This window comes from Pinus tabuliformis, chromosome 1_2 (genome assembly GCF_031772625.1).
Source record: "Pinus tabuliformis cultivar Carrire ecotype Pingquan chromosome 1_2, CPIR1, whole genome shotgun sequence".
NCBI lineage: Eukaryota > Viridiplantae > Streptophyta > Pinopsida > Pinales > Pinaceae > Pinus > Pinus tabuliformis.
This window is the reverse complement of record NC_142298.1, coordinates 29,633,336-29,777,514: the sequence shown is the minus strand read 5'-3', so window position 1 is coordinate 29,777,514 and position 144,179 is coordinate 29,633,336. Positions and strand designations below refer to the sequence as shown.

The window sequence follows — 144,179 nt, the reverse complement described above, 5'->3', positions numbered from 1 at the left end:
ATTTATTTTAATTAATTTCTCCTAAGCATTTTTAGGAGACTTTTAGGGAAGGTAACTCATGTGGACTTGACCACCAACTTTTTCTAAGCTAGTAAGAAGTCTTCAAACTCTAGTGCTCTTTCCTGAATATTTCCAAACAATTTATTTATTAACTCAAATAATAATAAAATAATTACATCATCACATAAGTCTCACCACGGATTCGGTTGTCATTAAATTCAATAATAGTTCAATATTTAAAAATACTAAATTCTTAAAAAACAGAGCCATAGTAGTGTTACATAGGAAGTAAGTTAATTTTTCATAGAGTTATGTAGTTGAAGCATGTCCAAAAAATGTGAAGATGATACTATCATTCATAAAAAAGTGTGCCACGTTTCTTATATTTTTCATGGATGAATGCCACAAGAGATAGAGGTAGGCTATGCACAGAGAGCATGAAGAATTTTTGGCTACTGGAAAAGCCAATAATCAATGCAAAAGCTTTTGCAGTTCGTTGATAGAAACCATTGATCCATTAGAGACAGGAGCATGAACAATATATTGCTCATAAATGTAACGGCTAGGATCTCAAATGTAAGAATATTCATTGCTTGTTATTTTTCTTGTAGTGATGTTATGGCGGTGGGTATGCTAGTGCATGAAAAACTTTGTTGGCAGGAATGACGCTAAGGTGCGTACACCATTGCATGATATTGTTATTCAATGAATATTTGGATCATGTTCCTAGTGCATATCCCTGCTTTTGATGTAGTCGTGAGAATCCAGATCTAGATATGTATATATTCCTTTTTGTATTAGTTGCAAAGGGGTATTCTCAAGAAGAACCTTTAGACAAATGGGCAACTGCCAAGCATAAAGCATTCATAACTTAACAAGCATGCAATGTGTTGTAACTTTGTATATAGTTCTAGGTTGGGGAACTGCGCTAAAGAACCTAAGTAAGATTTTGATTTAGCTGGATGACCATTGTATTAAACCATTAAACAATTGTAAATTCTAAGTATTTATGAGAAGATTAAAGGGTTTATTTTCATTCATAACAGGATGAATCGTTAAACTGATTTGAAAAAGAAAAAATTAAGAAGGTATATAATTCTTTATACATTCATAATGAATATATAATTACTCATATACACTTGACGCATGCATAAAATTTCTACAACCAAACAATACATGTTCAAGAGATGACGCGAGGCAATAATTAAATGATATAGAGGAAATAATTAAATGATATAGAGGAATTAGCTAAGGCAAATTTTTAAATTAATTAAACTCTTTTAATAATTATAACTTTGTAGGGGGTGTCACCCAGATTAATATTCAATATAGCCTTGCCCAAATTCCTATATTACCTTGAACATGTGCAGAAAAAATATGAAAGAACTTAATAGAATAATAGGACAAACACACATGAATACACAAGCTACTAAGAATGAAGCCAAAATCCTTCAATTATCTTCAGAAATAGCTGATGTTACAACCATGTCTAGGATAGTTACAAGGTTTCAAACCTAATCTCTTCGAACTATAAGAATGAAGCCAAAATCCTTCAATTATCTTCAGAAATAGCTGATGTTACAACCATGTCTAGGATAGTTACAAGGTTTCAAACCTAATCTCTTCGAACTACAAAATGCTTATAGTCTAATTTCAAAATATCCAGATCTGAAAATAAAATTTATTGAAAAATGAAATTTATCTAAAACTTTTTTGGATTTAGAAAAGTAGAACAGAAATGTAGTTATTCTAAACTAATTTTAATAATCAACACACCTTTCAAGGTTTTTGTTTGATGATTGCTACTAGAAATTTAATTTGTTGTTTGTTGCCCTTGTTATCTTGTTTCTTGCTCCTATTTTTCTCCCTTCTGATCAATGAGATTATGCATTATGTTCAATTAGATGAGTTCAAATAACATATCCCAGTTTTTATCATCTGTGATAGAAAATTTTGTTGCCTTCCTATATGCCTCATCAAATTCTATGTACTTTTCAAAAGATGGCCAGGTTAAAAATAAATTTTTAACTTCATGTTGAATAAACGCATCCTACTCTAGGCCTTCCATGAAAGATTTACTAGTGATTATTCCTCTGACTTTAGAAAAATGTCTCTTATCTACCACTATTTCATGTAGCTTGTGATAATAACTCTCTAGTGGAATCAATTGGCTATGAGTGTCGCAGATTGGGGAGTCTTTTTTGGCGCAAAGAATTGAACTTTTCATGAAATTTTATGATTTGTACTTCTAAGTTTTGGCACTCATTTTCTAAATGTAACATCATATTTATCTTTGTCAAAGCTTTCCTTATTTCTAGGACTGCATCAATCTTGTCTTCAATTCCAAGTTCTTTAAGTTCTTCTTTTATTTTGTAATTCAAAACGTCCATTATTCTGGTAGCTTTGCGTGACACGTGATCTAAATCTTCTTTAATCTCTCCCATTGCCGCCTTTGACTTCTGTAATAATTCCTCCTGCTAAAAAATTGTTTCAATTTATGTCCATATTTGAGTTAAATATGTATTAATATAAATCCAATTTTTCTCTTTGGCTTAGGATAATTCCTGTGAAATTAAGGATTCATTCTCATATATCTCTAATTGTTTAGTCAATTGGTAATTTTTTGGTATTTCAGCCCAATATGCATTATCAGTTTTTATCTTGTTATTTTTTATCTTTTCTAGCTAAACTTTGAGTTTTTCAATTTCCTTATCTTTTAGAGATAAATCTCCCATGGCTCTAGATAATCTTTCTACTGAATTTTGACCAGTAGACTCTGTTTCTACTGTGGACGCTACAGCTGTAGATGTTCCTATTGTATATGTTACTAGTCCACTGCTGATTTGGAGATCTCTTTTATTAATCAATTTTTCGATTTCTATCTCCATTTTTTGTATCTATATATTGTTCTCAACAGTCATTTGAAGCAAGTTCTCCCTCAATTTTTCTAGTTGAATCACTTCTTGTGTCTGTGGATGTTCAATTGCTGGAATTTTTAACTATTTTCTCAAATATTGGACATATAAATTACTACTTTTGATTATTTCTTCTATCTACTTTATACCTTTACGATCCAATCCTAAATTTAAATGAGGTCTTCGAGACCCTTAATCTGGATATCTTTAGCTAGAGAATACATCTTTTCTAGCTTCAATTGAGAATGCATATTATTCAATGATGCTTGCATGTTAGAAGCTGCCATGGAAAACATTGTCAAAGATGTATAAATCATATTCCCTGCTTTCTTGTGAAGATCAATGTGATCTATGGGATGAATCTTTTTACTATCAAAAGAAAACAAATAAGTTTTATAATCTTCAGCAGTTTTAGGCACAGGGACCTTTGGTTCAAAAAATGCTAATTGGAATTGTCCCTTTTCACTATCTAATGTAGAAAGTCATCTAGTCTACGTTGTAGAAGCTTGTTTAAGAAATTATGCATATGTTAATGCTTTTATTGCTTCATTCTTCTTTTTAATCTCTAAAAATCTTGAAAATATACCTTGTTGCCTAGAAGAAGGAGAAGAAGGAGAAGGATAATCTATTCCAATATTTTCAATCTGTTGTAATGTAAATGGAGATTCTCCTGCAAGAATAATTGTAGAATGTCCTTTAGAAGTTTGAGCTTCTGAGGATTCTTCTTCATCTTTATTAGTTGTATTTCTTCTCTTCATCCCTTTGAATTTTTCTTGTTGCAGATCTGATTCTGATGGAGACTGAATTTCTCTTAGCTTTTTAATTCTATTTTTGTTTTTCTTGGAGTCTCTAATATTGTCTGACTCGATATTATTTCTTAAAGTTATTGCAAAGTATTTTCCTACCGTTCATATTATTGGCATATTGATCAACTTACGGTTTTTCTATATGAACATAGGGTGTTGACTTTTGTGCAACTGTAATTGATGATAGAATTTCCAGTGAATCATAAGACTAACTAAAACTAAATATGAACTTCACCTCTTTCAATAAATTATTTACCTCTCTCTCTGTAGCTCTTGTGTTGGCTATAAATGGGCCAAACTGTGCCTTTAGTTTGAACTGGGATTTTTTTTTTTCTATAAACAAAATGAACATCATCTATACTCATCATTTTCGTGATATATTCAAGTGAAAAAACTCTAATAGGAAATCACATTTATAACTTGTTAATAAATGAATCATTTTAATGAATGTTTTTTTTTTTCTTTGCACTGCTATAGAATTCTCACATAGGGATTTTTACTTTCCTAATTATTGTATGAGATAAATTTATAGTATTATGACATTTTCGTTATATTTAAGTAACTCAGAATTATGATTACCTATATTCTATTTGTATCTATTGTCGAGTGCTTCTCGCTCACATTCATGTTTCAGTTAACAACTTAAATGTATTTTGCTTTTCATACAGTTATCGTAGTAAACAATCTTGTAAGCTAGTTTTTGTTCTCCACTCTTTTTTGTTATTCCCTTTGAGAAACTATATTGATTACAATGAAAACCTATTGTAAATAAAATATTTATGTTATTGTGAGGGAAGTATTTGAGTAATTTTTTAATAGATAGTTAACTAGTTGAGTAGTAATTCTTAATTTAGTGTAGAGTAAATGTTTTAGTGTTTATATTTGCAATGAACATTTCCACTGAATATTTTCCAATTCTGGTTGTTTTTAGTAGCTTTGAGATATATGTTTAAATTGAACATTCAAAAACTTTGAGCGTTTTCTAGTAATCTTGCAACGAACGTTTTGCAGTAATTTTAACACAAACTTTGAGCGTTTTCTAGTAATCTTGCAACGAACGTTTTGCAGTAATTGAAACTGTGAGCGTTTTCTAGTAGTTACAAGGTTTCAAACCTAATTTATTCGAACTACAAAATTCTTATAGTCTAATTTCAAAATATCCAGATCTGAAAATAAAATTTATCTAAAACTTTTTTGGATTTAGAAAAGTAGAACAGAAATGTAGTTATTCTAAACTAATTTTAATAATGAACACACCTTTCAAGGTTTTTGTTTGATGATTGCTACTAGAAATTTAATTTGTTGTTTGTTTCCCTTGTTATCTTGCTTCTTGCTCCTAATTTTCTCCCTTCTGATCAATGAGATTATGAATTATGTTGAATTAGATGAGTTCAAATAACATATCCCACTTTTTATCAGCTGCGATAGAAAATTTTGTTGCCTTCCTATATGCCTCATCAAATTCTATGTACTTTTCAAAAGATGGCCAAGTTAAAAATAAATTTTTAACTTCATGTTGAATAAACGCATCCTACTCTAGTCCTTCCATGAAAGATTTACTAGTGATTATTCCTCTGACTTTAGAAAAATGTCTCTTATCTACCGCTATTTCATGTAGCTTGTGATAATAACTCTCTAGTGGAATCAATTGGCTATGAGTGTCGCAGATTGGGGACTCCTTTTTGGCGCAAAGAATTGAACTTTTTATGAAATTTTATGATTTGTACTTCTAAGTTTTGGCACTCATTTTCTAAATGTAACATTATATTTATCTTTGTCAAAGCTTTCCTTATTTCTAGGATTGCATCAATCTTGTCTTCAATTCCAAGTTCTTTATGTTCTTCTTTTATTTTGTAATTCAAAACTTCGATTATTCTGGTAGCTTCGCGTGACACGTGATCTAAATCTTCTTTAATCTCTCCCATTGCCACCTTTGACTTCTGTAATAATTCCTCCTGCTAAAAAATTGTTTCAATTTATGTCCATATTTGAGTTGAATATGTATTAATATAAATCCAATTTTTCTCTTTGGCTTAGGATAATTCCTGTGAAATTAAGGATTCATTCTCATATATCTCTAATTGTTTAGTCAATTGGTAATTTTTTGGTATTCCAGCCCAATATGCATTATCGGTTTTTATCTTGTTATTTTTTATCTTTTCTAGCTAAACTTTGAGTTTTTCAATTTCCTTATCTTTTAGAGATAAATCTCCCATGGCTCTAGATAATCTTTCTACTGAATTTTGACCAGTAGACTCTGTTTCTACTGTGGACGCTACAGCTGTAGATGTTCCTATTATAGATATTCCTATTGTATATGTTACTAGTCCACTGCTGATTTGGAGATCTCTTTTATTAATCAATTTTTCGATTTCTATCTCCATTTTTTGAATCTATATATTGTGCTCAACAGTCATTTGAAGCAAGTTCTCCCTCAATTTTTCTAGTTGAATCACTTCTTGTGTCTGTGGATGTTCAATTGTTGTAATTTTTAACTATTTTCTCAAATATTGGACATATACATTACTACTTTTGATTATTTCTTCTATCTAATTTACACCTTTACGATCCAATCCTAAATTTAAATGAGGTCTTGGAGACCATTAATCTGGATATCTTTAGCTAGAGAATACATCTTTTCTAGCTTCAATTGAGAATGCATATTATTCAATGATGCTTGCATCTTAGAAGCTGCCATGGAAAACATTGTCAAAGATGTATAAATCATATTCCCTTCTTTCTTGTGAAGATCAATGTGATCTATGGGATGAATCTTTTTACTATCAAAAGAAAACAAATAAGTTTTATAATCTTCAGCAGTTTTAGGCACAGGGACCTTTGGTTCAAAAATGCTAATTGGAATGGTCCCTTTTAGCTATCTAATGTAGAAAGTCATCTAGTCTACGTTGTAGGAGCTTGTTTAAGAAATTATGCATATGTTAATGCTTTTATTGCTTAATTCTTCTTTTTAATCTCTAAAAATCTTGGAAATATACCTTGTTGCCTAGAAGAAGGAGAAGGATAATCTATTCCAATATTTTCAATATGTTGTAACAAAAATGGAGATTCTCCTGCAAGAATAATTGTAGAAGGTCCTTTAGAAGTTTGAGCTTCTGAGGATTCTTCTTCATCATTATTAGTTGTATTTCTTCTCTCCATCACTTTGAATTTTTCTTGTTGCAGATCTGATTCTGATGGAGACAGAATTTCTGTTAGGTTTTTAATTCTATTTTTGTGTTTCTTGGAGTCTCTAATATTGTCTGACTCGATATTATTTCTTAAAGTTATTGCAAAGTATTTTCCTACCGTTCATATTATTGGCATATTGATCAACTTACGGTTTTTCTATATGAACATAGGGTGTTGACTTTTGTGCAACTGTAATTGATGATACAATTTCCAGTGGATCATAAGACTAACTAAAACTAAATATGAACTTAACCTCTTTCAATAAATTATTTACCTCTCTCTCTGTAGCTCTTGTGTTGGCTATAAATGGGCCAACCTTTGCCTTTAGTTTGAACTGGGCCTTTTTTTTTCTATAAACAAAATGAACATCATCTATACTCATCATTTTCGTGATATATTCAAGTGAAAAAACTCGAATAGGAAATCACATTTATAACTTGTTAATAAATGAATCATTTTAATGAATGTTTTTTTTTTTTCTTTGCACTGTTATAGAATTCTCACATAGGGATTTTTACTTTCCTAATTATTGTATGAGAGAAATTTATAGTATTATTACATTGTCGTTATATTTAAGTAACTCAGAATTATGATTACCTATATTCTATTTGTATCTACTGTCGAGTGCTTCTGGCTCACATTCATGTTTCAGTTAACAACTTAAATGTATTTTGCTTTTCATACAGTTATCATAGTAAACAATCTTGTAAGCTAGTTTTTGTTCTCCACTCTTATTTTTTATTCCCTTTGAGAAACTATATTGATTAAAATGCAAACCTATTGTAAATAAAATATTTTGTCTTACTGTGAGGGAAGTATTTGAGTAATTTTTTAATAGATAATTAACTAGTTGAGTAGTAATTCTTAATTTAGTGTAGAGTAAATGTTTTGGTGTTTATATTTGCAATGAACATTTCCACTGAATATTTTCCAATTCTGGTTGTTTTTAGTAGCTTTGAGATATATGTTTAAATTGAACATTCAAAAACTTTGAGCGTTTTCTAGTAATCTTGCAACGAACGTTTTGCAGTAATTTTATAGCACTTTTGGGTGTTTTATTTTGTTTTGTATTTCCTATCTTTGTTTGACTGGTATGAGGAAAATCATTTCTCTTGAGTTGGATTGAATTTCATCCTTCACGAAATATGGATCATTTTCTGAATTAGAGTCGCAGCTCTAGCTTAATGTTTAACTTAATCCCCTCCTATGCAGTGTCGCTTTACACTAAATATTCATACCACAGGGTTTGGGCTCTCACTACCCTTATGCATGCTATAATGGTTTATTTTTAAAATATTATATCTAAGAGTCTATAGATATCAATGTGTCTCGTTTTATGGAATTTCTTCCAAAAATTGTATGAGTCTAGCCACAAAGTGCCTGCGTAAACAATTTTTTTGTTTAAAGTCTCATCATTAATTCCTTTTCCCTTAACTAGATCTGAATGCTCTATATTTCATGCCATCTTAGAGGCTTTACCATCAGTAGCCTAGAATTATTTACAGTAACTAACCCCTTTAATTTCCAAGTTGTCCTATAGTTGATGAACTGAGATGATCTAATGAACTTAGGTTATTCACAGACTAATCAATGATTCATAGCTGAGGGTTTTGGAATTTTCCACTGTATAACTTTTCCTACCTCATATCGTAGAAGAATATCTTCTCACATGCATTAGCAGTAAAGGATGTTTCTCATTACTAGTATATTTCCCTTTTTTTAGCTTGATACATTCAACTACGCATGTAATTGTATCTCCTATAATTCTCTAAATTGTAATTAGTACAATCATGCTTAACATAAACTCTACAATATTCATAACTTTTATAGTAAACATATAACAAAACCAATTCTACACCCAGGTCATAAAGCAGGAGTTTCTAAGATAAAAGTGAGATCTCATAACATTTTTACATCAATTATAGTGATAGATTCACAGATATCATTTCCACCTTGGAAAACTAGCCTTATATCAAATTACATAACAAATTACATAACATATATAATTTACTCACATCCATTATTTGTATAATAATGGAAATAAAAAAATAACAAAATAACCCAATCTCTAACTAGTAATCTGATCTGGAGATTGTGTCTGAAATCACACTGATCCACCACACCATCGACCAACCTTTGATCCCCGCCGAGCTAAGATACCCTTGCCAGCCATCAATAACCCCTACTGTTTACTCATAATGTCTTTTTCAAATTATTCTTCCTACAGATTTTTCCTTGGCAACATCCTGCATTTCAGGGATGTGTTAACCCCTTTAGGCTAGAATTTTCTTTAGCTTTTTCTCAAAAAGCATGCTTTTATCTCCTGTAGTGCTTTCCTCATTGTTTATCTCCCACATAGTATATTTTTTTTTTTGGTTTTTTTGAGGAACCTGAAATAAAATCGGATTTACTTCATATTTGGGCAAGCATCTTTTTACTCCAGTGTTTCTTTCCCCACAATTTCCGGTTTTATTCCAAAAAATATTTAATTACATCAATGGTTTCATATAATCATTTCATCATAGTTTATTTTCCAATCATACTAATAATCTATACACACAAAAATATTTTTTTTTTATAATAACGGGGGGTTACATCTTCCCCTACTTGAAAATAACGTCATCGTCAGTGTTTATGGTTCTTTTCCTTTCACTAGAAAAATGTTGGGTATGGTTCCTTCATAAGATCTTCTCGTTCCCAAGTTGCCTCCTCAGGAGAAAAGTGCCTCCACTACACGTTAACCTCAGTGACAACTTGATTTTAGAGCAAGGATTCCTTCCATTCCAGCATGAAAAGGGGCTCAGGTAGGAAATATCCTTCAGGTTACACTTGTAACAGATTTCAATCAATCAGATGAGAACTTCCATGCACATATTTTTTTAATAATGACACATGAAATACATTAAGAACTCTAATATGGCTAGGTAAGGCTAGCTCATAAACCACTGGCTCAACTCTATCCAAAATTTCAAATGACCCACAAAACCTCGATGCCAGTTTCGCAAATTTCCCTGTGCTTAGAGTACTCTTCCTGGGCTTTACCTACAAATTTACATGGTCTCCTATGTTGAACTCTTTATGCATTATTTTCTTGTCTGCATAAATTTTATGTCACTCTTATTTCGTCTTGATCTTCTGTCTAATTTTCTTCACAACCTATTCTATTTCCTACATGTCATCTCACCTCAATATCAATTTATCCTCTACTTGACTCTAGCTTAAGGGTGTATCACATTGTTTTCCATACAAAGCCTCAAAGGGTTCCTTCTAATAGATGTGTGGTAGCTATTATTATATACAAATTCTCCTAACTGCAGAAAATCCTCCCACTTGGTAGGTTGATTCATAACATACATTCATTTCATCTCCTCTAAAATATGATTGATCTTTTTCATTTTCCCATCCGTCTATGGGTGATATGTTGTACTAATGTTCAATTGGTTTCCCATACCTCCAAATAATTCCATCCAAAACTTGGAGGTGAACTTAGAATCTCTATCAATTATTATCACCTTGGATATTCCATATGGGTGAAATATGTATCTCATAAAAACATTAGCTATCTGAGTAGTTCCAGATGTAGATTTCAGTGGTATAAAATGGATTTCCTTTTTCATCACATACACTACCACCATAATCGAGTCATGTTGTCGTTTTTTCCTTGGTAATCCGATGATAAAGTCCATTAAAATGTTCTCCCACTTGGATTTAGGTATGGGTAGGGGGTTCAACAATCCTACTGGATGTTGATGCTCCACCTTTTCTTGTTGACATTCTATGCACCTTGCTAAATATTAGGCCACATCCTTCTTCATACCGAGCCAAAACATATTTTTCCTTAATGAAGTAATCATTTTTTGGTAACGACGATGGCTTTCATATGGTCTATGATGATACTCATCCAATATCATTTCTTTCGGTGCACCCACATTAGAAATATACAACAGATTATAGTATGTGAGTAAATTTTCATAATTTTCTCCGTATGTTGAATCTCATGTTCGCTATAATTTTTATTTTATTTCTACATATTGGGTTCTTTTTGTATGGAGTTCTTCACTTGATCAAGGAAGTCAGTGCTTACACTACTAGCATATGGCCCTAGCACTGCATGGGCATGTCATCTTAGAGCGCCTACTAATTTGTTTTTCTTCTCTTTTATGTTCCATATTTCAAAGTCCAAATTGCTAAGGAATGGATATCATATTTTTTTCCCAGCATTTAAGTTCGACTTCCTAAAAAAATACTTTAGAATGATGTGATCAATTACTAGTATAAACTTATTCCTAAGTATGTAATGTATCCATATTTTAAGCACATGTATCACCGCTACCAATTCCAAGTCATATACTGCATAATCTTGCTCATGTGCCTTCAATTTCTTTGAACCATAAGCTTTTACAAAATTATTCTAAATTAATACTCCTCTAAGGCCTTCTAGACAAGAATCAACACAAACAATGACCTCTTTATTCGGATCTGCGATTTTTAGTATAGGATCGATGGTCAACAATTGTTTCAGCTTATCAAAACTTTCCTGGGATTTGATTGTCCATTCAAACTTCACCCCCTTTTTCTCCAAAGTGGTGATGGGATGAGCTAATCTCGAGAAGGCTTTTCTGAATCCCTAATAGTATTGAGAAATTCCAATAAAGGAGAAAACTACGTATACTTCGTTCTATATAGGCCACTTCATGATAACCTCATTTTTTTGGGATCCAATGATAATCCTCCTTTGGAAATAGCATGCCTTAGGTACTTGATTATGTCTTTAGAAAGCTCACATTTGCTAAGTTTTTCATAAAGTTTATGCTCTCTTAGTGATCGTAATACCAACTTCAGATGCTCTTTATGCTCTTCCTCATTCCTTGGATACACTAAAATGTCATCAATGAATACTAGTACAAATTTGCTGAGGTAATGATGAAGTATGTTGTTCATCAAGCACATGAAAGTTGTCGATGTGTTTGAGAGTCTAAAAGGTAACACCACGAACTCATAATGATTGTATCTAGTTCTGAAAGTTGTTTTCTGGATATCCTCATTTTTTATTCGTAGTTGATGGTAACCAGTTCTTAGATCAACCTTTGAGAAAATTGTTGCCTCCCTTACTTGATCAAATAAATCATCAATATAAGGAAATGGATACTTCTTTTAATGGTTAATTTATTCAATTGATGATAATCAATGCACATTCTAGATGTGCCATCCTTGTTTTTAATCAATAGTACAGGTGCCCCCCATGGTGAAAGACTCAGCCTGATATAAACCTTATTCAGATGTTCCTATAACTGAATTTTGAATTCTAGCAGTTCAGGTGTGCTCATATGATATGGAGCTCTAGAAATAGCGACAACAACTGACATTAAGTGAATGGTAAAATCTATGTCTCAATGTGGTGGTAATCCTGGAATCTCTTCTAGAAGCACATCTAGAAATTCTTTAATATCTGCTAGGATATCTAAACTTATTTTTTCTGTTGGCTGATCATTGGTCTTCACCTGTACCAGATACAGTTGGCACTTCTCTTCACTACAATGCTGAAATTTGCCTGATTGACACTAGTTTTTGCTTTCCCTTAATTATCTCGGTATGTGCATTCTCATTAACACATGAAACCATCTTCTCTAGATAGTTTATAACAACTGCTTGTTTTTCTAGCCAATCGATGCCTATTAATAGATTGTAAGATCCTAAAGGGAGAATATTTAAATATGCTAATATAGGATATGCATTTAAATTCAGCAAACATTGTTTGACTTGACTGGTTACCTTGTTTTTCGTCTTGGTTGCTAACTCGACCAACCAAGCGTTTATGAATTTATCTATTTTTAGTTTACACATTTCCGCAATTTGGGGGCTAATTTAAATTAAACTAGCCTGTGGATCAATTAGAAAAAGGCAATTTATTTTATTGTAGTACCTTCAATTTCAAGGATAGACTCTTGCTCAGATTGTCTATCTTCCAATGTTGCGCTAATTCTAGGAATATTCCAAGCAATATCATTCACGGTGGTTACCTCATGAACAACCTGACTGTTATGGACTGCTCTGGGATTATGCAGGTAGTCCCTTAGCAAATGTGGCTCATCGCAGCCCCAACATTTCAACAATTCACTTTCCTTTAGGTTGTTTCTTTTGTTGTTGTTCAATTATGTGACTTTTGAGCCAGTATAAGACTATCAAAGTTGGGGTGCGGCTCCGTTTGTAAATTTCTTGCTTGGATGATCCTTACCAGAATTCTTAAAGTAGTAAGGTTTGTTTCTTGTTACACCCCCTCCTACCTTCACACCTTCTTTATTCTTCCATGATTTACCACTTTCACTTTTAATCCTAAGTTGTTGATAACATAATCTAGCCTTCCACACCACTTCATCCATAGTCTTTTGATTATTAAACTAAATTATCTCCTTATACAAAGATGGAAAACAATTTAAGAACCATTAAATTTTAGCCTTCTCCTACTTAAGGTATGGAACATACCACATCAGGTTTGCAAACTTTGCCACAAATTCGTCCATGGTCAGTTGTCTTAGCTTTAATTCATGAAATTCTTTGTCCCGACCGTCATAATAGCAGGGAATCTTGCCCCAATCTCAGTTTATACTCTTGTTGACTCTAGATTAAGGGTGTATGGCATTTTATTCCATACAAATCCTCAAAGGGGTTCCTTCTAATAGATGGCATTGTAGTTATTATTATATGGAAATTCTTCAAAATGCATAAAATCCCCCTACTTGGTAGGTTGATTCATAGCATACATCCATAGCATGTCCTATAAAATTTGATTGATTTTTTTTCGTTTCCCATCTATCTGCGGGTGATATTTTGTACTAAAGTTCAACTGGGTTCCCATACCCCCAAATAATGCCCTCCAGAACTTGGAGGTAAACATAGCAGCTTTGTCAGATATTATCACCTTGGGTATTCCATATAGGTGAAAGATGCATCTCATAAAAAAATTAGCTATATAAGTAGTTCCATATGTAGATTTCACTACTATAAAATGGGATGATTTAGTCAACATGTCCACTACCACCATAGTCGAGTCATGTTCTCATTTTTTCCTTGGTACTCTGGTGATCAAGTCCATTGAAATGGTCTCCCACTTCCATTCAAGTATGGGTAGGGGGTTTAACTATTTTATCGGATGTTGATGCTCCACCTTTACCTGTTGAAATTCTATGCACCTTGCTAAATATTCGACCGCATCCTTCTTCATACTAGGCAAAGATAGATTTTTCCTTAATGAATTAGTCATTTTTTTGTAACTGAGATGGCCTGCATATGGTCTATGATGATACTCAAAGAATATCATTTGTTTCAGTGCACCAACATTAGGAATATACAACTAATTCCAATATGTGACTAAATTTTTGGAATTTTCTACATATGTTGAATCTCCTGTTTGCTATAATTTTTGTTGTATTTTTACATATTGGGTATCTTGTTGTATTGAGCTCTTCACTTGGTCTAGGAATTCAGTGCTTACAGTACTATAAGATGTACCTAGCACCGCATGGGCCAAATTAGAGTGTCTACTAATTTGTTTTCCTTCCCTTTTATGTTCTATATTTCAAAGTTGAAATCGCTAAGGAATAACAACCATATTTATTTCATAGCATTTCAGTCCGACTAGCTGAGAAAATACTTCAGATTGATGTGATGAGTTACTAATATAAACATCTTCCCGAGTATATAATTTCTCCACATTTAAAGAGCATGAATCGAAGTTTCCAATTCCAAGTCATATACTGCATAATTCTTCCAATGCACCTTCAGTTTCCTAGACCAATAAGCTATTACGACATTATCTTTCATTAATACTACTCCAAGGCCTTCTAGACAGGCATCGGTGCAAACAATGAACTCTTTATTTGGATCTGTGATTTTTAGTATAGGAGTGGTGGTCAACAATTGTTTCATCTTATCAAAACATTCCTAGCATTTGACCATCCATTCAAACTTCACCCTCTTTTTATGGCCAAGAGGTGAGAGGATGAGCTAGTCTTGAGAAGGCTTCTATGAATCTTCGATAGTATCCATAAATTCCCATAAAAGAGAAAATTGCAGATACGTCCTGCAATATAGGCGACTTCATGATAGCCTCGATCCTTTCGGGATCCATCGATAATCCTTCCTTGGAAATAACATGCCCCGGGTACTAGATTTTGTCTTCAAAAAACTCATAATTTCCTAGTTTTGCATACAGTTTATGCTCTCTTAGCATTTGTAATACCAAATTCAAATGCCCTTTGTGCTCGTCCTAATTCTTTGAAAGTATTAAAATGTCATCAATGAACACTAGTAAAAAATTGTTACACAAAGGATGAAGTATGTTGTGCATCAAGCACATGAAAGTTTTCAGTGCGTTCATGAGTCCAAATGGCAACACCACAAACTCATAATGGCTGCAGTTGGTTCTGAAAGTTGTCTTTTCTGGATATTCTCAATTCTGATTCGTAGTTGATGGTAACCAGTTCTTAGATAAATCTTTGAGAAAAAAATTTCCCCCCTTACTTGATCAAATAAATCATCAATTTGAGGCAATTGATACTTTTTTCTAATGGTTAAAATATTCAAGTAGCGATAATCAATGCACATTGTGAATGTGTCATCCTTGTTTTTAACAAACAGTACAGGTCCCCCACATGGTGGAACACTGGTCCTGATATAACCCTTATTCAGAAGTTCCTGTAACTGCATTTTCAATTCTAGCAGTTTCAGTGTGCTCATTCGATACGAATCTCAAGACATAGGGACAAGACCCGCCAGTAAGTCGATGGTAAAATCTATGTCCCGATGTGGGGGTAATCATGGAATCTCTTCTAGAAACACATCTGGAAATTATTTAATAACCGGTATGGTATCTAAACTTATTTTTTTTTTCTGTTGGATGATCATTGGTCTCCACTTGTACCAGCTACAATTAGCACCTCTTTCTAGCACTTCTCTTCAGTTGCAAGGTTGAAATTTGTTGGATCAACATTGGTTTTGGCTTTCCCTTAAGTATCCTGGTATTTCCATTCTGATTAACACATTAAATCATCTTCTATAGACAGTTTATAACAACTGCTTTGTTTTTTAGCCAATCGATGCTTATTAATAAATCATAAGATCCTAAAGGAAGAATATTTAAATATTCTACTATAGGATACCATTTAAATTCAGCAGACATTGTTTGAATTGACTAATTACCTTCCTTTTGGCCATGGTTGCTAATGTAGAATAATAAATAAAATTAACACACATAAAATTTACCAAAAATATTGAAATGGCGGAAAAGGCCTCAGCCTTACTGTATTATATTCCTCACATTCCAATTATTAAAAAAATGTTTATGATACATATAAATACATGAGGAAGTTTTTCTCAAGATAGTACATCTATCTTGGAAAATATGGTTGAGAAAATCTCTCAACCAAAACCTAATCTAGGAGAACTAGTTGGAGAGAATCTCTCATCCTAACTAAACTCCCTAGTTTGACGAACTAACTCCTAGTTTTCAAGATTTGATTTATTTAATTGTAATTTTGGATTTATAATTGTCTTATTATGAGAGTTAGGCTATGTTAATTCCAAAATAAGAAAAAGGAACCCTCTTCCACGTTCTCAAGTTGATCCTCAAAAAACATTTGCCTGAAAAACCACCAAAGATGGATGCTAAAAAGACTCCAATGAGAAGAGAACATGAGTCAGCTTAAAGTCTAAGTCATCTCTGAAATTTATCTTGACAACTCCATCACGTGCCAAGATAAAAAAGGATCCATCTGTCATTTTCTTTCAATCAACATCCTTTGTCCACTAACAAAATGTTGATGACGACCACTGGCGAATTTGTTGATGATGATCACCCACTGGATGATGAAGTTGAAAAACAACTCACTGTTTCTTTTGATGTGTTTTAAAAATGATCACGAATGACTTTGTTGTTGGTCACCCACTGGGAAATTTGTTTATGCTCACTCACTAATTAAAAATGCCCACTAGTTGCTTCGTTGATGTTTTCGAGACTTTCAATTTGACAACCACTGCCAATTTCATTGACATTTCCCCCCTTTTGTTAGATGAAAGGAGAGACAATTATTTTCGCTTGATTTCTAAACTCGCCCCCTTCAGGTGTAGGAGAGCTTCATTGGTGCACTCCCCCGTTCAACTGCACGAGATTACCATTTTTATTTTTACTATTGGTTGCAATATGTGTGAGTGAATGCGATTGTAAAACTTATACAATCTTTTGGTCGTGGATGACCATTCCCAAGGATCAATCCATGAATAATTTATCTTCAATATGGTTGATTTTTGTTGTTTGCTACATTGTGTTGATGAATGATTTGACTTGCCACAATGGTGACAAGAATGGAGATCAAAACCCTAATCTTTTAGATGACCAGTTCTTTGACAATGAAAGCATTTTGGTTTGACTGCAACTTCATTTTGCGTGCATTTCTGTTTGTCTTCAACTTTCTCATGGCTTGTTGATGTGATTTGATCAAGAAATCTTGCACTGACAATGTTAATGGGCCTTGAATAATCTGGGATATGCAATTTGATGTTATCTTTGACATATCCTAAGCCTCGTCGATTTCTGTTACTTTGGATTTCTTCCATGGCTTGATGATTAGTTTGGAAGAAAGTTGAACTTGATTAGGGACCACTTTCACAATTGAAGTTGTTTGGATCAATGAATTGGAATCATCAGCTATATTTGTATTGTTCAAAGACTTGGAAGCATCACTATTCTCTAGAAACTTAGTTCTTTGTAGTTGTGACTCTAGTTGAAGGAACTCAGTCATTTCATGTGCATGTTGAAGATGCACTTGAATATCAGCAAGAGTTGTTTTGTTGATGTTCACATGTCGCCAGTTGATGATAAAATCAAATCGTTAAGAATTTTGGACAGTTGAATGTGTGTCGCCATGTTAGGTTACTCACTTTGGATTCAAGGTCGCTTGTACTGTTGCTTATTGTTGATTCTTTAAACACTTTGCTAGAGTTTTATAACTTGTCTGCTTGAATTCTTGATTTCATGCTCGCTTGATGACGATCGCTTTGCTTGAATGCTTCACTAACACTTTGTGAATGCTTCAATCAACCTCACATTGGCTCATTTGTTGTAGATGTCACACTTTGAACTTTCACACTTGATTTCGACACACTCGCTTCCTTTATTATTTGAATGACATGCTCCCCTGATTTATTGCACTTGCATTAAAAACTGGATTGATTTGATGCTCACTTGAAGAATAGAATACTATAATTCACACTCGTTTGATGATGATTGTTTGCTAGATTGATTGCTTGAACTTGCTTGATTGATTACTGACACTTTGTGATTTTTTGAATGTACTCACTGAATTTGCTGATTTTAAAAAAGGAAGGGTGTCGAACACTATCGAAAATGCACCCAAGAGACAAATGAAAAGTTCAATCTTGATGACTCAGTTGAAGACGTACTTGAATTAATGTATTCACCTTAACAATTCAAATTAGGGTGTGGTTACAACCTAGAATGCACCCGTACAATTCAATTAAAAATGTTTACCTGCAAGTGATACAAAAAGTGTTATTGATGTTGATGTCATCTTGGCTTGAGATGCTTTATTTTGTAGTGTCCTTAACTTTATTACTTTGATTACATGATGTGAAATGTGCTTTCTTGGAAGATCATATTATCAAGTTGATGATGTGACGCTTTGTGCTTGCATACTTAAGCTTGATTACATGAGCTTGATTAAGCGTTCTTATACATAAGCTTGTTTATGTTCATGTAGTTGTTTAAGCATAATAAAAAGAGAGCGTTTTGATAATTTCAACACAAGTCATGCACACACATTCATTAGACATGGTGTACCTAATATCCCCTTATTCAATTTCGGGCGATCTAGGACACAAGAACCACAAAAATTATGATTTTATTAATTACTGGAGTACATCATTCTTCAATGTCACAACTTTGTCATGGAAACTTCTCCATGAGAATGTCACACTTGCAAACTTTGGAAGCAAATTGTCTTAAAAAACTGAATGTTCAATCACCCAATCTCTCAAAGTAAACCATTACTTTGAATTACTACAATGACTTTCTCTCAAACAAATTCACTTATCGCTCCAAATACAAAACGCTTATCACTCCAAATACAAAATATGCCCTCACTATTACATACCACTCTTATCTCTCCATAAACAAAATATGATCACTCTTTAAAAAACCTTTATGATCATGCTTTTAAGGGTTTTCTAAAATCACTTTATAAAAAAGTGACTTATTTCAAATGTGCATGTAAAAACTATAAAGCATGCACCATCATATGCTTATGCATGTACTTGGTTGAGAAATCAATTACGCACCATAAAATATAATTCTTTGGAGAGACTTTGTAATCCAACTCAACGAAACAGTAAACATATTGCTCGAACACCGAGTAGTTCATATTTTGAATGAAAATGATGTGATCAGCAAAATAAAATCTCCTTACGAGGATTCTTGTGGATTTTTTTGGGATAATGACAGTCTGGCTGCTCTCTTGGCTCTTTCTATTCCTTTACTTTCATTACCTGAAAGTGATCCCTGGATGAGACACTGTTGTAGTTACCATGAAACTTTCAAAAAAGCTTCTGCAGGACTATAAGAAACCCTAGGAGCTTCGAATCCTCACTTAGCACCTTTATCCTTTATACAAACATTATTTTGCTTGAGGATACTTCAAAGCGCACCGAAAATAATTTACCATGTCCTTATTTGAAGCTGGATTTAGCAAAAAAACCATCAGCTTCTCCTGACCTCAAATCTATTTCCTCCTTGGAATCCAAAGCTACCTTGCGAAAATCTGATTTCTATAAGATTCTACAGGCTGTCTAAATGTAACAGAAGATTGTAGCATTATCTGTTTGTAGCTGATTTCATGAAAAAACCTGCGAACTTCCTCATCTGTACCTGACTTCCGTAATCAACCATTGGCATGGCTCATTACGCTTGAATTCATCTAAAAAGGAAAAAGGAAACTGGCTAAGAATAACAAGAACATAAGCTGATTCTTTTCAAAGTCATTTTAGGGTTTTCTTGCTAGGAGTTAATTGCTATTTTGAATTATAGAACCCAATTTTTCCTAAATATTTCCCTCGAACAGGTTTCAATGAAATTGTAGATCATAATTGTCAGAAGTTTTTTTCTTCCCATAATTTTTACATTCCATGGAACAAAACTGCTTCCATTTAAAATAATTTAAAAACTATTTCCCGTGAGACTAAAATCTACACAAATCATTGAAAACTTCATGAGCCTGAAGCCACTTTCTGATGAAAATGATAAAGGCGATATTTATTTATTCTCATTTCCATCCAAATTTAAATAATTCCAAGGACAGAACCCTTTATCTGTCCCAGCTCGGCTCCACACGCTATTGGCTCAATGCATAGGTCAGTTCTACAATGCAACAACAGGCACCATGCAGCAATTTTCCATACAGGGGACCACGTAGTTGAAGGAGTCTATGCTTTGAGTTTTGTCATGGTTAGTCACTGAAGTTTGGGGACGTGTTGATTAATGGTGGCTTTTGGCGGCCATATTTGTTCTATTTGGAAATGATTTTCACCCCTCTATTAGAGACGTGATCCACAAAGACTTTACCAAATGTGAACTCTTAATCGATGATCATTGCAGGTTTTCCCTCAGTTCCTTAGCCACAGACTTGAGAGCCTCAGCAGATACAGAGTATCTGAATGTATCTTCTACAGTCGTAGCCTTACCACCTGAGCTTCCATCTTGCTCCATTTTGCATTGAGACCCTCCACCACCAAGGCTATCACGATAGTCACGTAGCCCCCGATTCTTATACAAACTGCCACTAAAAATGGTTGAAAGAATGGCAAAATGCCAACTAGCACCACGTCTCCACCATAAAATACACAACAATTTCGATTTCTAAGAAGATTATTCTTCAGAAAGAAAAGGAAACGTAAGACATACCGATTAAGAAGATTATTCTTCAGAAAGAAAAGGAAACGTCAGACATACCGATGAGAAAAAAATTAATGGATAAAAGGGATCAATGCTTCATCATATTTTATCTTGATTTTACATTGGCCACGGGGTCCATATTGTACTTGTGGAACCGAATGGAGAGCATGTGCTCCATGGCAAGCACCGAGGATTTCACAGACAATGGGACTCCATTGTCGATCATCATGCCGAGCTCGAGCCGAGCCTCAGCACTCAAAGCTTCTTATGCAAGTGACTCTCAACATTGATGGTGAGCCTCAACCAGCTAACCAGGGCACTGATTTTAGCCAGTTGTCGCTTTTAACTGACATTTTGACTTCAGCGGGGAGAACCACACATTCTTCAACTCCACACGACGCCTAAACATGCTCAGTCATCTCCAGACTCTTCACATTTGCAATGGATGGTCCTCAAATACAACGGCTGGACAAATGCATGCTCACTGCAGCCAAACCGCAGTATGAAACTATCACCGGCTTCAGACGTCCTCGACTTTTCTCACACCGGTTCCAAACGTCCTCAAATTTCCTTCGCACTTCACGGCTAAGAGTTCACATCGCCACAGGGAGGCAACAACCTACTCCTCACGCATATCCAGTGTTGACAACACCTCCACACATACTCATATGCGGCAACGACTCAATGAAGGGTATTCAATTTATTCTTATAACATTCATGAATCTACTAGCTCTAATACCACATCTAGAATAATAAATAAAATTAACACACATAAAAATTACCAGAAATATAGAAATGGCGGAAAAGGCCTCAGCCTTACTGTATTATATTCCTCACATTCACATTATTAAAAAAATGTTTCTGATACAAATAAATACATGAGGAAGTTTGTCTCAAGATAATAAGTCTATCTTGGACACTGTGGTTGAGAAAATCTCTCAAGAAAACACTAATATAGGAGAACTAGTTGGAGAGAATCTCTCATCCTAACTAAACTCCCTGGATTGAGGAACCAACTCCTAATTCTCAAGATTTGATTTATTTAATTATAATTTTAGATTTATAATTGTTTTATTATGAGAGTGAGGCTAACGCCTAACTGGAAAAACCATGCATTTATGAATTTATCTATTTTAAATTTACACTTTTCCATGATTTTGGGCTGATGTAACTTAAACCAGCCCCCGAATCAATTAAAAGAGACATACTTTAGTTTAGTATAGTGCCTTCAATTTCAAGCAGAGTAGACTTGTGCTCATATCCTCCAATGATGTGATAATTCTAGGAATATTTTCAAGAAATATCATTCACGGTGGTTTCCTGATGAACAACCTGAATTTTTTGGATTGATATGGGATTATGCGAGTAATACCTCAACAAATGTGGCTTTCCGCAACCCCAACATTTCAACACTTCGCTAACCTTTTCATTGTTATTTTTCTTATTGTTCAATTATCTAGATTTTGGGACAATATAAGATTGTGCAGGTGGGGGCATAGTTCATTTCGTAAATTTCTTCTTTGATGATCCTTACCAAAATTCTTGAGTTAGTAACGTTTTTGTCTTTTTTCACCCCCCCTAACTTGGCACCTTCTTTATTCCTCCGTGATTTACTACTTTCACTTTTAATCCTAAATTTTTGATAACATAATCCAACGTTCCTCACCACTTCATCCATAGTATTCAAATTATCAAATTCAATTCTCTCCTTATACAAACATGGACAATAGTTTAAGGACCATTTTATTTTAGCATTCTCTTTCTTAAGGTATGGCACATACATTAACATGTTTGTAAACTTTTCCACAAGTTCGTCCATGGTTAGTTCTCCGTGCCTTAATTCATGAAATTATTTGGCCTGATCATCGTAGTAGCACTGACTAAGATACTATGACCTGAATTATTTCTTAAACTCCTCCCAAGAAACTATATTTTCTTCTACTAGTTGCACAATTTTCACCTCCTCCCACCAGAGGTTAGATTTACCCTACGGTTGATAAATTACCCGGTATGCCTTTAGATTAGTTTCTTACTCCTACACTTGGAAGTACGTAATCATGTTTATAAACCATGCCTCTTCATCTTCCTCCCTTTCCCCATCAAAATTACGGGGTTTGATCTTCCTAGACTCTCATTGTAACTCAATTTTCCGTTTTCCCTTACATGCTTTTGGAGAGTTGTGACCCGACTCTTCTCCACTTTCATAGTTTACATATTTGTCCCACTCTTCTTCCTCTTCAATCCTTTCGACTCTAAACTGTTGTGGTTGGATTTCTCAGTCCAGTCTCTAATAAGCTTTTCCTACTCCTCACTCGCTTTTAGTAGTCACTCATTGCTACTCTGAAGCTTCATTAGTACTAGCCCTGCAGATCTAGTAACTATGGTGGTGCGTTTTCCTTAAGCCCAATGTAGTAACTGGGCTCTGATACCCTTTGTCAAATACTAACCTGCACCTCTAAAAACAATTTTTCTTTGTTAATACATCTATGGTACTTCTTAACTGCGGCACTATTGAAGATCATTACCTATTTTATTCCATTGATATTTTCTTTTATATATTTCAATGTTTCATTAATCATATCATGATGTATTTATATTCACATTCTCCTTAGCATTAGTATTTGGTTGTAAACACGGCACAATTATATTTAAAGACTAGCCTTGAAATTAGTGATTTTCTTTGTGTCTATAACCTCTTGTTGAATTAAAATCACAACCTATATAATATTTACTTTGTGCCTATTTACATCAAAAGGTTATTGGTGTCACTATTTATTGGAATGTAGCCCTACACTTCCTCGCTCAATTTCCTACTTGGTTACATCGATCATTGAACCCTTCTCATTACATTACTATTTTATGTACCCATAGGCGGTTGCATTAATACACAATGTTATATTGGATATTGACATGCCTATCGCATGGCTTGGATTTAATGATGTTTGGTCCACTATTACCCCTCCATTCCTTACTTATTCCTCACTCCTCATTACAGATTTTCTCCATTACACCCCTCCTCCTACCATCTTTTTCCACATGCCTTAGCCCTGTTGGATCAGGTGCACAGTAAAATTAAATAAACACAGAATTAACACAGCAGAAGATCAAACACATAGAACACAGCTTTTTACGTGGTTCACCCAACCAATCTGGGCTACGTCCACCAAACAGGCATCGGCAATTCTCATTAATCAAATTTGGAGATTACATCAATGAAACTCTCACACTCACACCAGCTATCCGTATGACAACCTATTTTATAGCAGAGAGAACCTAACTGCTCTCACATCAAATTTAGGATGCATTAATTTTCTCCCAACAACCTGGAGATAATCCAACAACAGATTTTCTATTGTTGTCACACACTGGGATTTTGTCTACTTTATCTAAAACAGAAAAATCTCAACAATCTCCACCTTGACAACAATTCGCCTGATGCCCTGTTATTATTATTTTATCTTTTCTGCAAGCCAAGAGAAGCCAAACACCAGCGTAGCTTCTCCAACAAAACTGGTTTCGTGAACATGTCTGCACAGTTCTCCTTTGTATGCACCTTTTCAAGAGAAACTCCCTTTTCAGTGATTACCTGTCTTACAAAATGATATTTGATTGGAATATGCTTTGACTTACTATGATAGGCTGGATTCTTAGCCAAATGTATTGCACTTTGAATGTCACAAAGTAACCTGATGTTATCCTGCAACCTACCAAACTCACCAAGCAAACCTTTCAACCAAACCGCCTCTTTGCAAGCATGAGAAGCAGCAATGTATTCTGCTTCAGTAGTAGACAAAGCAACAATGTTATGTAGCTTTGACATCCAGCTTATAGCTCCACCTGCAAGAGTAAAGACGTACCCTGAAGTTGACCTTCTCTTATCCAAGTCACCTGCAAAATCGGAATCAACATATCCGCAAACATATTCACTACTCTTATTGTAAGAAATACAATAACTACTTGTGCCTCTCAAGTACCGAAGCACCCATTTCACTGCTGACCAGTGCTCTTTACCCGGATTTGCCATGTACCTGCTGACAACCCCAACTGAATGAGAAATATTTGGTCGCGTACACACCATCGCATACATCAAACATCCTACTACATTGGCATAAGGAATTCGAGACATATAATCCTTTTCTTCATCTGTATTAGGACATAAACTCGAAGAAAGCTTAAAATGGGAAGCTAAAGGGACTGACACAGGCTTCACATTGTTCATACCAAACCTCAAAAGTATTTTCTCAACATACTTCTGTTGTGATAGCCACAGCTTACCATTGCCCCTGTCTCTGAAAATCTCCATGCCCAAAATCTGTCTTGCGGCTCCTAGATCTTTCATATCAAACGTCCTTGCCATCTGAGTCTTCAACCTGTTGATTTCTTCAATGCTTTTGCTTGCTAAAAGCATATCATCAACATATAACACTAAGATAATGAACATGCCATTATTCAATTGCTTGAAATAAACACAATGATCATATTCACTTCTAACATATTTATGGCTCAACATGAAAGAATCAAACTTCTTATACCACTGCCGAGGCGACTGCTTCAGGCCATATAATGACTTCTTGAGCCTGCAGACAAATTTCTCATTGCGATGCTGAACAAACCCTTCCGGTTGTTCCATATATATTTCCTCATCTAAATCACCATGTAGAAATGCAGTCTTAACATCTAACTGCTGCAACTCCAAATCAAACAAAGCCACTAATGCTAACACAATTCTAATTGAAACAATTTTAACCACTGGTGAAAATATCTCATGAAAGTCTATGCCAACTTTCTGAGAAAACCCTTTTGCAACCAGCCGAGCTTTGTACCTGCCTTCCGTATCATTCACACCTCGTTTCAGCTTGAAAACCCATTTACACCCCACAGTTTTCCTGCCTTTGGGAAGTTCAACCAAATCCCACGTGCCATTCTTACCTAAGGCCATCATTTCTTCCTTCATGGCTGCTTTCCATTTGTCACTATCTGATCCTTCTACAGCGTCCTGATAACACAAAGGTTCATCATCATTAGTGATCAAAGCAACTGAATCATCATACCTTCTCGGACGGCGTTTGATCCTTGTAGATCTCCTTAAGAATGTTTCTGGTGCTTCCACAACTGGCTGTCTATCAAATGTAGGAATTTCTTCATGATCGCCATCTGAGACCTGTTCATGTCCTCCATCTGAACCCTGTTCATAATCTGATTCTGAAACCTGTTCATGACTAGAATCTGAACTATGGTCGTTATGACTATCATTAGAAATGCTGTCAAACTGAATATGCTGGAAATCAGATACATCATCCTGTTTCAATCTTCTATCTACATCTAACTGTATAAGAGAGGATTCATTAAACCTTACATCTCTGTTGATGATGATTTTGCGGGTAGTAAGATCCCACAATCTAAATCCCTTTGTTCCATCACCATACCCAACAAAGATATACCTTTTAGACTTTGGATCTAATTTAGTTCGCTGATGTTTAGGCACTAGAGCATATGCATCACAACCAAACACTCTGAGTTTAGAATAGTCACAAGGGTGTCCTGTCCATACCTCTTGCGGAATCTTGCAGTCTATTGCCGTTGATGGAGATCGGTTTATCACATAACAAGCAGTTGCCACTGCTTCCGTCCACAACTCCTTCGGCAACCCGGCGTTACTCAGCATACACCTTGCTCTCTCTAGAAGAGTCCTGTTCATGCGTTCAGCAACTCCATTCTGTTGAGGAGTATAAACCGTGGTCTTATGTCTCTCGATCCCTGCATCCTTGCAATAGCTGTCAAACTCCTTGTAGGAAAACTCACCACCATTGTCTGTTCTTAAACATTTTATAGTTCTACCAGTGTTGTTTTCTACCAATGCTCTAAACTGCTTGAAAACTGTAAAAACATCAGACTTCTTTTTCAACATGAAGACCCAAACTTTCTGAGAAAAGTCATCAATGAATGATACAAAATAAGATGAGCCACCATATGACGCTGTAGGGGCTGGACCCCAAACATCTGAATGGATATAATCAAGTATACCTTTACTAGTATGTTTGCCTGTTTTAAACTTTTGTTTACTTTGTTTACCAAACAGACAATGTTTACAGAAATCCAATTTTCCAGATCTTAGATTAGGAAGTAACTTTCGGTCAGCCAAAATTTTCAATCCTCTTTCACTCATATGCCCCAATCTTTGATGCCATAAGTGAATGGAACTACTGTCATGTTCAGACACAGACACATGATCTGACCCAGTTCTACCTTCTAACTGAAATAGATTTCCTACTTTCTTAGCTTTCATCACTAGTAAGATACCTTTGTAGATTTTCATAACTCCACCTTGAATTACAGTTTTATATCCATTTGAATCAAGTGCTCCTAATGAAATCAAACTTTTCCTTAAATCTGGTACATGCCTCACATCAGTTAATATTTTGGTTGTGCCATCAAACATTTGTAGTTGTATGCTTCCAATCCCAACAATATTACATGTTACATCATTACCCATGTACACTACACCATCATCAATTGATTTATATGTTTTAAACCAATCTTTATGAATACACATGTGGTTAGATGCCCCGGAATCTAACAACCAATGTTGATCATGTTTTGAAGCATTAACAGACAATACCTCATCACTCATACCTGAAACTGAACCTGTATCTGTGGTATTGGCTTCCTTCTTTTCTGTCGAAGAGCCCTCTTTATCAGCCTGCTTTCGCTTCCAACAATCCTTTTTCAGATGTCCAGCCTTGCCACAATGCCAGCACTTCATCTTTGGCTTCTTTCCTTTGGATTTTGAACGAGAGTCACTATGCTTTCCCCCGGAGTGTCTCTCTCGTGAGCGACCTCTGGCCATCATTACCTCTGATGTAGAGGTGTCTGCATTTGACCTCTTCCTCGTCTCCTCAGCCAACAAGGCTCCAACAACATCATCAAACTCAAGAATTTCTGATGTACTAAAACTTATGGAAGTAACAAAATGATCCCAGGATTCAGGCAAAGAACATAATAAGGTTATCGCCTTATCCTCTGAATCAAATTTCACATCTAGACTGTTTAATTGCACCAACAAGGTATTAAAAACATTCAGGTGATCAGCAATTGAGGTACCTTCTTTCATCCGCAAACTGTAAAGCTGCCGTTTCAGGAGAATTCGATTTGTCAAAGATTTCGTCATATAGAGCTTCTCAAGCTTCGTCCACAGGCCTGCAGCGGTTTTCTCTGACACAATGTTAAACAGAACATCGTCCGCCAGACATAACCGAATTCCGCTCAGAGCTCTATCGTCCATCTCATCCCATTCATCCTCTGTCATGGAAGCAGGTCTTTTGTTTTTTCCCAACAATGCTTTCGCCACACCTTGTTGAACCAGCAGATCGTGCATCTTCACCTTCTAGATCTCAAAATTATTCTTGCCATTAAATTTTTCAATTTCAAAACGGGCACTTTGTGTTTTGGCCATCTTATCAAAGAATCTCCAATTTCAATGTGAAATACCAGCAATTTAAAAATTTTCCTTCTGCCTTTAAAGCAAAAAATATCTTCCTTTCACAAAAAATTTCTGCCTATGCCTTTGTTTTAAAAAAAAAAACTGCCTTAAAAAACACTGCCCTTTTCCAATCACTTTACACACAAAAAAAATATATATTTCTTTGCACTTGTGCCCTTATTTAAAAAACTGCCCTTTGCCACTCTGCCATATGCACTTCTTAAAAAAAAAAACAATATCCGTCCTTTTCAAAAAAGGCTTCAATATCCCTTTTGGATTTAATGGCATAAAAAACAAAAAAAATAGTTACTCCACCACATGCGTTCACCACTTTAACATTTGAAACATATTAATCCAACATATTAAAATGCCGTGAGTGTTTTTTGTTCAAACAACATATATTGGATCAATACATATCTACCGTTTACCTCCGCGCAACATAAGACCTCCGGTTTTCAAAAAATACAATGACATGATACCTCCTTAAATCTCTTTCCATTCCGATCAATATCGTTGGTATTCACATGGAGTTCATTTATACCATGGGATATTCTTAAACAATGGGAAGGTTCACCAGCAGATCGTGCATCTTCACCTTCCAGATCTCAAAATTATTCTTGCCATTAAATTTTTCAATTTCAAAACGGGCACTTTGTGTTTTGGCCATCTTATCAAAGAATCTCCAATTTCAATGTGAAATACCAGCAATTTAAAAATTTGCCTTCTGCCTTTAAAGCAAAAAATATCTTCCTTTCACAAAAAATTTCTGCCTATGCCTTTGTTTTTTAAAAAAAAAAGTGCCTTAAAAAACACTGCCCTTTTCCAATCACTTTACACACAAAAAAATATATATTTCTTTGCACTTGTGCCCTTATTTAAAAAACTGCCCTTTGCCACTTTGCCATATGCACTTCTTAAAAAAAAAAACAATATCCGTCCTTTTCAAAAAAGGCTTCAATATCCCTTTTGGATTTAATGGCATAAAAAACAAAAAAAATAGTTACTCCACCACATGCGTTCACCACTTTAACATTTGAAACATATTAATCCAACATATTAAAATGTCGTGACTGTTTTTTGTTCAAACAACATATATTGGATCAATACATATCTACCGTTTACCTCCGCGCAACATAAGACCTCCGGTTTTCAAAAAATACAATGACATGATACCTCCTTAAATCTCTTTCCATTCCGATCAATCTCGTTGGTATTCACATGGAGTTCATTTATACCATGGGATATTCTTAAACAATGGGAAGGTTCACATAGTTAACAGAAGTGGTGGCCATAAAGAAACAAGACAGCGCTCCAATCTGCGCCTTTATTTATTTTAACAATGCGCACCCAGAAGAAAACGAAGTTTGATATTTTAACGTTTTGTGCAGCACGCAGGTTTAACAAAGCCGTCTTTTAAAAAAAATACCTCTATAACACCAGCGCTCATTCACTGCAAAACCGGCGACCTCCTGAAATCCAATTCAGCGCTCCCAACAGCAACGCTCAGGCATCCTTTTGTAGTAGTGAATTCTCCAGCACGCAGCAACAGCTCCGGCTGCCTCCAGCACGCAGCAACAGTCACGCAGCAACAGCTCCGGCTGCCTCCAGCACGCAATCTCAGCACCTCCCGCCTTCCAACACTGCTCTGATACCAATTGTTGGATCAGGTGCACAGTAAAATTAAATAAACACAGAATTAACACAGCAGAAGATCAAACACATAGAACACAGCTTTTTACGTGGTTCACCCAACCAATCTGGGCTACGTCCACCAAACAGGCATCGGCAATTCTCATTAATCAAATTTGGAGATTACATCAATGAAACTCTCACACTCACACCAGCTATCTGTATGACAACCTATTTTATAGCAGAGAGAACCTAACTGCTCTCACATCAAATTTAGGATGCATTAATTTGCTCCCAACAACCTGGAGATAATCCAGCAACAGATTTTCTATTGTTGTCACACACTGGGATTTTGTCTATTTTATCTAAAACAGAAAAATCTCAACAAGCCCATGTAAACCAGTACTAGGGAACAGGCCGAAACCCTTGCTGAGGCGATGGGAATTCAATGGCATAGATCTGCATTCTCACATCTATGGTGTACATTGCATTGTCTAAACCCTATCCTTTCGCACCATTCGATATTCCCTCATTTGTCTTATCTCTTTGTCCCTGGAGCTAAGAGCTCTACTACCTATTTTGTGTTGACGATCTCATTCTCAGTCACCCACCTTCTGCTATTGGCACCACCTACAACTGATTATCACAACTTAATCCATACCCAACCATGATGGGGGTTTTTTCTTGGGAACTCAGTGCCCCACCTAGACTATCATCTATGCCTTTTATTACTTACCAGAGTGAGGTTAGTAGAGAAAGAAACGGGAATATACAGTTCCTTCTCTCTCCTCCAAGTAAACCCTTACTTGAATTTATGGTTCTTTTTTTCGTGTTATTCTCTATACGACTCTAAATCACTCTTTGTTTGCATAGAGGTTTGGTGTACGAGTCACTTAAAGAAAAACATGGGGATTCAAGATTCCCATTCACAATTACTCTCGTTACCTGGAAACCATGGTAAGGTCACCTCTCACCTTCCACGGCTTGCTCAATAATTAATTCGTAAACATACCCACAAGTTTGTTGTTCACATTGGCAATTTCCTTGTTCCCTCTATTGCATAGATTCAACTATCCCTAGAAGATCTCCATCACGTGCCCATTATAAAAGTGTTGATGTGCTTCCTAAACTTTTGTTTTTGTGACTAAGGGTTTACTACTTATTAATTATATTTGTTCATGCTTATTACTTACTAACTCCTTTGTCCTTGTGTTTGGACTGGTGCAGGTACTCCACCATCATTTCACCAAATTAATGTGAAGTTTACCATATTTAGGCTCATACTGATATGGATTTTGTCTCCCTCCATGTTGGTTCCTTTGTACAAACCCCCTCCTCATCATAATGCCTTACTACCAATTGGAAATTCAAATTTATGCTTTTATTACTGTTAATGGTTTCCTTACGGTTTTGAAAATTTCAATGTCAGGCATTCTCTTGGATATTGAATTCTTCTACTGCTCAGATATTGGCAATATTATACCCCATTTAGAGGGTCTTAGGCTTATCTTAGTTCTCAATTGCATTTTACATTTAAGCATGCCTCCTATAATAAGGTTGCAGTTGTAAGGAACTTGTTAATGAATGTTTCTGTTTTGTTTTTTCTCGGCACTGCTATAGAGCCTTCACATATGGATTTGTTATTTTCCTAATTCTTGTATGAGAGAAATTGGCAGTATTATAATGTTATGGTTATATTTAAATTACTCAGAACGATGTTTACCTCTATTATGTATGTATCTATATTTGAGTACTTCTCGCTCACATTCATGTTTAAGTTAATAGCATAAATGTATTTTTCTTATTATACAATTATCAAAGTAAACACTTGTGCAAGCCGGTTTTCATTCTCCACTCTCATTTGTGATTCCCTTTGAGCAATTATATTGATTAAAATGCACACCTGTTGTAAAGAAAGTATTTGTCTTATTATGAGTGAAATATTTGAGTATTGTTTAATAGATAGTTAACTAGTTGAGAAATAATACTTAATTTAATGTACAATAAATGTTTCAATGTTTTTCTTTGCAATGAATAATTTCACTAAATATGTCCCAATTCTGGGAATTTTTAGTAGCTTTGCGAAGTATGTTTAAAATCAACATTGCAACAGTTTTGGGGGTTTTCTAGTAATCTTGTAATGAATGTTTCAAAGTAATTTTTCAACACTTTTGTGTGTTTTCATTTGTTTTTTTTTCTTATCTCTGTTTGACTGGTATGAGTAACAATTCTACTCTTGAATTGGACTAAATTTAATCCTTCACATAAATTGGATCATTGTTTGAATTAGAGTGGTGGCACCATATTAATGTTGAGTTTAATCCTCTCCTTTGCAGTGTTGTTGTACACTATCGATTCATACCACATGGTATAAGGTCTCACTACCCTCACGCACAACATAATCATTTATTTTTAAATGATTGTATCTCAGAGTCTGTAGATATCAATGCATCTCTTTTTATGGAATTTCTTCCAAAAATCGCATGTCTTTAGCCACAAACTGTCTGTAAAAACATATATTTTCCTTTTTAAGTCTCATCGTTCTTTTTCCTTAATTGGATCTCAATTTTCTAGATTCCACACCATGTTAGAGGTTTTAGCATCAGTAGCCAAGAATTATTTACAGTAACTAACCCGTTTAATTTCCAACCTATCCCATAGTTGATGAATTGAGATGATCCCCTAAACTTAGGGTATTCAGGGACTAATCAACGATTCATAGTTGAGGTTTTTGGAATTTTCCACTGTATAAATTTTGCTACCTCCTCTCGTAGAAGAATCTCTTTTTGCATGCATTAGCAGTAAATGATGTTTCTCATAATTACTTTGTTCACCTTTCTTCAAATTGACACATGTAGCTACACATGTAATCTTAGCTCCTATAATTCTCTCATTTGTGATTATTGTAATCATGCTTAACATAAATTCCACAAGCTTCCTAACTTTTATAGTAAACATAATAACAGAACGAATTCTACACCTAATTCGTAAACCAAGACTTTCTATGATAAAAGTAAGATACCATAACAATTTCACATCAATTATATTGATAGATTCCTGGAGATCATTTCCACCATGGAAAACTAGCCTGACATAAAATTACATAACAAATTACATAACATATACAATTTACTCACATCCATGATATGTACAATAATGGAAATAATAAAATAACAGAATTACCAAATCTCTAACTAGCAATCTGGTCTCGAAATCGTGTTTGAAATTACACTCATCCACCCAACCATGGACCAAGCTCTCATCCCCCTGACCTAAGATGACCTTTCCAGCAATCAGTAACCCCCTACTAATTACTCATAGTCTCTTTTTAACATTATTCTTCCTACATACTTTTCCTTGGCAACGTCCTGCCTTTCAAGGAGTTGTTAACCCCTTTAGCCTAGGATTTTCCAGCAACCAGTAACCCCCTACTAATTACTCATAGTCTCTTTTTAACATTATTCTTCCTACATACTTTTCCTTGGCAACGTCCTGCCTTTCAAGGAGCTGTTAACCCCTTTAGCCTAGGATTTTCTTTAGTTTTTCCTCAAAAAAACTGCTTTTATCTCCTGCAATACTTTCCTTAGTGTTTATCTCTCACCGAATATATATTTTTTTTCATTTTTATTTTTTTAGAGGAACTTAAAATCAAATCTAATTTAATTCATATTTGGGCAAGTATCTTTTTACTCATGTGTTTCTTTCCCCACAATTTCTAGTTTTATTCCAAAAATTTATTTAATTATATTAATTGTTTCTAATAATCATTTAATCATAGCTTGTTTTCCAATCATACTAATAATAGTTACACACGAAAACCAATTGTTTCTATAATAACATCGGGTCTTACATAGATGCAGAATTGTTTTATCTTAGTTGAAATTGTAGAAACTACATCACTATTTAACAAACAATTTTCCATATGTAAGAATTGATTGACAAGATAACCAGAGGAGAATTATTCAGAAATTTTCCTCATTAATGAGGTCTAGTGAATAAGTGATTGTGGCATTCTTATAATATCCAACTTCTGTAAAGGAAATTTAAATCTCTTTGATTGATGATATAAGAACAAATATACCAAAATTGAATCGTGCTTGAAAGAGCCTTCAACACTGAACTTTAAAAACTGATCATAAATTATGTCTGAGAGGAACTGGTTGTAATTGAACATAATTGAAGGTCTTTTATGAGAAGAAAAGACTGATAAAACTCCTAAAATAGCTTAATCGACCCATTGATCACTGGGATATCCTAACAGACAAGAAACTAGGGAAATGACCTGTCTAGACATCTCAGGGAACATTGTAGCAGAATAGGGAGGGTTGGTCCTTGGAAATTCAAAGTTATTTGGTATAAAAGATTCAAAAATATGGGCTCTTTCTGAAAAGGAAATTGTTTGGTAAATCTCTATTAATACATCAGTGGAAAAAGGGTGTAGGGATTCTTGAGAATTCAACTCAAGGGCTTTTCAAATTGACTCAGGAGTTATATAAAACAATGTTTCATTGTTCTAAGCATTGAAAACTCTCTGGGTTGCGAGATAACTAGCTTCACACCAACTAACAAAATATGGAAAATAATAGGTCTGAGGGAAAATAAACAGAGGTAGTAGGGATTCTCATAATGAAAACTCATCGCTAGTGTCCTAATATTTTTGGAAAGACAAATTGTGAAGTTCGTATAGGTTGAACTCACAATTGGTCTCTACAACTTTGAAATGGGTGTCAACCAAAAGTAATTATTCCAAATTAATTACAGAGTGTAATACAAGATTGTCTACGACTATCGTTTATTTTAATTTATGGGAAGCCATTAAGGAAAAAAATAGAATTGATGAGGATAACAGAACAATTGCCTGAAAATGAGATGATCATGCACTGAAAATCACTGGCGTTTACTTAGAGGTTTGAGCTGAAACCTTTGGTTATAGGCAAAGAACAACAAATAATAAATTTTGGATAAGGGGTAGTTTTTTTAAAAAAATGCTAATAACATGAAGACAAATTGTGAAGTTCGTACAGGTTGAACTCACAATTGGTCTCTACAACTTGAAATGGGTATCAACCGAAGGTAATTAAGTCCAAATTAATTACAGATTGTAATACAATATTTTCTACGAATATCCTTTATTTTGCTTTATGGGAAGCCATTATGGAAAAAACAGAATTGATGAGGATAATAGAACAATTACCTGAAAATGAGATGATTGTGCACTGAAAATCTCTGGCGTTTACTTAGAGGTTTGAGTTGAAACCTTTGGTTATAGGCAAAGAGAAACAAATAATACATTTTGGATAAGGGGTAGGTTTGTTTAGAAAAATGCTAATAATGAGAAGAGAAATTGTGAAGTTCGTACAGGTTGAACTCACAATTTGTCTCTTCAACTTTGAAATGGGTATCAACCAAAGGTAATTCGTCCAAATTAATTACAGAGTGTAATACAATATTGTCTATGACTATCCTTTATTTTACTTTATGGGAAGCCATTAGGGAAAAAACAGAATTGATGATGATAATAGAACAATTACCTGAAAATGAGATGATCGTGCACTGAAAATCATTGGCATTTACTTAGAGGTTTGAGCTAAAACCTTTGTTATAGGCAAATAACAACAAATAATACATTTTGGATAAGGGGTAGGTTTTTTTAGAAAAATGCTAATAACGGGAAGACAAATTGTGAAGTTTGTATATGTTGAACTCACTATTGGTCTCTACAACCTTGAAATGGGTGTCAACCGAAGGTAATTCATCCAAATTAATTACAGTGTGTAATACAAGATTGTTTACGACTATTGTTTATTTTACTTTATGGGAATCCATTAGGGAAAAGAAAGAATTGATGAGGATGATAGAACAATTACCTGAAAATGAGACGATCGTGCACTGAAAATCATTGGCATTTACTTACAGGTTTAAGCTGAAACCTTTGGTTATAGGCAAAGAACAAAAAATAATACATTTTGGATAAGGGGTTGGTTTTTCTAGAAAAACACTAATAATGGTAAAACTTAAGGTAAAGATTAATGGTGTCAGAGAGAATTAAGGTAGTGGCTAAGTATAGGGTAAACTTAACAGTGAATGAAATTGGCAGAGAAAATTCAAGAGGGGTTAGCAGAGGAAGGAGCAGTTTGTGGCGGGCTATGGAGGTGGTTTGTAGTTTTAAGGAGAGGGGTACGTAAATGTTTGTGGGGTTTCGACGTATCAAAAAGCAGGATTAGGCAATCTGCTTTGTGGACCCCCCTCCATTAGCTCTTGACAAAGCGGGGGTGTCCTACAATTCATATGGGGTCGTTGATCTCGGTGGACCCGATGTCATCCGTTGAAAACTAAACCAAATTCCTTTATTACAATAAAATTTCTATTTGACTATGTTGGGGATGATAAAAAAGAAATAAAAACAATACCAGTGATGTTTCATTTTTTATTCTTTTATCTCTTTTTATTTCATTCTTGTTTTTTATTCTTTCTTTATTTCTCTTTTCTATTTATTTTATTTATTTTATTTCTATTTTTTTTAATTTTTAAAATACAGAAAAAATATGCAAAATATTACAGCGTAAAAATAAGTTACAACATAACGCATGTAACTAACTAATATTTTCTAAGCCTCTTCTTAATATCAATCTATCCATTCTAGTGTTATACCCATCATTATAAAGAACATGTAACTAACTAATTTATTCCTAGCCTCTCCTTAATATCAATCTATCCATTCTAGTGTTAAACCCATCATTATAAAGAACATGTAACTAACTAATTTGATGCAGGAGCATCTAGCTGACGGCTCATCATGACGAAAGGTTGTTTGGTCTCTAAGAGGACTGAAGAGGAATTTTCTATGTGAACACTGTACTTGTTTTTGTTTATGTTGTTTTAATTTAATAAAGAACAGTATGTAGGAAGGTAGAGGATTAATGAGGTAAATTGTAAGTAATTAATTTTATTTTCATGTCAACTTTTACAAGATTGTAACGTAGGACAATATATAGTTTTTGGAACTAAAAAATGTGTAACCAACAGCAGTTAGGAGAAAACAGTTCCATACAATCATTGAAAAAGAAAAAAAACGCAATTATAAGAGGTTCAACTTTTTGGAGAGAGAGTGAATTCTAATAAAATATCTCTGAGCACACAGACTATTTTCCAATATCCTGTAACTTTCTATCTATCTGTCATTCTGTTAAATTTCCAGAAACAGTGAAAGTCTATTCTATGTTTTGTTCCACAAGCATGTACACACATATGTGTTCCTATTCGTATTGATTCAAGCAGGCCTACAAATCAAAACAAGTTTGAAGACATAATTAAAGAATGCGTTGCAGAAATGAGGGCATATAGTCCCTAAATTTATCAATCAAACAAGCGTAGAGGAATCCTGGATGTCGATACTTAATTCGAGCATCAAAGGTAGAGACAAGATGCAAGCATTTCTAAACAGCAAGTCAAACAAATCAAACAAGTATTCCTGAAGAGTAAACCCTCTTGTTTCATTTACAAAATAAGCACAAGAATCTTTGTTCGAATACATACATTCACAAAAATCTCTTTTTAATTATATACATAGTCCATACAGTAACATTGTACAAGGCTCGATGGAGTACCCTAACATATGGGTTTAGAAACCTATCCATAAATCAAACCCTCCAGCAACTACCCACCAGAGGAACCATGCAATTCTAACGGCCTACGACTACATACAATCGGCGGTCTCAAATCATTACAACAAAATTACTGTAACCCTAGCCTATGACGAACAGAACACAAGCGACAAGAAAAATAGGGAACGACCCTACCTGGGTCTAGCCAGAGCATCGAGGAGCCGAAGTCCAAAACCCTCTAGGACGAGCATACCTGCAACGACAGACAACAACCGAATTTTGTGAGCATACCGTGATAGATAAAGAGGAGACCGAAAGGAAATAACATGATAGAGGTTCGAGTTTACCTTGTAGAGACAGGACGCTGACATTGCAGTCACCTAGGGTCACTCTGCTCATGAAGGATCAAGTATGTTAGTTTAACAACGTGAAAAGAAGAAAAGACTAATAGCATAGAACAAAAATCTTACCTTGGCATTGTGGAAGAAGTTGAAGCCGAGACCCTGCGACCGTAACCTGTTCACAAAACCGGGGAATACAACCAGAGCACTCAACAACAGTTGCATAGAAGGATTCAAGACCAAAAGGAGTTACACAATCCAAATAAATAACCAACATTGACTTGTACACAGAGAAATCTTAGTTTCCAACAAGCACACTAAATCCATGATTCGACAGAAAGATTAAGTGCAGATAGAGAAACAATGACAGACTAACTAGGTTCACACAAGAGTTCATTACTAGATGGAGAAACCGATGAGTTCCCAGGTCAAGAGCCGAGCCAGAGGACTAGAGGCAGCATAAATTTACAAAGAGAAAACCGTGCAGAATAACCACATTACAGAGCTCTCAACCCTCAACAGTTCGCATGAAAAATGACCGGGAGATAGGGTTTGAGACCCTCTTACCAAAGTGGGGGTGACAATTCCAAGGAGTGGACACTTGTCCATTATTCATGAGCACAGGTACAAATCATAAGTGTGGACCCCAAATCAATTTTAAAATCATTACAATCAACCGTCAAATAAACCAACGTCACGTGTAATCTAATTTCCCATCATTAAATTCATTCATAATCGTATTATTGAAGTTGTTTAGTGTGACAAGGGTGGGCTGGACCCATCAAGTGGTATCAGAGCAGGAAGTTGAAAGAGTCAGGATATGGAAGTTGGAAGACGAGGACGTGGGAGAGGTGTTCGTAGAGCAACAGATAAAGGACTGAGGGAAGAAATCAAGATTCTTACTGCTTGTTTAGAGGGACTAATGCAGGAAGGATAAGTGATCTAGAAATAGGAGATGACAACGAGGAAGAAGCCATAGTTTCAACAGACGGATTGGATGAGGAAGGACCAGAGGTGAGGTTGTTGAGGTCGGTTCTGTTGGCCCGCAGCAAGCCCAAACTAGAGATTCCTAACTACGATGGCAACCTGTCCACAAAAGTTCTGTTGGACTAAGTAAGCGAGTTGGACAAGCATTTTTAAAGTGAAGAGATCAGTGAGGACTAGAGAGTCAAGCTCACTGTAACCAAATTGAAGGGACACGCAACCCTGTGGTGGGATAGTGTCCATGCAGAGAGAAGGAGGATGAAGAAGTTACCGATAAAGAAGTGGTCAAGGATTGTAGCCAAGTTGAAAGGCTGATTTTTGCCTAAGGATTACCAGGTTTCACTTTCCCAACAAGTGCAAAATTTACGACAAAAAGAGATGACAGTAAGGGAATATACAGAAGAACTCTACCGGGTGAACTTGAGAGCTGGTTATACCGATGACACTCCGGAGAAGACAACAAGATACGTAAATGGTTTGAGATCGGAAATATTGGATGAAATCAACATTCTTTCCCCGAGAAATATAGAAGAATCCTATCAGAGTGTTGTGAAGGCTAAAGAAAATATTACTAAAAAACAAAATGCTAGGAGAGGATAGGGAACTAGCAGAGGATGAGGAAAGTCCTATGGCAGAGGACGAACTGCCAGTAACAGTGAAGAGGGTAGCAACTCCAAGGCTTTAGGAACAGCAGTAAAAAGATACAACACTAGAGGTGGCAGGCCATAACAGTGAGAAAGAGGGAATGGCTGAGGTAGAGGAGCTAATTTCCAATGCTACAGGTGCCACAAGTGGGGGCACAGATCTTTTGAATGCCCTGAAGCAGAGCAAGTTGGCTAGAGGGGAACTTTTGTTGCATAACTTGAGGAAGCTGAGGCACTGCCCCAAGAAGCAGAAAATGTAGTGGAAACAGGGGAGGCCTTAGTTCTAAACAAAGTATTGCTAAAACCAGCCAAAGAAAGAGCGAAACAAACCCAATGGAAAGAACTATTAGGGACAATTCTCAAATCACACGGGAAGTGTTGCAAATTTATCATTGACAGTGGGAGTGAAGATAATTTGGTCGCATCGAGACGGTGGAGAACTTAGGTTTGAAGCAGCTTAAGCACCCCACCCCTTACAAGGTGTCATGGCTACAGAAACGTCACCAGCTGTTGGTTGATGAACAGTGTGAGGTTGAATTTCACATTGGCAGGTACAAAGACAAGGTTATCTGTGATATTATGCTAATGGACATGTGTCACATACTGCTTGGAAGACCATGGCAATATGATCGGAAGGTAGTAAACGATGGAAAAACGAACTGCTACAAGTTTGTTAAAGATGGAATCAAGCATACGCTTGTAACCATCAAGGAAGAGGAGACAACAGAAGCAAGCGGGACAAAGCATTGTTAATAGGTGGAAAATAGTTTGCGAAACAGATTGATGAGAATGAAGTGAACTATGCTATTATGGGGAGCGCAAAGACAGTGTTGTTGCACACAGAAATGTCTGATTTGCCTACAGAAATTCAAGAGATGTTGCAGGAATTCAGAGACATTGTAGTTGATGATTTGCCGAAGAAGTTCCCTCCCAAAAGAAGCATCAGTCATCATATCGACATCATACCCGGAGGAAGCTTACAAAATAAGGCAGCATATCGGATGAGCCCTAAAGATAATGAGGAGATCAGGAAACAGGCGCATGAGTTGCTAGATAAAGGGCTGATAAGGGAAAGCTTGAGCCCTTGTGCAGTACCAACAGTTCTCACTCCCAAGAAAGGAGGAGAATGGCAGATGTGCATGGATTCATGGGCCATCAACAAAATCACCATTAGGTACAGGTTTCCCCTACCATGGATGGATGATATGATGGACTGCCTAAGTGGGGTAGCATACTTCACGAATATTGACCTCAAGAGTGGCTATCATTAGATCTGGATCAGGGAAGGAGGTGAGTGGAAGACAACCTTTAGGACTAATGAAGGGTTGTACGAGTGGTTGGTCATGCCGTTCGGTTTGAGTAACGCCCCTAGCACTTTTATGAGATTGATGAAAGAAATGTTGAAAGAGTTCATTGGCAAGTTTGTGATAGTGTACCTTGATGACATATTAATTTTCAACAGAACTAAAGAGGAGCACCTTCAACATGTTCGAATAGTGCTAGAGAAATTGCAGCAGAATAAATTACTCATAAATTTGAAAAAATGTACCTTCCTACAAAGAGAATTGATTTATTTGGGCTTTGTAATTGCAGAAAATGAGTTAAATATGGACCCATAAAAGATTGCAGCAATCATTAACTGGCCATCTCCGAAAAGCTAATTTGAGGTACGTAGTTTCATGGGCTGGCGAGTTTTTATCGCAAATTTATAAGAAATTTTAGTGAAATTTGTGCACCTATGTTGGACACTATCGAAAAGGCCAGTCAGCCTTTTTGTTGGACCAAGGCAGCAGAGGACAACTTTTAGCTCCTGAAGAGGAAAATTACAAAAAGGCCAATTTTAAGGTTACCAGATTTTAATAAGCTTTTCCAGGTTCGATGCGATGCAAGTGGTACAGCTATTGGCGCTGCACTCAACCAAGAAGACAAACCTGTTGCATTTTTCAGCGAGAAGTTGAACGAAAGAAGGCAGAAGTATTCCTCATATGACAAGGAATTTTATGCTGTCGTCCAAGCTTTAAAGCATTGGAGACACTACCTGTTGGGGAGTGAATTTGTGTTATTTTATGATAATTCAGCACTGCAATATGTAATGCAACAACATAAATTGAACCACAAGCATGCCAAATGGGTGGAATATTTGCAGAGTTTCACCTTTGTGTTGAAGCAAATCAGTGGGCAGGCCAACAAGGTGGCAGATGCATTGAGCAAAAGAGCCTTGCTCTTACAGGAAAGTACAATACAGGTGTTGGGTTTCGAGCATATGAAAGATTTGTACCAGAACAACAAAGATTTCAAAGAGGCCTATGAAGACTGTCAAAATCCCGTGCTGAGGAACAAAAGTCCATGGTTGGAATACAACTTACAAGAGGAACTACTACTTAGAGGGGGACAACTATGTATTCCTAATTGTTCGATGACAGAAAATATTATATGGGAGAAGCATAGCGGAGGTATAACCGAACATTTCGGCATAGACAAAACTTTGGAACAGCTCAGACACTTCTATTACTGGCCAAGAATGCGAAGGGATGTACAATGATATGTGAGTAGGTGTAAAGTCTACCAACTGGCGAAGGGACATAGTCAAAACAACAGACTTTACACACCACTGCATGTTCCAAGTAGACCATGGGACTCAGTCAGCATTGACTTTGTCTTAGGACTGCTTAGAACATAGTGAGGTTATGACTCGGTGATGGTGGTGGTAGACAGGTTTTCGAAAATGGCGCATTTCATCCCTTGTCAAAAAACTAGTGATGCCACTCACGTAGCTCACATGTTTTTCATGGAGATCGTTAGATTACACAACCTACCCAGATCTATTATTTCTGACAGGGACGTAAAATTCACAAGACACTTTTGGTGCACCCTGTCGAAGAAGTTGGACACGCAGTTGAAATTCAACTCTGCATATCATCCAAAGACTGACGGGCAAATGAAAGTGGTGAACAGGGGTTTAGGAAACTTGTTACAGAGCTTGACTGGGGAAAATTCACGGTTATGGGATCATGTGCTCACTCAGGCAGAATTCACTTATGATGATTCACTAAACTACAGCACTGGACACAGTCCATTTCAAATCCTGTACAGCATGCATCCTCGCAGAATACATGAGTTTCGGGATCTGGGAAAGTTGGAGAAGGGAAGTGCTGATGGGGAAGATTTTGTTGAAGCGATGAATGAACTACATGAACAGGTGAAATCAAAGTTGCAAGACAACATTTAGAAATAGAGACAACAGGAAGATCTAAAGCGACGAGAAGTCCAATTCAATGTAGGTGATGAAGTCTTTTCACACTTACACAAAGAACAGTTTCCTAATGGCATGTATAACAAGCTGAAATTCAAGAAGATTGGTCCCTACAAAATTTTGCGTAAATTCTCAGCCAACGCTTATGAGATATAGCTACCACTAGACATAGGCATATCACCTATTTTCAACGTGGCAGATTTGTTCCCATATACTGCCAACCTGGAGGAAGACAGTGTGGTACGGCCAGAACGGGACACCCAAGTTGGAGACAGTTCTTGGATGAGGCACATGCCTTCGACTCAATCCCATGAGATCAAGAAGATTCTCGACACACAAGTGGCCAAGAGGACTCGTAGGAAGGAGTATCTACGATACCTTGTCAAGTGGAAGAACCGTCGAATCGAGGACAGTTCGTGGCTTGACATGGCGCAAACACATAGGGCAGGTTATTCTGTGGAGGAGCTCATGGAACGGAGCCATGACTTTTTCTTACCCCGGGAGCCTGATGCAGGAGCATCTAGCTGACGGGTCATCATGACGAAAGGCTGTTTGGTCTCTGAGAGGACTGAAGAGGAATTTGCTAAGTGAACACTGTAGTTGTTTTTGTTTATGTTGTTTTAATTTAGTAAATAACAGTATGTAGGAAGGTAGAGGATTAATTAGGTAAATTGTTGCAAGTAATTAATTTTATTTTCATGTCAACTTTTACAAGATTGTAACGTAGGACAATAAACAGTTTTTGGAACTAAAAAATGTGTAACCAACAGCAGTTAGGAGAAAACAGTTCCATACAATCATTGAAAAAGAACAAAACGCAATTGTAAGAGGTTCGACTTTTTGGAGAGAGAGTGAATTCTAATAAAATATCTCTGAGCACACAGACTATTTTCCAATATCCTGTAACTGTCTATCTATCTGTCATTCTGTTAAATTTCCAGAAACAGTGAAATTCTATTCTCTGTTTTGTTCCACAAGCATGTACACACATATGTGTTCCTATTTGTATTGATTCAAGCAGGCCTACAAATCAAAACAAGGTTACAAACATAATTAAAGAATACGTTGCAGAAACGAGGGCATAAAGTCCCTGAATTTATCAATAAAACAAGCACAGAGGAATCCTTGATGTTAATACTTAGTTCGAGCATCAAAGGTAGAGAGAAGATGCAAACATTTCTGAACAGCAAGTCAAACAAATCAGACATGTATTCCTGAAGAGTAAACCTTCTTGTTTCATTTACAAAATAAGCACAAGAATCTCTGTTCGAATACATACATTCACAAAAATATCTGTTTAATTATATATGTAGTCCATACAATAACATTGTACAAGGTTTGATGGAGTACCCTAACATACAGGTTTAGAAACCCTATCCATAAATCAAACCCTACGGCAACTACCCACCAGAGGAACCATGCAAGTCTAATGGCCTACGACTACATACAGCCGGCGGTCTCAAATCATTACAAAAAAATTACTGTAACCCTAGCCTATGACAAACAGAACACAAGTGACAAGAAAAATAGGGAACGACCCTACCCAGGTCTAGCCAGAGCATCGAGGAGCCGAAGTCCAAAACCCTGCAGGACGAGCATACCTGCAACGATAGACAACAACAGAATTTTGTGAGCATAGCGTGACAGATAAAGAGGAGACTGAAATAAAATAATGGGACAGAGGTTCGAGGTTACCATGTAGAGACAGGACACTGACATTGCAGTCACCCAGGGTCACTCTGCTCACGAAGGAGCAAGTGTGTTAGTTTAACAACGTGAAAAGAAGAAAAGACTGATAGCATAGAACAAAAATCTTACCTTGGCATTGCGGAAGAAGCTGAAGACGAGACCCTGCGACTGCAACCTGTTCACAAAATCAAGGAATACAACCAGAGCACTCAACAATAGTCTCATAGAAGGATTCAAGACCGAAAGGAGTCGCACAATCCAACTAAATAACCAACATTGACTTGTACACAGAGAAATCTCAGTTTCCAACAAGCAAATTAAATCCATAATTCGACAGAAAGATGAAGTGCAGACAGAGAAACAATGATGGAATAACCAGGTTCACACAAGAATTCATTACCAGACGGGGAAACTGACGAGTTTCCAAGTCAAGAGCTGAGGTAGAGTACTAGAGGTAGCATAAATTTACACAGAGAAAACCACGCAACATAACCACATTACAGAGCTTTCAACCCTCAAGAGTTCGCATGCAAAATGATCGGGAGATAGGGTTTGAGACCCTCTTACCAAAGCGGGGGTGACAATTCCAAGGAGTGGACACTTGTCCATTATTTGTGAGCGCAGGTACAAATCATAAGTGCAGACCCCAAATCAATTTTAAAATCATTGCAATCAACCGTCAAATGAATCAACATCATATGAAATCCAATTGCCCATCATTAAATTCATTCATAATCGTATTATTAGCATTGGTTAGTGTGACAATGGTGGGCTGGAACCATCATAATTTTTTCATAGCCTCTTCTTAATATCAATCTATCCATTCTAGTTTTAAACCCATGAAAACCCAAACACCGACAAAAATATAGAAATGACTGTTAGAGTGAATCATTTAACCTGTGATTTGGCCTTCAAAAGCCATTGCAATGACCAAATCTCGTATATTCAGTGGGGTTTCTCGGCACATATCAACTCCATGAAGAGACAGCAAAATTAAATTACTGTATGAAATCACTAATGCATGAAATAATTTTAAGATGTCATTTACATCGATTATTTTGGTTACTGAAATTTTATTTTCAAATACCAACGAAATCAGTATGCAGGTCTCTGCAGCAAAGCTTGTGGAAAGCAGGATATGAACATGCGTGGGCAGAGCTTACTTTTTTTAAAACCTTTGGTTGTACTGCGCAACAAATTTGAAATCTACGTATTGGAGGGAAACAATGGAAAGCTACTGCAAACACTAACTCAAGGGCCTTAGAATTACAAGTGGTGGAAGATGTGGGAGATAAGGTGTTGCTGAAGTTGGACCTGCACGAGGCCTCCCAAATGCTATCCACTGGACAACACCTCCTCAGGCGATGCAGCCAATCTTGGTAGTCGCGTGTAATCATGCACGTTACATATCAAGACAACATTCTATATGGTTGTTTTAACTCTTTGCAATAAAGATATAATTTTAACCAAGTAAAAAGCTAGCATGATTATGAAAAAAAATGTTGAAATATGGTCTCTTGTAATACGATTTTCGTAACGTGTTTTTAATAACGTATGTGTCTTTCCGCTTAAAAAAGGGGGTAAATAAGAACTCAACTCTCCATTAGCTAACAAAAACCATTGTCAATATTTAATTGGCTGTAAATGAAACATGCTAAAACATGTGTTAAAACTTTAAGTTTAATGTTTTGAGTTATGTGCTGCGGGTAATACAAACTAGCATGCCTATTATTACAGTCCAAAAGTCATAAGCAAGAAGATATGAACACACTATCCAAAAGTCATGATTGAAAAACTATATGAAAACTCCTCATTAATTCCACAGCGGGTAATACAACCTAGCATGCCCATTATTATAGTCCAAAAGTCATAAGCAAGAAGATATGAACACATATATCCAAAAGTCATGATTGAAAAACTATATGAAAACTCATTATTAATTCCGATAATCTTAAATCAGTCAAACTAGGACTATATGACTTGCACTCCCTGCCCTTTTTGTGGCACATACATTTGAAAGTAAATGAAGAGATAATAGAATGCTGTTATTCTAGGGATTTGAATTAAGTGCAGACTCATCAAAAGTCACATAATCATGGCTGTAAAATCATTCAATCTCAACTGAAATTATTACTGCCAGCTCCCTTTTATTGCATGAAATAGAGGTGGATGTATAAATACATGGTTGGTACTCTTATTGCGAAGATGATACTACGAGGAACTGTATTTATGTATACGGCCGGAATACTATTCTGTGAATATTAAGGGCATAAGGCGATGTTGTAATTAGCACCAGAAGGGCAAGTAAAGGTGCTAGTATTATCGTCTTTGGCATAGCTATAAGCCTGTGGGAACTGCCCCTTGAAGAACATGGAATAGTTGAAAGGAGCGCAGTTGTTGGCGTTGTCTCCCATGCAGTAGTATTGGGGAGTATTAAGAGCAGCACAAGCATTGTCGCGTCCATCAACTACTTTCAATTCTGTGGGGCAGCTAGCAGTTATGTTGCTGCTGCAGACAAGTATTTGGCAGCTAGTATCGAGGGAGATTGAATCCATCAACGACATGTAAAATATAGCTACTAACAGCCAAAGATTATCAATACCAAATATTTCACATTCAGAACTTAATATGTTGTTTAAGATGACATACCTTGACTAACAGCGGAAGATGTAATGGCTGCCATCTTCTGTCTTCTGTCTTCTTCTCAGAATTCGGTTTCTCTCCTCTTGCCCTCACTTCCTTTATGTGTTTCTTGATGAAGAAGAATACAACTCTTGTGTGGGAGAGAGAGGACCCAATCCTTTATATATTATTTAACTCTAATCTGGTACGTTCATCATATACCAATTCAACGCTTAAGATCTAATGCTTTAGATTAGAAACTGCTTTAAGATAAGATCTAAATGCTTTAAGATTAGATCGGGTCACATTAAGATTAGAAACTGCTTTAACGTTAAAAGCATTTGCTGTTTCCAATAGCAGATTTCTAACATTCTCCCACTTGACCCGACTATTCATAATATTAAGTGTTGAACATCATACTATGATAAATTGCTGAGAGTTATGGCGGTTGTGCACTATTAATTCAATGCATTCCCTTCCATATACTACAAATACCAACAATCCATCAATTCGTACTCATAATTTATATAAAACAGCATAATGGTCCACATAATGTCTTATATCATAATGATTAAACATAATATCTTTATAAGACTCTTTCTTGTTTAAAATTACATAAAATACGTACTACTACATTAAAAAAACAGACACATAATTGTATATCAGAAACACATAAAAGAGCTCAGAATGTCACACATCAATTATTATTAATACAACCAAGACCCATTCTTTGAACATGTTCCTTAAATTGTTTTGGTTGTAACCCTTTCGTCAAAGGGTCTGCAATCATAAGTTCTGTCCTGATGTGCATGATTGACACTCTTTGTTTCTGAACCTCATCTTTCACAACAAGATACTTCAGTTCTATATGTTTGGCACCTTTAGAGTACTTGTCGTTCTTTGAGAAAAATACTGCTGCAGAGTTATCACAATAAATTTTCAGCGGCTTGCTAATGGTGTCGACAACCGCAAGTCCCGAAATAAAGTTACGCAACCATAATGCATGAATTGTGGCTTCAAAACATGCCACAAATTCTGCCTCCATAGTGGATGAAGCAACGATAGTCTGTTTCGCACTTTTCCATGATATGGCGCCTTGAGCAAACATAAACATGTAACCAAAAGTCGATTTTCTAGTATCGATGCATCCAGCAAAATCTGAATCGCTATATCCAATCAACTTTGATCCATTGGATCTTCTATACATGAGCATGTAATCTTTTGTGCCTTGTAAGTACCTCAAAACTTTCTTTGCAGCTTGCCAATGTTCCCTTCCTGGATTACTTTGATACCTCCCTAACATACCGACCGCAAAGCTGATATCCGGTCTAGTACAGGTTTGAGCATACATTAGGCTACCAAAAACAGATGCATACGGAATTGATTCCATTTCCTTTCGTTCAACATCATTCTTAGGACATTGCATGAGATTGAATTTATCACCTTTCTGTACAGGAACTATTCCAGGTGAACACTTACTCATTCCAAATCTCTCTAGAATCCTTTCGACATATCCTTTCTGAGACAATCCCAATATTCCTTGTGATCGATCACGGAATATTTCTATTCCAGTCACATAGGATGCCTCTCCCATATCTTTCATTTCAAATTTCGTTGAGAGAAATTCCTTAGTCTCATGCAATATACTTAAATTATTTGCAGCAAGCAAGATGTCATCAACATAAAGGACCAGAAAAATAAACTTGCTCCCACTGATCTTTTGGTATATACAGTGATCAACCGTATTTTCCTTAAAACCAAAAGATGTAATAATGGTATTGAACTTAATATACCATTGTCGGGATGCTTGTTTAAGCCCATATATTGACTTCTTAAGTTTACAAACCAATTGTTCTTTACCTTCTACAGAAAAACCCTCAGGTTGATCCATATAAACATCCTCATCAAGATCTCCATTCAGAAAGGTTGTTTTCACATCCATTTGATGTAACTCCAAATCATAATGAGCTACTAATGCCATTATTATTCTTAGTGAGTCCTTTTTCGAAACAGGAGAAAATGTCTCCTTGTAATCAACACCATCTTTCTGAGTGTAACCCTTAGCAACAAGTCTAGCTTTATACCGTTCGATATTACCACTAGAGTCGTGTTTGGTTTTAAAAACCCATTTGCATCCGACTCTTTTACAGCCATGTGGTAACTCAACGAGATCCCAAACTTCATTATGTTGCATGGATTTCATTTCTTCTTTCATGGCATTAATCCATTCCTTTGACTCTTTACTTTCTACAGCATGTGAAAACGAAACTGGATCCTTATTGATTCCAATATCATAATCTGATTCTTGAATATAAACCACATAATCATCAGAAATAGCTGACCTTCGATTTCTTTGAGGTCTTCTTAATGCTACTTGTTGTGGTTCATGCATATCAGTATTATGTAAGTCATTTCCTTCAGGAAGTACTTCTTCATTTATATGTTGTTCATTATCATCATGTTGTTCTACAACAACTGGAACAACATTTGGAGTAATAGTAGATGGAGGAACTATTCTAGGCAATGTAACATTTACCCTTGTTTCCTTTATTTCTACTATTTCTCTTCTAGTACTCCCACTGACTTCACCATTCTCAATGAATATTGCATTACCAGTTTCTATAATTCTTGGACTATGATTAGGACAGTAAAACACATACCCTTTAGATTTCTCAGGGTAACCTAAAAAATACCCACTGATCGTTCGAGAATCTAATTTATTTTCATGTGGATTATAAATTCTCGCTTCCGCTGGAAAACCCCAAACATGCAGGTGTCTTAAGCTAGGTTTCCTGTTAGTCCATAACTCAAAAGGAGTCTTTTGAACAGCTTTACTAGGAACCCTATTCAATAAATAGTTAGCAGTTTTGAGAGCATACGACCACAAATTCTTAGGTAGTGTAGAATCTGACATCATACTCCTAATCATATCCATTAACGTCCTATTGCGCCTTTCTGCTACACCATTTTGCTGTGGTGTACCTGGCATTGTGTATTGCGCACATATGCCATGACTTTCGAGGAATTTTGCAAATGGACCTGGACACTGGCCTGACTCATTATATTTACCATAATATTCACCACCTCTATCAGACCTTATGATTTTCACCTTTTTATCTAATTGCCTCTCAACTTCCTTTACAAACGTCTCAAGGACATTCACAGATTGAGATTTTTCATGAAGCAAATATACATAACCATAACGGGAAAAATCATCAATGAAAGTGATGAAATACTTTTCTCCATTAAAGGCTGGAGTGTCCATAGGTCCGCAAATATCAGTGTGTATTATTTCAAGAAGCTGGTTGCTTCTAGTGGCTCCTTCCTTATTATGTTTGGTTTGTTTACCTTTAATATAATCCACACATAATTCTAGATCACTAAAGTCCAAATTTGACAAAATTTCATTACTTACTAATCTCATCATTCTTTCTTTGGATATATGACCTAGTCGTTTATGCCACAAGAAAGCAGAATTTTCATTCAACCTGCTACGTTAACATCCAACATTATTTACTACATTCAACAAGGAATTCGCATAAGTGTCATTCAGTTTCAATTTATATAAACCATCAATTAGAATACCAGAACCAACATTATCAGTATTCTTATATAAATCAAAACAGCCAGATCCAATCATACATCTAAAACCAGAAATATCCAATTTACTTGCAGAAATAAGGTTTCTAGATAATGAAGGTACATAAAGGGTACTGTATAAGTCTAATACATATTCACTTTCTAGAATTAGACGATAAGTCCCAATGCCTTCAATTGAAGATTTCATTCTGTTTCCCATAAAGAGAAAACAATCTTCATTTGTATTTATGGTTCAGATCGTAAGAAATCCCTGCATATTGTTGGAAACATGAGTTGTAGCACCAGTATCAAGACACCATGTATTAATAGGACTTCAACTAAATTTGATTCAAAACATACGAAAGATAGATAACCTGCAAATCAAAAATGAAATAACTATAAGCTCATAACTAACGCGATTCAGATGTAAACATAATAGTATAATATAGCACTCCTTTGGGTAGATACTATCTTATACTTAACATAATTAAATACCAAAACATAAGTAGGTAATAAATATATTCAATTAAATAGAACTGACATCTTTGGATGATCAATATTTATTTAATCAAAATATCTATCAAACCTCATCATGTCAACTAGTTATAGAACAAGACTTTCCTTTGGGTAAGTTCTCAGGTTCTATCATTAGTGACGCCAGTTTTTAATTGGTATTATTATAACTGGCAATTTCTATCAATAATCATTATGTCACTTATGCACTAAATGATTATTCTGATTTTGACCACTTTGGTGATTAACAAAATCATAAATATCATGTGCATAAATAATTTATGACACATACCTTAAGCAAAACAACATTCTGATTTTGACCACTTTGGTGATTAACAAAATCATAAATCTCATGTGCATAAATAATTTATAACACATACCTTATGCAAAACAATCAGTCATAGAGCAATTACTTTTATGCCCAAATTTCAAACGTCAATCGAAACTATAACTTTCCTACAGGAGTTCTACTCAACTTTTGCAAGTGAGAAAATTTTAGTAATGAACAGGCCACGCCTCCCAGTCATACGACGTACACAGTTTCCCTATGATCCCCTTTATCAAAATGTTTCTGACCAATCCCATATCTCAGGTCTAATCCCATATTGTAAAGCTTCTAAAAAGCGTGCAAGCGAGTGTCAATTTAGAAGCTTTACCGTATAGGCATCGTATACGATTCGGACGTTTCGTATTTGGGATTTTCGCCCTTTGTCCACGCAAAGATTCAACATTTCAATTTCAATTGGGCGTTACATTTTAAAATTGGAATCGACACGGTTTGTTTGAAAGCCATCACAATAATATTAATCATAAACCAAGAATAGCATCCATGACATGCGTGAATAGTAGCATGTAAAGAAACCCAAAATTATTTTATTTAGGAGGGAAGATCCTAGAAGCTTATGACATAACTTTCGAAACAAGCATATACTGATCAGTCATTGTGGCTTTCGAGCATTCACCAAACAATAATGAAGGAAATGGAGTATGGGGTTTTATGTGCATGCAACTTTAATGGAACCGGACAGGCTATACAGCGAAGTGAACCACAGAAACGGCTAGCCATCGGGATTCATAATTTTGTGGGATTTGGAGTCGTATTTTAATACGCGCCCCTATTGTTCTTATAATAATTATAGCGATGACCTTGATTTGTATAAGTGCCAGTCGTAAGTCTCTTGGTCAAATGAAAAATTCAACACGTTACAACCACTAAATAGCGGCCTAATATCTTCGAGAAGTGAAATGGGTTCATTCGAAAACCTAGAGGTAAGCTCTTAACCCCTTTTGTGAAGCATGCACAGGACTTGGTTAACAACGAAAGAATGCAAACATGGGTCAATAGGCGCATAGTCAAAGGACTCATGAATGCGTGATCATATCATGAAACCCCCACAGTTTCCTGAAGGCTCAATCACATGAGTAAAGCACAGAACAGATCAATTGCAATCATAGGAAATATTCAGTTATTGATTGTGGCTCTGATACCAAATGTAAAATATAGCTACTAACAGCCAAAGATTATCAATACCAAATATTTCACATTCAGAACTTAATATGTTGTTTAAGATGACATACCTTGACTAACAGCGGAAGATGTAATGGCTGCCATCTTCTGTCTTTTGTCTTCTGTCTTCTTCTCAGAATTCGGTTTCTCTCCTCTTGCCCTCACTTCCTTTATGTGTTTCTTGATGAAGAAGAATACAACTATTGTGTGGGAGAGAGAGGACCCAATCCTTTATATATTATTTAACTCTAATCTGGTACGTTCATCATATACCAATTCAACGCTTAAGATCTAATGCTTTAGATTAGAAACTGCCTTAAGATAAGATCTAAATGCTTTAAGATTAGATCGGGTCACATTAAGATTAGAAACTGCTTTAACGTTAAAAGCATTTGCTGTTTCCAATAGCAGATTTCTAACACGACAGATATGTCATACGTGTCTCGACCGTTGTCCCCATTCAGAGTATATTCAGCCAGCGTTACGGGAGGCCGTCCAGCGGCTTGACAGCTGAGCAAGCCTCCGCAGTCGCCAGTGTTGCAGCTGCCTTCACCAGAGGCGTCGAAAGAGCAGCCCGTTCGTCCACAAAATTTGCCTGTGCTTGTTCCTGCGGGCACGTCAACACTCCATGATTGGCCCTGCCCAGCAAGGCCCAGGCGCAGGTGGGCGGGTGGACTGAAGCACCAAGGCAAAAGACAAAACAGAACAACAGAAAAGCATTCCTGGTAACGCAGGCCATGTCAGGTCGAGGCACAGGGCGGGCCTTCCCGCGGGCAGGGATGGAATTTGACGGGCATGTCATTAGGCATTTTGACCGTATTTGACGGTTGGATTTCGTGGATGCCCTTTTTTGTGAAGCGCTGGGAAGGGTAGAACACTTATTTTTGACGTTTAAAAGATTTTAGAAAATGTTCTTACGCCCATTTATTTTAGATCTACTATTGTGTTATTTTGTCAAGTTGACAACTTGACATATCCTCACTGCAAGTTGCAAATGCAAGTGTGCAACCACCATAGATTCGCCACTCGATTAAAAAGGGAAACTTACCTTTATTAGCGTTTAATAATATTAGTTGTTTGAGTATATCAGCAATGGCGGATGATTATTGATCTGAACATCCTTTCCATCTTTCTTTCTGCTCCCTTTTATAGAGTACACCGCCTTTTTTTTACATAAAAGACACCGAAGAAAGAATAGGGCCAAGGTCGTAAAGTACCACTAAAAATGCCAATCAGCGCCATTGTTGCCCCTCCATTTCACAGTTCGGAACGCAATGGAAATTTATGATACAGATTGATGGTGGCGTGGCTTCATCTTCAAACTGCGCAAGCACAAAGAAAGAGCTTTGGGCTGTCTACTTCCCACAATCGCACTCTCAAAGGAATATGCCCATTCAAAGCTACCCCACCTGAAAATGGGATCGGAGGAAACTGCGAATTGTCCCCCTCAGGTTAGGCATTGATTTTTTTTCTTCAGACACTACGAGTCTGAGTCGCTGCCAACTTTTAATTTTTTTATTTCATAACTCTTTGCAAGTGAATTTGAGTTTCATTAAGTATAATTTATTTTCCTTTAATCTGAATATATGAACCAGATATAAATGCCTCTTCTCTGTATAATTAAATTTGGGGTAATTTATTTCTGTGCAAATAAGCTCCAACTTTCCATCTTTGTCATCTTGAATTAAATCAGTCACTCGTTTTACTTCTCTTTTTAGGATAATCAATAAAATAAAAATCTATTTAGAGAAAGAACCAAAATAATAACAAAGGAGGAAATTTCATTATTAATCAAATCTTAATCAAATTAGAGATTCATCGTTATCTAAAATCTCGTATTGCAATCTCTACATGTAATAATAATTTGATTTTTTAGAAATATAATCCATTCGTATCATATTTTCCTTAAAAATCACTGCATTCAATTTTTATATTTATTTAATACTTCTCAATTTTTATATTTATTTAATACTTCTCAATTATGGACAAATTGCAAAAATAATTTGAATTTTATCACAATAAAAACAATATTAGAAACAATATTCACGATATTTTTTTTTTAAATCCTAAAAATCATCAGTTTCAACTTTTCATTTATTTTATACTTTTTCATGAAAGACTAAATATTATAATAATTTGAATTTTATCAAGTAGAAAGTTTAAAAATCATTTGTAATTTAAACTTTTTTTAGTTATTATATGCTTTCCTTTGGAAGACTAAATTTGATAATAATTTAAATTTTAACAAACAAAAACAACTTCCGTTATATTTTCCTAAAATTTCGTCCGTCAAAATTTTTTGATTTTATTTTTGAGTTCTCTCAGAAAAACGATTTCTATATATTCTCTTTTACAACTCCTCGTTCATCCATCTATTATATATACTCTCTTTTGCACTCATCCATCTATTTGAAGACGAATTTTAAATTAGATCGGAAAGGCCAAAAAAAGACTATTTAATAATTATAACACTCATCTATAAATATTATTTTCCTTTGAAATTAATTATCTGAATACTAAATCTAATAGTAATTTGAATTTTATTGAGCATAAACAATTTAATTTGAATTTTATTGAGCATAAACAATTTCCACGATATTTTTCTTGAAAATCGTTAGTCTCAACTTCATATTGATTTTAGACTTTTGAATGGTCGAATTTTATTAAACCTAAACAATTTAGATGATATTTTCTTCATAAGAATTTACATGATATCCAAGGCATATAGGAAGTCTATATTTTAATTGAGTTTTACATTAAAAATTAACTCATAACAGATTTGATTAATCACAAATATTTTAAATTGCAGTGAAACAAATACGGATACATGGTTTGAAACAAATTTTCAAAGCATTATAATACAATACGACAAGGAAAAGACATATATATATATAACCATTCATTTTTTAGAATCTATAATTTATATCTAAAAAATAAATAGATCATTTTCATCAATTCAACATAAACATTTTCATTATCATTAGTGATTATTATAACATTCAACATATTATCATCATCGTTAATAATGTAGTTAGAACTTTGTGCTTTCGAGTCTAACTCTTTCAAAAAACGTGTCATGTATGGCAAATGATATCTATCTTCCTTGCATGACAATTAAAAGGCACATGGGATCATTGCAATATTCCATCAAGACCTATTTGAACATTTCAATCTTCTTAATGTTAGCTTAGTCTCATGACTATATGCAGTCACAAGATTGGCTAGAGAAGATTTGTTATATTGAAGGGATTTATGAAATCAGGGGCAAAATCAATGACAATTAACAAAACCTTAACTAAAATGAAAATTAATCGCTCAAATAAATCTCTTTACGAAGATATTCATCAAACCCTTTTATTTTCATTTTTGAACATCTATCTCTTTCTTAGTAAGAATCCTTGATAAATATATGGAGTGTAGTTGTTTTTAAAGATTTAGAAAATACTCTATGAGACTCTGTTTATAGTGAGTTTATTTGCATATCTGATTTCTTCATTTTTATTATTTATTTATGGCTATATAAATTTTCAAGCTTTTTAACATTTTAAATGTGGATTTTGATCACAATTTTCATGGATCCGTTTCTGTATTTCTAAAAAAAATTAAATCCCTTGAAAATGTATCCAATTCCAAATCTAAAGTTTCTGATTTTTTGAAATGACAAAAAAACATTTTTACAGCATTTTGGACAAGAATCATATTCGTTGATGTATCGCAAACAGGGATCCGCATTTCCGGAAAATTCTTCGGGAGTTTCTAGTAACTTAACAAATATTATGTTACAAATCTGTTAAATAAGAGTGCCAAGACGCAGTGAGCTCTGTGATCATGGATTGGTGAAGGGTTAATCTATTATGATAACATCATTATTGAAGGGTAAACTTTTAAACATAATGTTTTTGACCTAAATCATAAAGATCCAAAACGTCAAAAAAAAAATTGTATGACAGGTAAAGAGAAATCCAAATTCCAACCATGCAGATGTAGTGACCAGGTGGCAGGTTGGGTAGTAAACAAAAGTGCAGGGCGGGTCTGCACGGAGCGTTAGGCGGGCAAGCTGACAAGGCCACCGGGCGTGCGAGTTGACACAGAGTGTAAGGCCCTCATGACTCGGGCAGGTGTGCGACAGATGGGCGCTGCGTGCACGATGGACGGACGATGGAAACGGGCAGGCGCTCTGTGCACGACGAGTGGGCAACCTCACATCCAGCACTCATGCGACTCGGGTGGGCGCCCTTGCACGATGGGCGGGCGCCCCGTGCACGACGAGCGGACGCGGTTCGACGACGAGCGGGCACGGTGTTGGGTTCCTATAATACTAGTGATTACCCCATTACTATTGTAGTTATACCCCTTATTTATATTGTTGAGCCCCTATTACCCACATATTGTTATTTCTATGCCCCATAGAATCCCTCTATTATTATTTTTGTGGCTTTATATTATTATTGTTAAGTCGGCTGGATTATATTGTGACTCCTTAGAATCCTATATATAGAAAGGAGGTTCTGTCATTTGTATCATCCAAGAATTTCTCATTTATGTAATGTAAATGAGGCTGGCCCCTCGAAGAGGCTGAATTCTAAGGCGTGGATCTCTCTTTTCTAACTTTTTGTGAGCTGGTTTCATAACATTTGGTATCAGAGCTTTGGATTCTAGGGTTTCGCTGCTCCAAACAGGTCATCGTGGAATTTTCGCTATAACTTTTTTTCTGTGACGTTTCAGAAGTCGCAAAAAAAACCCATTTGAGAAGGAATTGCGCTTCACCTTGGGTCCGAATTTCAGAGTTTTTCGCGCGATATTTTCGGAGTTTTGATCTGAGGAAGTTGGTCTTTTTGCAGACTCCTGAATTACACTCAAAATAGGTGAACTGGGGAAAATCGTCATAACTTTCTTTCTGCGCATCGGATTGAAATTTCGTAAGAAGGTACAGAAAGAGGACAGACTGTAGTTTTCTTTTATATATTTTTCAGAGTCAAAGGTTGAAACAGTGACACATGTACGTCGTACAAATTCTCTCTACTGAACTAGTCTATAATCAAGTCACTCTGGGAGATTTCGCATAACTCTTCCTTGGAGAATCCAATTTGGGTCAGACTTGTGGCATTGGAAAGAGGACACGGAGGGCTACTACAACTCACAAATTCAGAACTAGATAATCAGAAAGTACAGAGATACATCTATGGCAATATCGAGCTCCTACAAAGTGAAAAAAGGTGTGTAGATTTTCTTTAATTTTTGCTTAAGCTTGGTTTGAAAATTTATTTTGAAGGAATTCAAAGGGAATATTAGAGAATTATTATCGATAACTGATGCCCTGAGGAAAGAAAATGCAAACACCTAGTAAGGAGCCTGAAAGCTCTAGCATGACTCATGAAGAAGAAGAAGAAATGCTATATGATATATCAAAATTACAAGAACAAGTGCAACGAGTGTCGCTTGCACAAAAAGCAACAGAATCTAAAATGGATGGTTTAAGGAAAGATGTAGAAGCTAAGATGGACGGTTTAAAGAAAGGTGTAGAAGCTAAGATGGATGGCATGGAAGCTAAGGTGAATGGCATGGACGCTAAAATTGATGGCATGGATGATAAGATGGATAAGTTGCTACAAGAAATGGTCACTAAGGGTGAAAGAGTACTAAAGGAAACTCATGATGAGAACAAAAGAAATGTTAATCATGATTCCATAGACTCTAATGTTGGATTGAAGACTCACCATGTTCCAAAAATCGATATGAGGAAGTTTGATGGCAAGGATCCCGCCACATGGATATTACAGATGGAGCAATTCTTCGATCTCAATAATGTGCAAAACACACAAAAGGTACGTATGGCAACTTTATATTTGGAACCAAATCAGTTTGTATGGTATCAATGGCTTTGTTCTCGTAAACAGTTTATCACTTGGGCAATTTTTACGGAAGAATTGATAGCACATTATGAGGATACAAAAAGCAACACTTTTTTTAGCCAATTGATAAGTCTCAAACAAAAGGGTTCAATAATGGAGCACATTGAGGAGTTCCAAAAATTGAACATAAGGGTAAAAGATATTCCAGAGGAGCATAGGATTGATGTGTTCATAGGGTCTTTAAAGGATAATATCCAACATGATGTGCACCTTTGGGAACCTGATTCATTAGAGAAGGCATTCAGGTTAGCAAGAAAAATGGAAAGCAAAATTATGGCAACTAGGAAGCATACCATTCACAACTATAAAGACGGAAGTGTTGTTGCCCATAGTCTTCCACAACCTACAAGGTTGACACCAAAACAATTGGAAGAAAAAAGAGCAAAAGGGCTTTGTTACAATTGTGATAGCAAATACACAAAAGGTCATAAGTGTGCTGAGAAGAAATTATTCTACATAGATTGTGAAGAGGAAGAAGAAAAGGAGCAAGAAAGGTCAAAAGAAGAGGATATATTCCAGGAACAAAGCCTAGATGAAGAACAAATAAATCCGACCATATCTTGTAATGCATTGGCAGGAATTACCACTCCTCAAACCATCAAGATAGAAGGACAAATCAAGAAGAAAAAGGTAATAGTGTTGATTGATTCAGGAAGCACCCACAATTTTATTCATTGTAGGGTAGCAAAAGAATTGAATTGCTTCCTATATCCAGCACCAGAGTGTCAAGTGATGATTGCAAATGGAGGAACAATAAATTTTTCTGGAAAGTGCCATAATATCAAGCTATCCATGGGAGAATATGTATTGACTAGCCCAATGCTTTCCATTCCAATGGGAGGTGCTGATGTTGTACTAGGAGTCCAATGGCTACAATCCTTGGGTACAATAGCTTTTAATTTTCAAGAACTTTTCATGAAATTTTTTGTGGAAGGAAAGGAAGTTGAATTAAGGGGTATTGCAGGGAAACCAGGAAAGATAATCAGCTCTAATGGCATGAAAAAGCTTCTAAAAAAGGAGCAAAGAGGTGTAATTGCACAATTATGTTCGCTAGATGTTTCCACATTGGAATCATCTATTTCTCCAGATCTCCAAAAAGTCCTGGACAATCATTCCAAGGTATTTGAGACTCCCAAAGGTCTCCCACCTATGCGTGATCATGATCATGCTATTCATCTGATTCCAGGAAGTGTTCCTCCAAACATCAGGCCGTACAGATATCCATATGTCCAAAAAAGTGAAATTGAACGTATGGTTGCAGAAATGCTAGAGGCTGGTATAATTCAACCGAGTCAAAGTTCTTTCTCAGCTCCAGTAGTATTGGTGCACAAGAAGGATGGATCATGGCGCATGTGTCCAGATTATAGGGAGCTCAACAAGCTCACTATTAAAGATAAGTTCCCCATTCCTGTCATTGATGAATTACTGGATGAATTGCATGGATCAATTTACTTCACCAAGTTGGATCTTCGTTCGGGATATCATCAAATCAGAATGAAGATTGAAGACATTCCGAAAACAGCATTTAGAACTCATGAGGGTCATTATGAATTTTTGGTCATGCCTTTTGGCCTTACCAATGCACCTTCAACATTTCAAGGTTTGATGAATTCAATTTTCAAACCATTCCTTAGAAAATTTGTGTTAGTATTTTTTGATGATATACTAATCTACAACAAGTCTTGGAAGGATCATGTTGAACATGTTGACAAGGTGCTACAACTATTAGGAGAAACAATTATATGCAAAAAGATCCAAATGTTTCTTTGGAGTCCAGGAGGTGGAATATTTGGGTCATATTGTATCTCATGAAGGAGTTAAGGTAGACCCTAGCAAAATTAAAGCCATTAAGGAATGGAAAATCCCCACATCCATAAAGCATCTGCGAGGATTTCTTGGGTTGACAAGGTATTATCGCAAGTTTGTTAAGAATTATGGGAGAATAGCAGCACCTCTAACAACATTATTGAAGAAAGATTCATTTTCATGGACTCCGGAAGCAACAAAGGCCTTTAAACATCTTAAAGAGGCAATGTGCCAAGCACCCGTCTTAGCTACACCGGACTTCACAAAAACCTTTATTGTGGAATGTGATGCTTCAGGAAATGGAATTGGTGCTGTTCTAATGCAAGATGAAAGACCCATTGCTTTTGAAAGTCGTCCAATCAAGGGAAAGTTTTTAAGCAAAGCTATTTATGAGAAGGAAATGTTGGCAATACTCCATGCACTTAAGAAATGGCGACCCTACCTAATGGGAAGACACTTCAAGGTAAAAACGGATCATGATAGCCTTAAATACTTTTTAGAACAAAGATTATCCTCTGAAGAGCAACAAAAGTGGGTCACAAAGATGTTGGGTTATGACTTTGAAATCATCTACAAAAAAGGGAAGCAAAATGTGGTGGCAGATGCACTCTCAAGAAAGGATGAGGATGTGGAAGCATTGTTGTGTGCCATTTCTATTATCCAACCAGATTGGATAAACGAAGCAAAGGAGGAATGGAAGAATGACAAAGAAGTGTGGGCACTTATTCGAAAGCTACAACAAGATTCCAGTACTTCTGATACATTTAGCTGGAAAAATGATTCGTTATGGTACAAAGATCGCTTATACCTCTGTAAGAATTCCCATCTAAAACAAAAGATTCTTATGGAATTGCACACTTCTCCCTTAGGAGGGCACTCAGGATTTTTAAAAACTTACCACAGGGTTAAGAAGGAATTTTTTTGGGATGGCCTTAAATCAGATATTCAAAAGTTTGTAGCGGAATGTTTGGTTTGCCAACAAAATAAAGTTGAAACAATTAAGACACCGAGTCTATTACAACCTTTATCCATTCCAAGCCAACGTTGGGAGGAGGTTTCAATGGATTTTATCACAGGTTTACCCAAGTCTGAGGGAAAGAGTGTCATCATGGTGGTAGTTGACAGACTTACCAAGTATGCACACTTTTGTGCATTATCACATCCATTTAAAGCCAGTACAATTTCTACTGCATTTATGGAAACAGTTCAAAAGCTACATGGAAACCCAAAGATTATTGTAAGTGACAGAGATCCCATTTTCACTGGAAATTTTTGGACAGAATTATTTTCTTGTCTTGGTACTCAGTTAGCTCATAGCTCATCTTATCATCCTCAATCTGATGGGAAAACTGAGATAGTAAACAAATGTTTGGAAGGATATCTTCGTTGTTTTGTATCTGATAAACAGACACAATGGGTCAAATGGTTGCCTCTGGCTGAATGGTGGTATAACACTTCCTTCCATACAAAAACAAAAATGACCCCATTTATGGCACTTTATGGGTACCAACCACCATCAATCACATCATATTTAAGAGAAAATTCTAAGGTTCAGGCAGTGGAACATCACATCGAACATCAACAACAAGTCCTCCAACTCTTAAAGGATAACCTCGTGTTGGCACAAAATAGAATGAAATAACAGGCAGATCAACATCGCAGTGAAAGAAGTTTTGATGTAGGTGATTGGGTATTCCTACGGCTACAACCATATAAGAAAATGTCCCTAAAACAAGCTAAGAAAGATAATAAATTATCACCAAAGTATTATGGTCCCTACAAGGTGTTGGAAAAGATTGGTACTATGGGATACAAATTGGAGCTTCCTGCAGCTTCTTGATTGCACCCAGTTTTCCATGTTTCATGTTTAAAGAAGGTTATAGGCGACAAGCTCCCAGTTCAAACAATATTGCCAGAACTTGACGAGGAAGGAAAAATTATATTGGAACCGGAAGTAGTCACAGAAACAAGAACTCGACAGCTACGAAATGGATCAATTTCAGAGTATCTTATCAAGTGGAAGAACTTATCTGCTGAAGATTCCACATGGGAGGATGAGAATTTTATGCAGAAGTATCTAGAACTGCTCAAGCGTTGAGGACAACACTTTTTTGAAGGAGAGGGGCATGTTGGGTCCCTATAATACTAGTGATTACCCCATTACTATTGTAGTTATACCCCTTATTTATATTGTTGTGCCCCTATTACCAACATATTGTTATTTTTGTGCCCCATAGAATCCCTCTATTATTATTTTTGTGGCTTTATATTATTATTGTTAGGTCGGCTGGATTATATTGTGACTCCTTAGACTCCTATATATAGAAAGGAGGTTTTGTCATTTGTATCATCCAAGAATTGCTCATTTATGTAATGTAAAGGAGGTTGCCCCCTCGAAGAGGCTGAATTCTAAGGCGCGGATCTCTCTTTTCTATCTTTTTGTGAGTTGGTTTCATAACACGTGGTTACCCGGCGAGCGGGCGCGGTTACTCGGCGAGCGGGCGCAGTTCGACGACGAGCGGGCGCGGTCACCCGACGAGCGGGTGTGGGTGTGGTCACCCTGCGAGCGGGCGCGGGTGCGGTGACCCGACGAGCGGGCGCGGTGCGACGAACGATGCGACAGAAAAATGCGACGAATAAAAGACTTAATGAAATAATGCGAAGTCCGAATGGAGTTTATACCCATGCGTTGGAGGATTTGCATGTGGGTGGGCTGGCTTGCAAATGGATCAAAGTGTGGGCATTTTGGACTGTTTTATGGGGTCGGCCTTAAAGGTTGACACCCCTTCACAAATGGGCAACAATGCGTATATATACAAAGGCACAGCGCTCATTTGGAGCATCAACGCACTTCGCATCTCTCTCTAGATCTGCGAAAGAGGTAAAAGGAAGGCGCAGACATAAGTAGAGTGCGCATAACTCATGCGCTCTACAAAGGAGTGCGCAGTCCTTACCAGAGGTCGAGTTTAGGTGCAGAGATACGGTTTGAGTTGGGATTTTGTGCAGAACCGAGAGGAGGAGTTCTTGGTGTCTCGTGTGAGCACCCTCCTACCATGGACGGTTGGCACATGGTTGTAAAAGGCTATCTTTGCCTTGATTATAAATATTTCTAAGTGTTGGTTTGAATTCTGTCAAGCACACTTGTATGATGTATTATTGAAGATTGTCATAATATATTATTATCGGGCATACTTGTTCGGGAGTTTCCGCTCCCTTTATACTTGTGTGCAATTGTTATTGTCTTGGTTAATTGCATATTGGATAATGAATGAGTATGGGCTTCATTAAATATAAAGGTTAATGCATTTTACTTGGTTGCGAAACACAAACTAAGTATGTTAATGTGCAGTAGGCGTAGTCCATGTGCATAAGTATTGTTAAAAAGAAAGTGCACGGTGGTGCCACACCTCGTCGGCTCGGTTGGAAGACTACCGTAGGCCTGGGGGCGTGACAGGTGGTATCGAAGCTCGTGAACAGGTTCAGGCGTTGAAGCATTTGACAAGTGGTCTTAGAGTTGTTGAGCAGGGTTGCTCTTGAAAAGTTCTTGCAGGTGAAGGAAACCGTTTCACATGAGGTGGAACAAGGGTTGGTTCTATTTGCAGGTGACTTGGAAAAAACCATTGAATGGTTGAAACTAGATTACAGAAAGGCAAGAAGTTTTTAGGGATGGCAGCTGATTCTCAGGCTGGGTCTAGTCACACGATGAAGGATACTACTCTTGGGTTCATTGAAAAGGTGATTGAAAAGATGGAGGCTTTGGAGACTTCTTGGGATAAGAAGATGGACTCACTTGCTGAAGAGCGAGAGGCCAACCTGAAGACCAAAGAAGCACTTGAAGAACTTCGAGTACAATATGATGAACTCCGAGCACAATATGAGTACACTGATCTTATGTGTACACAGCTTGAAGTAAGGGTCAGGGAGGTTGAAGAAGCAAAGGATCAGGGTCTTGCAGAGATCATGAACCTGAAGGGATCTCTTGACAAAACAAGCAAATCTCTTGATGAAGCCAAAGATGAGATTGCGGTATTGAAGAAGGCCGTGAGGCATAACTCAGGTGGGGGAGTGCCTCATGTGAAAGTCAAAGAACCAGAATCTTATGATGGCACAAGGAGTGCAAAGACTCTTGGCAACTTTCTATGGGACATGAAGCAGTACTTAGAATGGTTGAGTCTACCTGATGGTGAGACACAAGTCAAGGTGGCCGCTCAGTTCTTGACAAAGGATGCTAAGATGTGGTGGCGAAGAAGGGTGGATCAGATTGTCAATGGCAGTGCTGATGACATCACTTCATGGGATGACATGAAAAATGCTTTGCAGACCCATTTCAGTCCTCAAGATGAAACGTGGGAAGCAAGGACGAAGATTAAGTTCATCAAGCAAACTGGAAGCCTACAAGCATATCAGCGAGAGTTTGCAAGTGCAGCTCTGGAACTTCCTGACATGGCGGAAAGGGACAAGGTATTCAACTTCATCATTGGGTTGAAGCCTTGGGCACGCAATGAGGTGAAGAGGCAGAAGATTAGGACACTTGAGGAGGCTTTTGCTGCGGTTGATAGGTTGGTGGATCATTATGATGAGACTTCTAATGAGAAAAAGAAGTCCGACAAGCCAAAAGAAAAGAAGAAGGATGATGCTTCGAATTCGGATGATGGTTCGAAAACGAAGAAGCCTTTAAAATGTTGGATATGTGTAGGACCACATGTGGTGAAGAACTGTCCCTCTAAACCGAAGGTGGCTGCTTCTGCACAGTCTAATGATGATGATGATGATGCTTCTGTGGGATGATGCAGATACTAGGTTCTTCTGCTACTAAGGAAGTAACTTCTAGAAGAGATCCGGAAAGAAACATGTTGGAGTATGTTCAGATGAAGGTTGGAGGTGCTGATGTACTCACTATGGTAGATAGTGGGGCTTCACACAACTTCATGAGTGAAGATACTGCGAGAAGGATTGGACTGAAATTTGTACCAATGAAGGCACAATTGAAGACATTGGATATGGGAATTCTTGGTATAGCTGAAAAGGTGGACATTACACTTGGTGAATGGACCGGGAAGGTGGACTTCACTATAGTGCGGATTGATGACTATGAAGCTGTATTGGGGATGGAATTCATGAAACAATTTGAGGCTATGGTTGTACCACATTTGAGGAAGCTCTTCATTTATGATGGAAGGGAGGATGTACCCATTGGTGTTCCAACCATTGGTGTGACAAAACCTGATCATAAATTAGGAGGAATGCAAATGGAGGATATGGAGAAGCTAAACAAGCGGTTGTCCATTGTTGAGGCAAAGCTTGTGGAGCAGTCATTGGTCATTAGATCACTTTCAGATAGCATCTTGGACTTATCAAGAAGGCTAGAGTTAGTGGAGGAAGATGATGATGATATTGATGAGGTATATGTGAGGCCAAATATCCAAAAGGAAGATCGGGAGGCATATCTACAAAGGATGGAGGTTGAGGATCCTGATAGATGGATTGAGATGATCAGCATGGGAGAGCCTTCAGGCTCTACTCCCTCTACATCTTCTTAGATGACATAGAAGATGGGGCTCATTGTTAGCTACTCATGACAGTGAGCCCTTAAACATGTTTTAGAAGGCATGATTGATGGTGCAGGGATGGCTTGGCATCAAGCATCATGACATGTTGCAGATGGATGGAGTTTCCATGGACCTGAACATGGATTGTAGATTCTTGATGAGTCAAGGATGTGGCTGATGTTTGAGAAACAGTTGATGAGGACATGAGGATGTTCACTCTCATGGATTGGGCGTGATGGTTGGATTAGCTACCCAACTAGTTCAGACATGGGATCGCGAAGTGTACAGAGATGTGTTGACATTATGCTGGAGTATCATAACAGAAGTGCACATGATGACTTGGTATGGTTGTCTTGGTGACAATTTGGTCACTAAGGTGTTACATGATGGAGATGGAGCTTTATATATGTTGCAGAGATGTTTGCCTTATATGGAGGAGTCTACATCATGGTTGATGATGATCTTGGTGGAGAGCTACCAGGATGGTATGTTGTCGAGGACGGCAACGATTTCAGGTGGAGGAGGATGTAAGGCCCTCATGACTCGGGCAGGCGCGCGACAGATGGGCGCTCTGTGCACGATGGACGAACAGTGAAAATGGGTAGGCGCTCCGTGCACGACGAGCGGGCAACCTCACATCTGGCACTCATGCGACTCGGGCGGGCACCCTTGCACGACGGGCGAGCGCCCTGTGCACGACGTGCGGGCGTGGTTACCTGACGAGCGGACGTGGTTCCGGGCGCAGTTCGACAACGGGCGGGCGCGGGCGCGGTTACTCGGCGAGCGGGCGCAGTTCGACGACGAGCGGGCGCGGTCACCCGGCGAGCGGGTGCGGTCACCCGGCGAGCGGGCGCGGTGCGACGAACAAATGCGACGAACAGTGCGACAGAAAAATGCGACGAACAAAAGACTTAATGAAATAATGCGAAGTCCGAATGGAGTTTATACCCATGCGTTGGAGGATTTGCATATGGGTGGGCCGACTTGCAAATGGATCAAAGTGTGGGCGTTTTGGACTGTTTTATGGGGTCGGCCTTAAAGGTTGACACCCCTTCACAAATGGGCAACAATGCGTATATATACAAAGGCGCAGAGCTCATTTGGAGCATCAACGCACTTCGCATCTCTCTCTAGATTTGCGAAAGAGGTAAAAGGAAGGCGCAGACATAAGTAGGGTGTGCATAACTCATGCGCTCTACAAAGGAGTGCGCAGTCCTTACCGGAGGTCGAATTTAGGTGCAGAGATACGGTTTGTGTTGGGATTTTGTGCAGAACCGAGAGGAGGAGTTCTTGGTGCCTCGGGTGAGCACCCTCCTACCGTGGACGGTTGGCACATCGTTGTAAAAGGCTGTCTTTGCCTTGATTGTAAATATTTCTAAGTGTTGGCTTGAATTCTGTCAATCACACTTGTATGATGTATTATGGAAGATTGTCATAATATATTGTTATCGGGCAGACTTGTTCGGGAGTTGCCCCTCCCTTTATACTTGTGTGCAATTGTTATTGTCTTGGTTAATTGAATATTGGATAATGAATGAGTATGGGCTTCATTAAGTATAAAGGTTAATGCATTTTACTTGGTTGCGAAACACAAACTAAGTATGTTAATGTGAAGTAGGCATAGTCCATGTGCATAAGTATTGTTAAAAAGAATGTGCACAGTGGTGCCGCACCTCGCCGGCTCGGTTGGAAGACTACCGTAGGCCTGGGGGCATGACACAGAGCGTCGGGCAGGCGAGTTGACACCGAGCACCGGGTGGGCGAGCTGACATGGGCATCGGTCGGCTGAGTTGAGGAAGCGTTGGGCACGACGAGTTCGGGAACGACGATCTGGGCACGACGATTCGGTTGTGTGAACGGTGAAGTGCGACGTGGTTGGGGTGAGGCTGCATGGTAGGGTGGGACGACCTAAATGGTGGACTTGGGACTTGGGCAAGGCTGCATATTACCATACTGAAAAATTACTAATTAAACTTGTATTTTTCCGTACTTTCCAACCACACCAATATTGCAAAGATACCATCTAGATACATCTTCATTTACCATGCAAAGATATACTATTTAGAAATTCATATTTGTCTACTATGTAATAATATTGTTATCATTATGAATATGATTATATATTATTTTGATTTAAAATTAAAGTATTAAGACAAAAATTTGAAACCCTTTATTTTTTCAATGCAAAGAAGTCGGAGTATAAATATAATATACCATATTAAATTGTGTAATTTTTTACATACTTTGTCAAATTAATAAATATAATCTATTGTATTAAATTGCTTTATTTTTTTCCTACTTTATCAAATTTATGTGTGCGATTGTTATATACTTATTATTGTAAACATAATATCGTCTTATATAAATGGGATTTTCTTTTAATAAAAAATAATAATAAAAATATGTTAATGATAATTAATTGAAGATAAGAGTCACAATAAGTTATTACTTAAAATTTAATATAAACTATAATAATAATAACAATCTAAAAATATAACATAACATTAATAAAAAAATTTAATTAATTAATCATAGATAAACAGCACGTAATTTATATAATCATTTACTTTAACATTTATAACATCATCCAGAGTTATTTACTTAAACCACATTTATAAAATCATCCATAGTTATTTACTTTAACATTTATAAAAGCATCTTTAATCATTTAATAAATCATTTAAGATCACTTAGAGATATCTAAATTGATGCATATACCCCTTAAGATATCTAAAATAGCATTACTCATTTACAAATTAGAAGTAAAACGCCTTTGGCTTTGGCATTTACAGGAATAGAACTTCTTGCAACCATGCACGCAATTGTATTCTTATTATAAATATGATACTACAATCAACAACCATGCACGCAATGGTATTCTTATTATAAATATGATACTACAATTACAATCAACATGATTGTAATACTCTTATTAAAGGTATGATACTACATAGAAATCGGTTTACTAACGATGGATTTTATGTAATGAACAGAGAATTCAGTATGATAAGCTTCTCATCAAGGGCAGAGTATAATGTTGTAATTACCACCGGAGTTAGTCTATAATGCGACTTTTTGAGATTCCGGTGACGGAATCCGGCGGAAGAAATTGAGATGAAATCATGATTTGTTGCAGTTAAAATGGTTTTTTAACTGCATATTCGGATTCAGCACCCTGAAAAACCCATGGGACGCTTTCATTGTGCAGAAACTAGTTATCAAACTTGGATTTCAATAAATTACTGCCAGATTTTCACGGGAAAAAATCGCCAGAAAAACTTTCAAAAATCGTGTTAAAGACTACACCATTACCACCCGAAGCGCAAGCGTGGGTTTAAGTGTCATCCTTGGGATATAGGCAGGCATCTGGGCACTGGTCCATTTTGCAAGTCAATGCTTTGCAGCTACCGTCGGAGGGAGTTACGGAGAGAGGGACATTGAAACCATCAATTACAGAGAGGTTATAGAAATCTTGATTGTTGCCCCCATTCAGAGTATATTCAACCAGTGTTGTAGGAGGCTGTCCCGAGACTGTACAGCTGAGCACGCCGCCGCAGTCACCAGTGCTGCAGCTTCCTTTACCAGAGGCGTCGAAGGAGCAGCCCGTACGTCCCCAGAATCTGCCTGCGCTTGCTCCTGCGGGCACCTCAACACTCCATGGTGCACCCTTTGCCAACTCTTTGCCACCACCTACGGGAATCCCTGCGGCCCATACCGTGTCTGACCAATGGTTCTGGAACATAAATGTCGCACCTCGGACTCTAGTTGGCAAAACACTCGAATATTTATCTATGATATATCAACACATACGGACCATCTATAGTAGACATGAGGGCTGACGACCTTACCTTGAATATAAACAGTAAACACTAATGCTACTGTTCCTATAATTAAACTATCAACTGCTAATCTTCTTCCTGCCATTGGAACGACCAGCGACAAAGATAAACACTGAAATAATTCAACACAATAAAAATGATTTGCAGTTTTCATGCATGAATACCACAGGTGAGGAGAGGTGAATATGTTACCTGCTATATATAGGCAGGCTAGCAATTGATCGTGGAGCTCCGTAAAGTCATGTTGTTAGGGACTGTTCGCCAAAATAATGGACGAACTCAATGTCAATGAAAACAATTTGGCCATTGCGTACACAGCACGGATGTAGTTAATGTCCAGAAAAACAAATTGAGAATAGCAGCGTATGTAACAGGGAAAAATATTGTGGAGAGTGCTGCGTAAAGCAACCCATGTGATAGCAACCGAACAATGAATAGTATATGACTGGTCATGAATATTGAGTAACGAGTCCATTTATGATCAGAAAGATGTCACGCAGATATCCTGTTTACCTAGTACTACTTTTTCGTATTTGAGTGCAAATTGCCAAATATTTGAAAAAGAACCCAGAGCAATGTCAGATTTGAAAAGAGCTCACAAGAAAGTTAGACAGTTGAGGCAACTTGTTTCCATCAAATCATTAAAATATTTCAAAGCTAAATAAAAATAACCATAAATTTACCGATGTTAGATTTTATTTTTCATAATTTGCAACTTTTTTCATATAATTCATGTCCCAAACTATTCATTTTAAAACTAGAATATTGGTAATGAAGAGATACATCGTATAACATATTTTAGGATAATTATAATATGTGGATGAATATCAATGAAACCATTCATAATTATATCAATCAATATCAATCTAGAAAATTTATCATTAAACTCTCCCCATTACCTTAAATACACTCAATTAACTCAAATCTATTTGCAACTTTTTTACCCTGATTGACCGTGACTATAACACGGGAAACCGTAGGGTCCATGACTTACCAGAGCGGGTGGAGTCGTCACACGCGAATTGCATTCCTATTTATATTACGACTACGTCTGATTATATTCATTTTATCCAGGGCTTGAGCATCATCTGCGTAAATGGGTGATGTATTCTGCCGAAAGTAACAGATATATAGCGATGTCGCTCTCAATCAAAACGATAATTTTAATATAAAGTTTTCTATTCATATTTTATAAACGTTTTTATCAACTTATTAAATATTGACAAGTTTCAGTCGCCAACCATACCCATGGAAGCCTTTGGAATCTCATTGCATGAAAAAAATCACTTTTTCACATAGAGCTAAAATAAAGTTAAAACATAATCAAAGATGAAGCTGACTAATGCTATAGCCAGGGTTAGCATTAGTTCAAAGATGAAGCTGACTAATGCTATAGCCAGGGTTAGCATTAGTTCATAACATTTTATGTTAAATTAATTTGTATGGAAAATTCTTTTATCCAAAGTTGTCTCACGACATTTCTAGGCCACTGTGTCATCCCTTTACCATTCAAGTGTCTTACCATTCAATTGTCATTGTTTGCTGTGCCCTGTAAGGGACTTGCTGCCACGACTTCTTTATCAAAGCGCAGAACTCAGAAGTGAACACAAAACGCTATTGAATATTTGATATTGCCAAAGAGGATACTTATATACAATGAAGAAGCTTCTCAAGTCGGTGACAGTGGCTTTTTCGGGAAGCTACTTGAACTCTCAAAACATCCTCAAGAATTCTCTCGGAGAAACTAGGCTGAACACATTTAATGCAGGTGATTAGAATTAATGTTTTCCAACTCTTCCCCTTAATTCCAACCATAAGATAAACACACAAAATACCCTATAGCACAATCCATAAGACACAAACATACTCTTAATTGACATGCGTGCTAGTCTAACTCTCAACCAGGGTTACAACATAATCTGGATTTTCCACAACACATGATTTGATAACACATCTTTCATTTTTCTTTCTTGCTAAAGGGTCGATGCATGTTCATTTGTTGATGCAACTTCATATGCACTTTTCTTGCCATAAAATAGTGATGGAGCTTCTCCTTTCTTGATTGTGGATTAACATTCTTTGTATTCAATATTTCTAGAGGTTCTTGTGACTTATGCTTGTCCTTAATGCTTGCAATTTCTTCTTTTATTACTTCTTCTTTGCTGTCAATATCTGCACACTTAAAAACAACTTTAGATTCATAAAAAGTACCATACTGATTCTTGTCATTGTGCTCTTTGAAAAGAGCTATGCTTCCTTCGTTTTCCTTTGTTGACATAGCTAGTTGATTCATGTCTTCAACCTCTTTAGTCAATTCTTTTGCTGCAAGCATGTTTTCCTGCATTTGATTTGTGTATGGAGGTACGCAACTCTTCTCACCAAACAACAACTCATAAATAAGATGTTTTTATTGCATGGAATTGAACCACTGTTCATGAGACACATAATTAGCATCAAATTTCACTTCATATGTTTCTACATCACACGGAATTTCCTCACTATCACATGCTACTCTATTGTCAACTAAGTTATACTTTCAGCTTGATCCTAGTTATGATGCTTTCAACACAATCACCATTTTTAACAACACCACTTTCATCATCTTCAACTTTCTCACTCCCCTCCATATTGTACTTCATTTCAAGAACATCCCAAAATATTTTTTCATTATGTATTTCACCAAATTCATGCAAAATACTAGACAAAATGTTTTCATCTAGAGCTGATATAATGAGAAGTAATGTTATTACAATTCTACACTTATCATCAGAATTCATAGAAGTTTCTTGGACAAATTTCCATAAATCTACTAAACCAAGAAATCCTTCCATTTTAATTAACCAAAGCTTAAAATTTTTACCTGATAAAATTGGAAAAACTGGCATTAATCGCTTCAATATTGCATTACTGTTTTCAAATTCTTCATATTAATTCATTTCTTCATTAGGCATAAATTTTGGAAACATTTCTACCATTTCATTCTTTCTCCACAAGTGTTTCAATTTTCTCCGTAATTGGTTGAGCCTATTTTGTTGACCCATCACTCTATCACATAACCAAATCTTTATAAACGTTATCAACAACCACGATAAGAAACTCAAATAGCCCAATCAATCACTCATTAAATCAGGCCTTACGATTCTCACTACCCGATGAGACATTCATATTACACAAACGCATTTTATATATACTTTCCTTTGAAAGCAATAACACAAATATAAACACTTTTATTTTAATAAACCCACTTTAAAAAAATCAAAAGTCCAAAATATTTTGACGGCAAGGTGTTTTTCATAACTTTAATGACATTGTGTAAATGCATTAAAATCTTTCCTTTATTTGAATCAACCCTCCTTTCTTTTCTTTTGTTTCATGCAACGTTGTTAATAAAAGAGCATTTAAAAAGACATTCACTAGATTTAAAGAACATTACACTGGGTTTTGAGAAAATTCAACGTCCACGCTAGGTCAAGCCATATGGATTTTACTCCACACAACGGCTGGCTTTTACTCCATAGTTTACCAAGCCTCAAAAGGTACAAGCTTCGCTATGATCTGCACCACACTTGCCACATACAAGCTCGGTGTTCCAACAATGGCTCTTGCAAACAGAAACCCAACCATGGTCAAGACTCAATGGCTCTCTCCTCCTTTTGTGGGTGGAACAAGGAAATCACATTCGATAGTATCTTCAGATCCTTCACCCGCTGCAAACATTTTTTTTTTTTGCAACACAGGAAGAACATAAAACAATAGCCACGAGTCGAGATTCCACTAGATTCGATCTAAAACAACAGCAGAATAGTTCTACAGCATCAAAAAAGAAAATAGAGCATCACACTCGCTTACTCTCAACAACCACTCACAGTGAACACTCCACGTTCTTTTTGTCTCCACACAAGCTACATATAAGATCAATACAGTGCACTAACAATTGCTACAGGTACAGAAACAACCTCTTAAATGGGCTTCCAACAAACTCGGTTGCACCACACTACACTTCGGTTCACGACTCTCCACTGTTGGGTATTTTTGATGGAAAAAATACCAAAAACCAAGATTCAAACACACAGAGGCAATGCTCTGTTTTACTTTACTCCAGGATCTTTTTGTGCACAGGAAGACTTAAAAAAAATTTCACTGAGAGACAGAGTATTTCACCACCATAAAAACATTCTATTCATTAAAAACTGATACAAACTTCATCCTCTTTTACTGAGAGGGATTTACCACTGTAAAATTTTTTTTATATTCATTGCTGTGAAAAACAACTTACTGCTGTAATAAAAATTTACATATGCATTCAAAAATGCGCTCCACCATTTTCTTTATGCACTGCTGTGCAAAACCACACATGGTTTTTCTTACACCTCTGTTTTACAAAAATGCCACTCAACACATTACAACCCTGTTCTTGTCTTTTTACACACTGCTGTGTGTTTCACCTTTTACTGCACCATCATCATCTTTTACGCTGCTGTAAAACACCTATCTATATTTCCTCCCGTGTGCCATACACATAATAATAAAAAGGTCAACGCCCTAACAAAAACTTATTACATACGATTTTAAACTTTAATGCATGCCGTATATAGAAAATATATAAAAGAACATATAATAAAACGTGCCCATACCCATATTAAAAAGGGCCACCTAAATCTACGTAGCAACATTAAATTCATGACTTTTCTTCCACGGCGGTCAACCCAAAAATCAAACACTCCAAGCAATAGTTTTAATTTGATGCAGGTTCGTATGCAGCTCCCAGGTGATCAACGGCGGAGAACACTCAATAAAATCGGACGGTGGACAACAATATCGGAAGGCATTTTGTCATCTAACTTTATCGCCCGAGAAAACTACGTTGGCTGATGTCAGGTGCGTGACACGCGTCTGCACCAAATCCCATCGGAGCCAAGTATACGGAAACTGCTTTTCGCTGGAAGACGGTCCGAGATAAAAGACGGTTTTGCTGAGCGGTTTGGGGAATGTACGTCTGCGTTGAAATTAGATTTCAACACTCCCCTTTAATTTCAACAGCTGGGCATTCGGTCATACCAAGACACTTTCTCAAAAATTCAAAGCTCTTCTGATCAAGTGGTTTTGTCAAGATGTCTGCAACCTGTTCTTGAGTCCTGCAATGTTCTAGGACAATTTCTCCATTGTTCACCAATTCTCTGATGTAGTGAAACCTTGTATCAATGTGTTTCGTTCTCTTATGAAACACTGAATTCTTTGACAATGCAATAGCTGAGCTATTGTCAGAAAAAATCATTGTCGCTTTTGCCTGCTCTTGGCCTAAGCTTCTCAACATCCTTCTCATCCATACTGCTTGACATGCTGCTGCTGTAGCTGCCACATATTCAGCCTCTGTTGTAGACAATGCTACAATGGACTACTTCTTAGAAGCCCATGAAATGGCTCCCGAACCCATATGAAAAACATAACCGGAAGTGCTCTTCCGATCATCTACACTTCCAGCCCAATCGCTATCAGTGTATCCAACCAAATCTGAATGTTCTGAGGCATGATATAGAATTCCAAACATTTTGGTACCTTTGACATACCTCAAAATTCTCTTTGCTGCCTGCCAATGTACCTCCTTTGGCCTCTCCATGAACATGGAAATTAAACTAACAGCATACATAATATCAGGCCTAGTAGCTGTTAAATACATAAGGCTGCCAACAATACTTTTATACAAGCTAGGATCAAAATCCTTGTTGCTGTCCTCTCTGCTGAGCTTTAATCCCATCACTGTGGGAGTGATTGCTGCCTTGCATTCTTCCATCTTAAATATGCCCAAAACTCGATTTACATATCTTGCTTGAGATATAAAAATTCCTTTTTCATTTTGATCTACTTCTATGCCTAAGAAGTATCTCAACAAACCCATGTCAGTCATTTCAAATTCATCCTTCATGACTGATTTAAAATTCTCAATAAGATAAATATCATTTCCAGTGAAAATAACATCATCTACATACAAAACAACAATTAAAATTTTACCATCCTTTTCCTTGATGTAGACTGTGGGCTCTCCTTCACATTTGTCAAACTCATTATCCAAGAGATATGAATCTATCCGGCTGTACCATGCTCTTGGCGCTTGCTTCAGCCCGTAAAGAGCTTTCTTCAATTTGCACACTTTGTGCTCTTCACCTTTCTTCTCATATCCGAGAGGCTGTTCCACATAGACCTCTTCCATTAACACTCCATTTAGGAATGCTGACTTCACGTCCATTTGGTAGACTTTCCATTTGTTTTGTGCTGCTATGGACAACATTGCTCTCACGGTTTCCATTCTTGCAACCAGGGCGAAAGTCTCCTCATAATCTCTCCCATACTGTTGCTTGTAGCCTTTGACAACCAGCCTTGCTTTATGCCTTTCAATCTTGCCTTCAGCATTGCTCTTGGTCTTGTAGACCCATTTCACACCAATGACTTCTTTGCCTTTTGGTAACTCAACCAAATCCCATGTTTTGTTTCTCTCTATGGCATTCATCTCCTCATCCATAGCTTCTATCCATTTCCTATCTTTGATTGCATCTTCGAAATGAATAGGATCATCAACATGACAAAACAAGGCAAATAAGGAATTCATTCCTTCTTCATAAATTTCACTTAGATTTCTAAACTTCTTACCTCGTTCACTTGGTGTGCAAGTGCTTGATGATGCACTTGAATTTCCTCCTTGTGGTGTGCTTGGAGAAGCACTCTCATTTATCCTCAATGGTGTCCCTTGCTGTCCTTGTGTTGGCGCTGTTGTTTGGGGATGCATTTCAGCCACCTCCTCTTCATCTTCATCATGAGACAATCAGTTCTTGACATTCACTGTTTTCTCTATGCTTCCATCCCAAGCTTCCTCTTCAATGAATTGAACATCCCTGCTTACAAAGAACTTCTTGGTAGATGGGATGTACAGCCTGTAGGCTTTGGATTCATCACTGTATCCAATGAAGATGCATTTCTCCCCTTTGTTGTCCAACTTCCTCCTTAGCTGATCCGGAATGTGTGCATAGGCCACACACCCAAAAACTCTCATGTGGGTGACTCCTTGCTTTCTCCCACTCCATGCCTCTTCTGGCACTTTGTTCAAGACTGATTTTGTAGGACACCTGTTCAATATATAAACTGCACAATGTACAGCTTCAGCCCAATACTCATTTGGCAAATGCTTTGCCTTCAACAGGCTCCTTGCCATCTCCATGATGGTTCTGTTTTTCCTTTCAGCAACTCCATTTTGCTGCGGAGTGTACCGAGTTGTGAACTGTTTATGTATTCCATTTTCTCTACAAAACTTTAGGAATTCATTGGAGATATACTCACCTCCTCTATCAGTTCTCAAAACTTTTATGTGCAGCCCGCTTTGGTTCTCCACAAGTGCTTTGAAATTTTGGAATTTCTCAAAGACTTCACTTTTGTTCTTGAGGAAATATATCCAAGTCTTTCTTGTAAAATCATCAATGAATGTCAAGAAATATAGGCTGCCAGCTAATGATGGAGCTTGCATTGGTCCACACAAATCTGAGTGGATAATCTCTAAGGGTGTCTTTGCCCTTATGCTCTTCCCTGATGGAAAAATTTCTCTGTGTTGTTTTCCCAAAATGCAGCCTTCACATAGGTTGTCCGGTTTCTCTATCAATGGTAATCCCTTTACCATTCCTTTTCTGCTTAATAGATTTAGACCTCCAAAATTTAGATGCGCGAATCTCAAGTGCCATAACCAGTTCTCATCCTTTGGCACGTTTTGGAAGGCCTCTTGGGTAACTGTTGCAATTTCTCCTTTGTTTTTCAAATCTGCCCTGATCCTGAGAGGGAACATCCTGTTCCTTGTCATCTTCACTTCAGCAATGCATCTTTTGCTAGGTGCTATATCCATGATGGTGCATACATAATTTTTAAAGAAAACATTGTACCCCTTATGGACAAGCTGTCCAATACTCAAGAGATTACATCTCATTCCGGGGACATAGTATACATCTGCTATGGTTTTCCTTTCTCCTTGCTTTGAAAATATTTTTACTTCTCCTTTTCCCATAACAGACACTTTACTATCAGTTCCTAGTGTGACTTCTGATTTCACATTTTTATCTAGGGCAAAAAAGAAGGCTATATTTCCGGTCATATGGTTGCTGCAACCTGAGTCTAAAAACCATATGTCCTCACTATGTGTTTCAGCCATGTTACAAGCTAACAGGACATTTTCTTGACTACTATTTTCTCTTGTAACATTTGCATTTTGTCTGCTGTTCATATCATGTTGTTTATTTCTACAATCACTTGCATAATGTCCATACTTTTTGCAATAATAGCATTGAACATTAGATTTATCATACCTTTGTCCTTGAGCCTGATACTGATCTCTTTGTTGGCTGCTGCCTTGACCTTGGTTCTGATTTGGATTGCTGCCTCTTCCTTGTGCATTTGCTGGGCTATTCCTTCCACCTCTGTTCTGGCTTCTGCCTCTTCCTCTTCGGTTTCCTCTTCCTTGACCTCTTCCTCTTCCAAAGGACATCTGGGTCTTGAAGGCTTGCTCAAGAGATGAGTTTTCATTCCTACTCAACCTCTGCTCATGTGTTATCAGTGATGCATGTAGCTCATCAACTGAATAGTTTGAGAGATCCTTTGTCTCTTCAATGGTGGTGACTATGGCATCAAACCTTGAGGGTAAGACCCTCAATATTTTCTCCACTATTCTTCTATCTTCAATTGTTTCTCCATGAGTTCTCATTTGTGTGATTACACCAATCACATGAGTGAAGAATGAGTCAATGTTATCTGACTCCTTCATGCACAGATTCTCAAAATCCTTTCTCAGCAATTGTAGTTTTGCTGTCTTCACTCTCTCCATGCCTTGATAGGCTGTTTTGAGGGTTTGCCATGATTCATTTGATGTTTTAGCTGCTGCTATCCTTGGAAATATACTCTGTTCTACTGCTAGATGCAACAATAAAATGGTCTTTGCATCCTTCTTCCTATTGCTCTTCAGGAGATCTCTCTCTCCCTGAGTTAATGCATTGAACTCAGTTTCATCTGTTGGTTCTTCAAAATGATTTTCAACTATTTCCCATAAATCTTGAGAGGCAAACAGGGCTCTCATAGTTATTGACCAGTAGTCAAAGTTCTTCCCATTAAACTGTGGGAGTTGGGTATTAAACATACCCATACCAGTGCTTGTGCTAGCCATTCCTTGCATTCTAATCTTATGCCTCTAAGTCTTTGACTATATGTTTAAAACAAATCACTGCTTCTTCAGCAACACATAAAAAAACTTTTGAAATACCTGAACATTCTCCTGACTGAGCCTTCACTCTGCTTGAGAAGTTTTGCTGCAGCAATAACCTTCTCCCTTCAGCTTCTTTAACTTCTTTTAAAGAGCCTAAACCTGCTTTGATACCACTGTTGGGTATTTTTGATGGAAAAAATACCAAAAACCAAGATTCAAACACACAGAGGCAATGCTCTGTTTTACTTTACTCCAGGATCTTTTTGTGCACAGGAAGACTTAAAAAAAAATTCACTGAGAGACAGAGTATTTCACCACCATAAAAACATTCTATTCATTAAAAACTGATACAAACTTCATCCTCTTTTACTGAGAGGGATTTACCACTGTAAAATCCTTTTTATATTCATTGTTGTGAAAAACAACTTACTGTTGTAATAAAAGTTTACATATGCATTCAAAAATGCGCTCCACCATTTTCTTTATGCACTGCTGTGCAAAACCACACATGGTTTTTCTTACACCTCTGTTTTACAAAAATGCCACTCAATATATTACAACCTTGTTCTTGTCTTTTTACACACTGTTGTGTGTTTCACCTTTTACTGCACCATCATCTTATTTTACGCTGTTGTAAAACACCTATCTATATTTCCTCCCGTGTGCCATAATAATAAAAAGTTCAACGCCCTAACAAAAACTTATTACATACGATTTTAAACTTTAATGCATGCCGTATATAGAAAATATATAAAAGAACATATAATAAAACGTGCCCATACCCATATTAAAAAGGGCCACCTAAATCTACCTAGCAACATTAAATTCATGACTTTTCTTCCACGGCGGTCAACCCAAAAATCAAACACTCCACGCAATAGTTTTAATTTGATGCAGGTTCGTATGCAGCTCCAGGTGATCAACGGCGGAGAACACTCAATCAAATCGGACGGTGGACAACAATATTGAAAGGCACTTTGTCACCTAACTTTATCGCCCGAGAAAACTACGTTGGCTGGTGTCAGGTGTGTGACACGCGTCTGCACCAAATCCCATCGGAGCCAAGTATACGGAAACTGCTTTTCGCTGGAAGGCGGTCCGAGATAAAAGACGATTTTGCTGAGCGGTTTGGGGAATGTACGTCTGCGTTGAAATTAGATTTCAACATCCAGCACCGACGCTCTCTAACCAACGCCAATAGCAAGGCTCACTACCCACAACTCACCTGAGCTCTGATATGGTATCAGATAACGAAGCAAAATACTAAACAAAAAACATACAGCTTACTCATTCCATTACCAAGCAAGGAGTTTTATACATAGTAAAGAAGTTTCTAGATTTTGGGTGTTGGTGGCTTCTTCAGGATGCTACCTAAAATCTCCAGAAGTCTTGAGTGAACTCTCTAATCTCCAGAAGACTTGACACCTAACACAATTAATGCGAACGGTGGTTGGAATTAATGTTTTTCCAACATTCCCATATTTTTCTTTTAAACTAATATACTCCCTTCACCACTTTAAAAAACAATATATTTAAAAACTTTAGCTCCTTCCTCACATTCACACATTTGTTTTATATGACTTTATCTTTCAACAAAGAAGTTTTTCACATGACCAGAAGCAATATGTTTACCTTAGTCCAAATAATTTCCCAATACCTTACAAAACTTTACTCAAAATCATTAGTCGTTTGAGGCTCTGCTACAAGCTCTTCTTCACGACAAAAATAAAAAAAAAATTATTCGTTGATTTTTGAAAAGGTTCAAGGCACTGTGCTTCTGAATATCCTACTTCGACAATCCTCAAGCGGCTACCAGGTGGCACACAATCCACCACTCTCTTCACACATAGATCTAATGATGCCTCACTACAATGGCACACAACAAAGCCTCTGCTGCCTTTTCCTCAGCTACACAACTTCCAGACATGACATCCCTTGTCGCCCCGAGCCTCGGCCTTGACACTATGCTCGCATGATCATGCGGCCATAACATCTACCACAGTTGTAACGATGGTCTTGGGGAAAATTGTGGATCCACCCATGTACCACTTCTTTACCATGGAAGCTGCATTCTCGTTCTCGTTCTCCACCATAGTCTTGGATAACTTGTTTACCTCCTTCCCCTCTGAAAGGAGGCTTAACCTGGACTTTGGAAGTTCTAGGTCTCACAAAAAATACGCCAACACAATGCTCCTACAATCGCTCCACCGCAGTCTTCACACCAGTCTTCACAACACACAGTCAATCTTCTCCTCCAAGCGCAGACCAGCATTGAGCTGTGAAACTAAGCTGAAACCTTCGGCTCTGATACCATATCGGAGAGCACAAAACTCAGAAGTGAACACAAAATGCTATTGAACATTTGATTTCCAAAGAGGGTATTTATATACATTGAAGAAGCTTATTTAGTTGGTGACAGTGGGGAAGCTACTTGAACTCTTGAAACTTCCTCATGAATTTTCTGGAAGAAACTAGGCTCAATGCATTTAATGCAAGTGATTGGAATTAATGTTTTCCAACACTCTCAACATTTGGTCCCCTGTCACTAAACATAAACTCATCGTCCCAACCATTGTGTATGTGCTTCTGCTTAACCAATTTGCGAAGGTTAATTTTGCGGAGGTTGAGATTTTGATAGATTGTCCATTAACAAAGAGTAGGTGGAAAGAGAAACACTTGGTTTCAATCTGGAAAAAAAAAAAATTAATAATAATAATTGAGTTTGCAAGTGTTGCAATCCCTGGAGTGGGCATTGATGATAGAATTGAATCACCAAACAAGGAGAAGGTAAACTAGTGGGCAATTGAATCAACAAACCAAAAAAAGGTAAACAATTGGGTAGTAGGGCACATGAAACCAGGGAAGCCTCATTGTTTTACCTGGTAATGCAGGGAAGCCTCATTGTTTTACCTGGTAATGTTCTCATTCCTTTTTCCATGTCAGAACATATCCTTCACAGTTTTTCCAGTACTCATTTTTCCCAATCTTAACTTTTTTGTGGTTTTTATGGAATATTTATTTTTATATCTATGCAAGATAATTATATTCTTGCATGCTTGTTTTATAGCTTCACATTGGATTTTCTATTTTTGTTGTTGTGGGTGCTCGAGTTGTCTCCAAAGGGAAGTCATTGGCGTAAGTATTTTAATGCTTGTGTATTTAAAATAAAGTGGCTTTGTTGGTCTTAGAACTATGAGAAAGCCCAACCAAAAGTGGCTTTGTTGGTCTTAGAACTATGAGAAAGCCCAACCCAAAGTTTCTGCTACTACTATACTATCACAATTACCACAGGAAAATCAGTTATACCTTGAAGCTAGAATTCCATGGAGATATAATGCTTAATTAATATATATAAGATGTTTTACCCTCCACTGCTATATGGATCTTGCAATCAGCTCGAGAATATGATATAGCTTCCAAAATGTTTTAGCACCCTTATTATGTTCTCAGTTCAACAAAAAAAATAATGTGTACTATTAACAACTTCAAAAAAACTCAACATTCAATAATAGTAATCATTCTAAAGTTTGATCTTCAATAAATCTTAGGGTAAGATGGATCCATGGATTATCAGGTGAATGTGATTGAGAACTTACATGACCACCAAATATTTTAAATATTTAAAATAAATATATATAAAATTAAAAGTGATCATTATATTATTATAATTAAATAAATTGAAATTATATAATATATCAAATTAGTTTGAAAATGTATCAAAATTAAAATTAACTAAATTATATATATATATATATATATATGATTTAAATTTATGTTATTTAAATATTTCATTTTAATTTTATAAATTTTGTTATTTTAAATAAATATATGTAAAATTAATAAAATCTTATTATGTGAAATAATATTGGAGCAAAATAATTGAAGAAAAAATAAGTATAAAACAATTTTTTTAATTAATAAATAAAAAATAAAAATAAGTTTAGGGAATTTTTTAATAAATAATTTATATTATATTATATTATACATATATATATATAATAAATTTTATTAATTAAAATAATTTTGTGTAGTTGGGTTAAATGGCTATTATCTTTCTATTTAGGTTTAAATCTTGACTTTTGATAAGAGGAGAAATACTATCTTAATAAATATTGTTATAATGGCTTTATGGCTATGAAGATTGTTGTATTGGTTTCAAGCTCTCTATATATATAGTAGTTGGTTGAAATGGCTATTATCTTCCCACTTATGTTCAAATCCTAACTTTTGATAATAGGAGAAATATTGTCTTAATAAATATTTTTATGATGGCTTTATGGCTATGAAGATCGTTGTATTGGTTTCAAGTTCTCTCCGTATATAAACGAGAGTGATTTCCTTCCTAAACAAATGTATAAAATCAATGCTTGATTTTGTGTAGTTGGGTGAAATGGCTATTATCTTCCCACCTAGGTTCAAATCCGAACTTTTGATAAGAGGAGCAATACTATCATAATAGATATTGTTATGATGTCTTTATGGCTATGAAGATTGTTGTATTGGTTTCAAACTATATATATATATATATATATATATATATATATATATATATATATATATAGAGTAGTTGGTTGAAATGGTTATTATCTTCCCACTTAGGTTCAAATCCTAACTTTAGATAAGAGAAGCAATATTGTCTTCATAAATATGGTTATAATGGCTTGATGGCTATGAAGATTGTTGTATTGGTTTTCTAAACTAATGTATAGAATGAATGCTAGATTTCTTTCCTTACAAAGTTATATAGTCAATTTTTAATTATTAGAAGATATTATTTATGTTATAAATTTACTTAATTCTAGTAACAAATGCTATATATTTATAATATTAATATATTAAAATTAAAATATATAATAATAGGAAAAATAATTACTAATAATAATTTAATTTGAAGATTTTTGGAGTTGTATTTTTTGTTATGTAAATTTAAATATGTATATTATATTGTTACTTAAAATTATAATTTAATTAGGGAAAACACATTCTAAATATTAAAATTAGCTAATGATGATAATAATAACAATAATAATAGTTTTTAAATAAATAAAATTTCAATAAATAAAATAATCTTAGTATATTTTCTTAAAAAGGTGAAATATATTCTTATTAAATGTTGAAAATATATTTAGAAGGGCTATATTTAAATTTTATTGTTTTTATTAAAATATTGTCATAATCAATCTAAGAAAATTTATTTAAAGCACATCTACTTTAATTCTAGACTTATCATGTTCCAAGAAGGATAAGATTGTAACATTTTTCTAGATTTTTAATATATAATTTTTTTTACATGATCTCCCGATATGTGACAGATATGATGTTAGGATTATCTATGTGTGTATTTGTCACATGTCAACTATATGTTAAGCATAAAAGTAACTATACATCTTGAGAATCAAAATATTAAAATGTTTTAGCCAAGATCTGTTTCAACTCCTAAGTCATCATGCATCAAGAGGATCAACCTTTCCTTTCTGCAATAGATTTGGAGTTGAGATGGATCTATATTGGTTCTTTATTTATCCATATATCTAAATTCCATTCAAATCTCGACTACCTTATTTCACTTTTGTTATTATTGCAAACTATTTTATTAATTAGAAGAAATTTTAATATGCTACTCAAGACAAACCTTTGGAATAGGCTAGAAGATCAAAAAATTCCTTCTAATTTGAGCAACTATTTGTTATGAATTGGAAAGAGCGAGAAAAGTCAAGAAATATGGTAGAAATAACTCAAGAAAATGTATTGTATCGTATTTACCTTAAATCTTAATTGATAATACAATAATGACCATTATATATCTCCTAGATCTAGACCTTAGGTCACATTGACAACTCATTAGTGGATCATCATGACAACTCATCAAGATAAGAATTAAAATTCATGGTCTTAGAATTTTCGATTGTATAGGGACCCACAGTCTAACAATATTGTAAGGTTGTACAAAAAAGTTATTTCTGGTTTAAAAACACTTATGGTTGGTGAAAAGAAGTTAATTGTAATAAAGAACTAAGCGAGTGCTTCCGCTATCCCTATGCATTTTGGAACCAATGGATTGTTTCAAAGAAGTAAGTTGTGTATGTAGTATATTCATTCTTCTATACACTTATAATACAACATTTATGACAAGATATTCTAATGATATTGACGAGCAACTAAAATTTCTAAAGGATTTCTACTCTCATATGTGTCTGGATGTTACAATGAATGTTATGATAATTAAACCCAAACTTGTAACTTTCGCTAATTTCATCAATCAAAACAACAACATGGAGGAAGTGATTTCAGGGAGATATCTGAGAGTAGATTTTCATCATAAAATTAATTAGAATTATATGATCAAGGAAAAGATAAAAGTACTATGGAAATATTTTTCTATACTTGAAAACAATTTTAAATCAATTGAGCTCTTGATATGCAATAAGAAAACAATCCTCTTTGAGATTCTAATAACTTCTATTGTCGTACATGGTTGTGAAGTTTTGGGTTGCACTCTCTTTTAAAATTTGTGGAAAAAGAGAGAGGAAATCTAAAAGTGTTTTATTAACTTATTATTTAAAAAATAATATCGATTTTCCATGTTCTATCCTCCTCCTTTCCCTTATAGAGAGTATGAATATGAAAAGACACCTAATATATAGGAATAGGAAAAAGAAAATGGAATACAAGTGACTTAGTAAGATTTCTTCAAAACCTAGTGAAAACGATTGTCGATTACCTAAAGATGTAAAATATTAGCTAAATCATGAGGGGATAAAAGAAGAGGCCACCCTAGAAAATAATGTTGTTATTACAAATACTAGTACATCTAATTCTAAGAAAAAAATTACCCTGCAATAAGAACTAAAGTAATAATAATAAAAATATGATATTATAAGGAAGTGATCGACTCTAGTGAAGAAACATAATAATAATAAAAATGTGATGTTGTTAGGAGGTGATCAACTCTAGTGAAGAAAATCAAAAACATTTCTCTATTTTGACTAGCATAAAGAACAAGATTGATATTTTTAAAATTCAAATATACTCTCACAAGCTTCATAGTGAAGTAGGGTGTTTAACAAATCCCAAAATATCATAGGCAAAAGAATTAGTCATCTTTGGTACACTAGTGAAAACTTGTGTTGATTGCATAAATATGTCAAATCGGCTAAATCATTATGGAATAAAGGAAGAAGTCAAATAATGTTGCTATTAAAATATAAGTACATATGAATCAAGCTTATGGGGGGTAGCTATTGTCAATCATAGTGTTATTTCTTAAATATTATATAAGTTGTGAGATTATAGGCTCAAATTCTCCTCTGCGTGTTTACCCCACAAAAGAAAAAAAAAGTATATCTAAATCTAAGAACAAATCTCATTGATTTAAGAACTAGAGTATTAAAAAAAATTATAATGTTGTATGGAAGTGACTAAATCTAGTGGAAAAGATCAAAATCATTTCTGTATTTCAACTGTCACAAAAAAGATGATATGTTTAAAATAAAAATATACTCTCATGAGCTCTATTGTCAAATGTTAAACCACTCCCAAAATATCATATGCCAAAAAATTTATCATTTTTGTTATACTAATTGGATTACAAATAAAAAACATATTCAATATCTTAAATCACAAATTCAAAATAATTATAAAAATACCAACTTTCTACTTTTCAACGTATAGAAAGCATAATAATTTAAAAACAATTTTCTTAATACTTTTAAATCGCATAAAGAATACTTTAATAAACCAAATAATTTCTCAATTCCCTTAAAATTAACCACCATCAATATCATTAAAAATTAAAACTAATATAACCATTTTCTATGCGGTAACATGAAGAACAAAAATTAAACAATATGGTATTACAATAATGGAAAAAAAATTATTTATTTTCCTTAAACATTTTTATGGTTTATAATATAAATAATGAATATATAAATCATAATTTAAAAATATTCACTAACAGTCAAAGTAAATAAAAAGTAGCTCTATTTTATTCGGTAAGATATACATTCTTTTAGTAAGAATACATTCTTCACTAAGAAATCTCTATAATATTTTAAATTCTTTCAGTTAAAAGAAAATTTAAAAATACCCTTGATGAAAATAAATTTTATCTTGTTGACCTCTTCCAATGATATCTTTAAATATGCAGTTTTTTTTCTTCGTACCCTAACTAATTTTTTTATCATTTAAATTTTTCCATCGACTTATATTTTTTTTTTATCTATTAGACTAATCTAAATACCCACGAGATTTGAACCGGTGACCTATCGCAAGGAGTGCCTTAACAACGCACCCATTCACCGTCAATCCAAAGCCCCGTGGGCTTCCATCGACTTATATTAAAAATATAAATGTTTTTATATTAATTATAAAATATTATATTATTGAGATTTTAAATTTTAAAAATTAATTGAAGTTAAACCTACGATAATCACATTAACCGTAGTCCATCAAAAAATCATATAAAAAGGAAAAACATAATAATGAGAGTACTTAATATAAATGTTTTTATATTAGTTATAAAATATTATATAATTGCAATTTTTTAATGGTTTAATTTTATTGAAATTAAACCTACACATATCACAATAACCATATTCCATTACAAAGTCGTAGCGAAAATAATTGGAGTACTCTTCCGAAAATAATACCTAGTGCATTTTCTTAATATTTTAAGTGGTGGCTATAATGTTGAAAATATGTTCGAAATCCTCTTAAATTTTCTTTGTTTCTTTTATGGTTCCCATTCATTTTTTAATAGATTTATTATTTACAAAGGAGATGTGTTAAGGTAACGTTTATCACAATTAATCAAAATTCAAAGAAACCTGAATAATATTTTTTATTAAAAAAATGGTTGTATCAATTTTTTTTATATAATTTTATTTATCTTAAATTATTTTTAAACATATAAATTATATTTAAATAAAAACAAAAAAAAATTAATTCAATGTGAATGAATAACAATTTCAAATTTTAATAATAAACAATTAGTAGGATATCCCATACATTTTTATAATATAAAAAATACTTTTAAAATTTAAATTTTCCTATAATATATGATTAAGATGTAATTATTATAACCTTTAAAATAATAATAAATAATAACGATAATAATAATTTGTTTGAATTTTACATAAGTATATTTTCTTATTAATATAAATTTACATTATTAATTGAATATTTTATTTATATATATTTTTATAGATTAATATTCTTATTCGTTGAGAGGATGGTAAAGGTTTGTTGATCTCTCATTTATATTACTATTTTTGTTGAGATCAAGGTTGAAGATGTTTGGTTGGTACTTTGTAATAATATTAAATCTCTCAAATATTTGTAAAGGAATAGGTTGTCTAGACCTAAAATCCAAGGTTACTTTATGGAGATTGGGTTATCAAAATTCCCTTTTATCCAACAAAATTTAAAATCCTTAATAAGGTTAGTGTCTTCTTTCACTCGTGGACAACTTTCCAAAAATATAAATTTCACCAATAAAAATCCTTAGTTGGAAATTGATGGCCATTTTACAATTTTCCCTCCCAAGTAACACATCAACATCTATACTATTTCCACATGGTAGACAAAGGGTAGAAATTTTCCCTCCATGTCCCCATTTCACAATTCCATGCCAAGTGCATGCGGCGAGCAATTGGAAGTGCCTGCCGACACATCGGCATTGTATTGGGCCATGTCCTCAAAAATACATGCCATCCTAATATTCACATATAGATCTAGTATTCCAAATTTCCCCATTATAAGAAATTTTTATATTTATGTTCTTTCCGATATGATATTCCTCTTTTTCTCCATAGTGGTTGTTCCTTCTTCTTTTAGATTTCTTCTCACTCAAGATTCACATACAAATCTAGGAAAAACTAAAAGTTCCAATTAAAAGGAAAATTATAGATTTCTATATTTCCACTATTTGAACCTTTTCCCATCCACATAACATCACCTTGCCTACCGTTTAGTCTCCACCTCTGTGACACTGTGCCACTTTGATCCATGTCACGATGCCACATCATTATCTAATAGTGTCAATTAAATCCCATTTCATTTGGGTGTTCAAGATTTTAGCTTTTCCAAATTTATCAAGGTCCATCTACATCTAGAAAATCCCAACATAGTTCATTTTACAATACTATCGATTTCTATATTTTCATATTTCACATCACATGCTATGATAGGAGACATGCCAAAATGTCATGTTAGCAACTCATAAGCATGCCATATCACCAAAAACCGTACTTACGTAGCACATTAGGACCTGCCTACTAGTAGGGTCCAAGAGTGCTCAAATGGACTCTACAGTTTCCATATCACTTACTACACTTGCATCTCTATCTAGTTCATTTAATAAATCCATCCTTAATATTTACTTGGAAGGCTATACTTCCACCCAATAAACTAATTTTTCGTCCCCAAAACTTAATAGTATCCAGTTCCAACTTGCAGCTCTTGAAGAATTATGGATCCTTCCTACTGCCAATAACTAGTTTTGTCACATGAAGGTTCCACTATCTAAGATACAGAATTTTGGAAAAATCGAAGTATGAAGTATTTTTGGATGTCAAAACTTTTGGATCATGATAGATCTCGATACCCACTTCCATCACTTGACAAATTTAGGATTTCTCATCTACTACATTTTTCCTTAATCCCCTTTCTGCTAGCCCATGGAAATGGCTCCTTGTAGACCATCTAACAAGGTGTGGAGGCTAAAACTCCAATTCAAAAATTATTTAAGGAATAAAATTTTTCTAAAAGAGATTTTCTTATCCTATCTTGAGGGTTGAAAAATGATCTAAAAGAGTAAGGAGCTATCCAAAGGACTTATGAAGCTACCAAACTCTTTACTAGCCTATAAAATATTTCCCATCATTATTCATATTCCCATAAAAGGAACATAGAGATGGGAAATGAAAAAATACATAACTTCCCCTAACCAAAAATAGATCATTTCACATATTTGGGTTGAAAATCTAAAAATTTAAGCATTTACAATAGAGATGCTAGTAGTGTAACTTGCCTCTTAAGGAAAAAAAGGTCCTAAAGACTCCTTATCAAAAAATATATAAAATATCTTCTAGAAATGCACCAAATAGGTAATTAACGACCCTTTTCAATGTATCCAATGAAATCAATACTACCATCATTCTCATTTTAATTCAGGTATACATCGTATATATTCAATCCCACTATTCGCCTAGCAATAAATAAGTACACAAATAAATTGTAAAGATATATTTGGTCTCAAATCAAATTATGCATCATAATGCACAAACCATACACCACATATCTATTCTAAGAAACACCTTGAAACATACATTTATATACATAGTTCATTCATAATTGAATTAAAAACTAGTAAGCAAGTACAACTAAATGAACCACACTAAACAATATGGTCCTCATGATGAAACACACTTGTTGATTCGAAATGCGTCGAGCAAAAATTTCTCTTATGTGATTTCTACCAAAAGACTTTGCTTAATTGATCCATCTCATCAATGCAACATACTTTATATCCCAACATAACAATAGCTATGAAACATTAAAAAATAATTTAATTTCATTAAAATTGAAATCATTACACGTGTTTTATCACTTTAAATTTTGTTAGAAATTTAAGAATGGAGAGCCACTCTTCACACAACTATACACCTATCTACATTGCAATTTCCATGTATCTAGCCATCCAGAGAAAGATTCACTCAACGTTTAAGAAGATTCAATTATGTTAAAGAAGATGAAGGTAACTCTCCTTCACATAATAGAATTAGTATTCTACATTTCAACTAATAAATTAGCGTTGATCAACATCCACAGTATAGTTTTCATGGGTCTACATAGCACAATTCACTAATCCAATAGTTGCATTGTACTTGTATTTTCTTAGTACTTTATATTATTAGTTAAGCAAAGTTATATAGACAATTCTCCTAACCATTTAGATCAAGTTTAAGTCTTCCATTCTTGCTTTCTTATCCAAATTTAACAAAACCATAATTCCACACAATATTTTCATGACTTTGAAGGATTTTTGTCTTCTTCATCTCACAGTCATATCCCCAACACCCACACGGGATTCTACTCTCTTATAAAAAGATTCTTTGGTTCAATTACACACACTTCATTATCTCTCTTACACACTACAACTACATTTGATAGCTTATTTATATTATTTTCTACTCAAACCAAACATACAATGCATAAAATGAGATTCCAGGGTCCCTCCTTATGTTGGGTTGTAAATTTATAAGCCTCTAGAATTGGTATGTATCACACACCTATGGATCAGTTCAATACCACTCCCAATTTGTTCCCATATTTGTTAACAATTGGTTAGTTAAACGATCAAATTATATATCTAGATAGTGAATTCAAATAATATAGAGAAATTCCCAAATCCCCCTTAAATATTCCTATTAGGCATTAATATCCATGTTGACTACTATCTATGTCATCTTTTGGAAATATATAAATGATATTCAGATTACATAAAATAAAGGCTAATAAGATATCCTCCTTGACCATTTCTATCATTATAATTTGAAATTACAATTCCAATATTTTTAGATTTGAAAAGAGCTAATACCATTTCCTCCCCCTTAAAGGGATATTACCCTTAGTATTCTACAATTGATGTCTAGGAATATTTTCAATAAACAAAAATGGATATATTTTTCATGGCCTCCTCAAGATTTCACATAGCCTCATCTAATCCAAAGTTCTTCCATTGCAATTTACCTACATGAAGGTTCAATTCTAGATTACGGTCTCCTTACTGTTAATTATGCCTTAGGGTTCTAGCTAAAACTATGCTTTGGGTTCCATCTAGATCACAACCAAATAAATAACATAATTATAATCATATACATATTTTTTAAGAAAACATACGTGAAACACATCATGGGCCTTTAGAGTTGGGGGTAAAGAAAATTGGTATGCCACTAGCCCCACTATTTCTAGAGCCATTTGAGGGACATATTCCCGTCATGAAACACATCATGGGCCTCAAAAGTTCCATAGTAATGTGGTTCCAAATTAGGACATATTCCCATTTTAAGGAACTTATCCTAAGTCAAATTTAGATCTATACATTTTCTCATGCTTAGATTTACTTGTGATTTTATGATATACATAACCCTTCTACTAGTCTTGTGCCACGTTTAGATTTTGCTTAATGCTCGTCACTTCCTTCTCTCTCTCCTTTAAAATTTCTAGTCCAATTGTAATCCAATTCATTGGGATATCCCAATTTATTGGAATATTTCATTTTCTATAATACAATTCTTATAATGGAATAATATTTATTTCATCTCAATATCCATTGTTATAAGCAAATTTTATGAGTTGTAGGTAATCTTTTCACTTCTTGGGCTAATGCATAACATACAATTTGAGCTTATCTTCTGGTATTTTTCACCCTCTTTTTTTGTCCATTATTTTGAGGATGATGGGCTTTATTGAATTTTAATTATGTTCCAAAGTATGTAAATCAAGGCTTCCAAAATTTTGAAGCAGATTTGACATCTTGATCATATTTAATTACTTTAGGAATGGCATGCACCTTGAAATTTTCTTTCACAAAAACATTTACAATGTAAATTTCTTTATTGGTTTACTTGATACAAATAAAGTGGGTTTCCTTGTACACCACTATCATAAATGCATCATTTTACATTTTCTTCCTTGGCAGTTGAATGATAAAATCCACAAATTGACTTCTTGGTTCCGATTTGGAATTGGTATTGTCTATGGTACACCTGCTCAATGCCTATGTTCCACTATTAATTTTTAATATTCCAAATGACTTACAATATACCCCAAAATATCCTCCTTTATCTAAAGAGGAAAATAATATTTCTTGATGGATATAATCATATTTTGTATCATAGGTGTCTTGTGTAAGGAATCTTATGTAGCTCATTCATTATGAACTTCCTTAAATATGATGAATTTTGTACATATAATCTACATTTGAGAAACAATAAGTTTTCCCTTCTTAGCCAATATCCTTGATAGTTGGTCCGTTAGACTCTTTCTCTAAAATCCATCCATAGTTTTAAGATATTATTCATCCCATAAGGCATTTTTTTCATGCCTTTGATATCATAGTTATATATACTCACTATATCCATATGAATAATATGCACACTCCTATCAAGTGCATTATCGCAGGGTTATCATTCCATTTTATATATTTGATCTCAAAGCCAAATTCACTAGTAACTGTTACTTGCCTAAGCTTCCTAGAATTCCGCAAGGGATCCTCAAACAAATAATTCACTCTACTCTGATTTTTCATTAATACAAATTCCCTCTCGAATAAATAGTTCTTTCACATCTTCATAGTATACACTTAGATCTAAGCTCTAAGTCATGAGTTACAATGTCCTCATGAGGATAACTCAGGCCCATCCTAAACACGCTTTCCCTTACCATATGAATGATCAACACTTTCTGTCAATATCATGACTTCTTGACTATACTTGAATTATTGGATTATACCTCTAGTTACTAGTTTTTTCATTTAAGGGTTATCTCAACATCACAAAGTAGGGTCCCTCCATAAATTCTACCATTATTTTTCTCTATCATCTCAATATCCAAATATAACCAAAAATGACATATGATAGCTACCAATTATTACATATCAACTCTCGATAATGTTTTTCATGGCAATTAAATTTTCTAGATTGATATATAATTACATGGCCTTGTTACATGAGCATTCCACCAAGCGCTTCCTTCCAATAAATCTATACACACCAAAAATTCCTCATTTGAATTTTTCCTCTTCAATATATGAGCATTATTCAAAATATATGCGCATTATTCAGAATATGCTCCAACTTTTGGAAAATTTCTGCACATTTAGTTGAACACACAAAATTCACCCCCTTTATTTATAGGGAGGTGATTGGGTGACCAATCTTAGAAAATCCTTGGGTAAATATTACGAAATATCCGAGTAATACCATAAAGGATTTCAATTTCGTTACATTTTTAAGCATATGCTAATTTATGATTACCTAGATATTCTTGATGTGTACTGCAACCCATTATTCCAAGATTGCATGCCCTAGGTAATGCAATTTTCTTTGGAAGAATTCACACTTACTTAGTTTTCCATACTCCTAATGTTTTCCTACACTTGCAATATTATCTTGAGATTTTCTTTGAACTCCTCTTTCGTATTTGAATATACATTGCATTTTTCACATGTCAACTATATGTTAAGCATAAATGGAATTACATATTTTTAGAATCAAATTATTAAAATGTTTTATTCAATATCTATTTGAAATCCTAAATTATCTTGCATCAAGAGGGATCAATGTTTCCTTTTCGAGATAGATTTGGAGTTAAGATGTATCTATATTGGTTCTTTACTTATCCATCTATCTAAATTCAATTTAACTCTCGACTACCTTATTCCACTTTTGTTATTCTTGCAAACTATTTTATTAACTTTAGAAGAAATTTTGATATGGTACTCAAGGCTAACCTTTGGAATAGGATAGAATATCTAAAAATTCCTTCTAATCTAAGCTACTATTTGGTAAGAATTGGAGAGACAGAGAAAAGTGAAGAAAGATGGCAAAAATTCCTCAAGCCAATGTATGATATTGTATTGACCTCAAAATCTTAATTGATAATATATCAATGACCATTTTATATCTTTTGTCTATATCACATTGACAACTCTTTAGTGGATCATGATCACACCTCAAGGATTACAAATCATGATTTATACTTTTTTATTGTCTAAGGACCCACATTCTAACACTATTATAAGGTTGTACAAGAACATTATTTCTAGTTTTAAAAAACTCATGGTTGGTGAAAAGAAGTTAATTGTAATAAAGAGCTAAGCAATTGTTTCCACTATCCCTATGCATTTTGGAACTAAAGAATTGTTTCTAATAAATACGTTGTATATGTAGTGGTATAGTCATATTCCTTCTTCTATAAACTTACAATATTGCATTTATGACATGGTGTTCTTATGATATTGATAAGCAACTAAAATTTCGAAAATATTTCTACTATAATATGTGCATGACTATTATAATGAATGTTATGATAATTAAACTGAAAAATATTAGTTTCTCTAATTTCATCAATCAAAACAACAACTTGGAGAAAGTGACTTTAGGAAAATACCTCAGAGTCAATTTGATTGTAAACTTAATTGGAATTATATGATTAAGGAAAAGATATAAGTATGATGGAAATATTTTATAGACTTGGAAACAATTTTAAATCAACCGACCTCTTCTTATGCAATAAGAAGAAATTTCTCTTTGATATTGTAATCACTTCTATTGCCTTACATGGTTGCAAAGTTTGGGGTTCCCCTCTAATTTAAAATTTGTGGAAAAAGAGAGAGGAAATCCAAAAGTGTTTTATTAACTTATTATTTAAAGTTTTTTATCAGCAAGCCATGCTCTATCCTCCTCCTTTCCCTTATGGGTAGTATTAATATGAAAAGGTACCTAATATATAGGAATAAGAAAAAAAATGGAATACAATTGACTTAGTAAGATTTCTTCAAAACCTAGTGAAAATTAGTGTGGATTGCATAAAGATGTCAAATCATGGCTAAATCATCAAGGAATAAAAGAAGAGGTCACTCTATAAAATAATGTTGTTATTACAAATGTTAGTGCATCTAAATATAAGAAAAAATTACCCTGCAATAAGAACTAAAGTAATAATAATAAAAATATGATGTTATAAGGAGGTGACCAACTCTAGTGAAGAAATCAAAATTATTTCTCTATTTTATCTAGCATAAATAACAAGATTGATGTTTTTAAAATTAGAATATACTTTAACAAGCTTCATAGTGAAGTAGGGTGTTTAACAACACAGAAAATGTCATAGGCCAAAAGAATTAGTCATCTTTGTTACACTAGTGAAAGCTAGTGTTTATTTCATAAAGATTTCAAATCTTAGCTAAATCATTATGGAATAAAGGAAGATGCTACTATATAAAATAATTGTGTTATTAAAAATATCAGTAGATATGAATCAATAAAATAGGGGAGAGCTCAATTTTCAATCATAGCGTTATCTCTTAAATATTATGTATGTTGTGAGATTCTAGGATCATATTCTCCCATGGGTGTTTACTCCACAAGAGAAAAAAATAGTACACCTAAATCTAAGAACAAATAACCTTGATTTAATAATTATACTATAAAAATTATTTTTATCATTGATATATAGAAGTGACTAACCCTAGTGGAGAAGATCAAAATTATTTCACTTTTTTTAGTAGCATAAAGAATATGATATGTTTAAAATAAAAATATACTCTCATGAGCTCCATTATGAAATGTTGAACAACTCCCAAAAGGTCATACAACAAAATAATTAGCCATCTTTGTTACACTAATTAGATTACAAATAAAAATAATCTTCAATAATTTAGATCACACATTCAAAATAATTGTAAAGATGCCAACTTTCCACTTTTAAATGTGTAGAAAGCATAAATATTTTGAAATATTTTTCTTAATAGCTTTGAAGCACATGGAATAACTTTTTGAACTAATATAAGCATTTTCTACGTGGTAACATGAACAACAAAAATTAAAACTATTTTATTACAATAATGGAAAAAGTTAATTATTTTCTTTAAACATTTTTCTGGTGTATAATATAAATAATAAATATATAATCATAATTCTAAAATATTCACTAAAAGTCAAAGTAAATAAAAGTTAGCTTCCTTTTATCTAGTAAGAAATACATTTTTCACTAAGAAATCGATATAATATTTTAAAGTATTCCACTTAGAAGAGAATCTAAAAATAGCCTTGATGAAAATACATTTTATTTTGTTAAGTTGTAAGGTGTTCCCTTTGAGAAGAACTCCCCAATTTCCACTCTGCACCTCATGGCACCATCGATCTTGTGTTAGAAGATTGAAATATTATCACTCGTCGGATGTAAGTTTTGGTTGATTAGGTCTGTTATTTGCCCCATTTCCGAGTAAGTTCATGATGAAGAAGGAGTTCGCTCACTTGTCTTCATGTTCTACCCAAAGCATGTTGTAAATCAATTGATAGTTGTGAGTTCCTGGAGCAATGAAAGTTTCTTGGCTCTTCTGCCTTCATGTTGTACCTAAAGCATTGTGCCCATCAATGGATATTTGTGAGTTCTTAGAGCAACAAAAGTTTATTGGTAGTTGTGTTGGATGTGAGCAAGAAGACAGACCAGGCTCTTGAAAAGATGGGACATTTTACTATAGAAGAGAAACTAGATAATTGAGGGTAAAGGTTAAGGTAATTTGTAGAAGATGGTTGACAACCACTGAGTTTGAGTAAAAATAGTGTCCAAATGGATGAACCATGCCAACCTTTACCCTCTCACATTACCACTTGATTTGGATAAAAGTGTGTCTTCCACACATGATTCTTTAGGTATTTCTTTCTTGCAAGAAATTTTATTCAATCTATAAGCAGGAGGTCACTCACTTGTCTTTTGTGATGTACCCAGAGCATGACAGCAATCAATTAATAACCACGAGTCCTTGGATTAATGAAATATACTTGGTTTCTTTGTCAGATGTGAGTAACCATAACAACTAGGCTCTTGAAAAGCTAGAACATTTTACTAGAGATAAGAAGCCATAAGATCGAGGGAAAGGATTAAGGTACTCTGTAGAATATGGTCGACCACCACTAAGTTTGAGTAAACATAGTTTCAAAATGGATGAACCATGCCAACCTTTACCATCTCAATTGCACACATTACCACTTTATTTGGATAAAAGTGTGTCTTCACAGAGTGTTTGTTACCATTCCAGTGTTTTCATAGAGTTTTGCTAGCTAGCCATATGCATGAAACAAGATATGTGGGCCTCCTATTGCCCCTTGTACGGGAACTCACATTCAAAGCCATTCCGGACTGGGCCCTAGTGAAGTTGGAGGGATTGTTATTGGATTGATGAAAAGCATTGTTGTTTGTGTGTCCTTGTTGATAGGCATTGGAGGTTCCCATAATATGAAAGTGTTGGTAGGAGGAGTGGACCCCTCTTTGAACGAATTGGAAGATGAAGAAATAGGGGAGGAAAAATTGGTGGTTTTTGAAGGTGGGGAGAATCTCATGGTGGAGGATGTGTTGAATGCAACATTTCAAGTACTGGGTAAGACCATCTATGGCACTATCTACAAAGCCAAGCTTAGCCAAGAAGGAATTGTTGCTTGAGGCTTCTCAAGGAAGGGACTTGCAAGGAGTGAAAATAACTCCTACATGTAGTTAAAGATTTGGGTTTCCTTCAGCATGAAAATATACTCCCTCTCCGATCATTTTACGAAGGAACAAGAGAGAAGATTCTTGTATATGATTATCAGAACAAAGGAAGCTTGGCTGACCTTCTTGATGGTAAGTTGTTATTTTGAAACCCGATTCGAAGGAAGAATTTCTATGTTGTCTTTAGTTTTTTCTCCAAAAATAGGAAAATTGATTAGATTACATCCTCCATTCATAGGATATCAATTGTACATGTATTAAAAAGATTCAAAAAAAGTATGCCATTGAAAGTTGGTTATATCCTCTATGAAAATAAAAAAACATTCGTAGGGTATTGTGAAATGGGCCATTGCACTGATATAGCTCCTGGAATTTTTGGCCTTTTCATTTTATAATTTTTCTATTGTTGACAAAACATTAATTTCACTTCCAAGACAAATGTAGTTCTCCAAAAGATATAACAAAAGTAGCAAATACTATAACTTTACCTGGAAAGTGTTCATAGTTTTCTTCTACTTGCAAATTGAGGTTCATATTGCAATAATAATATTCAAGAGGCCATGGTCCATCTAGATATTAAAAGAAAATGAAGAATGAACTTGAGTTTTGCATCTCAAATACACTTAAGTTATTCTCTAGATTCAATATGAAGTCTTGCAATTCTCTCTTCTTCATTCAAGGAAATCCTCATCTTGTAGGTCTCTGGGTTGGGTCCTTACTTTGTCTTACTGATGCAAAAAGATCATTTATTTTGCACATGCTCGAGGTGGGAAACCCTCTTTGAGTTGGGCTCACATCCACAAGATTGTTCTTCGAGCGGTAAGAGGACTTTCCCACCTTCACGCTAGACTTGAAACACCCATTAGAGGAAATTTAAGCCTAAAAGTGGCCCGAGAGAAAAAAATCAAGAAATTAATAAAAAAATGCCATGTAGAAAAATTTTTAAGATTACTTTATTTTTATCTATGTTCCACAATATTTAATAGCACAACATTTAATAAAAAAAATTAATATACTAGCTAATTTTTTACTTTTATCGAATTCACTCAATATATGGCACTTTTATTAAAATAATTGTCTATATATTTTTTATATTTAACTATATTTTAGTTTTTTTAGCGTTGTTGTCTGTTGAGGTCACAATTTCGACTAGAATATATTTTTCAGCTAGAATCTGGTAATTTTTCCTTTATGGAATACATTGTTTAACTATTTAACTATTTTATATTTAAATATATTTAATTATTTAACTATTTTATATTTAACTATATATTTAATAGTTTTGTCTGGAATCTGGTAATTTGTCCTTTCTAGAATGCATTTTTTAATTATGTAACTATTTTTTAACTATTTAACTATTTTATATTTACAAAATATATTTTAGCCATAGTCTAACTTATAGACAAAATAGACTTCTTCACTGGAATTCGGCAAAACAATTTCAAGAAAAATGTGATTTTTTGTTGTTTAAAATGCATTTTTGAATCCATAAATGGATTCAACACCCTGAGAAACCCTCCGACCACTCGAATTGTACAGATTAAACAACTTAACAACTTAAACTCAAGAATTTGAAAATCTCTACAAGATTTCAATTAAAATTAACGAGAAAATGTCCTAAAAAAGGCCATTTTGTCTACAAGTTACACTACACCTAGATTTTATATTTTTGTCAGAATTTGGCCATTTGTCATTTTTGGAATATATATTTTTTAACTATTTAACTATTTTTAACTATTTAATTATTGTGTATTTAGCTATAACTATATTTTATTTTAAACTATTTTATATTTAATTATTTTTTTGGTGTCTTTGGGGCATGGCTAGTAATGTCAAATGGAACTTCATTTTTAATTTATATTTTTTTCACTAATATCAATATTTACATTGCATTAACAACTTTTTCGATATTCTAATTCATATGAGTAAGGTATTTAAATAATATTAATAAAATATTTCACGGATACCCAAATTAAACAATTTAAAATTATTTAAGACATGTACCTCTTTTTAGATTTAAAGGATTTTGATTGGTTTATGTATTATGACATCAAAATTATGTGAAAATTTCAGGGGCAATTTTAGGCTGAAATTTCCTTTAATGCATCACTCATGGGAACCTGTGAGTGGATGAAAACTGTGTGGCATATCTAACTCATTGTAGCCTAGACCAATTAATGAACCCATCATCTACTGCTCATATGATGAATGCAACTACACTTGAGGGCTACAAGGGATTCTCCTATTACAAATACTCATTGGCAAGAAACCAGGAAAGAATGAGAGCTCTTACAAATTTGTTGATTTTCCTTCTATTGTGAAGACTACTGTGTTGGAGGAGAGTTTGTTGGAGCTATTTGATGTTGATATCTTTAGGGGATTGAGAATTCTGGTAGATGATGGATTACATTGAGCACTTCAACATGCCATGGGTTGTTGGGCACCTTCTCCATCAATGAGACTGAATATTAAGGTTGTCATCCAACAATTGCAGGAGATAAGGCCTAAGAATCATTCTACTTTATATACTCCCACTAATACCAGGAGTGAACTAGAGCTTGCATTTTATCTTTATGCAGTTCTTTGCCTCTCCATTTGCATTTTTTATTTTCATTTTGTATTTCTTTGATGGCATCTTTAATGTAGAAGACATTTTTCAAAACCATGGGACTAAGTGCCTTAGGAAGGAACAATGGAAGAATCCACAATTTTCATGGTTACACCATATAAGTAGCAATGAATTTAATTTATTCTCCATAGAGTTAAGGTATTGGAAGGTATTTCTGATTTCTTTCCATTGTGAGGACCTATGCTTCTCTTTAGTGTGTGGGGTTTTTAGTGAACTTCCCAAGTCATTTAGATTTGTATGGAAGCTGAAGAAGTTCATCTCAAATGTTAGATTAAATGGCAACACAAAGTCGACCCAGAATAGAAAGAGGACTGGTGATCATAATCTCCATTTTTGTTGCTTGTGTTATGGATGTGCGCATGAAGATCGAAGAGAAATCCCTAACATTTGGTGTTCTCCACTTCGACCGAAGCGTAGGAATTGTTCATTCCATGACATGGCTTAGGTAGGATTTCATGAACAGATAATGAAACCAACTTTGGTGTGTGGACTAGAGAGTGAGAGAATTTTGTGTAACTCAGTTCGTAGTCAAATGGGCACATTTATTTCCTTGTGTAAAATCTATAAGTTCGGCCTGGATAACCAATTGCAGGATCAGGACACATGGTCATGTTTTTCATGGGTACTTTTATTGCAAACTCTTCACGATACCATGTTATAGGAAATCTCCCACATGTGTATAATTCAAGAAGGAATTTGACTATTTCATCGTGCTAGAAGTTATGATAGTGATTATAAGCTTCTTGAAGAATTGGTTGTAAAAACATTGAAATTAATATCTATGTAAATTTGATAGTTCTAGGGACTCAATAGATTTGAGGTTAAGATGAATCTATGGATTTTAGGTTAAGATTAATCTGTGCTAGTTTAGAAAGGTCAAGATAGGCATGTCAATATACCTGGATTATGCTAACAAAAATTTATGTCAATCAATGCATCTCCTCTAGCTTGGCCCAAATATCCCACCCACAGAATGTTGCATATCTTCAGATTAAATCTGCAAAATGAAGTGTCCATTGGTCCCCTTGACATTACTACTAATATAATTTTCCCTCTTACTGCAACTATTGTGTCTAATACCAGTTTGTCTTCTTGTCTAGGAAATAACAAGCTCACTCTCTTAATCCCCTCTGCTTCTAATGTTTGATATTCTCCTACGGTTATCATTGTATCATCTGCTTGAGGTGATGGCTCAGAAGCTTCACACATCTATCTTCCTTCATTCCCAGGAAATGGAATAAAAAAAACAGGCAATAAACTGGACGAAGAGAATCTGTCATTTTAGAAGTTATTACCTCTACTTTTTTCTTCTTATAGTGAGGAAAGAGGTCTCACCATGTGGAGAAGAGTGAGGAAATAAATTAATTTGATACTGCTACTGCAATTGGTGATTTGTAGATATTTTGTTCATGTAACATGATGTAAAACATGTCTCTTTAGTTTTTGAAAGTATGTTAGTGTCTATGTGTATTATGTGTGGCTGCTAGCATAAATGGGGCAATTATATGAGAGAATAAAGGAGAGGAAACAAAAAGGAAGGCCAACCAGTTATATGGGATCATAAGTTTTAAATATATGCATAAAACATGCCGAACATATTCACCTCCATTTATAATGACTTCACTGTGCTTTACTTGATGCATGTACCTTGCTCCTCTTCTTGTAGATTTTGAGGCTTAGCAGTTCTCTCTTTGTAAAACTCAAAAGACAATTCTCGTTTATTAAAGACAGATAAAATTAAGATGACAAAATCCAACATTAAATGATACACTAATAAATAATTTCATTCATTGTCATTTTAATTAAAATGGTTGAAAAACATCATAGAAAAAAGGATGGATCCAATATTATGAAATTCCAGAGATAAAGGTACTTCTTAATACAACCAGGAACTAAAACTCCTACATATTTCCACTTAGAGCCAATGCTACAAATTTTTTGTCATTTAGAGTGATGTAAAAACTCCTTTCATACTTCCAAGTAGCGGCAACAATGAAGCTCCACCAACTTCCACTAGCCCAACCTTGCACAAGCTTTCAAACTATTAAACTACACCACAAAAATCACACCCAATTTTAAGAAGTCATTGCTCAATAATTTCACTGAGATATCTAATATTAGATAATCCACTTAGGATATTACTCTTTTTGAAATATATATTCATTGAATTTCAACATGAAGGGCATGCTTGGTATCACCAACATGAAGAAGGTTATAACCCAAAAGCAATTTATTCACACTACTCCCATCCACAATACTCAAATATTTTCACACATCAATGCTAAAATGCACACTTTTTGTGCCTCCTGCACCAACGTGGACCTTTTTGAAGCTCATCATGCACTTTTATGAAGTTCCCTGAATAGAAATAGGACACGCAAATAGGAGCACAACATTATCCCCATCTTTGTTGCCAGTATTATGCATGTTTGCATGGAGGTCAAAGAGCAATCCTTGCCACTTGGTGTTCTCCACGTTGACCAAAATGGAGGAGTTGTTTATTCGATGGCATGGCTTAAGTAGTATTTCATGAAGGGACAATGAAACCAATTTTGGTGCGTATACAAAAGAATGAGAGAATTTTGTATAACTCAATCCATAGTGAAATGGTTACACTCATTTCCCTATGTAAAATATGTAAGTTCGACATAGGTAACCAGTTGCAGGATTATGACCCATGTTCATGTTTGCCATGGATACTTTTATCGTAAATTCTTCAAGATACCATGTTACAGGAGATCTCCCACCTGTGTAAAATTCAAGAAAGAATTTGACCGTTTAGTCATGCTAACATTTATGACATTGATTACAATTTTTTCATAGAATTCGTTGTAAGAAAATTGAAATTGAAATATCTTCGAATTTGATAGTTCCAGGGAAAAAATATATTTGAGGTTAAGATGAATATATGGATTTGATGTTAAGATGAATATGTTCTAGTATATAAACATGAATATAGGCATGTCAATATACTTGGGTTGTGCTGACCAAAAATTATGTCAGCCAATTCATCCTTGGGATTGGCCCAAATATCCCACCTAGAAAATGTTGCATATATTCAGATTATCTCGGAAAACGAAATCTCTATTGGTCTCCCTGAAATTACTACTAATATCATTGTTCCTCTTTCTACATCTGATTTGTCTAATACCAGTTGTTCTTTTTGTCCAGGAAATAATAAACTCACATTAGTAAGCCCCTCTTCTTCTACTGTTTTGTCTGATCCAACAATAATACCTAGATAAGTAAATGGATAATAATTCCTAAAATACCATCCCTATCCTATAAATTTTCATCCATGTACAACATAAGGGTGGTCTTTTGGAGACTAATCATCCCCTCATGTTGTTACTTTGAATCTAAGAGATTCATCCTCTTCATGCATTAGGGTGACATTGAGGTTTGCTTTGCGACAAGGAATGACAAGTCAACTTGGGGAGATCTCTACAAGATCATCTAGTATTCTTGGTTGAAAACTCTCATATTCACATTAATAGAAATAGTATACTATTTTCCTATATGTGTTATGTTACTTTTAGATTCATGTATTTCAAAGCCTTGTTGATCCATTGAATAGAGTAATTGAATAATGCTACATAGATGTTGTAGATCTTTGGCTTGTGTTGATTTTATGTGCAGGTTCTAATTATAGCAATTAGAGCTACAATTGGAACTTACAAGCCAAGAGGAAAATAAAGCGTGCGATAGATTCCAAGTAAGCCTCTTTCCATTCTTCAATTTCTCTAAGAGAAACTTTATATTATTTGATTTCTGTTGTTCTAGACCAGTCCACTAGGTCTAGGGAAGATACTTCTGTTTGTAGTCATAAATTCTACATAACACATGGTAATGGCCAAAATTCTCCTAATTGTCTCACAGTGATGGACAAATATAAAAAATGGATTGGAAAACTAATCTCTTTATTTCTCTATGCCCAGGAAGGGCCAGAGGCCCTTACGGGCTCTGAAGCTCTGATACCAAGATAAAATAGCACACAGCAATATATTCTATATTATGAATGAGGAAATTGCACACATATTTATACAAGTAATAGTCTCAAGATAGGAATTATATCTTAGACGTACAGTAGTGTGGTCGAGAGATTCTCTCAACCACACACTAAACTAGGAGAAACTAAATTCATATTATGTAGGAACAAACTCCTCAAATGGAGAATTACAACCATAGACAAGTAGGAATTAATTATTTCTAACTTATATTTCAGCCCTAGGGACCTAATGAACAATAAAAAACTTCTTAATTGATTTGGCTACCTTCATTAACTATTGTGTGGATTATAGCTTTCATTTCTTGGTTCATGACCAATGGTTTCTGTTGTTTTCAACCTTGTAAGTGTTTGAATACCTTGTGTGGCCCAAGTTTATTGAAGCCAGTAATGGCTTACTGGTTTATTTTCACTTCAATGTTTGGATTGACCTCTGCATTTAAAGAACTATTCACTCCATAGAGTAACTATAATAATTTATACTAGGGCGATATTGTTCAAACTAGCTTCCTTATTCCATTTTCCATGCAACGAAATGGGTTGCGGCTTTTCTGTCATTATCCTTTATATTTCACATTTCTTTTGTAATATACATGGATATATAAACCAATTCGTTTTAATTGTCTTTCGTGTTTTCATCATTATTATAATCTTAGCTTTCGGTGGTTGCAATAACCTCCGCATTAATGTATTTTCAAGTACAATATTCAGATATTTATCTTACTCCTTTTGAATAATATTTAGATCTTAAAATTTATTATTAATCTTGCAATTATAACAAAAAGTTCTAAACTATTAAGCATAATAACTCTCTTAAGTTATAGTGGAGGTTGATATTCACTACTACATGTAGGGGGGTTTTAAGACAATATTTGAGTCAATTGTCTTAACTTGAGACAAAAAGAAACTTAAATATTGTCTTAAATATTGTCTCTAAGCGGGTGTCTCAAAATATAATGTCTCAAAAATTTGTCTCTATAAAGACAATATAGAACACATATTATTATTGTCTCTATAAAGACAATTTGATTTGTCTCTCTAGAGACAATTTCATTTGTGTCTCTTTAGAGACAATTAAATTTTTGTCCTTTTAGAGACAATTCCATAATTCAAACTATTGTCTCTCTAGAGTCAATATAAAAAATTATTTAAAAAAAAATAAATGTCCATAATTCGAACTATTGTCTCTCTAGAGACAATATAAAAAATTATTTAAAAAAAATAAATGTCCATAATTAAAACTATTGTCTCTCTAGAGACAATATAAAAAATTATTTAAAAAAAAATAAATAAAATCATTTTGAATGTCTACTGGCCCGTATCGTTCTCCCATGGAACAGATTAGTAAGATAATAAGCAGGAATCTTCCACACAATACATAAATATAATTTCAGTTCCCCATTAATGATCTTTAAAGGGGGAGTATAAAACAAGGGTGAGAATATTTGCAAATCTATTCCAAACATTAAAATTCAAGCTAGAGTTGGGACTTACATTTCTAATACAATTTTGCAATTTACAAAGACTTAAATTTTAGTAAACAAAGAATGTGTGCTAAAAAAAATTAAATTAGAATTTAAAAATATTATGCTAAATTTGAACTTAGGTTGATTATAAATTTTAACAAGAAACAAGGTTATTAGTTAATTTTGATCTATAACGATTAAATACAAAGAAATTGTTAAAATTAACCAAAGAAAAGATCTTTATGACGGGAATATGCTTTTATATAATGATCGACATACTTACCTAATGACTATCTGCAATATGACCGTATAAAGCCTATCGTGGAAACAGGAGTTTAAGCCAAATCTCCACTGCAATCATCATTGTGATCCTATTGTTAACTGTGCAGGTTCAAAGTCTCTACTGATATTATAATTTATTATAATTAAAAATAAAAGTGGCTTACGCATGTCCACGAAAGGAAAGCAAGCTTGAAAGCATTCTGCAGGAACCATCAAGCCTTTATGTCATTTTCATAAATACAATAGACACAATTAAGGAAATAAAATTTACAATGCAATTATTTTGATACCTGGAACAGAGTGAAATGGATCAAGAATATAATAAGTTCAGGGCGATCAAACCAAAACAACTTATTGGTTGGTTGCACCACTGGAATTCCTTTAACTACAGAATTTCTCCCTTGAATTGCTAAGGTCATTTCTAATTTTATAAATTGTAGCTTCACTCCAACTATCAAAACTATCTGCACAAGTAATGCAGCAATAAACACGCAGAAGTCAATAGTTGACAACTTTTCTATATCATTAACTTATATCATTAGTAATTATACTTCCGAACATTTACAGGGACTTACAGCTAAGGGAACAAAGGAGAACCAAAAGTATGAATGCCAATCTGCTCACCCAGTAATGCAGCCAGTGAAAGAAACAATGTCAGATTCGTTAGTAACAGAAAGAAAACTAAACATTGGAGTAAGACAGAGAGTTGTGAAGTCTTACTATGCAAGTGGATAAGAAAAAATCCCATGGAAAAATTCCATAGGGGAACACTGCAGATAACGCAATAACTGTTGTAGTGTTAGATAAAAAGCAAGGGGAGGTTTTCCAGAGAAACAAAACAAAAGGAGGACTAAGAAGCGTTGTAGAAGGAATATCAATTATTATTGCTAGAGACCAAAGTTTTTACGCACAAAAAGTTAATAGAACTTGATTCCAATCACCCTCTTGAAGTCGTCATCCAATGATCTCTTTATATATTTATGAAAATCAAACTTCTTGTTATTTGCAGAGAGATGGGCCAATACAGTACCAAGGAATAAACTTCACAAGGCAAATCAGATAAATCACGTGAATGAAATGGTTGTTTACATAACCAAGTTGAAATCTAAATGAAGGTTTCAAGTTATGGAGACATACAATGATGAAGCCATGCCGCAATGTTAGGTAATCAACTTTCCTTATTGACCAAAAGAATTCTCTGAGGAAGAAAACCTGCAATGAGTATTAATATTACATGTAAAATGGATTCAAGCAAGATAAATCCCTTGAAAATTTGGAGTATGAATTACTTACCACCGATTTAATAATGGGTGTTCTGCTCCAGAAATTCATATGACACGTTACAAATGTAGTTTGTTGGGTTAACCTGAACCTTGAAGGATCTGCATGAAACAAACAACAAGCACATAGATGCTTGTACTTGAGAAAAATATTTCTAAAATTTCTCAAAGCCTTATCCAATCGTAAATATTCTTGATGTTTGAACCTAAAATCATTTCACAGATGTCCCCGTTGAAATTTGCAGATTCGTAACCTAGGTTAGGTTCCATTTTTCAAACATGACAGACTGCGAGACGAGGCCATTTATAGAAGAAAATTGAAAAGAACTCACCATGTGAACATGTATAATCCATTGTTACTATATCCTTTTCCCATGCTTTCCAACGCCTCATCTATGACAAAAAATGACTTGTATTTTGAGTTAAAGATGTTTTGAACGCATGAAGATATGAAAGCAAATTCAAACCAAGAAAAAATTTAAATTGAAAGACATGGGAGAAGATCAGTTATTTCCCATGGAACTTACTTTTGCTCTTGGTAGGGCGATTGTTAGGACACTATATAACGCATGGACAATTTCCAACATAAATATGAAGTAGTGGAGCTGGTTCACGCCAGTGAGGGAGACCAGAGGATACTTACCCTTCAATCAAGAGGGAATGAATAATTGTCAAAATATCATAAATATCTTGAACCATATCAAACGGACTAACACGATCTAAGTAACATCTAATAGCATTGGGTAATTCGAATACACAACATAGAGTTTGGTGTCCACCTTAGAACAATGATTGATAGCAGGAGCCATTGATTATTCCTTTTGACATGGAAGCATACTATAAGCCATTCCTTTCGGTATACAAATCTTAGAAATGGGCTTCTCTCCAATGGTCATTAGAAATGAGATGAATCCAATAAGCATCAGTTCTGCAATCCAAAAAAGACCATTTAAAATGTATTATGTCATGTGATGCAATCTCATTCCGAAATTCTGAGAGTTGCTAAAAGATAGACTTGCTACAACGATCTGAATACTTCTTATGAACAACTCTCAGCTTATTTCCTCCCGCATTTAGGTGAAAATCAACCATGAAATACGCACATTCCCTGGAACAATGCACATAAATGTTATTACCTCAATACAAAGTTAACAAAATGTGTGTATGCCTCGAGATGCTTAGTATGTGCGTTAGTATTAGATAAAGATTCAATTCAGACAGGGTGTTAGTAGCTGAGTTCCAACATATAGTTGATCAAGACATAATGTTCTGGCTGTAGCTGATCAACAATGCTTGCCTGTAATTGATGAAGAAATCTAAAATGTCCAGGAGTAGGATTTCTTTAGAAGGGTAAAATCACTAAAGCATGATGCTTTAAAAATTTTAAGGCTTACTTTAGGTCTGCTTCAGAGTAGTCTGTATGAAGGGTAAGTGTTTAGTTCCAACATGGATCCTTCCTCAAAGTGCATCGAGCAATGTAGACAACAGTAGCAGCAAGCTTTGATGGACTGTAGATAGTCCATGCACTTTATGGACATATCTTGCCATGCCAAGCACTTAATGTCCAAGAGGCTTATAAAGGGATAAGAGGCAAAAAGAGAAAACATGCATATTCAACAATAAAATAATAGAACGAACGTGAAGTGAAATACAACCAAACCAAATAGCCTCCACTTCAAATATAAGTAGACAATACTGGCATCCATTGTATGATTGCAAACAACATAAATGTTTTCATGTCATTGTCAATCAAATTGAATGTAGGCTAATAGCATCATGCTTTGAATTCCCCGAGACTTTAACCAAATATTTTTGTTGAATTTACAATTTCTTTCATCCAATTTACAATTTCTTTCATCCATTAGGACATCAGAACATGCTGGAATAAGAACATAGGACATACTATTCATGTTCTTGAATATAACTTTAACACCATGTATAATCATAATTCCACAAGGCTTGGTAAGCCATAAGAGGCACTATTTCTATACAGTTAAAAAGTGGCCATAAAAATATTTGACACAAGTTAGCAAGACTGATGGTCCAAATGCACAATTATTTTTCCAAATCAGAAAATACACATCTTTTGGGATGCACACTACTGGAAATCTAGAAATATTCACATTAATTTAGGTGAAGAGAGCAATTCTCCTAGTTAAGCAGATAACTAACTCTCAAAATTCTTCTCTAGCATCTCTGTCACTGTCTGTAAAATTTGAGAATTGTCGTCAGTAATACTTCCTTGTGTCCAGCGTTTTAACATCTCTAAGGCTGCTTTTGGCTGATCCATTGGGACCATATGACCTGCATCATGAACCTGGTGCAACAAAATAGAAGATTCTGTAAGGAAGAAATTATCTACTTGTACAACGAAATCAAATATGATCATCGAGTGCCTTTTACCTTGAGAAAATTGAGTGTTCCATAACTGGTTATTAAACCTGCTTCCTTATCGTCTACAAGGAAGGGTCTTGTAGGTGCCTTCTTGAAATTCTCACTTCCAGACCAATCCATGGAATTCACCCATATTGAATTGCCTGAAAGACACATAATTTGAACAATTAACTTTTCAATTTTGAAGATTAGACTGACAAACCTGAAAAAAACCACTGCAAATAAGTTAATAACAGACTTAACACCTAAATCATAAAGTCATTGTCCAAAAAAAAAATATGTTATATGTATACAGTATCATTACCTAACCAATTGCGAATGAGATCATATTCTCCTGCATAAACTAGCAACTTAACACCATCCTCCAAGAGTGTTGGAATGCCAACTTCCATATTCCGCATCCAGTCAATAAGCATAGCTTCATAAACCAAGGGGCTACAAGAGACAAATTTTCGGCTGCCAACCCCCAGGGCATCCCTAACGGAACCCTGGCTTAAGTAATTCTCCATATTTTAAAAATCATAGCACAGGCCACCATTGCACTCCTTCTGAACATCATAGAACTACAAAATATAAAACAAAATAATTAAAACTAATATTGTAAGATATATAAAACAACGATGACAAACTACATTTTAAGATACAAAATGCTGATAAAATAAACATAATGTTTGCTTGTCCAGTATTTAGAATTCAAGTCTTACATTGATATTCCCAGCTAATGCCATAATGGAATTGAAACTTGAGGTGCACACCAAGTATGATCCAAAGCATGTGGCAGTCCCTTTGGTACCTGGCAAGTTATCGCACCAGCTATAATCAGAACCTACATTAAGAACCTTCGATAAAGGATCCAGCATAAGATCAGCCATAACCAATTACTTAAAACACTTCACAAATGGTAATTAAGGATCATAAAGCAAACAACATTTAGCCATCAAGCTCCTCGCAATTTAAAACATAGTAACAAGATTCAATAAAATATAATTCAGTAAACAAAGTATACATCTCATAAATATGAAAATATGCATTTTGTTCCAAATTTTAATAGGATTTCAGCCCCATGAAAAAATATTCCTTGAAATTTGATGACTAGTTTATATTTATAGGTGTCTATTTCTGAGATTTTTGGGTTGTTTTTTATGGATTAAATGTCTACAAGTATCAAATACATGAGATATATTATCAAAAATGATAAAAAGTGGACCATACTACAAAATGTTTGTAAAAACACACAATAAACAAGAATGAACTAACTAGAGGAGGGAAAATCATCACCTATGCACAATATTTTGAGATCCAGATAAGCCTTCACTACTGTTATGGAAAACGCTTGCACAAACAACTTAAAAAATACATTGAATATTTCAAAAACTACATCAAAAAACAAGCCTTCCATAGCGGATAAGTGTTCAAAGCCCTTAACACAAATTTTATGGATTGTACTTGCTCATTATGTTTTGAAGCAAACACAGTTCAACGAAGAAGAATGCTAGATTTTCCATTTGAATAATAGATAGTACGACTTGTCAGTACAACAGGGTATTATTAGGAATACAATAAAGAAAATTAATTAAAAACATGAATGCTAGATTTTATGAGGCATTTTCGAAAGTAGATTTGATCAATGCCACACAGGCTGCTTTCAACAATATAAAAAGTGGTGTCATTCAAAACTTTACCACTTTGTTGGAATCAGATGCCTTTAGAAACCTGAGGAGGAATACATATGGCCGAGTGGGAACTGTAAGGTTCAAGTTCAGTTTCTTTAATATCGTAGATTCCTGCGAAGAGTTATTATCAATTGATCAGTCAATCTGAATGTTTGGAGACTATGTTGCAATCAATGACAAAGAATTATCAGTTAGAGCTAATTACCATGGCCACTATCTGTTCTGACATGCATTCATTTGGAAAGATGCGGACGAAGTCATTGACCTGTAGCCAAGTATAAACCAACTCTTATAAATAATGTGTTACCTATTATAATATAATTTTTGTGCTGATTCCAGCATAAAGTGTAATCTTCTGTAGGAGTAGATATTGCTGGTGTATGTACTTTTATACAGCCAACAAAGTGTTGTTTTAATTAGATATATACACATCCTTTCTTACAGATGTCAGCAAGTCATCCTACCTATAGAGGACAAACTTCTTCATATTTGCTAGCTATAAACATTGCAGCGATAGCAAGTAATGGCAAATTCTTCCTTGCAATACTCTGAATAGAAAGGTATATGTCAATGATGTTCACAGTGAGATACAACGTCTCTAGCATTAATTCCAATTCCAAATGCACCTAAAAATTTTAAGATTTTGATGTCAGGCCTAAGAGATAGACCATATAAATCTCTTTTAGATCTATGTTTAACAGCAAATGGAAGTTGGAACAAGCATAGGAACAAAGTTGTACCTCCACCAACCAATCAATATCAACTACCCTCATCTTTGCATTGATTTTAACCTGGTTTCTCATATAATCTGGAGGTGCGCAACTCACGTCCTGGGCATACAAGAATGCCAAATTTTAGCAAAGGAAAATAAAACTTTACCTTCACCCTAACAAGAAACTGCAACCATTGACAGAGAAACATACCTCAATTGTCCTGTAGAATTTGTATATATCTTCAACGTATTCAACAACTGCCAATTCGTTTTCAATGTTTCCACCATCAATGATAAGAAGCACCTAATGGGAATCCCTGAATTCATCTTGAAATACATTCATCAAGATTATTAATCATTTTCAGCCGACCTACAACATAAATAAACACAACACTAACTTGAGGCTATCAAGATAACTAACCATTTTCATCCAACTTACAACATGACTAAAGAAAAGGCTATCTTAAGGTTATAAAACTTGCTAGTAATTTGGAGTGGACATAGATACTCTTTGGTTTGTGTATATTTGTTGAACAAGAACAAGAAAAGTATAGGAGGGTGACACAGACCTCTCTTTGAGATGTTAGCATTGCAATCTTTGGTTTGTGTATATTTGTTGAAAAAGAACAAGAAAAGTATAAGAGAGTGACACAGACCTCACTTTGAGATGTTAGCATTGCACTCAATGATGGTGCAGTGTGTTTCTTGGCTTTCAGTTGGCTAGGTCTTTCTAATCCCCCTTCTTGTGCACTTGAGTCGATGTTATCACTAATACAAATGATAGCGTCATTGTTGGTGGTGCAACTGTCATCATTGGGTAAGTTGGCAAGGCATAAAAAAGAAACATAGCCATGACATGGATCTGAATACTTCTCATGAACATATCTCAGCTCATTTCTTCATGCACATAAGTGGAAGTCAACCATGGAATTTTCACATTCCCTAGAAAAAGTAAATCAAATGTTATTCCTTAACAACATACAGGGTTATGTCTCACACTCAATTTTGAGTGAACGTGCTAATTGTTTCTCATTTGGATTCACCGTTCATGAGTCTTGAGGCATAGGGAGCATGCCCCCGTGTAACACTGCCAAATACTGACTCTAGACAACAACCTAGTTCTATCGTCTATCTAACAACAACTTTTTTCTTTTATCAAAATTCCCAAAAGTTCAAAACACTTGCTGTGTCTAAAGGTCTATGTCTAGACACGACACATTTGAAGAAAACAAGATAACAAATTGCACATTCTTGTCAACATCAAAATCTTCGCTGGGTGCAATAAAGATCAGAATATAAAAACGTTGAAAGTGATTAAAATGTAAACGAAAAGTAGGGAAGACTGTGAACAAAGCCATCATTTACAATATAAAATTAATCCAATTGACATGACTGGCCTGCTCATTAAGCATATGCTAAACAGAAAAGAGATATCGTATGTCTGCCTAGAAGAGACATTCAAAACAAAGTCAGACTCCAAAAGTTTCACAATACACGCTTTTGTTGGTGATGATAGAGGGGTCATTAAGACATTTACAAGGATTGTAAATTAAAGACTACATCATCCAATGTTTATCAATGTTAATATAAAGAGAGCAATGAAAGAAAAAAAGAATGGCGTAAGGTTAAGAATTGTACCATTACTGCAAGAAGTGGCGGTGGCATTGAGACCACATCTGACAGGGAGTTGCCTAACCTGAGTGATGTTGATCTAAAATTGTTGGAGGAGGCTTGTATCATTCAATAGGTTACACAGGCACTCCATCTCTGTATTGATTACATTCTTCAGTGGATTGCAGCACGAACTGGGGGGTGTCCCTGTGTTCGCAAGATAATTCCCACACTGAATGATCCCACTTATGCATGACATATTAACGCTTGAAAGTTGCCCTTTTGCAGGGCCACAGATGCTTAACAGAACCATTGCCATTATTACCCAATATACATATCCTCTGTCCATATTTCCTATATGAAACCAACTCTTTTGAATCTAATTTGCACAAATACAAATTTTTAGGAATATTTCAAAATTTGATACACAATCCATGACAACTCAAACAAATTTCTCAAAAGCTGAAAACTTTAATTTCTGAAAACCCAATACCAATATCCAATGGATTCTGCAACAGAGCAGGAGAGGGGTGGAGGAGGATGTTGTGAAGAATGTTAGAATGGCACATTTGTTTATATATGGGTGGGAAGGCGGTACTAACAAATAGTTGATCAAATAGGTAATATTCTTACTTATGATATGTTAATCAATGTTACAAAAGACATAGATTGGACATATTGACTGCCAGTTGCCAAAGTATTGGGTATAACATCATTTTATGCAGCGTATCAAATAGTACTGAATCGAGTACTCCACTCAGTCGGTGGACAAGAAAAATCAAGACATTTGTCATTTTAATGTTAACGTTGTTGTCGATGTGCCATCTTTTGACATAGATTTTTTTTTTAATTAAGAAATAATTAAACAACAACAAGTATTAATAAAAAAATCAAAACAATAAAAACAAACAACTTCTAAGAGGCACATCTTCATTTGTGCATCGATAAAAATAAATAATAAATGGCATACCCCAAAAAAGGCATCACCCTGGACCAACATAAAGCAAATGTAACATGAAACACGTAGCAAGAACCAACAAATTTTTTCAAGCAAAATAGCATAACATAAGTGCTTTAAATTCATAACATAAGTGCAATGATCACTGATATTGGAATGTGATTGTCAAACAAGTAAATTGATATAGAAGATTATGCATGTATCAATATTTACCTTTGCACTTACATGATATTTATTTTTCATAAGATAAGTATAACAAATCAGTTGAAGACCTAACAAAAATAATGTACTAAATGCACAACAATGGCCTTTGCACTTGCTTTTTCTCTGTAATACAGGGATATAACACCATCACATTTTTCTCTGAAACACAGAGATATAACAAATGCCCAAAAATTAGGATGCTTATGGTACATACAAAATCAAATAAAAAATGAAGTAACCTCACTAGGTGAGAAAATAATATCTACTTAAAATTTAGGATGGCTACATGCTCAATGCAATGATAAAATTATGAACTCTTTAAACTATAAACCAGATACTGAACAAAACAAAGCATGAATCAAGAAAAAAAATTGTTCACAACATCTCTCTTACTTCTATTTAAATGTAGTTGGGCATGAAACAATTTCTTGAAAATATCTAGCGAGAATTTTATAGTTTTGAAGGACTCAAAATTTCAACAAAAAACACAAGAACTTGCTCGAATTGATCCTTGGTTTATAAATCATTTCTATAGGCCAGGTCAAACAAATCTCACCAGAGTGAAATTGAGCAAATGACTTTCAACATGATCAAAATAGGGCTTTGTCATTTTCCCTCGTACCATCTACCTATTGCTGGCAACAAAAAACAACTCAAAGCACCTAACTTTTAGAGGATGGGCCCCTGGACTGCTCTAGAATTTGTTGTTGTGGACACATTTGCTGCGGCATATAAGCAACAAGAGGGCCGGTCATTGAGAATACATTGCAGGATAGACTGGCTTGCTAAAAATCATTCCAAGAGGTGCAATCTGTGATGTTGGATGATGATGAGGAACATAATAATATGGTATAGCTTCGGCTGGGGTTCCAATAGGTACACGTCCTCTGGGAATGCCAAGGCCCTCCTCCTTCAACTCATCTGTTCTAGTTATGGTAGCTTCAATGTCATTCTTCTGTATGAATCCATGAGCGCAAGGTAAGCTCCAAAATGAACATTTCACAAGTTTTTGCAAACATCATAGGTGCCTCAGCTCAAATCATCCTCACATCTTCATCTACCTTCATAATTTTCTTGATTCTAGCCAACAACAAACTATGGTTCTTGAAATCTGGTGTCTATTCTCTATCATGCATCTAATTAGCCAAAAAATCTGTAGCTGTTGTTGTTGCTGATGAAGATATGGGTAAGCCAACTGATGTTTTGCAGCTGGTTGAGCAGTAGTTGCAGGATATGCAGCTGCACGCTAGACAATGGAATGAACAGTTCCAACAACAGAGGTTGGAGAAACAAGTGCAACCAACTGAGCTGTTTGATAAGGCACTGTATCATAGTGCATCTGAGGTGGACCACTGAAAACCCCCATAACTGGCTACTATTGGCCTGGGTCTTACTGCTCCATTTTCTCACATGAAATCTCCACAAAGCTGTTGTTCACTACCTCTTTCTCCTCTCAATTTCGACTCGTGTTTCTTTTAAATCCAAACAAACCCCACAACCCACATTAACAATCAAGGAGAAACATGCATTACATCTACAACATAATTTGGTGCATTCTAAGACCCCTATATTTCATCATCGAGAGACCACATTATTGTAAATTGAAATTCCTATACAAGGCAATGCCTACCACATGGAAAGGCTTTCTTAAAACTTTTCATATTATAAACTGTCCCTTGCAAATTTTTCCATTCTGATCTCAAAATATTTGACTTACTGCAAATTCCTATGGCAGGCAATGTTGTGTACCTAAAAAAGACTTCAAATTGTAGGATCGAAAGCCTTGAATTTCCTGTAAAATGCTTAACACTTCGACAGATCACTGAACTTCTTTAACCATTAAAGACAAGCACTTCAAATTTACTGAAACGTTAATACATATTTCTTAATTATTGAAAGACTAATGAAACATGGCATATCAACTGTTCATTTTTAACATTCACCTTACAATCCAACACTTACCTAATGGAGTCGGTAGAGGAATATCCCACAATAAACACACATAGAGTAGCAGCAGCTCCAACTGGTCTAGCTCCCACTTAAATCCACTTTTTTCTACAAAAATCCAAATCCAACATTAAGAAATAAAAACACGAAAATCCATCAGGCGCCCAAGCAACCATATTCTTTCAATGCTACAAAACACAAAACCTTGACTCCTCTAATTCCTTCAAATATAGAAGAATGTGATAAATTGTGTTTCATAAATCACTCTTGGTTTACTTTTCCTTAATCCAAGCATAAGAAAACAACAAATTTTGCATCAATTTCTAGCAGAAATCATGAATTTAAAATGAAATACACTGTTACGGTTCTATCCTTAGAACACAATTCACAAAATTCGATTTCCTAATGATTTACTAGCTGGGACCAGGAACCCAAAATGTTTCAAATTCATATTTTAGCAATCTAAATACCTCCTCGATAGCTTATTACTATCCCATACCCATCTAAATTTTTTCCAACCATGGATTATTAAAACCCTTACATTCTGTAGAATTAGACTTACTAGCATAATAAAATCATGTGCACAGAATTTCAGTGCAGTAGACTATCCATAACTTCATATTAGTATTTCAGATATCTTCATTGTTTTCAAAAACCCCTGGTAATTACTTCTTACATTCGAATACCCACTTAATGCTACCAAACCATTACCTCTAAAAACCCTCACATTTTACAAAACAAATCTAATTAATGCCATAAAACCTACAGTAGAATGTGCAGCTGTCGCATCATATTTAAATTTCCAAAATTTTCATTACCTGCATATTCCTCCTAGTTACTCATTACTATCCAACCCTGACTTCTAAAAATCATTGCAAGACTGACTTTGTTTAACTAACACCACAATACCTCCCATAAAGAAACTTAATTAAGTAAACTATCCAGAGCTTCATTCAATACAAATTCCCTGTTATCTTAAGAGAGGGGATCAGACAACGAACGTGCCTTTAGAAGAAAACCATGGTGCCTCGAATCCTACACTTTCCGGAAATGGGAAAAACTTTCTTTTCCACAAACCCTGTATCCAAAGATTACCATTTTCTTTAATATCTGAGGCACCCAAAACCCAGAAGATTTTCCCTCAAAAGCAATAGGAACGAAAAATTAAAACCCCATCGAAATGACTCCACTTTCACTCCAAAACTTAGTAAACTCTGAGCATTGTAGACAACTTGGAGTTGGCAACTTCCTACAAAATATCACGAACTCATTGTTGAATTTGTTGGATACATTCCTCAAAATTGGTTGTTTTACTTATCTCGTTCCAAGTATAGGAGGTATCTTTATGTGTTATACCATGAATATAGCTACATCAATTTGTTCCAATTGTTGGGACCCCAAGCACACCTGAAAAGACCTATGGCCAATAGAAATATGAAGAGCTATGTCGAAGTTATGTTAACAATATGGAGGTTTTCAACACGTGTATATGGATGCTCGCAATTGTATACTCTAAAGACATCTATAATAATCCTATTGACTACTAATTTTTATTTATAAATCTAGGGATGGAAGGTAATGGTTTGGTCAAGCTTGATGTCCATCATGGACCAAATGTTAAACCAAAAAATACTAAGGAGCCTATTATCCCTATCAAGAAATATGGTCTTTGGAAACCCAAAGTGAACCAAAATATGCTCGAAGAAGAACTTATGAGTGGATTTTGTTGCGACAATCTTCTTACAAGGTGCCAAAATTCCCATCCTAAGGAAGCAATCAACAACAACAAAAACACATCCGTTAACATGCTTGGTTGAGGGAAAAAATGACATAAAATCTAGGTGCACTAACTCCCAAGAATTATATAGAGCGGGAAAAGGCCTACAATTGGTGTGGATGGCCATTTCCTTTGGTATAATATATTTCTTCGACTAATTACAGGCTTCGACAATAGAATGTAGCTCGTTTTCATAGGTTGGGTATCTTTCAAACCCATCATAGAGTGTTTGTCTATGATAGACCATAAAATATTTGTGTCATGTGGGCACTACATCGACAACATGAACGATTGGCTCATAGGATCCTTGTTGTGTAGCCATTCATCGAATAATGGCATTGGAGATAACATTGTTTCCATAAAGGAGAGAACGAGAAATAGGCTCATGAACACCATCAATATCTACTGGAGGTGTTGCAATTAAAGCAATAATGAATACAAAATTTGTGGTCAATAGGATAGGGATCATCAAGATGTTGAACCATTCAATGTAAAGATGGTTTTCAGTGTTAGTGATCTAGTCACATAAAAGACCCCATAAATTTGTGCTTTGGGATAACCCCAATATTCAATATGTAATCCAGAGTGAGAGGATTCATTGATAAGGTGACAATGCCAACAACCCTGAGTTGACCCAAAGTGACAACTCATGAGTCTTGCACAACTAGGGTGACAATTTGGGCATCAAAAGGAGGCACAATTGCACAAGTGGCAACATCTCACATTTAGGGCACTTGGCTACAAATATTTATGTGTTTTTCCATTGAGGGTACCTTAAACATTTCCTAAGGCACAAATCACATATTTGGAGGAATTTTGGATAACTTGTCACATTCCACTAACTTCATGCATGAAGAGGTCCTCCCATCCTTTAAGAATATTTTGGAGGATTTCATGGCATAGTCAAGGGTCACATGTATAAAAGAAGAACACCATAATTAAGAATATGAAAATTCCCATTTGTATCGCATGGAATAAGGGAGAAGGACATAGGTGAAGATTACTCCATTTAGAAACATCTAAAAGCTTTTTTATGTCCTCTTTCCAAACACGAGAAGGTACCTTGTGACAAAAGGCCCAAATTGCTAATGGAGGGAGACTAGGGTAAGGGTTACTTTTTCTTTCACATGTTGAGAGACATTCATGTACTTTAAGACATGTTTTGTTCTTGAGTTCACATAATTGGAAGAATAATTGCACAAGTGGAAACATCTCACATTTGGGGTACTTGGCTACAAATTTTTATGCATGTTTTCTATTAAGGGCATCTCTCACATTCCCTATGGCACAAATCAAATATTTGGAGGTAAGTTGGATGAATTGTGACGTTTCATTAGCTTCACACATGAAGAGGAGCTCCCATAATTTAAGAATGTTTTGGAGGGTTTTCATCGCATAGTAAAGGGTCACATTTACAAAAGAAGATTTCCCAAGTAAAGAGGATCTAAAATATGTTGCAAAGGGATTGTTAGACGTGCCAGGTGCTATGGCCTGTCAAGATGTAAAATATGTTACCTAGTTGTTTTATGGCCACGGTTGAATGTGAGCCTTGACTTGGTAACTTGTAACATGTTAAGTGGGATAAGTTGAAATTGGACATGAGTAGCCTGAGATGAGTTATATTTAGTTCTTAGGTGAACAAGGCACAAACTAGTTGTAGTAACCGTAACTTGGTCATGTTGTTGTTGTCGATGCAAGACTTGGCTGGGTTAACCGTAGCTTGGTCAGGTTGCTCTCTCGAAGTTAATTCACACAAGTTAACATCATCCAAGTTGTCTGTTGATGTGGAAATTTTATTTTTTTCAATTTAATCAAGGAAAAATCAAATTGAGAATTTCTTGCTGCATTTTTCAACACATAGCTCATTGGAATGTATTACTTTCACTATGAACTTGGCATAGTTCACATGCTAAGTTCATAAGGTTTTGGGCTGATGTGGTTCTATGTGTTGTGTATATAAATAATATGTGTCCAACTCTTGCTATTAGAAACAAGACTCCCTATTAAATGTGGTATGGCCACATTCCTTCAATGAGGCATCTCAGGGTTTTTGGTTCCTCATATTATGCCTTCATACCTAAGGAACAGATAAAAAACTCAGTGCAAGGAATCACAAATGTATCTTCTTTGGGTACTCATACCTCCAAAGAATACCATCTCTATGATGAAGTGAATAAGAAGTTTATAATATCTAGAGATGTGATCTTTCTTGAGTCTTCCAAGATTGACAATGTTGTTGAGTGGTAGCTTAATTGTTTGGATATATTCGAACATGCAAAGTATTTTCAAGAGTTTGATAGTGAGATTCCACATCTCCTTCTCTTAGCTCTATAATTTCTATGAAGAGCCTTGAAGAAATCAGGTTGAAGGAAATTCCTTCACCTGCTTTGTCAGGAAAGAGCTAAGATACTATTTGCAGCAGGTAGCCAAATCTGACAAGCGGTGAGGGTACATGCAAGATACAAAGCAAGGATTAATGCAAAGGAGTAATGTAGAGGAGTGTACTGACTACATACATATCATCAAACATCTTTCATCCCACTTAGGATGCCTTGCATCGTGCCTGGTTAGTCATAAGATCATGTTGGTCACAACCTCAGTAGCTTAAATAAACAAGTGGTAATACTCTTCATCTTCTAAGATATGTAATAAAAAAGTGAAAGGGAGCAAGACACGTAGATCAAACACATGGAATGACTTTCAGTTCTTGCAACCATGAATTTCATTGAAGACAGAATGATACGACAATGATAAGCAATCTTTTAAGCTACATTAAGGGGTGTATTTCAAAAGACGTGCTTTGTTTTCCATACCAAGCCTCCAAAGGGTTATGCATCAAATGGAGTCCTCATGCAGTCCTAAATCATACCTTGGGTTTCTTGGTCTGCTTATTTTTCTCCTCAGCTCCTTGAGAGTCATCTATCATGTCATCTTTCTTCGTGGCCCGTGAGAGACATAATTGTGTAGTTTCAACGGGCAGTGATTGTTGCGGGATGAGCCCTTGGGAGGACACATTTACACAGTTTTAGGATGTAAGGCACTACTTGGGACGAGGCCCTGGGAGGACACATCTATGCAATTTCAGGATGCAAGGCAGACTGGGTAGTCAAGGGACAAAATTGCACAGTTTTTGGAGATAGTGGGTTCCGGTTGAGGGAAGGACACTGGAGGAAACCACTTCGCATTTTTGAATGGTAAGGGAGTTTGGTATTTCTACACATTGCACGGTTCGAACAAGCAATGGAAAAGCTTGAGGGTTACATATGTGAAGTGTGTAGTTCAGGAAAGTTGGATAAGGCTAGGTTGCTAAGGAAACTCCGAAGTTTAGCTAAGTGTGGGATCAGTGGAACTTATGTGAATAGTGATAAAACTTCACTATGATCACACACTTGAAAACTTATCGATACAACATAGACCATCCAGAACATATAACACATACTTCACTTAATGAAACAACCCTTGTGGCAGCTTACGGCAAGTGCGGCTTTGATTATAGACTTTGGGAGGATAAAGGCGACACTTGTCTAGACTGTCTTTTAGATCATACCAACAACTATCCTTATCTCTGCAGTGATTCGACACATAGATGTTGTAGATGATAATGGCTTGCTGATCTGCTTTATTTTCCAGAGTTTTTTTGATCCAGTGTTGATTTATTGTTTCTGAAATATAGTTCCATATACCTTGATTCCAAATTGTTGCTATTCTTCTTGAGGCTCCTCTTGCCTCACTAATGCTTCCTCTATATTGTCTCTACTGCTCAATGACTTTATTCATTTCCTTGTGGTTTTGTTTTTTTTCTTGTAACATAATAGTTCCTGGATTCTCAGAAATGATAAGATCCCTTAGGGCTGCTACCTTAGAGGGGTGCCCAAGTCCCCTAATGTTCCAAGATAATATTTTCATCATTGGATATGCGGTATGCGGGGAGGTGCTGGCCCCCCTTGGTCCTTGTTGATTTCTTTTTTGTCATGCTGCCCCAGGATATAAGTTTCTATGGGTGTCTGTGTTCCCATTTCTATGTCCTTTTGCGCGTTCTCATCCCTGTGCTGCTTAGCATATTTCCTGCCTAGGCCAGGTTTCTTGGAGGGTTCACTAGAACCCCTGTGATCTTTAGATGATCTTCTAGTGATTCTCTTGAGGGGAGGATCAAGAAGAGGCTGAGAGGAAATAGTAAGAGGAAATGAGGATTCGATAATGTCTTGGCGTTGGCTTTCAGAGAGAAGGGGCTCCTGGGGACTAGGAGGAGAGTGGGGGGATGAGGGGTCTTCTTCCTCCAAAGATTCAAAGGGGTTTGATGTAGAGGGTAATGGCTGAGTGAAGATGGGAGGGGAGGAGAAGGATGCAGCTTGGATTTATGGGGGACGCTTTGGTTTTGGGCCAGACTGTTTGGGGTTTGATTTCTTTTTTTTGACTTGTTCCCATGTGTCTTCATTGGCTTCAACATTTTCATTCATTTCATTTTCTTTTAGTTTACTACACCTATTAGCAAAATGACCATATTCATGGCATACCTTACATTTGAACAGGATTTGTTCATAGTCCAGCTACTGAATATGGCTCCATTGGTCCACTTTGATCTTGATTGCTTCCGGAAGGCCATTTCCTAAGTCGAATTCAACAAAGATCCTTGCGCATGCGTGCATGTTGTCCTTTGGTTCGCATCTTTCGATGTATTTTCGAACAACGTTCCCAATGGCTTTGACCGATTCATCTCCCCAGTAATGAAGAGGGAGATGGGGCAAGTGAATCCAAACCAGGACTGCATTAGGTATATCCATTTCTGGGTCAAAGTCAGGGGACCATTTGTTCAGATAGAGACCTCTCGAATCCATGAAGTAGGGACCATTTCTGAAGATGAGATTTCGGTCTTCTTTGGTTTCAAAAGAGGAATGTGTAGTAACCCCTTCCACAGAATCTTATTGCGATTTTTCCTTGGATGTTCACGTTCCCGTTGCGCTCCACCCATTTCTGTACAGCTCTGGGAGAGGGCCACGGGCCAGTAAATTGTCCAACCAGACATCTCTCTACTAGATAGATCACTGCCTTCCTTGGGAGACTAGGGGGAAGGGAGATTTCTGGGATGTTAGCCAGTTTCTTGACGAACTTTGAAGTTGTGGGTTTGTTTCGGATGGTAGCATTTTCAGAAATGAGAGAGGTGAAGATCTCAGCTTGGTCTTCATTGTCTTGCATCTAGGAGGGGTCATTCCCAGCCATGGAAAGGCCAGAAGGGAGCCAGTCGTAGCACTGGCCGAAGGAGGAGGGCAGAGCCTGACTGCGGTGGTGCCGAGGAGGAATACTGGAGGCCCAGTAGTAGGGTCTACTAGACGATAGGCCTACGAAGGACCGTAGGAGGCGAGGATGCAGGGGCACGGGAGCTCTGGTTCAAAATCTCGTGCGCAATCAAAAGGTCGACATTGGAGCTTGTACATTTTTGCACCTTCTGGTGGTGTGAAATTTCTCCATGTCTCTATTATCAGGTTATGAAAATCGGGGTTTTTCAGCCAAAATGGTTCAAAGCAAAAAGGCCTGTGAACGTTGTCTCCCAGTCTTTGCCAGTGAAGCCTAATAGGCCAATGGTTTGAGCCAGAGAGTGGCAATATAGAGGCCAAGAGATCCCCGCCAAGATTTATTGCATTATCGGAGATCAGGAATCTGTCTAACTGAGATGCAATTTGGTGGGCATATGCACGCTTGTTGTTCCAAGTATAAATGCCATTGTTCAATTACATATCTATAAGTCTGTTGTTGTGAATGTAGTTTTTGAAGTGCATGCTTTCACAGTCCAGCTTTGTCTGTCCTCCTGTGTTTTCCTCCAATCTTGTAGTCATGTTGAAGTCCCCTCCTGTGATCCAAATTGGGTGGGATCTTTCTGAGTTGATCTAAGTTAGTGTGTTCAGTGTGTCTACTTTGTTTGTTGCCTCCTGGGGGAAGTAGACATTAGTTAAGTGTCCATGAACATTTGTCCCTGTTAAATGAAACTTGGCCTGAATAAAGTGCTTACTGGCATGTACTTTGGTAAGTGTTATAGCTCTATCATCCCAAACGATGGATAGCCCTCTCGAGGCTCCCATGGCTTCCACCGCCACTTCTTTGCTTCCTAGCCACACTCTGGCAAGGATCTGATCCAACATTGTGGAATTACACTTGGTCTCCTGCAAGAAGAGAATTTGAGGCTTTTCTTGTTGTAGCATGTTCTTTATTAATCGTCCCTTCCCCGGGCTGTTGAGCCCTCTGATGTTCCATGAGATGAGCTTCATCATTCATTATTGGGAAGGGGATTATAGTATTTGGTGAGCTTGGAGTATCTTACAGATTCCACCAGCATCTCCCCTATGCAGATGGTTCTCTGAAGATCAGTTTTCCGTCCTCTTTTCTTGTTGTATTTGAAGATATTTCCTCCATCCCACTGACTCTCAGTTTGGATGCCTAATGATCTTTGCTTCTGTGCTCTTGAGAGAATTACTTCTAAGTTCTCTAGCTGTCGCTCAGGAATATTGTCATATTCCTTTTTCTTACAAGCTTGTTCAAGTCCCAGTATATCTAGATCTCTGATGTCGAAGCTCTTCGGTTCCTCTTCCATGTGCTGTACTATTTCCTGATCTGCCTCTGTATCATCTACAATTGTGAGCTTCATCTGAGTGCTATCTACCTCCATACCTTGAGCAGTCCTTTTCTGCATGTTACTGGGAGAGGGCGTTTTGGTGTCCGCGGGTTGCTTAGAAGTGAGGGCTTTCTTTGAGCTTGATGGAGCAGAATGGGCGGAAGTCTTAGGAATGGCTTTAGGTTGTTTCTACCTTGGGTTTCTTGGTCTGCTTATTTTTCTCCTCAGCTCCTTGAGAGTCATCTATCATGTCATCTTTCTTCGTGGCCCGTGAGAGACATAATTGTGTAGTTTCAATGGGCAGTGACTGTTGCGGGATGAGGCCTTGGGAGGACACATTTACATAGTTTTAGGATGTAAGGGAATACTTGGGACGAGGCCCTGGGAGGACACATCTATGCAATGTCAGGATATAAAGCAGACTAGGTAGTCAAGGGACAAAACTGCACAGTTTTTGGAGACAGTGGGTTCCGCTGAGGGAAGGACACTAGAGGAAACCACTACGCATTTTTTAATGGTAAGGGAGGTTGGGATTTCTGTGCATTGCACAGTTTGACGTCATAACCACGGTCTTCCAAAATTGCAATAGAGATGATATTTTTCTTTAGGCCTAGAACAAACATGACATCCTTGAGCCTGACTCCCTCTGAAAGGTGACTATACCAATACTGGTCATGTTGTACCTTCCATCATCCCCTAGCTTGATGTGCATCTTGAGATATTTCTCCTCCAAGTCACCGAAAATGTCTCTACACCCTGTCATGTGGAACAATGCACCTAAGTCCTAGTACCACATGCTCCCCATCACTATTTTGGACATGCATGCGATAAGGGTAAAGCCAAGGTCAAACTATAAATCCAAGACTTCACCCACTGCTCCTCCTAAGGTCTTATTGATTTCCTTTTTCTATGGGCACTTCGTGGCATAATGCCCATATTCATGACAATGGAAGCACTTAGTTTTTGACAAATCTATCTTCTTTCTCCCTTGGTTGGATTTTGGTTTGGTTTGAGATTTATTCCCCTTTTCCCTTCTTTCCCTTTTCAACCAATGCAAATTTTTCTTCATCCTTGCCCTTGGATGAGGTCCCAACTCTGGTATTCGGCCTTATTTCCTCTTGTACCAAATCATACCATAAGTGTTCCCAATTCGGTAGTGTCTCCCTCCCGTTCACTTAATCTTGATAGTTATGCCAAATCTTGGGAAGGCCCAGGAGGGATATTCTTACCAAGTCATCCTTTGAAAGAGTAACACCAACTCCTGACATCACGAACTTGTGTGAAACTCCTAAGATATTGCAAGATAAAGCCATTCTTCTACATCTTGATATTTCAAAGTTTATCCTTGAGCACCAACTTTTTGTGGTCACTACCATTCTAGAATAGATTTGTGAGTTCCCACCACATTCCATAAGGATTTTCTTTCCCATGGAGATTGTTGACAATGTGGTCTCATACTCCCTCCAATATTATTATCCACACCTTGGCTACAAATTTCTTCCACTAAGCAAGGTTTTGGGCATAAGATTCTATTGATTTTGTAACATCTCTCTTGATGTATTCTAGCAATCCATTTTTATCGAATACCTCCTCCATGTGATCCTTCCAGTCAATAAAATTAGAGTTTCCTTCAAGGCGTACTCTAGCTTTAGCCCATTGAAGGTCATATTTTCAGTTCTTAAGAGATCTTGCTACACTGAACTGCAAATTCGAACCTCCTGAGAAACAAATTCGAAATTCTTGCTCTAATGTGAATCCTGCTATGATACGATGTAGAAATTATGGTGTAGATTTGCAGCTAATTGCATCCAAGTTGTCTACTAATGTGGAAATTCAAATTTTCTCAATTTAATCAAGGCAAAATCAAATTGAGAATTTCTTGTTGCATTTTTTAACAATCCTTTAGGTGAATCTAATCCATGTTGCCAATCTAGCACAACAATGTGCTAATAACAACAACCAACTGATATAAGTAGCGTTCAAAATAAATAAAACAATCAAAAAACACATATTAAAACACAATCGATGGAGACCCCGAAAGGTACTCCAACTATGTTATCATCTATTAACGTTCTTTGAAAGTGCCTCCATCACTCCTCTCATGACACGCACCTCTATTTCGGCCTCCATTGACCTAAATATCATTAGCTGTTGTCAACCTCCATCGCTTTACTTCCCGAAGGAACCATCAATAGCGTAAAGATGAACCCCTAATCCTTTACCTTTTTTACTAGTGCGTCATATTGAAAAATTTAAGACAAAAAAATTATTTTGTCTTAAAAAATTGTCTTAAAATTCCCCTCCATGTAGTAGTGCATCCATGTGAATCCAAATAATTTACACACAAATATACAATGTTTATCATTTTTATATTAAGAGTGCATATAACCAAAACAACACCAACCGCATACACCTTTGAACCATAATACATCAACAAAGGTTCTCTAAATGAACTAGTAGTGCATCCATGTGAATCCAAATAATTTACACACAAATATATAATGTTTATCATTTTTATATTAAGTAGGAGTGCATATAACCAAAACAACACCAACTACATACACCTTTGAACCATAATACATCAACAAAGGTTCTCTAAATGAACTCTACAATCCAAAAATAAGCATAGTACTAATGAGTAACTATAGCGACATAGTTGAGAGTCTAGAATTTAGAATTTACAATCTTGTCATATGGTACTAGTGTTTGGTTGTGGTTGCATTGATTTTTGAACCCCCATTGTCATGACCCTAGTGAAAATTTACACCTTCACTCAAGCCATGGAGACACACATGTCATGACAAAGGAGTTCAACAATCAATGCAACCAACATCAAGGTACATTGGTCTAGTGCTATTGATTCAATGTCAATTCCATACCATCATACATCATAGAATCCAATGGACACCTTGCAATCCTACCAATCCTGTATTCTTGAAAACTGTTTAACCCTCCTAAATTTTGAATGGGATCTAAAATTTGACTTTCTCCAAACTGAATGAAGTTGGAACCACTCTGAAACAACCTGAAACAATTAATGTTAATATTAAAAATTTAATTAAAATTTGACATTATCCTTATCTTTCCTTTTCAAAAAGGAAAGATAAGGAGAATCTCAACTTTTACTTTAACTTTAAAAATTAAATATTACGATTAATTACTAGGGTAGGTTTTGTAGGGCCCTAGGGTTAAGATGTTTTTTTTCCTTTTAAGTGTTTTTTATTAAAAAAATAATATTTGGTGGTCATTAGTTATTTTGCACTACATTCTTCGAAATTGGTCAATTTAGTAGAGAACTAGTCACTTTGGTGTTTTAAGGTCAGTTCAATACAAGACCAACCTTAGACAATTTGAACCACTAAACTAGACTAGTACAACTCTAAAACCATTGGGACCAACCAATTCCACTAGTTCTAGGCTAGTTCCAATAAGAGTGTGCCATTCTCATTTTCCTCTCAAGTCGTTTTGTTGGATCCTTTCAAGAAGGATGATTTGGAGAGTGCCATAGTCGGACAATTGTGAGCACCTAAGATCATAAGTAGTTAAGCCTTGACAAACATAAATTTGCAAGGAACTAGTATAGACCTCCCAAAACATATTTAGTGAGGACATGCATGCAAGGAACTATTACAGACCTTCCAAGATAGTTAGTGAGGACGTGCATGACCAAAAAGCATAAGAAAAAATTATCCACCCTCAAAAACCCTAGACAATAATTTGAAGTGTGGTGTAAAACAAATTGTTGGTAGGCTATTAATGCTACCAACAATCATTCCCTCTCCAATTTCACAAGAAGCTCCTACTCAAGCTACCTCCTCCACTATGGTTATAGTAAGTTCTTACAACTGTGTGAGCTACAAGAAATTAAAATTGCCTTGGAATATCCACCAATATTAGGGAACTCGACTTCTCTGCATGCACCAACTATTTTGGGTTGATTGATCAGTTAACTTGATGATCACTGAGTTTGACTGAAGTCCCACTGCTTAAATGACCTTCCACTAGTTCCTCCAAAAGTTGGAACTATTTTAACTGACAACAACTTGAGATAATTGACCTTTATTGCTACAAATTAGCAATCACATATGCATAATTGAACTCTAACTCCTCCAACTCAAATTTACTGAGTAAACTGGGTGACACAAGCCATGTCACACAAGTTAACATCATCCAAGTTGTCTGTTGACATGGAAATTGAAATTTTCTCAATTTAATCAAGGAAAAATCATATTGAGAATTTCTTGCTACATTTTTCAACACATAGTTCAATGGAATGTATTACTTTCACTATGAACTTGGCATAGTTCACATGTTAAGTTCATAAGGTTTTGGGCTGATGTGGTTCTATGTGTTGTGTATATAAAGAGTAGGCATCCATATCATGCTATCAGAAACACGATTCCCTATGAAATGTGGTATGGCCACATTCCTTCATTGAGGCATGTCAGGGTTTTTGGTTCCTCTTGTTATGCCTTCATACCGAAGGAGTAGAGAAATAAACTCAGTGCAAGGAGTCACAAATGTATCTTCTTTGGGTACTCATACCCCCGAATCATACCATCTCTATGATTAAGTGAATAAGATGCTTATAATATCTAGTGATGTGATCTTTCTTGAATTTTCCAAGACAGACAATGTTGTTGAGCGGTAACTTAATCGCTTGGATAGATTCGAACATGCAAAGGGTTTTCAAGATTTTGGTAGTGAAATTCCACATCTCCTTCTCTTAGCTTTATACTTGCTATGAAGAGCCTTGAATAAATGAGGTTGAAGGAAATTCCTTCCGCTGGTTTGTCATGAAAGAGCTAAGAGACTACTATCAGTAGGTAGCCAAATCTGACAAGCAGTGAGGGTACATGCAAGATACAAAGAAAGGCTTAATGCAAAGGAGTGTACTGACTATTTACATATCATGAAACATCTTCCATCCCACTAAGGTTGCCTTGAATTATGCCTGGTTAGTCATAAGATCATGTTGGTCACAACCTCCCTAGCTTAAATAAACAAGTGGTAATACTCTTCATCTTCTAATCTATGTAATAAACAAGTGAAATGGAGCAAGACATGTAGAGAAAGCACATGGAATGACTTTCAGTTCTTGCAACCATGAATGTCATTAAATACATAATGATACAACAATGATAAGAATTCCTTTAAGCTACACTAAGAGGTGTATTTCAAAATATGTGCCTTTTTTTTCCATACCTACCCTCCAAAGGGTTATGCATCAGATGGATTCTTCATGTGGTCATGATATTCTATCATACCTTGGGTTCCTTGGTATTTTCATCTATCTCCTAAGCTCCTTAAGAGTCATCTAACATGTCATCCTTCTTCGTGGACCCTGAGAGACATAATTGTGTAGTTTCAGTGGGCAGTGATTATTGTGGGATGAGGCCTTAGGAGGACACATCTACGCAGTTTCGGGATGTAAGGAAAACTGGGTAGTCAAGGGACAAAATTTCATAGCTTTTGGAGATAGTGGGTTCCAGCTGAGGGAAGGACATTGGAGGAAACCACTATGTAGTTTTGAATGCTAAGGGAGGTTGGGATTTCTGTGCATTGCATAGTTCCAGTAGGCAAAGGAAAATCTTGAAGGTTAGAGATGTGAAGTGAGCAGTTCAAGAAAGTTGGATGAGGCTAGGTTGCTAGGGAAACTTTGAAATTTGGCTAAGTGTGGGATTAGTGGAACTGATGTGAAGAGTGATAAAAGTTGACTATGATCACACACCTGAACACTTAACAATACAACATAGACCATCTAGAACATATAACACATACTTCTCTTAATGCAACAATCTTTGTGGTAGCTTACGACAAGTGCGGCTCCAATGATAGACTTTGTGAGGATAAAGGCGACACTTGTGTAAGAGTGTGTGAAATGAGTGCGAAACATGTCTATGTTGTGAGGACAACCCATTCTCACAAATATTTCCCCTTGAAGCAAAACAAACCTCCCTTTGCATGACAAGCGACAACCCCCATGCCCAAAGATGACACATTCTATGTAAAGATAAAGCATGAACGACTTTTAATTGTTAATTGTCTTAAATATGTTTCATCTAAAGTGGCCATTGTCTTAAATATAAAGTTTTGTCTTAAAATATTTTTGTCTTAAAATATTTTTGTCTTAAACTATTTTTGTCTTAAATATAAAGTTTTGTATTAAAATAATTGTCTTAAATTGTTTTTGTCTTAAAATAATGTTGTCTTAAACTGTTTTTGTCTTAAATATAAAGTTTCGTCTTAAAATGCTTTTGTCTCAAACTACTTTTGTCTTAAATATAAAGTTTTGTCTCAAAACATTTGTCTTAAATTAATTTTGTCTTAAATAGAAAGTTTTGTCTTAAAATATTTTTGTCTCAAACTTCTTTTGTCTTAAAATATTTTTGTCTTAAACTATTTTTGTCTTAAATATAAAGTTTTGTCTTAAAATATTTTTGTCTCAAACTCTTTTTGTCTTAAAGTTTATATTTAAGACAATTCAATTAATATTAATTTTTAATGTAAAATAACTAAAATAAAAAATAATTTTTTGAGACAAAAGATTCATTTTGTCTCAAAAAAATGTCTCAAAAGTGCCCTTGGTGTAGTAGTGATTCTTCATCCTTACATGAATTGGTTCCTATTATTTTGGTTCCTTTTATTTTGATTATGATTAATGATGAAACTTGGATATGGATTAATAAAATTGTTGGTTATGCTATCGAGTACTTACCTTTTTGATTAATTTATTTGTTTTCCCATACTCTATGGTTTATTAGAATAACTGCTCATGTCTTAGTACTTGAGCTTAAAATATCAAATATATATATATAAACTAATCTCAGAACGAGAAAGAAATATTCGATCATCTTTCTCTTGCCCTGATGATGGATCCCATTTGGGATTCGAAACGTTGGTGTATAAATTCCATTACTGTGGGTTCTCCGGTCAAAAATTCAAATATTTAATTAATTTATTGGAATACATAATGTATTCCATATTCATATTTCCTTACTTGTAGAGGAAATCTCCTTCCAACCTTTTATTCACATCTTTTCCGTAAAAATATATAAGAGCTAAGTTCATATTTTAAGAATTAGTTTTAATTTCCTTTACATCCATAGAGTATACTTACAAAATTAGAGTACTATGTAACAGTTAGTAACATGACCCAAACCTGACCCAAGAAGAGAAATGTAACCTAACAAAATAATCTTCTTCGCTTAATATGTCTACCTCATTTGTCATGCCCTCCAATAACATATCAAGTCTTCCTACTTTTTCAACTTTGTCTACCTCATTTGTCATGCCCTCCAATAACATATCAAGTCTTCCTACTTTTTCAACTTTGTCTATCCATTCAATACATGCATTCATTCTTCTTCACTAGAGATAGCGTTTATGTTTGCATTCATTTCTTCCACTACATAATCCACGCATACGAATTTACAATAATCACGCATGCCATTTGCATTAAGTCTGAAAGTAATTCACTCGCTATAATTTATACATGCATACAAAGTTGTAATAGGCATTAAATATATAATATGATTTATTATTGGAAGCAAATCTTTCATTAATTCAACCTGTTTGTAAAGAATCCATATATGCATGCAATTGATATTTATGAAATTAATCTTATCGATTCCATCTTCAATATATATTTATTATTATAACTAATCTAACACAATTTATAAAATAAAACGAGAGATATATTTAAGTGTAATTGGATGCTTGGGAAACATTTAAGATACAACAGATTTCTCTCAACCATAATTATTCTCCAATAGTTCTCTCTGAGTTAACACCTTGTTGCATTCAAATCAACAACCTCTTTTTTCTTTTATAGCATGCTTCCCAACATATTTTTAGCAACATCCTACTTTAAGGTCTGTGAACCTTTTGCCTTTGTTTTAGTATTTGTTTTTTTAGAATTTTTTTTTTTCTTTAAGAACATATTTCACATATTTCTCTCCTGTTTTTCTTTATTCCACCTTACTTATTATTTATCTCTAACTTAATGATTAACACAATATTTCTCTCTGAGTATTTTAATTTTATTTTTTTTAATTAATTTCTCATAGGGATTTGTAGGAAAAGTTTAGGGAAGGTCTATCAAGTAGACTTGAACACCAACAACTTTTTATGACATGGAAAGAAGTCTTCTGAACTCTATCGTCTTTTCTAAATATTTCCAAACAATTTATTTATGAACTCAAATAATAGTTAAATAATTACATCATCGCATACGTCTCATCATGAATTCCATTGCCATTAAATATAATAATACCTTAATGTCTAAAAATAGTAAATCCTTAAAAAGAAGATCCATAGGGGTGTTACACATGTCCCCTTTTAATAGTCATCATCCTCAAAGTTTCCTAAATTCTATGTTTTCTTAGGATGGAAAGGAAATGTCTTCTGCATTTCTTGTTTTATTCCTACAAGAGTCTTCAACACTAAAGTGTTTCCACTTCATTTTATATTGAGCGATGAGTCTTTTCCAAATTAAAACATACTCTTATCTTAATTTCACGCTCATTACTTAGAATGTTTCTATACATGCTAAATAGATGCTTCCTATTTTCATTCGTACATTACACCAAAGCATCATCCGCCTGCACCCAAACAAAGCTATCCACATGCACCCAACAAAGTCAATAACATTAGTATAACATCACAAAATAACAACAGGTCCTCTTTTTGCACCCTTAACCACTAGGCGTGCCAAGTAATATGGATCCTAGCCAATGTTTCTTCAATGAAATCTAGAGACGTGAAACTTTTAATTTCCTTTAGGGTAATTTATGTGACAATTATGAAAGTAAAGATCTAGTTACTTAATTTGCTACTCCTTATTTGTCGCAACTAGTGACCTATCATATCAGGTAACATTCTATAATGTTTTATCATAATTTCAAATATGTATTCGTGATGCATAACTAGATTATAGTACAACCTCTTGCCTTTACCACTTTTTCATGGTTGTTATATTAATGTAAATCCCACTCCAAAGTGGACTTAGGCATCCATCATATTTTTTAACACTACTTTCTATACATTTCCATAGGTGCAAAAAAGTATGAGGAAACAAAACTAAGGAATTTATAATAGCAACATAGATAATTAAGGTGTATATATATATATATATATATATATATATATATATATACTCAAGTTTTAAGGTCACTATTTTATTTTAACTCACTCCTTTGATTTTTATAGTTTGGCCTGTAATGCAAGGTATTTATGAATATTTTGTGCATCTTACCTCCAATGTATAACCATATAATCTCTTCCTTTTGCATTTCTATGTGCATTGGTTGAGTTAACACATATCATATTAGTATAATTGTTTCCACCAATTCCATGTATCTTCACACTTATGTGTGTATATATATTAAAACAATAATGATATCTAATCTCATACTATCTTTGAGACCATTTGATTCCTAAGCCAATCAAGCATTTTTTCCCTTGTTAGGGTCTATTGCAATTTTGCTTGAGGGATTACATGCTTTCACTCTTTGTTTTAGCTTTGGTCTATTTTACTTTTATCCATTTTTTTGTAAGACCGATGGTTTCTGCATCTTGTCTAAACTATTTATGAGTATCTTCATGATTTTCTAGTTTCTTGGGGTAGTTAAAATGCCACTATTTCTATTCTTTTCAGTTTGATAGTCTACAATTATTCTATCTACTTTGTTATTTTCATGATTGATTTTTTTCCCTTCAATCAAAATTTATGGTGGTATTCTATCTCATCATATATATATATATATATATACATATATATATAGCAAGTCTTTTACATATGTGATTGTCCATATTTTCCTAAGGTATCCTTTTTTCAACAAATCTCTTACTTACAATTTCTTTACCTTAGATTCTATATATAACCGAGAACCATTTCATAATTGAAGTTTTCCAATCAATAATTTATTTTACCTTTTAGGGCCAATTTGATTCCCTCTGAAGGATTTCCTATATCTATAATTTTTTTCTTTTTTGCTTGGAATTTTTTCATTGATCACGAACTTTGCTCCAACTCTTGAAGGTATTCATGTATCTAAACTTTAATTTTTTTAGTAAACAAGGGAATTAGGTCTCTAGCTTCCTCAATTGAGCAGGTCACAAAATTATTTAGCTATTTCTTTGGTCACATATTATAACATCCTCCATATATATTATTATTCCTACAAAAACAAACCATTTTAGGACATCCATGTGGATTTCATTTCACAACCATAAGGGTATAATATTTAACATACTTTTCTTTTTACTATGTTGTCAGCATCCCTTTTTATTGATATAAATGCTTCAACTATTTTTCTTGATAGAAATGTTCTAGTTGTGCCAAAATACTCCTTTTTGAGTACTTGTGTTTTTCTACATTGTATTTACATTTCTATTGGTATTTATATACTTGATAGTGTATTGTATTTTATGTAAGCACAACATGCCCTTAGTTCCTAGGCCAAAACATTTCTTAGATGGTTCCATATATATATATATATATATATATATATATATATATATATATATATATATATATATATATATAATCCATTTGAATCCCAATAGTATACATGCACAAATTAGTTTCAAACAATTTGTACACAAGAACACTCTATATTCTTGATAATAATTTATGTTTTTTGCATTCTTACTGCATTCTCTATTCATAATGTAAGTTATTTTACCACTTTACATGAATTCCTAGCTTATAATACCTACCCAAACCTTTTGTAATGAGATCATTTGCCAAGAATCCCTTCCATTGCACCTCTCTCTCGAATAGAACCATGACAAACATCATGATTACCTACAATTATGCATCTTACTTCCATACAACTATATATGTGTACTTGATTCTTTGGATTCGTTTTGACATTCCTTTTTCATTATGTGTTTGATTTTATCCTTAAATAATTAAATAAATTTTAAGTTTGGTTTTATTATCAGAGTACTACATTTCTCATTTATGTACTATATATTTAACAATTCCCCGCCAAGTAAGGAATTAAAAAGTCGATCTTTACACTTACCCTATGATATTTAATAGGTATTTTTTCTACATAGGTTATGTTCGACATAGGTTTTAAATCTTGTACAATATTCTTTATTACCATACTAATGTCACCACTTGGTTAACTACATAGTATTATGTAGGAAACCCACTGGTGTAACATCCCTCTATGATTTTTTTTTTCCTAACACATGCACATAAAATTCTTTATAACAATTCGATGTTATAAAAATATACACAACTTTATTTTTATTCACGTAAATTTATACCTCACATCATTTTTATGGACTATTTATTGTCTATCACTCCTTTGTTTCTTCCCACATGCCTCTCCATCCCAACAAATATATGGTTAACATCATTTCGTTGTATAGGTATTGGATTTAACATATAAAATATCAGCTTTAGTGGTTGAATTCCTTGGCTATAAGGCATACGAGTCTTATATGACAATAATAATTTGTCAAATCCCATAGAAGTAGTCAAAAGGTAAATTCTCACTATATACATTTCTTCCATTTTCAACAATCTACTACAATGACAATTTGTATATAATACTTTTTCTTAACACATTTCTAACTTACTTCAGTTTATAACAACTAATTTTATACGCATTATTGTAACATATTTATTTTATCATTCTTTGTACTCTCGTTACATTAAGCACTAGGAATGGAATCACCTATTTTATTATTATACTCTACTCACTTTTGCTGCAAGCTCAAGATGACCTAAAGAGGTTTTCTCTCTTTTATAACAAACATGTGTATGGAGTAACATTTTTATTGCATTATTGAGTTGAAACTAAGATCAAGTGCATAATATTTGGACAAGCTTACTACACTCATTACATCCCTCATCTACAACATAATCATATTACATATTCTTTAGATATGAACAGGTATATATATATATATATATATATATATATATATAGTTTGTTTTTTCATTTTATTGGTATAATTGTTGTATTAGGAAAACATACCTTACTCATTTTGTCATAGCTGTCACCAACACATGCCTTACCCACTAACCTCATCCCATTTCTTGAAATCTATTTAATTGAGCAGTGTAGTTTGTTTTTCCATTTTATTAGTATAATTGTTGTACTAAGAAAATATACCTTACTCCTTTTTTCATAGTTATCACCAGCACATGCCTTACCCACTAACCTCATCCCGTTTCCCTAAATCTATTTAATTGAGCAGTGTATTTGTTGTTGCATCTTTGATCAATTTACTTTCTTTTTTTCCTTTTTTAGTGTCTTAATCTATTAAAGTTAATTTACAACATATACTTGAATTCCTAATAAAATTTGTTTTATTACTAATTAACACCATTTTTTTTAAGATATTTTACTCACTTCAACAATTATGTTGTAAAAAATAACTAATCACCTTCTCTTCACACCTTGTAGGATCTAGTTGATCAACATTTCTATCTTACCGTTATGGGTTGGACTATAGCCCTCAATATTGAACCTAAAGTTGTGATATCATTTGTAATATGCCTCAATCTCACGCAATAAAAAAAAACCATTCTTACTATAATTATCCAGCTAATAACATCATGATTACTCCCTTAGTGTAACTAATCTAGTCCATTACGGATTCTTTAATTTACATCACGTGTCAATACCTCCTTTCAACATAATTCAATTTAACTAAGGAATAATAAACTCTCTCATCTTATTCATAATATTCTTGGTATTAGTTTTAAATTACAATTCTCAAGAACGTCTTGTTTTTATTTACCGACCCCCTTGGTTTGTTAGATTATGGTTGACACATATTGCTTAACGATTTATACTCCACTTATGAAATATTTATATTTATTCATATATATATATATATATTTTTATTTTGACTAAGATTATACTTTTAAAAAAATCTTTAAAGGTATCACAACAATGGCTTTTATCGGCCACCATACGATATTCAATTTAACACACTTTACAAATATCGATCATACCCCTGAACAAATCTAATTCTTGTAAACTTGATCGACAACTATATAGTGTAACGCCATATATCTACATATCATCATATTCATGATACAAAAGTCGTTGAGTTCCTTTAAACTTTAGTATTATTTTTAATTCTTATGAACGGGGGATGATCTCAACCTCACGTAGGCTTTATTTCACAATTGGAAATCTGAGACCAATGCCACATTGGAGTGACCACATGGATTTCAACTGGCACAATTGTCACACACATTCAAGCGACTTTAATTTAACATTGAAATCCAATGGTTGCAAGTGGTCAGGGTTGCCAAAATATTAACCCTAACCTTTTATTCATTATTTATTGTTAAATTTGTGTTGCTCCTATGACCAGTGCATCGTTCTTGATATCCTTCCTTATACTATAGTTATTATATCATCTCACCCTCACTGTACCGATTATTACACATTGGCATCCATATGGTAACAATGCTACTAGCGCTTTTTCCTTCGTAACGAGAAGTATGCAAGAAATTTGCTTCTTTTCCATTTTTTAATTGTCTGGATGTTGTCTCTCTCCTCTCACCTAGTTATTGTTCCTCTTGATGGGGTATCTATAAAATTTGGCTTCGTGCTATTACATATTAGAAGAATAGTTGGCATTTCTAAGTTCAAACCCCTAAATTTCAAAGGTTTAAATAAATTTCAACTATTTTATTACACAGTTCTATACTCAAGCCATTGGCGTTTCATCACTTGTTTTCGAGTATTGAAATCTTTAAAGGGCATGGATCTGGTCCTTCTTTTGGTGCTACAAAATTAAGGAATAGTGGTATGTTACCTTTGTCTTCTCGCTTTGCCTGTGACATGTCCTTCGTATTCAATTTTTATCCTTGAATGTCTGACATCCTGGCTTCTAATTTTTGTAGGTTGTGTATAAAATAGACTCGTGTAGCCTAAAAGATGGAGCTCAATGATTTCAATATGGAATTTTCCTTTTTCCTTCATAGGTAATATCAATTTTCTTTCTGTTGTCCTGTATATTTATTTTTATTATCTTGCCATAACTGTTTCATTGTCTAATTAAGCCACCACAATCAAGGATAAAAACAAATTGCATCGTTAAAAGATTTATTCATTTTATTTTGAATTCTCCCAAACCCTTGTAGCGATTATGTCATTTGATAATTTCAGTTATGGGGAGATATGTATTGTTTCTTTCATTCACAGGTATGGATTTGCTTCCTTTATTTTCCTCTTGTCAAACAATTTTTTAGATTTTATTTTTTTCTATAGTCTATATACTATTATTCGAAGTTCTAATCCTTTCCTGCACTAATTTCTGGCTACAAGTATATTGTTCTAGTGTAGAGATGATATGGATATTTCACACAAAAGTGTCTTGCATATTCTGAAATTAACTCTTAGAATCCTTATTTTCTACAGGTCGACATTCCTTCATTTCTCAAATCCTTGAAGATTTATGGTGCCCGCTATGAATTTAAAATGTTGCTCACAAACCTAACCAATGTTTCTTTGCTGTTTTTTTCTTTTGACGCTTTCGTACCCTACCAGGTTATCAATTGTATATATTTCGGGCTGGGGCCTTAATAAACTATAAACTCCTCAATTTATTTGGATACCTTAATTAACTATTTTATGGGTTATAACATACCTTTCATGGTTCTCTATCCATGTTTCTATTTTTTTTTAACCCTGTGAGGGTTTGAATATCTTGTGTGGACCAAGTTTATTGAAGCCAATAATGACTTACTTGTTTAGTTTCTGTTCAATGTTTGTATTGGCCTCTTCGTTAAAATAACTATTAACTCCATAGAGTCATTGTAATTTATACCAAGGGGATATATTTCAAACTAAGTTCCTTTTTTTGTTTTCCATGTAATGAAACAGGTTGTAGTTTTTATGTCATTATACTTTATATTTCACATTTATTTTGTAATATGCAAGGATATATCAATAAGTTGTCATCACGATTATAATATTATGTTTCAGTAGTTGCAATGACATCTGTCTTAAATTATTTGCATGGACAATATCATGATATATATCCTACTCCCTCTGAATAACATTTATATCTTAAAATTTGCTATTAAGCTCACAATTATAATATTTTTTCTTTACATTGTTTAAAATTTTAAGTTATAGTGGGGTTAGATATCCTTCATTATTACGGGAATTGGTTCCTTTTATTTTTATTATGATTATGGATGAAACTTGGACAAGGATTTAGAAAATTCATGGTTATACTATCAGTTACTCATCTTTTCAACTAACTTATTTGTTTTCAAATACGGTAAGGTTTATTGTAATAACTGCTCAAGTATTAGTACTTGAGCTTTGAATATCATCCATGTATATATATAATCCAATCTCACAACTAGAAGTAAATATTTAATTAATATATTGAAATACCGAATCTATTTCATATTTCCTTGCCTACAACGGAAATGTTGTTACAATCATTTAGTCACATATTTTATATAAAAATATATAGCTTAGAGGAGTCTAGTTCCTATTTTTAAGAATTATTTTTAATTTCATTTCCATGTATAGAGTATATTTACAAATTTATAGTACTCTGTAACATTTAGTAATGTGACCCAAGAGAAATGTAATGTAACAAAATAATATTCTTCACCTAATATGTCTACCCCATTCGTAACGCCTTCCAATAACATATGAAGCCTTCTTAATTATTTAACTTCATCTAACCATTTGACACATGCATTGATTTTTCTTTAGTACAGATAGTTTTTATGCATGCATTCATTCCTTCCACTACATATAGCTTATTTCTTACATAAGCATCTACTCATTCAAATTTACAAAAATCACGTATGACATTTGCATTAAGTCTAAAACTAATTCACAAGACTATAATTTATACATTCATGCAAAGTCGTAATTTATATACACATACATATATATACATGCAACTGATACTTATGCAATTAACTCTATTCATTTCATTCTCAGTATATATTTATCACTATAACTAATACAACATAATTTATGAAATAGAACTAGAGATACATCTAATCGCAATTAGATGCTTGGGAACATTTGAGAATAAAACATGTTCCTCCCAACCATGAACTGTCTCTAACAATTCCCCCCGAGCTAAGACATTATTACATCCAAAACCAACAACCTATTTGATTCATGGGTGATTTTCTTTTTTAACTTTATTCCCAACATTTTTTTAGCAGCATTTTGCTTTAAGGTCTATTAGCCTTTTGCCTAGGCCTTTTTGTTTTAGTAATCTTTTTTTGAAATATATTTCTTTGGTTTTCTTTAACACAACAATTTCTCTCCCACTGTGATTTATTCCACCCCACTTAGTATTTATATCCAACTAAGTGATTAACATAACATATCTCCCATTATGGTAATTTTATTTATTTTAATTAATTTCTCCTAAGCATTTTTAGGAGACTTTTAGGGAAGGTACATCATGTGGACTTGACCACCAACTTTTTCTAAGCTAGTAAGAAGTCTTCAAACTCTAGTGCTCTTTCCTGAATATTTCCAAACAATTTATTTATTAACTCAAATAATAATAAAATAATTACATCATCACATAAGTCTCACCATGGATTCGGTTGTCATTAAATTCAATAATAGTTCAATGTTTAAAAATACTAAATTCTTAAAAAATAGAGCCATAGTAGTGTTACACAGGAAGTAAGTTAATTTTTCATAGAGTTATGTAGTTGAAGCATGTCAATGCCAAAAAATGTGAAGATGATACTATCATTCATAAAAAAGTGTGCCACGTTTCTTATATTTTTCATGGATGAATGCCACAAGAGATAGAGGTAGGCTATGCACAGAGAGCATGAAGAATTGTTGGCTACTGGAAAAGCCAATAATCAATGCTTTTGCAGTTCATCGATAGAAACCATTGATCCATTAGAGACAGGAGCATGAACAATATCTTGCTCATAAATGTAACAACTAGGCTCTCAAATGTAAGAATCTTCATTGTTTTTTATTTTTCTTGTAGTGATGTTATGGCGGTGGGTATGCTAGTGCATGAAAAACTTTGTTGGCAGGGATGCCGCTAAGGTGCATACACCATTGCATGATATTGTTATTCAATGAATATTTGGATCATGTTCCTAGTGCATATCCCTGCTTTTGATGTAGTCGTGAGAATCCAGGTCTAGATACGTATATATTCCTTTTTGTATTAGTTGCAAAGGGGTATTCTCAAGAAGAACCTTTAGACAAATGGGCAACTGCCAAGCATAAAACATTCATAACTTAACAAGCATGCAATGTGTGGTAACTTTGTATATAGTTCTAGGTTGGGGAACTGCGCTAAAGAACCTAAGTAAGATTTTGATTTAGCTGGATGACCATTGTATTAAACCATTAAACCATTGTAAATTCTAAGTATTTATGAGAAGATTAAAGGGTTTATTTTCATTCATAACAGGATGAACCGTTAAACTGATTTGAAAAAGAAAAAATTAAGAAGGTATATAATTCTTTATACATTCATAATGAATATATAATTACTCATATACACTTGACGCATGCATAAAATTTCTACAACCAAACAATACATGTTCAAGAGATGACGCGAGGCAATAATTAAAAGATATAGAGGAATTAGCTAAGACAAATTTTTTAATTAATTAAACTCTTTTAATAATTATAACTTTGTAGGGGGGTGTCATGCAGATTAATATTCAATATAGCCTTGCCCAAATTCCTATATTACCTTGAACATGTGCAGAAAAAATATGAAAGAACATAATAGAATAATAGGACAAACACACATGAATACACAAGCTACTAAGAATGAAGCCAAAATCCTTCAATTATCTTCAGAAATAGCTCAGGATGTTACAACCATGTCTATGATAGTTACAAGGTTTCAAACCTAATTTCTTCGAACTACAAAATGCTTATAGTCTAATTTCAAAATATCCAGATCTGAAAATAAAATTTATTGAAAAATGAAATTTATCTAAAACTTTTTTGGATTTAGAAAAGTAGAACAGAAATGTAGTTATTCTAAACTAATTTTAATAATCAACACACCTTTCAAGGTTGTTGTTTGATGATTGCTACTAGAAATTTAATTTTTTGTTTGTTGCCCTTGTTATCTTGCTTCTTGCTCCTATTTTTCTCCCTTCTGATCAATGAGATTATGCATTATGTTGAATTAGATGAGTTCAAATAACATATCCCACTTTTTATCATCTGCGATAGAAAATTTTGTTGCCTTCCTATATGCCTCATCAAATTCTATGTACTTTTCAAAAGATGGCCAAGTTAAAAATAAATTTTTAACTTCGTGTTGAATAAACGCATCCTACTCTA

The 144,179-nt window shown here is 35.0% G+C and overlaps 2 protein-coding genes and 3 pseudogenes across 2 annotated transcripts; 1 reads left to right on the top strand and 4 right to left on the bottom strand.

The window, feature by feature from the left end:
* Positions 1-46,755: 46,755 nt before the first annotated feature.
* On the bottom strand, positions 46,756-53,517 carry LOC149204234 (pathogenesis-related thaumatin-like protein 3.7 pseudogene; annotated as a pseudogene).
* A 15,799-nt stretch (positions 53,518-69,316) lies between these two features.
* On the bottom strand, positions 69,317-69,724 carry LOC149204233 (thaumatin-like protein). Its single transcript, XM_089397076.1, has one exon. The coding sequence runs from the start codon at positions 69,722-69,724 to the stop codon at positions 69,317-69,319; it is 408 nt and encodes a 135-aa protein (XP_089253202.1).
* Positions 69,725-74,403: 4,679 nt separating this feature from the next.
* On the top strand, positions 74,404-100,951 carry LOC149204232 (putative kinase-like protein TMKL1; annotated as a pseudogene).
* An 8,995-nt stretch (positions 100,952-109,946) lies between these two features.
* On the bottom strand, positions 109,947-110,936 carry LOC149204231 (serine carboxypeptidase-like). Its single transcript, XM_089393247.1, has 3 exons — positions 110,684-110,936; positions 110,389-110,522; positions 109,947-110,302 (listed from the first exon to the last, which is right to left on the bottom strand). The coding sequence occupies exons 1-3, from the start codon at positions 110,886-110,888 to the stop codon at positions 110,153-110,155; spliced, it is 489 nt and encodes a 162-aa protein (XP_089249373.1). The 5' UTR covers positions 110,889-110,936; the 3' UTR covers positions 109,947-110,152.
* A 5,263-nt stretch (positions 110,937-116,199) lies between these two features.
* LOC149204230 (nuclear transcription factor Y subunit C-4-like) lies at positions 116,200-116,939 on the bottom strand (annotated as a pseudogene).
* Positions 116,940-144,179: the final 27,240 nt, after the last annotated feature.

Excerpts from the sequence above, each read along its gene's own strand:
- LOC149204233 (XM_089397076.1), bottom strand. The coding sequence starts at position 69,724 with ATGTTCCAGAACCATTGGTCAGACACGGTATGGGCCGCAGGGATTCCC.
- LOC149204231 (XM_089393247.1), bottom strand. The coding sequence starts at position 110,888 with ATGGAGAATTACTTAAGCCAGGGTTCCGTTAGGGATGCCCTGGGGGTT. Across the intron at positions 110,523-110,683 it reads TCTCATTCGCAATTGGTTAG|GCAATTCAATATGGGTGAAT; the intron begins GTAATGATACTG and ends TGTGTCTTTCAG. Across the intron at positions 110,303-110,388 it reads GAACACTCAATTTTCTCAAG|GTTCATGATGCAGGTCATAT; the intron begins GTAAAAGGCACT and ends TTGTTGCACCAG.